The sequence below is a fragment of the Lissotriton vulgaris genome, unplaced genomic scaffold (assembly GCF_964263255.1).
Source record: "Lissotriton vulgaris unplaced genomic scaffold, aLisVul1.2 SCAFFOLD_271, whole genome shotgun sequence".
Lineage (NCBI taxonomy): Eukaryota > Metazoa > Chordata > Amphibia > Caudata > Salamandridae > Lissotriton > Lissotriton vulgaris.
Genome location: NW_028242776.1, coordinates 1 through 144,179, shown reverse-complemented (window position 1 = coordinate 144,179; position 144,179 = coordinate 1). Strand labels below are relative to the sequence as shown.

The window sequence follows — 144,179 nt, the reverse complement described above, 5'->3', positions numbered from 1 at the left end:
GCAGTTGTACCCTTTACCACTGGTATAGTGCACCCAGCTAGAGGGGTGACTGACCTATGACAGGGCAGTGGGTTGTAGGCATGGCACACAGAGATGTTTGCCATGTCAAACTCTTCCCTTTGTTCCTCACCAAAACACGCAGCATGCAAGGCAGTGTGTGAGTGTAATAGTACAGGACCTCTAAAAGTGGCACAAGTGCTGCAGCCCTTAGAGGCATTCTCTGGTTATGCAGCCCTGGGTACCTGTGGTACCATTCACCTGGGGCTGACCAGTGGCCAGAGATGCCAATTGGGTTTAGGATTCAATACAGTTTTAGGGTAAGAACATATGCCCTGGGAACCTGATTAGCAGGAGCCCAGGGCACATGCAGTCAAAGCACATCATCAATGCAGCAAAAAGCGGGAGCAATCATGCAGAAAGAGGGCACTTTCTCACATGTGTTTTACTCCCTTGCATTTGACTTGTGAATGCTTCATTCTTATTTGCAAGTGTTTTAATATTATTACCTGCTGGTGTATTATCTCATGCATTTGACAGTTAGATTAATTGTGAGTGTTTTATTATTATTTGCTTATGCACATATATATCTATATATATATGCATGTTATTTTACCTGTTACATTTGACATCTGGAAAAGTCCTGCTGTTGGAGAGAGTTGTATAAATAAAACCCTACACTTCATTTTGTAACTGTCTTTTGATTGTTAATTTGCCTCATTGTGTAAGTGCTAAGTTTCTTTTCCAAGTGTTTCTTCTTGCTTTGGCTGGTGCCTCATCTTGGAAGTGCTGAAATACGTTTATTTGGGAGTGTGAAGCAAGACATGGGGGTGACCAAAAGAAAGGGGTTACAAAACCTCTCCAGGGGAAAGGGGATGATCCCCCATAGATAAATGCCAAGAGTCTTTTAAAGGCCTCCAAAAACCTGTTCAGTAGGGTGCATCCCGAAAGTCTTTCCAGCCCACTGGTGGGTATAAGGGTAAACATTTTGATCCACTAAAGGAATGGTGTCGCACTGTAGAAAAGTTGGACACCCAACTAGAGATCCTGCCTGTCCCAACAAAAATGCCCCTTGTCCCCCTCCAGTTAGCCATGGTATGGCAAATCTCCAGATGGGATTAACAGTATGCCCAGAGCAAATCGGGGTTCATACTGAAGCTGCTCTAGTTTCTGAGGGGTTGGGAAGTTGACCGCTTTAGCTGGCTGACCCCCTAACTTAAAGAAATACTTGCAATGCCCCTTAGTGAATTGGACAAGAATAGAAGCCCTGAGGGATACCGCTGGCAGTGTCACTATGGTGAAAGATACATTGGTTTCCGCAGAACAATAACTGACTGGGAAACGTATCCAGTTACCCCTGTTGACAGTGTCACCACAGTCCACTCCATGGCTATTGTGACCTTAGACTGGGGGGGGGTTATTGACCTGAAGCAGTTACTGGTCTCTCCAAAACTTCTAGCCGCCTGTCTACTTTAAAATGACCTGAAGGTCTCAGCATAGGTTGAGGTAGAGAGAAAGACACTTGCAGCTATACTGCAAATCCCTGAGATAGTGTTTGTGAAGACAATAGCGCAAACTTAAGCACAGGGTGAACAAGGAGTGTTGGAGTTGGAGTGTTGGAATCTGAAAGGATGGCCCAACCTCCCAAAAGGAAGGGTATGAAGACTGGGGGACCAGCTTCTACACAACAACAAGCTAAGGACCCCTCACTCCCATGTCTCCTGTGACAATTGACAGAGAAACGCATTGTCTCTCTCGTAGACCCTGAATTTGGCTGGAAATAATAATGCATACTTGATCCCAAGATGTCTAAGCCTTTGTTTTGCCGAGTTATGAGATGCTCTATGCTTCTGCACATCCACTGTGAAGTTGGAGAAAATCGTGACTGTGTAATCTTCCACCTGCCAGGGGCCTTTGGTATGGACAATTTGCAGAATGCCATTCCTGTCTTGGAAGTGGAACCAATGCGCCACCACTGGGCAGGGAGGCACTCCAGGCGGGGGACCCCGGCTGGCACTCTATGCGCATACACAGAAAAGAATGTGGACGTGTTGCCTCCCGGTACTGTTTGCACCAGCAAGTGATCCATGTACAGGTCCATGCTCGGGCCTTCAATCCTCTCAGGTAGTCCACCCACCCTAACGTTATTGTGGCCCAAGTGGCCTTCCGAATAGTCCACCATGCATCGCAACAGGTCCACCTCCCCCTGCAGGGCCACGATATGTGCCTGTGTCGTTGGCAAAGTGATTTGCAGCTCAGCTATGGTGGTCTCATGTGTGGCTACCTTTGCCTTCAGTTTATTGTGCTTCTCTTGCATGATGCCATTGTCGATGATCAGTGTGCCCAATTTCGGCTCCAGAGACGTTTTTAACTATTGTTCAATGGGAAGGAGTTCCATAAATTCAGCATTAGTGTCCTGCAACATATGCTCCAAAATTGAGAGGCGCCCCAGCTTGGGCAGATCTCAGGTCGATCAAGGAGGGCACCGGTTGGCTCTCTCCCGCTTTGGACCCCTTCTGCTTTACCATTGTGGCACCGCAAGGATTGTCCAGGGTGTGTCCAGACCATGTCACCTGATCACCCCTTACCCCTTCGACGGGCCCACCCCATGCAGCGACTTCCTCACTTGCTCCGCAATCCAGGTGTGCCTCTAGGTCTTCAGCTTACCCACCTTGGGAATGGGGTGGCTTTCCCTACACGAGGCGATCCTCAATCACCCCTGGAAGTCAGTCTTGCCAGGTTTCACAAAGGGCCACGCTAATATATAAGAAATCACAAGATCAAAGCTGTACCAATACCTCTTAGTCGAGCAGCAAGCCCAACGTGAGGCCCTGGATTACTCCTCTGTAGTAAGCAAGAATAGGCAGAGGCGTCCATGTAGCAGTATACCAATCAAAAGGTAAATCTGCCCAAAAGTCTTGCCAGGCTATAAGGACTGCCTGTGCCACAAGGCCCTGCTGCATTGCCCATTAAGTTCTGGGGCCTTTCTAGCCGCCTGTCGGGCCTCGCATAGTCCGAGGCCTCAAGAAAATTGAGAGGGAGAGGCCCACATGCTCTCTCCGATGCCAGAGTGGTCCCCACCACTGCCTGGAGCTCCCGCCTGGGTTGTCAGTGCCTCAAAAATGTCCACAGACCGGCAGGCGTATCCGCTGCCTTGTCTCGTGCTTCAGATGGGGCTCAGACTCACCCGCCCCAGTTGCTTCCAATGGCCTCTGCTCGTAGGCCTCTATATGCTGCAGTAGCTCCCAAGGCAACGAGGAGCTCACATGACCTGCCGGTGCTCTGGACAACAGGTGGGCTTTGCAGTCGGTTTTCACATGCAGGGTGGGGAGATGATGAAGATTTCCCCCGGAACGCTCGCAGCACCAGGACGGAGCTCGCAATTATGCAACTCCTGCCACCATCTTGGCCACACCCCAATTGGGATTCACCACTTGAAGTTTTGCCAATTGTTTGGCAGGCTAAATTGTTTGGCAAGTGTGCAAATGTTCTGAAGCAAAGTAACAACAAATCTGACACTGTCAACAAGTTGACTAATTATCCTAATGGAAGGAATTATTCTAGACAGAGCCAAAACAGGGCCAACCCAGTTTTGAAGGAAGGTAATAGGTGTTGCCGTTGTGACAGTAAGGAAAACTTGGCATACAGCAAGAATTGTTTGTAAGAAGAACAAAAACTGTGTTAAGAGTGTGTATGAAGAAGCCAAAGGTTCGGAAGGAAGTGACTCAGAAAATGAAATGAAGAAATCTAGCAATGTTATGAATTTCCATGACAAACTGGTATTGAACATAAGCGGCACCATTAAGAAAAATAAACCTGAGTGTAATATGATGAATGGAGGTAAACAGGTCAAGATTTACGCTAATTATGGTTCACCTTACACTATTGTAAATGAGGAGGTGTGGAGAGATAAGTTTGTTGACAAAACTGGTACACACCTTTTGGAATCTGACATACAGCCTAAAGGATGCAATGGAGAGAAAATAGATATGCTGGGATTTCGATGGTTGCGCTTAAGTTTTAAAAGAGAAGCATTTGTGATGTACACTAGATCTTGACCCGGGAGAGCGCTTTCTTTTACTTTTTCTTTAATTTATTTGTCATGTGGGGGGGGGGGAGTTGGGATTTCCTATTTACAATTTATTTTCTATTTATGTTAAATGCCATGTAATGTCTTATTGCTATTTGTGATCCTTTACCATTAGCACTGTTTGATTTATAATAACAATCAAAACAATTTAAACATATTAAGAGAAGAATAAGGGGGTAACACTATGTAGCAAAGAAAAGACCTTCTGTTTTAGGTTGATTTGATTGAGGGAATTTACATATTGTGCTTGACCCCAAAAGCAAAGAAAAAGTGTTAATTGTGGATGAGGTTGTTACCATTGGAGCAGCTATGCTGGAACAATTTCCAAGTGTTTTCAGTAAGACCCTTGGAAATCTGTGAAGGTTTGAACATAGAATTACCCTTAAGGACCCTTAAGGACGATGCATCCCCTAAAGTTCAAAAGGTGAGGAGTATTGCAATTTTGATAGGGGAGGAGGTATCTAAAGAGTTGGAAAACTAGTTTCAGGTGATGTAATCGAACCTGTTGAATCCTCGGAGTGGATTTCTCCTTTAGTTTTGACAAGGCGCAGCAATGGAAAGATGAGTAGAAAAATATTCCATTATTGAAAAGGAGACTTTGGATAGTGCATGAGCTTCAGATCATTTTAGAGCGTTTATATAAGGCAAGCCTATGACTATTCAATGTGATCACAAACCGTTGGTGAAATTGCTAACATCTGAAGTCTGCTAGAATTGCATGACTATCAATGTGCATGCAGGATTATATTTACAATATTATGTATGTACATGGAAGGGATAATGTGTTAGGTGATTGGTTGTCTTATATGCCTGCTCAATCAGAGGAATGTGAGGATGATGTCTGGTACAGTTTCCAGGTCGTGTAAGTGCTTGTCTCTGGTACACCAGCTATTAAGGAACAAGAGTGGATTTCGGAGTATGGGAAAGATGGTGTTCTTCAAGAAGTGTCCAGATGTATTTATGGCACATGGCCAAAAAAGGAGTACCTCCGTTCTGCGTTGCGGCTATTCTGGAAAGTTAAGTCTGAGCTCCCGGTGGAAAATGATTTTATTTTGAGAGGTGACAGGATTGTTCTCCACCTTGGGTTGCGTGGAATAATAATAGTTTTTTGTCATGAAGGTCTTTTTGGTCCTCACTCTCCTCGACCAGGGCCACACAGCGGCCCTCATCTTACTGGATCACTCTGCAGCCCTTAACACCGTCTCAAACTGCACTCTCACTGCCAGACTCCACAACACCGGCATACAGGGAACTGCCCTCGATTGGATCTGCTTCTTCTCACCAGCCGAACCCAAAGAATCAGACTCCCCCCCTTCCTCTCCGAACCCACAGAGATCAACAGCGGAGTACCATAAGGATTGTCACTCAGCCCCACGCTCTTCGACACCTACATGGCCCCCCTCGCCGCCATCATCCGGCCGCATGGAATCAGCATAGTATCCTATGCCTGTGACACCCAGCTCATCCTCTCCCTCAGGAGGCAACTCAACACCACCAAATTCAGCTTCCAAGAAGGAATGAGAGACGTCACATCCTGAATGAGAAGCAGCTGTCTGAAGCTAAACTCGGAGAAGACAGACGTCTTCGGACCCACCATCTCAGCATGGGACAACACCTGGTGGCCCTCCGCAGCCCCCCTACTCCCACGGACCACACCAGGAACCCTGGTATCATACTCGACTCCTCCCTCACCTGACAGATCAACACTGTCTCCTCCTTGTGCTTCAACACCCTCTGCATCCTTCGCAAGACTTTCAAGTGGATCTCCCCGAATCCAGAAAGACCATTACCCACACACTCATACCCAGTAGACTGGACTACGGAAACACCCTCTACGCCGGAATCAACAAATCCCTGCTCCAGAAACTTCAGACCATGCAGAACACTGCTACCAAGCTCGTCCTACGACACGAACACATCACCCAGTACCTACAAGACCTCCACTGGCTCCCCTTCAAAAAGAGAGTCACCTTCAAACTACTCACTCATGCCTACAAATCCTTTCACAACACTGGACCCCAATACCTCAACGAAAGAGTCTCCTTCCACACACCCAAGAGAACCTGCCCATCCGCCGACCTCGCCGAAACCCCACTCATCCACAGAGCCAGAATGGGTAGAAGAGCCTATTCCTACATCGGAGCAAAGATGTGGAACGAACTCCCGCTCAACATCAGATGTTCCCCCACTCTGCACACCTTCAGGTATAGCCTCAAGACCTGGCTCTTCAGCTGATTTGGAGTTGCACAACCTTCCCACCCCCCAGCAACTTGAGACCCTCACAGCTGAGTAGCGTGCTTCACAAATCCTGGATTGATTGATTTTTGGGTGGTGAGAACTAAATCTGCAGTGAAGAGGTTGTTTGGATGGTCAGGTGTTGAGTTTTGTTACGAAATGATCTAGCTGTTATTTTGCTGACAAATATCATTGCACTTTGAAAACACTCATGGGTGATTGCTATATTCCTGAACGACCTCAGGATTCTGTAGCAACTGATTTTCTTGGATCAGTTGGTGAAGCACAAAGGTATGTCATTGTACTTATGGCTCTCTTTACAAGATGGCCTGTGGCGGACATTGTGGACAAAGCAGATACTGAAAAGCTTATAAGGTTCATGGACAGGGTTTTTTTCTGAAGGCATCTCAGCTACCATTTTAAGTAACAGAGAAGTACCATTTTTTGTCTGAGGCATCTAAGGAGTACTTTGAGAGGATTGGAGTTAAACACAAAACCACCTCACTATACAACCCAGGTGGTAATGGTATGGTTGAGAGATTAAACTGTGAGGTCAGGGGTGATTCAATCAACTGTTGCCAGTAACAATGTATGGGAGATACATATAAAGAAATCAGTGTGGCCATATAGAGTGACGAATAATGACGTCAGAGTTTTTTTTGCTATTTTTGCTCATATGAGGGAGGAATCCTAGGACTAAGTACAACCCTGGATGGTGAGTAGTAAAGGTAGGACCAATTAGTGGAAAAGTATAAGAGAAAAAAATGCTCATTTATGACAGTAAGCATGAAGTGAAACACATTGATATTAAAGTTGGTGATTGGGTTCATGTCAGGAAGACTTTTAGGGTCCTTGAAGGTGAGAGGAATTGTTTTATCCTGATGGGGTGATAGAGTGTTGGATAATGCATTCAGAGTGAGAAGTGGCAAAATCTAGAATCTGAAAAGAGTAGCTTTAGGTTTGCAAACATTGTGGAAGGATTTTTAGAAGTGTCCTGGAAGATGGTTTTCAATGGCTGGTGGACAAGCTGAACACTTCATTCAAGTGGTGATGAAGGTGAGTGGGTGTATGATTCGAATATTGTTGTTGAGGAACCATCAAGGGTGGAAGGATAGCATCTAGAATGTACAAGTGGTGTTGAAGGTGAGTAGGTGTATGACTCAAACGTTGTTGAGGGGAGACCATCAGGAATGGCAGGAGAACAATTGATTCCTAATTAGGATGCAGCAGAATGTATCGGGGAAGATGGCAAACTTGTTGTGAGTATGGAAGTTACTTGTGGTAAGAGGGAGTGAAGGCCACCTGGATAGTTGAAGGATTACATTGTCGAAAGAATGGATGATTAGGTTCATTTATTGAATTAATGGATGATTGATGTATAGCTATGTTTTGAGATTTTTGTTTTATTTTTCCTTTCTTTTAGGTAATGCAGTTTTTAAAAATTATTGTAAAACCTTTATGATTATATTGGCAGGATGTGTAGCTTTTGTTTAATAAGGAAGGAGATTTTCTATGTGCTTGAAATGTGTATTGGATTCGAATCTGTATTTAACTGCTGATGATGCATGGAGAGTTCTGTGAAGGCACAGATGACTGTAGACTGTGGAGCTGGTAAGACCTACCTTCTGTTCGTATGATGCTTAATATATACTGTGTAGGGCAGTATTTTACACAACAAAGTTCCTTGTTTATGTGCGTTCCAATCCTCAAATGTAATATTTATGCGAAGTGATATTATTGTGAATGATATTTCAAGGAAAGCAAATTACAATAAAAGCAATATATGAGAAGCTTGCTTGTTATATGATGCACACTTATGTAAATGGGCACCCTGCACCAATCCAGATAACCATTATGGTGATTTTAGTGGTCTTAGACAACCTTTGAAAACTCTCTAAGTGGTAGCTGTGGAGAGCAGCCTTTAGGCTTAGTCCAAAAGGAGTGCAAAGCAGCTTGTTTTACCAGAACATATTATTATTGACATAGATTAAGTGAAAAAGAACCACACAGTGTATTTATAAAAACTTCTTGTTGAACTTCTGAAAACACAGCGTCCGCAGGCATCTGTTCCGAAGGTCAGTGCAGAAGTTGTCGGGCCCTCTAAGTCACACGCATTGCAGGTTAATCTCCTCTCTGATGGAGTCAGGAGCCCTGGCATCTGCAGGCGTCGAGTGCTGCGGTGCGAAGTGCAGCGGTGCGGCGTGTGGTGCCCTCAGGTCACGGTGCGAGCAGCAGCTCGTTGGCGGCATCAGATGGTGTCGTTGGAAAGACCAGGGTCGTGGTGCGAGATGAATGCGGTGCTCGTCACGGTGCTGGCAGGTCTCGGTGCAAGCAGCTGTGTTATTGTTGCTGCAGCGCTGTCATTGGCTGGCGACTGGAGTCGATGGCGCCATCATCAGTAGGCCAAGGCTGCGGAGCGGGATGAGGGTGGTGGGTCGTATATCTTTATGAGCGGTGCCCTCGAACCACGGTGCAGGCTGCGGCGTCGATTTCGGTGTGGAGCAGCGTCGTCGAGGATACCAAGGTGTCGTCGAGAAAGCAATTGTGTGTATAAATTCCTAGGCAACAATATAACAGTGAAAAAGGACAGGTTGCAACAAATGACATGTATAAAACAAACTATCAGAAAGAGTTAATATTTATTACATAATAAAATTAACAGATCGTATATTACATAATCATCATCAATGAATACAGTGTTGAATTAGAAACATACAATAAATATTAACCAATCAATAGATAAACATATGAATTAAAAAAGAAGACAATTAATATACTCGACGCGCGTTTCGGCGTTAAAAGAACGCCTTCTTCAGGAGCCACAAAGTATTCTGAAATACACAATAAAAGGAAAAGAAAAATAATCAATATATACCATTGGGTTAAAATCTATATATTCAATATAAAAATATACAGGTCATCTAATTCATATATACAATCCGACATATCAAAACATCTATTTACAAAGCAAACCTTATCCTAATTTCATAAATAAAGAACATAAATAGCATATTATGAACAGTTTATAATAAAATATCTGAGTAGTCACATAATCCTGATGTTTCACATGTAGAATGGCCCAATAAGGGGACAGCAAGGTCACTTCGATGAAAACAACAATTATAGTTATAGGGTATCAAAGTTACAAATTTATGTTTCTAAATACAGCGGTATAGAGCTGATAAAAAGAAACAACCCTTCTGCTCACCTTTCTAGAGCTCTGTCGTAATATTACAATGCTGGTTTTCACTACGATAAAATTGAGAACTAACAATAAGGACTGTTTTTGATAAAATATTTCTTGAGGTTCCGCAAGTATAAGAGAAGAGAGTATCACTTAATGCTAACATCCTTATTGTGATGCACTTACGTAGAAGGTTATTTTAAAACTAAGATCTGCTTACCGTATTTATAAAATAGTACGTCTAATGGGGGTGTCCAGAAGATTCCCTGGGAACACCTTCGGTCAACAGATGCTCGATAGTATAGAGTTCAAGATGGCATAGATGTAAGGTCTATAATGAATAAGCGTGTCCAAAAGAATTAGGATAAGGACATTTTTTAATTCATTACTTAGTGCCTGACTGATATTCACGCTTACCAAAAGACGCAACACAAGAAGGGAGCAGATTTCTGTTAACGTGATTAAGTCGCGAATCCCACTTGTATTTATGTAGATAGATGAAATATTAGGAAATCGTCGTGTTCTTTGGATAAAATCCACGAAGTAAAAAGACCCCAAAATATATGAGTCTGAAATCATAAATGAATACAACAGACATTATAATACCCGAGAAACCGCTCAATTAGAATAATCGCCCTCACTAAACTCTTTCACAAGTGATCAGATAGACAGTCAAGGTAGTGTCATGATCCTACTGTCTCTATCTATTGATTCTGTACATCATTTAAGCACATTGCCCTCTAAATTTGTAAAGTATCATGCAAATTCCTAATGCATAGACCTTACTGACTCTGTAAACGGTTATGTACATTCCTAGTACATAACTGCCTTATTCCATCTAGAAAACCCACCCCTCTCCCGTGCACCAGCACCTCTTGAAGAATATGTGTAGTGTATTTTGTTTGAACATTCTTTACAGTAAAATTGCAGTTTTGCACTTCAGGGTAAGGAATTGAAGTTCTTCTTGTGATATTTCATTTTGCTCATGTTGCTCATGTTTGCGATTGTTTATTTAGGCGTTTTGTGGATTTATCAGTGCCATTTCAAGCTTCTTGCGCACAGCAGAGAAAATGTGCATCTGCTTTCATTGCCGTCTTGAAGCTGAAAGCCGAAGGCGGCTAAACGTGCGTGCGCACGTTTCTCCTGGGTGCGGCCGGTATTTAAACCGCACCCAGGCTTCTGGAACTCGCTTTGCCTTCTGACTTGCAAGAGAGCAACAGCGCGAGTTCCAGAGTTCGTATTTCCTGCCCTCCAGGGTCAGCGCTTCACCGGGGAACGTCGCCTGGAGCATTAAATCATCACGGACTGCAAGAGGAAAAAGAAGACATTTAAGTTAAGTGAATTTTTAAAGAAAATTGCAAGGCGCCCAACGCAAGAAAGAAACATTAACAGATTTGACTGTTATCTTCGAGAAGAGATAGGATTTTGATTTGTTTCTCTGTTCGGTGACCTTTGGGAGGTTTAGGACAATAGACGTTTATATCTGTGTAGGAAAGTAAAGATACAATCTAATTCACAAGAAGCTAATTGTGAGTTAGGTTTGCACAGGTTGTTTCTTTTCTTTGTATATTTATTTTTTAGGTTATAAGGTACACAGGAAATCGCAGAACCCACCTGTAAACAATATTTGAAGATCATTTTCATGTAAGTTTAGGTTGCAGGGTAAGGGGGTCAAAAAGGAAAGAGAACATTTTGTGAAAGAACTATTTTAATAGGTATTATTTATTTACAGAACTCCAATCACCTTTAATCCAACTCCATCTAACAAGACAACTCAAGACACCATTCCCGACAAGACAAGAAATACTGGACGAAGGACAGAGCCAGACTGATCGCAGGTAGGATTCAGTTAGATTTCTAGCTCATTTTAGGAAGAAAGAGGGTTGAGCAGTTAAAGTAGGAATTCAGTAGGCTAGGTTTGTTCAGTAAAAACTACACACTTTGTTGTTTCGCAGGTCGACAGCAAAACATCCAACTCTCCAACCAACGTCCAGTACCGGTCCTCCTCCCGAAGTTCTAGGTATTACTTAGCTGTTAAATTTTAGTCAGCAGATTTTAGTTAGATATTTGGGAAGTTGGTCCCTTGCGTCTCTGCGAAATCCTCTACATTGTCAACAAGAATCCATATCCATTCAAGGTAAGAGACAACGTATTTTGGTCTTGACAGGTAGCGCTCGAAAACATTTACCAAATTAAAGCGAAACGTTGCAACAGGAGATAGCTATTCAAGTAGGAAAATCACCCTCACTAAACTCTTTCACAAGTAATCAGATAGACAATCGAGGTAGCGCTTGAAAACACTTACCAAATTACAGCGAGACGTTGCAACAGGAGATAGCTGTTGTAGTCTTACGAACGTCAGGCGGTATAGTTATAAACAACGGCGTACTGCTTGATAATGAGAGTCTAGGATACCAAAAGAAACCAAGTGTTATACTTAGTTCTGAAACACTTAAGGACTTACCGATTAGCTAACTCAGCAACAACAAAGGGAACATGTCGTAATAGACTACGAACTGGATAGCAAACAAAGCACTAACTGCTGCTTACCTAATTACGGCCACATGTGTGTCTACAAGAACGAGGCAGCAAAAGATGGCTGTTCGTGTCTCACAGCGATTCAAAGATGTATCACTGGAGTCGGGTGTAGTGTGATTTTAAATATACCACATGGGCAGGTCGATGGTCATGTGATTGACTGAAAAAGGAATATTAAAGGTATAGGCACCATTTAAGCAGACTTATAGCTCCATCGCAAATGCAATAACATACGAATCTAGAACAACCAGAACCTGGATGGAAATAAAATAATATTCTATACTGATCCTCTAACTAAGAGACTGTTAGTGCGGGTAATAGGTATAAACCTATTAAATGTATAAGCACCAGATAAGCAGACTTATAGCTCGATCGCAAGTGCAATAACATACAAATCTAAAACCAACCGAAACCTTGATGGAGCTAAAATAGTATTCTATACTGATCCTCCAACTAAGAGACTGTTAGTGCGGGTAATTGGTTTAAACCCATATTACACTGCCAATTTGTAAACTTGTAATTAATTAAAGACTGCAGATTACAGAATACGTAAATAGGGAAAATTGCAATATGGTTAAAATATCGCATTTTCCCAAGGGATTTCACTATTTAATCCCAGTTTAAATGTGTCCAGAACAAAAATCCAATATACTTCTTTTTTCTTGCGGATAGCGCAACCACCCTTGTTATCAGGTGTTCTGATTTTTTTCCAGTATGCGCCATTGGAAATCTTCCGGTTTATGGGTTTTTTCTGCAAAATGTTTCACCAGGGGAGCTGTCAATTTGCCTGTACTGATTGCAGACCTATGTTCAGTGAGGCGAACCTGAATGGATCTGGAGGTCTCGCCCACATAACCTAAGCCATACGGGCAAAGGATAAAGTAAACAGTGTTCATGGTTTTACAGTTCCAAATGTCACAAGCTTTAGTGGAAAATCCATTGTGAGAAAAATCCTCACCACTTAAGATATTCGAACAGGATTTACATGATGAGCACTTGACAGTCCCCCGTACTGGTAGATTGTTCAGTAGTGATCTCTGACTCAGTCCTGAGCCAGACATTTTCTTTTCATGTCTTGAATGAACAATCCGATCCTTAATGTTTCTATTTCTTTTATGTGCGAATAAAGGTATCACCAGGTTGTCATTAGAAGTGGGGTTGCAGTTAAGAATATGCCAATTGGCATTGATGATCTGTTTGATTCGGTCATCCAGAGTTGAATGTCTAGTAACGCAGATAAGTTGGTCAGTGGCAGCTGATATCTTCGGTTTCAATAAAGCATCCCGATCATAAAACCTAGCTCTTTTGTAGGAGTTTCTAACCAGTCTGTGTGGATAACATCTGTCCAAGAATTTCTTCCTCATAACTGAGGCCTGTTTGTCATAGACACCAAGGTTGGTACAGTTCCTACGAACTCTTAGAAATTGTGAAAAGGGTATACTTTGGCGTTGACTCCTAGGGTGGAAACTTCTGTAGTGGAGCAACGTATTACGTGCTGTGGGCTTAACGTAAAGGTCAACCTCAAGTTTATTGTTCTGATTCATTATTAAAATATGAAGGAATTCAACCTGTTCTGTGCTATACTGTGCAGTAAACTTTAAATTGACATCAGTCAGGTTGATCCAAGAAAGGAATTCAAGTAATGAGTCCTCCCCATTGGTCCAGATAAAAAAGATATCATCTATATATCTGGACCAATGGGAGATAGACTCAAAAAAGGAGGCAATTTCATTATCAATGAACATACTCTCAAAATGAGACATATAGATGTTTACTATGGATGGTGAAACTGATGCACCCATACTTACTCCCTTAAACTGGCGGTACAGTAAATCTCCAAATTCAAAAATATTCTCAGTTAAAACAATGAATAAACAATCAATGAGGAATCTCTTAGGGCAGACATTATTATGTTTATCAATAAACCAGTCAGTAGCTCGAATCGCTTCATTGAGGGGGATATTACTATATAGGGACTCAATGTCCATGGTGACTAAATTATCCCTACCTGACACAAAATCAAGATTTTCGACAACATTAATCATATGACCCGTATCTTTTAGGTAGGATTTAATTTGAGGAATATGAGGTCTAAGCTGGTGATCTATGAATTTAGATAGAGGTTCAGTTATGGTTCCTATGGTAGACACAATGGGTCAATATGGAGGATTTTTGTTATCCTTGTGCATTTTGGGTAAGCCATAAATACACGCTGTCTTGCCCTTATTAGAAATCAAAAAATCATGTTCTTTCAGACTGATATCACCATTAAGTAGGGCCTCAGTAAGATGTTGAATCTTTTTAAAGATAGCATTGGATGGATTGAAATTAATTTTAAGGTAAGTGGAGTTATCATTCAACATGCTAATCATATTTCGTTCATATGTATCTTTATCAATGACAACAATCCCTCCACCTTTGTCACAACCTTTGATTACAAGGTCTTTGTTGTCTGCTAATGCTTTCAATGCTAAAGATTCATCTTTACTCTTATTGTAAAGAGGTTTCGGAATAAATCGGAGTGTCCTTTCGAGTTTTTGGAGGACTACTAATTCAAAAGCCGCTACCTCTGGGCCTAATTGGTCCAAAGAGGGGCTGAATGTGAAAGGTAACGATAACTCTCTATGCCTATTCGATACCAGATCACTATCTACATTAATTTGGAAAAACATTTTTAACCTGATTTTGCGAAAAAATTAAATTATATCTTGGTGCAATTCAAATATATACACATTAGTATGAGGCACGTAAGACAGACCTTTTGAAAGAACGGTCTCACTATGGTTATTAAGATAGGTAGAGGATAGATTAAATATAGGGATTAATTCCCCTGACCCCAATATTGTCGACTGCGGGTCTCTCTGATCAACTGGGGCTCCTGATGTTGATGTGCCTGCTGGTTCATATGGAAGTTCCCCCTGTGTTGGCCTTGAAATCTCACTTTGGGGCGTCCACGGCGAGGCCCCCGATTGGATAAAAAAGGTTGTTGTGGTCTAGAACCAGAAAAGGAGTTATGAACTCCTTCTGAATCATAATAGTTACTAGGACCTTCACCTTCGGAGTCTGATGTCTCAGAAAAATTATTAACTCTCTGAGGGGCAGTTCTATTTTCATCAACATAACGATTTTGTTTGTAAAAACCATTCCTTAAGTATGGATAAACTGTATCATCAGAGTAGTATCTCTCATCTTTAGCCAACTTATCAGTCTTTCTTTTATTTAAGTAGTTGCTAAAGGATTCAAGTTCTTTATTGGATTCTTCTATTTTTTTAATAGCTTCATCTACTCCATTCATCTGTTTAAGTTTTTCTTCCAGTTCATAAACTCCAATCTTAATGGCGGCTGCTAATTCTTTCGCCGTTGCTACAATTAAAATCATTAGGTCACGGGAACACCTATTCGCTATCTGACTCCATTTCTCAAGAAAGGGTCTGTGATGAACAAACAGTCCCGGTATAATACGTACCCGTAACCCAATGGGGATAATCCCTGATTTTAAGTAGGCTAGCATGAACTCGCCATGCGCTTCCATCCTAATAAGTTTTTTCTTTAGGTCATAAAGTTTCTTACTTTCATCATTGCCTTTACTGCTGGAACCAGTGCTGCTAAAGGAAGGTGAAGGACCAACTAGCAAGGCAAATTCATCATTCAAAATATGATGGCTATGATGAAATGGTACTTTGTAAGAATTTCCCTAAAAGCTGTATACTGTAAATGTTTATGTTTTTTATTATATAGGAATTGTATCTTTTACGGTATTTTTTATGCCAAATAAAGATTTTCAATAACAATAACTACTGTACAATAAATTCTTATTGTAAAAACGTTCGACAGTTTCTTCTCTGTATCTCTCTGAGAACAAAAACAAGCAATTACGAGTGACTGGGTGAAAAGTAATATATTGTTTCCCCAAGCATAAGGTTATTGTGTTCTAAAGTTGCACAAACTAATTTCTCTGATAACAGGAGATTCTAGTGGCACTTCAAGCTAGCTAATGCGAACCATATGCTAATATATGCAGCGGGGGTGTACACAGAGTCAGTCTGCCACCAGACCCACAGTATATGTTATCTGTAATCATCGTAGGTCCAGCAATGCAGGGTACTTTTTGGGACTACACTACATGGTCTAATGGCACACAACGTGTCAAACATGGTTTGCCAACGTGGTAAACACATGGCGCACATACTCAACAGTAGAATCTGAGTAGCTCAGTTGTGCTTATTCTCAGAGACCCTACTTACAAAACCCAGAGACGTCTGGAGTAGGTGGGAAAAAACTCAATCTTAAACACAATGGCAGGTGAGGAGAGAAACTTACACCAGTAGACGATCTAGCCCAGGGACTTAATAGGACTGGTGAGGTAGACATGGATGCAATACATATTGCACTCAAAGTAAGACAAACACTTACCTTCAAAATACTCAAACATGGGTTACAACTCAGAGGAGGTGTAGTAATATTCCTGATAGAGGCACACTAAGACTTCAAAACAGAGGTATTTTACTCATGGGATACATTCCCAGAAGCAGATGCTGTAACAAAACGTTTTCATTACTACACACATGAAGAAGCTCCAGAGGTCTACACTCCGTTTGAGGAGATTGAGATTCCGCTTACTTTCCAGGAACTTATTTTCTGGTTTAATGGCGCCCTACCCCACATAAAAACAGGGCAAGGCCGGGCCCTTTAGGAAGATCAGGAGCAACATGGCCGATATTAGCGACCTATGCACCACATCCAGACATTGACACAATGCCACAGGATGAACTACTTGTTCAACTCAAAGAGTTGATAAAACTCTACAGAAACATGACACATTTTGTCTTAAGGACACTTGCAGTCCAACCTACAGTAATCACAACTACTGCAGCACCTACACAGAGCTCAGGTACTAAAGTTACTCCACAAACATTACACACGGTAATGGGCAAAGTGACCACAAAACATGAACAAATTCCATATATACCAGAACACATGGTATTCCTTCATTAGCAGTAGTACCAGATGTATTTAGACAAATACAAAACGACGATGGAGCAGAACCTGCCCTAAACTTAGGGATGAAGTTATTAAATAACTACGACCAGGTGTCAGCCACAATACTAGCTAATATTAAAGGAGAAGCTGCATTGGTGGCTATCCGCCAACGCCTAAGGGAGATCGGCCTTTTAATTCAGGAGGCTTCACTACCCAAAATAATTGAAACTGCATACGCAGAACTAGGCAGAGATAGTTTGGGGGGGGGGAAGCATTAAACCCTCAACTACAGGGCAGTCCTTAGGAGGACACTGTTAAACAAACACCTACTTCATCTGAAAAGAAGTGGGATGAATAAGAAACCTCTAAAGATAAGAGATCTCAGTCCTGAGGTAGGTCTCCTCAACAGGAGTCCTCTGAAAAGAGGTATAACCTCAGCAATAGGGATAATATTAGGAAATCTGACAGGTATCTGGATACTGATACACATTCCTCTAGTTCTTTTCAGGGCTCAAAAAAAGGCTCAGAAAGAGGACGGTCAGAACGCAGAGAGGTGCGCACACAGGCCAGAGACAAACAGCGCGCTCAAGACTTTACTTCTAAAAAAGATAAGCAAAGTCCAAAACCTTAATTTAAGAAAAAGAAAGTTGCTGGTCGAAAATCAGACATGCCCAGAATTCTGAGGACACAACTTCTGAACGAGGAATGGGCTCTGACGATGCTAGACAGTGAGGCAGAAGTAACAATAGCTCAACTGAACCTGAAGGAATTTCTGGTGACAGCGGAGTTGAATGATTACATCACGGTGGAAACACCAGATACCAGGGTGAGCTTTCCACATTGGTTATATGAAGTAACACTCTGGCTGGAGGGGGACAAGCCCAGGAAAGTGAAAGCTCTTTTTTGGAAGAACTTATCACCTGGTTATGACATCCTGTTAGCAGAACAAGATTGGCCGCCTGCATTCGTTATGAAGTGCCCCAGAGGAGAAAGTATAGTTTTTCCTGCATTTTCTAACTATGTTCCCGTTCACTTAAAACAGGCTTATGCGCAGAAGTGGGCAGTAGCCCAACCTCCAGCACTGTACAAAAATCATGCAGGGTGGAATGATAACTCAACCTACCACGTGATCTCGTTAAAGGTTTCACCTAATGCTCAGAGGCAATATCCTATAAAGCAAGAAGCTAAAAAACAGGTCCGGGTGATCTTAGATGATCAACTTGAATACCAGGGGGTCATTGAAAAATGTACCTCTCCAATGAACAATCCTTTGTTTCCTGTCACTAAACCCGACAATACATTTCGTTTAGTTTTAGATTACAAACATCTAAACTCATGCACAAAGACATTTGCTGTCCAAAATGCACATAGTGCTGCATTAATGAATAACATTGTGCGCAAAAAATACAAAACCACTCTTGAGTTCTCAAATGGATTTTTCTGCCAAAATATAGCACCAGAAAGCAGGTATTTGACTGCCTTTAGTGCATTGGGGTCCGAGCGACAATTTTGTCGACTAGCACACGTGTACAAAAACATCCCAGGTGTATTCCTTTTACTGTGTACTGTCATACAAGAGTACTTACAACATTGGGAGCAGAACGGGTTAAAAGATGCAAAAGGTGGCACAATAAAGCACAAAATGCTATGGGGACAGGTAGCGGAACTGAAATCCCAGGTACCGAGGACTCACGTGATCCACACACTGAGTCAACAACGTGATGGCATGCACGTTGAAGGGAATTCATTGGCAGAGGGGTAGTTTGCACGGCTTCCGTGTCTGCACTGACTCGTTCAAAAACGAGAATAGACGGAGATATAATTATAGCTGTTATCGCATCACGCAAAGGCAGCACAGCACTACCTAAAAAATTTCCACTCAAATACTCCCATAACATTCCATATGCTCAGATTTCTGGAGTAGGGAATAGAGCAATACCAAATATGGATCGAAGGCAAGGGTTAATACTAGCTGCACACAAGGGTTTGGGCTCTGCGCACACAGGCATTACAGCGACTATTACTTTACTGAAACAGCGCTATTGGTGGCCACGGTTAACTAAGCAAACTAAAGACTATGGGCCTGATGTAGGTAAAACCGAAATAGCGAGTTCTTAAAAGTGAATTTTACCGATTCGTTATTAAGAACTCGCTATTTGTGATGTAGATTAAAAATCACTAAAAGTTAGCGATCCGTTAAAATTCGCTATTAAAAATACTGAATCCTCATTACCGATTCAGTATTACCGATTCCATATTAACGAATCGGTAATTAGCGAATCTGCAAAAAAAACACAAACCTGTGATCAGCCAATCCTGTGCTTCCTGATGACCTCACAACCAGGAAGTGTCCACACCCATGCAGCTACACTGATCCTGAAGCTGTTGGAGAGACAGGGAGCAGGAGCAAAAGCAAAGGACCTGCACAGCCACTACCTAGCTGATACACCAAAACAGAACCATGGACTCACAGGAGAAAGGGAAGGATGTTGGAGAAAGAAAGCGTAAGCACAAGTTCAGTGAGAGGGAGTTGGAGGTCCTAATAGAGGAGGTGGTGAAGGATCACGACTAGCTCTTCAGAAAAAAATCACTGCACATCACTGAGTCACAAAAACTGAAGATTTGGCTAGTGATCCAGCAGTAAATCAGTGCCATCGACGTCACCCATCGCTCAATAGAAGACCTCAAGAAGCGCTGGTACGATCTCCAGAAACGCGCCAAGGAGAGGGTGGCCGAACGGCTCAAACAAGTCAGAAAGACAGGTGGGGGGGACATCAACAGCGCCTGCACCAACAGCATTGGAACAAATGATGGAGTCCACCCTCCAGCCACAGAGCGTCAGTGGCATTAGAGATGTGGACAGTTCATCCACAGGGTCCAACAGACAAGGTAAGATGCATGCACAGCATGCTGTGCACCCCTCCCTACCCCCAAACCCCCTGCAAGACTGCAAGAATCCAACTCCAGACCATGTTTTGCCTAAAATCAGCAATGCATCAAGGGAGATGTAGTCCCTATCATTGAACAGCATATCAGTCAGTCCACAAAAAACATATTCATGTCACACACATCAATAGATAAGCAAGCGGGGGACAGAAAGCTAGATTGGCAGTCATGAAATGTATTTGTAGGCAAATGCTGCCAGACAAGTGAGTAATAGTACATTCTGTATCCACAGGCAAAACATTGTGCCAGGCTGCAAAAGGGGAGACAGAAGAGGCTTTTAAGGAGCAAAACACACTGGAGGAGGATGACCTATCACCTGCTGACGCCACACCACCATCATCACCAGCACGAGCCAGGAGGTATACAGTGGGTAGCCTCCAGGAAATAGAGGGCACAGAGGATGAGACCTAGGGAGTACACCACAGGATGATGATGTACACGCATCTGTAACACAGTCCCCCGTGGAGGTTGGCAACACAGGTGCACGAAGACGCTGAGCAAGGGCACACAGTCCTGAGGCAGAGGTAGCAAACAATAAAAACACTAAAGGGCATGAAGGAGGCCATATACTGCCTCATTAACACCCTGGCTGAAGGCATGAGGCAGATGTCTGATGCTGTTAGGCTGCTATGCTCAAAAAAAGGAGTTAGGTCCTTAGTGGGACAGAAGGGAAAGCTGGACCGTTTATGAATTCAAACACACATAAGAATGCTTCCCTTCATATACTATTTCAAATTATGATTTTGTAAAGACCAAATAAACACTTTAATTAAATCTGGTCAGGTATATTTATTTTTACCTTTCACTTGTTATTTATGTAAAATACTCTCATCTGAAACCAAATTTCATAGACAGAGAGAGAAAACACAGCAATCACAAAGCACTTATAGTTCCGTTACTTCATCACAGGGCATTACAATACATTTATACTCACATGAAACATTACCTACAATTATTAAACAAAAAATTCTCAAAAATCACATTCAACGAACATTTACAAAAAAGAATAATTCAACCGATTTGCGATACACTAGATAATTTTTGAAAATCAGTCTTAGAATACCCAAATATAATTTGCAAAGAGCCTTGACATTTATATCATATACTTAAAAAACACCAGATGTATTATTTTAGCTCTTCTCTAAATTTGCCTATGCAGCAAGATTGATAGCGACCATGGTGCAAGGCTCAGGGACAGACAGAGACTGGAAGGGTACACTAAGGGAGTTAACAGGCAGTGCAATGCCACCCATGTCCTCAGCAGGCGCTCGGTGGCTATACAATTGGAGATGGTCAAGTGCAGCAGTGATGTCACTCGTGGTTGGTAACAGTCACCAGTGCCTTGGAGGTGCTTCAGACCAACCAAATGCAGCAGCATCACCCCCTAATTACAGGAGACCAGGAGGCGCAGTGGTAGGCAAGGATCAGCCGCAGGACACAGCACTGGGGAGGACAGTGTGCCTGCTGATCGCAGCAGTGCTGCGCGTGGGCGCAGAAGATGAGCACTGCCATCACATTCCATTGTGTGAAGGGTGACGTAATCCATTTGACACAATGATGGGACTAGGGATGTTGTATGGTGGAGTGACTGTGCCATGTTTGGCTTGACCAGGCACTGTGAGGCCATCCTAGGGTTGCGGTGTGCTGTCCAATTTCCTGACTGAAGGTCAATTAAACACCATCACACAATTGCAGTTACGAGCCTTGATTTTTGGCTTATGTATTTGAATTGTTATGATTTTGTTGGAAGCTTTTGTACTCATCACATGATTTCTTGATTGTGCTTACCCTTTTTGACTTTACACTCCCTCGAGCACTACCCCCTTCCCTTTCCCTTCCTTTTAATTACAGTAAATTACAGTACCTTTAATTTCTTTGTATTCTTGTTTTGTTAGTTCTAAAATATAGTTTATGTGTGCTGTGGCTGGGGACATTCCTCATGCTCATCCTCTGATTCACTGATTTCCACGGGTGTCCCCCTCTTTGTGGCAAGGTTATGAAGCATGGCACATGTAGCTATTATTTTGCAGCAGATCAGGGGCCGGTATTGCTGTGCACCTCCACTTTTGTGGAGGCAGCGGAAGCTGCTTTTCAGGAGACCAACTGTACGCTCCACCACATTGAGCGTAGATTTAAGTGCCCCATTATATCTCCTTTCGCTTGAGGTAGATGGGTTGAGGTATGGAGTCAGTATGAAAGCATGCACCGCATATGCGCTATCACCGAAGTGTAAAAGAAAGGAAAATTATTCACAGTGAGCAATCGTTGCATTCGATGTATACATCAGGGTATGTCACATGGATTTACCTAGCAGATATCCCTCTCCAAATTCACCCCCAGCAAGACCAGTATAGATCCCACTGTTCCTGAAGATGTAGGAATCATGCCTGCTCCCTTGGAATTTTGCACCTATGTCGGCGATGATGTGATAAGCATCACATATGACCTGTACTTTGATTGAATGAGTGGATTTGCGGTTGGGGTGGATGTACTCAGTCGCTCAGTGGGGTAGATTGGTATATGTGTCCCGTCAATGCACCCTATGACATGTGGGAACTGGGCCTTCTGATAAAAGTCCATCTTTGTCTTATGCAGTTCTGCCTGGGTGCTGGGGAATTGGATATAGTGTGGCATCCTTTGCAACATGGCACCCAGGAATGTATTGAAGAAACGTGACAGGTAACTCTGTGAGACTCCACCTGCTGCAGCTATTACTCCTGGTAACTGCTGGAAGCTAGTAGGTGCAGGCAACAGAGTACCTGTACATGTGGAGGTATTGCGTGCGCCCTTGGTGTCTGGTGCTCCAGGATTGGGTGTAGGTCCTATGTCAGGTCCAGGATGGTGTTTGGGTGAAGCCTGTACCTCTCATGGATTTCAGCCTCTGTGTTGCGTGTTTATCTAGGTTCCTGATCGATACTGTGACCTTATGCCCCTATTCGGCTATAAATCCATTTATTCCCTATATTGGCATAACCGTTCAAGTGCGATTTTCTGAAAAGTCATCTCTGGCCTCACACGAACAGAGCCACATTCCAGCATGACTCTCTGCTACTTCCTTTGCGACCAATTAGTGCAATGACAGTGCAGCAGTCCCTATCTGATATTCCTAGATAACACTCCGAGTTCTTCAACAAGATAAAAACTTAGCAAACCTGGAAATCCCCGCTTGCTATGTTTTGATTAGTAATGGAACTCTAATGAGCAACTGATAACTAACACTTCCTAGTGACATCTTTAATTGACGTCTTATGTCCAGCAAACTTGCGTCAAACCCGGCACCTGTCAGGTATAAATATTACCAACGTTGCCTTAAGCAATGTTCGTTGCCTGTTGCTGATGCCAGCTGCCTGCATGACCCTGTGTTGGTAAATCTAGCACTCTGTCGCTGCAGCCTGCTATCCTGTGGTGGTGAAGCTGCTGATTACCATTATCGCCGCTACAGCGTGAACTATGGTGCAGTACGCTTAAGGAGCTGAACAGCCGTCCCTCTGCGAAGATATCCAGCAGATTCCAGCTGCCCGCGGACGCTGTCCCCCCTCCTTCCTCGACGCGCTGAAGAGAGCCGCTGCCTTTCTCGTGCAGAGAAATCCAGTCCCGGCGCTTCCGGTTTACCCTCGCGGGTGACTGGGATATCGAGAGAGACCCCTGAAGGAGATACCAATCCTCCATCATTCTATTCAGAGGTATGGTGTTGACTAAACCCTTAGACGAGAATTCTTGAAACAAACCTTGGCAAAACCAACTTAACTTAAAGCTACTTACTTACTCCCCTTTCACGTGTTAGGCTTAGGTCAGGCACACTGGGGTAGGCTTAGTTAGAAGCACCAGTTGAGTATGTTAGCCTAATGTATATATGACTGTATATATGTTTTATTACTTTTAAACCATTGTATGGCTAAGAAACCATATCAATGCTTTTACAGTTCTATTTCGCAATCCTTATCTTACTGTACGTACTTTTATAATAACAATTATTGCAATTGTGGCAATACATTTCTCTTGTACGAGAAGAAAGACTGTTCAATAAATGTTAACCCTTTATTGATACACGCCCGTCTCTCTATTCTCTGCATCTCGTGAAAGTAAACTGCACTAGACTGACTGAGTGAAATACATGTCTATTGTTTCACACGACCCTAGAGATTGACTCTTGATCTGAGGAGCAAAGTTGTCATGTTGCACGGTTGTTGGAAAACTGAATCCCTTCTTGTCTGTGCCAAGGAAGCTGATCACTTCCTATGCAGAGAAGAAAGTTTCCAGTGACCTCTGAGCTAGTTGGTAACACAACCCAATTAAGTTTAGCATAGTCAGTGGAGGCCTGGAATATAAGCAGTTCCACGTCGATACTACTGTTTATGTTATTCCAATGCGCAGGGCCTAGTGGGAAACTAGGAACTACACTACATGGCGCCCTAACGTTTGGTAAGGCGATAAACTAACGCAAGACTTTTAGAGTAACTCAGTCGTGCATATTTCACACCCCTGTCTCCCGTAAATACTCCAATAGACGTCTGGAGTGGGTGAAAGGTTAAAATCCGCCCGACCTTAGTAGGAAGAGATTCCTATGTAAAGCTCTGGTTTATTCAACGTTGAAGGATACAGTGTTCCAAAATATTGTGCACCTAATCTTTGTCTCCTTGGAGACCTACTCTGCAAAAACTGCATTTATACAATGTCAGTAGAAAATAACGGAACCAATGGGGCCGCAGCAGATGCGACTCAGCAAGGTCCCGAATACACAGACCCGGATGCAATAATCATTCCGGCACAGTTAAGAAAATCCATAACTTTAAAACTTATAGAAAACGGACTGACACCTCAAGGTGGTACAGTAATTTTCGTGATAGAGGCTCACGAGTATCGGCAGACAGAGGTATTCTATTCATGGATAAACTTTCCAGCGGTAAACGCTATAACAAAAGAGTTTCACTATTACAAAATAGAGGAACCTCTGGGAGAGTACGCTCCTTTCGAGGAGATTGAAATCCCACTTAAATTTCAAGAGCACCTGCTCTGGTTTAATGGCGCCCTAAAACACGCTGATCAAATAAATAGGCTCGGTCCACTAGGTAGACCGGGAGCCACGTGGCCGGTTCTAGCCAGCTACACACCACATCCTGACATTGCAAAAATGTCTAAGGAAGAGCTGTTAGCACAGCTAAAAACCTTAATAAAAATACATAGGCAATTAGTCCAATATGTAATGCGGACTGCAACAGTCCAGCCAGCTGTTAATACACCACAGCTGACCCCTCATCAGGGGAACACAAATAAAATTACACCACAGAACATACAGTCATGTCTTGGTAAAACACCCGTAAAACGGGAACAAATTCCTTTCTGGTTAGCCCAGAAAATCACTCAAATAGAGGCAGTATTTCCTGATACTACCCCTATAGAGAAACACAGAATCTTGACCATCTGCCTTCCTATGGGAATCGCACCACACGTGGAGGACTGCGACACTTGGGGTACAGTCTTTGCTTCCATTTACACAAAAACACACGGTGTTCCGTCTATGGCGGTAATACCAGAAGTGCTAAAACAGATTCAAAATGAATTCGGTCCAGAGCCCGCTTTAAATCTAGGTATGAAATTACTGAAAGACTTCAAGCAGGTCACGGCTATATTATTAGCCAACATAAAGGGAGAAGCAGCATCTGTGGCGATCCCCCAGAAGTTGAGGGAAACAGATATAAAAGATCCTGTTGAGCTTGCAAAAATCATAGAAAAATGCTATGAAGAATTAGGTAGAGACAGCTTGGGTGGGAAACCGGTAAAACCCCAACTGCTCGAAAATCCTGAAAAATTATTTATTAAAAATAATTTAAACACTCCTAAAAAGAGCTGGGATGGAAATAAACAATCCACTCCCAAGGAAAAAGTTTTCCAGTCCAGAGGAAGGTCTCCTCGACGGAGGGAAAGAACTCCGACTCGAGAACGCCAGTCTCCCCAGAGGGAGCCCTCTGAGAAAAGATATAACCTTAGAAATAGGGATAATCTGAAAAAACCTGATAGATATCAAAGTATTGATACACGTCCCTCTCGATCTCTTCCACAGAATTCGGAAAGAAGAGGACGGTCAGACCCAGGAGAGCACACCAAGTCCAAAGACAAGGAACCTGCTCAGAGTAAAAAATCTCAATTTCAGAAAAAGAAGGTAGCCAGTATTAGAGTAATCAACCATGCCGAGAATACTGAGGACACAGTTGAAAAACGGGGAGTGGGCATTGACAATGTTGGACAGTGCAGCAGAAATCAGTATAGCGCGCAAGATCTTGATGAGTCATCTGGAGACAGTGGACACGAATGAATACATTCAAGTTGAAACTGCCGACGCCAGACTTAGCGAGCCCCATAAAATATACGAAATAACATTGCGTATAGAGGGTGATAAGACTAGGAAAATTAAGGGTCTATTTTGGGATAAGCTCTCAAAAGGCTATGATATTCTGTTAGCTGAAAAAGATTGGCCCCCGGAGTTTGTCAGGGAGTGCCCTCGTGGCGAAGAAGTGATTATGCCTGCCTTCTCGAATCACATTCCGATTCACAAAAAATATACATATGCAAGGAAATGGGCAGTGGCCCAGGCACCTGCATTATATAAAAATCATGTAGGATGGGATGAGGATTCACCACCTCACAAAATCCAATTAAAAAGTGAACCAACTGCCCAACGGCAGTATCCCATAAAGCAAGAAGCTAAAAAACAAGTCAGGGAGATCTTAGATCAACTTGAGTACCAGGGGGTGATTGAAACATGCACCTCTCAAATGAACAATCCTTTGTTTCCTGTCTCCAAGCCAGACAATTCATATCGTCTAGTTTTGGACTACAGACATCTTAATACATGTTGCAAAACTTTTGCAGTACAAAACTCGCATAGTGCAGCCCTAATGAATAACATAGTTAGGAAAAAATATAAAACGACATTAGACATTTCTAATGGCTTCTTTTGTCAAAACATTGCACCGGAAAGCAGATATTTGACCGCTTTCTCTGCATTTGGGTCACAGAAAAAATTCTGTCGACTCCCACAGGGGTTCAAGAACAGCCCAGGACTATTCTCAGCTAGGGTAACAGAGTTACTACAAATCTATGATGATGAAGCATTATCTTACGTAGATGATATTTATCTCACAGACGACGACTTGGATACTCACTTGAAAAGAGTGAACACCATCATACTTGGGTTCGCAGCAGAGGGTTACAAATTCAACTTTAAAAAGTCCCGAATTGCCCATCTGACAGTACTATTTTTAGGGTACGAATTATCAAGTGAAGGAAAAAGCCTAGCGGACAACTTCTTAGAGAAGTGCGCTGTACTCCAAGCTCCAAAAACGCTGAAGAATTTACAATCGATACTAGGTTTTCTGAATTTCTGAAGAACTTACATACTAAATTACGCAGAGAGGGTTAAACCTCTCTACGAACTAATAAAACCTGATTTTAAACAAATCAATTGGACTCAAAAACACACAGAAATTTTGAGATCACTGCAAACAGACATGTTAACAAAAACAAAATTGGATACACGTGACAACACACGTGATCTTGTAATCCGAGTCATCCCAGGAAGATGCAGATTCACATACCTAACCTCTAATGAGGGAGAAAAGGTACCAATAGCTTACAAATCACATTTGTACACAAAGGCTGAAATAAAATTCAGTTCAACGGAGAAAATTCTAACTGCGGTTCAGACTGCTGTAGCGAAAGAAAGGCCCCTAGCACAAGGTAAACGAATAATAATCGTAACACCCATACCGGCTTTAGAAGCGGTAACTAAAGCAAGCATTCCTAATGCTAAAGCTTTGCATCCGAGATGGATTCAGTGGGTTAATTCTCTTGCTGCAACAGACGTAGTTTACGAATTTGATCCTAACTTAAAAACACAGGAATTTTTACAATATGAATACGAACGTCCTCTGCCAATTGAAATCCTGCCTCTCGAAGAATACGGAAGTATTATATATACTGACGGATCAGCACAACCCGCAGTTGGGGGTAAGCAAGCTTACAGTGCTGCGTGCGCGATTGTTAAAGGTCGCTGGCACAAAGGAAAATTTAGACCATTGGTCACTAAAACACAATCTCTAGGAGATTGCTCGGCTCAACGAGCTGAATTAGTAGCATTTAAGATGGCGCTAGAAAATACCGATCGCGAATTCCCCACACTAATAGTGTGCGATTCTTTTTATTGCGTACAATCTTATAATGAATACTTGCAGAATTGGGTGGAAAACGGTTTCAAAGATGCAAAAGGTGGCACAATAAAGCATAAAATGCTTTGGGAACAGGTAGTGCTTTTACAGAAAGAACTACAAAAGACTCACGTGATACATACACTGAGTCATCAACGTGATGGCGTTCACGTTGCAGGGAATTCATTGGCTGATGAAGCTGCGAAGGCAGCTGTACAAACGGCTTCCGTAGCTGCGATAACTCGGTCACAAACAAAAATCGACAGCGATATTCTACAAGCTGTCAGTACGTCAGTAAAAAATGATAAGAAAACACTCCCAAAAGGCTTTCCTAAAAAGTACTTGTACTTAACGGATACAAATAATGTTCCTTTTGCTCGAATCCCTGGAGTGGGGGATAGAGTAATTCCAAACAGGGAACACAGACTAGGACTAATCAAAGCGGCACACGAAGGGCTTGCTTCTGCACACGCTGGCGTTTCCGCAACAGTATCACTATTAAAACAGAGATATTGGTGGCCTCGCTTGAGAATACAAACTAAAAAGTATGTATTAGAATGCGACATATGCCAAAGGATAAAAGTATCAACAGTGAAACGACCAGCGCAGACACCCCTTCTCATCTCGGATAAACCATTTGCATGCGTTTACCTGGACCACTGTGGTCCCCTACAAAGGGACGGTAACTATAGATATATCATGGTAGCAGTGGATTCCTGTACGAGGTTCATATGGATGTGGCCCCAGCGCTCGGCTGACGCTAGAACGGTTATAAAAGATTTGCGAGTCTTTATCGGCACATACGCAATTACCACGTTCCATTCTGACCAGGGTCCTGCTTTCAGCTCTCGAGCCTATAAGGAGGCCATGGCCAGCATGGGAATTGGGTTGCGGTATTCTTGTCCGTCGCACCCCGAAGGGAATAGTGTGGTAGAAAGAAAAAACCGTGACATAAAGCAATCTATAACAGCGAAGGTATTAGGTTCAGGCGCTGGGTGGGTGAAACATTTAATAAGTGTCCAGACTAGTCTTAACAACATGCCAAGAAATTCTCTAAAAGGTTTCAGCCCATACGAACTATTGTTCGGAATTAGAATGCGCGTTCAGGACCTCGATAGTCAGATGTCAGTGGTACAAGAAAAAACAACAGACTTTGACATCAAAGATCGTTTGGCTGTTTTACAGGAACTGAATGAAACAAGAAAATCATTAAGCAACATAAAGTTAAAGCCACAGCCAAGTACCACTGACGAGGCACCACCCGCAACAGCCCCAGCAAGGCCTGTCTGGATTCCAAAGATTGGGGATCTAGTCAGAGAAAAGATCGCGGTTAAGAAGGAATTTGGGCCTTCTTACAGAAAAGCAGTACCTGTCTTAGCAGTCACCGGAACAAGATCAGTTGTGCTACCGCCCCTTGCTGGTAAAAAGGAGAACAGAGTTGTGTCTATCGATCTGGTAAAACCACAAGCATGTGGCCTATAATCAACAGTAGGCCCAGTGGACTCCCAAGAAACAACAGAATACCCAAACTTGCAACAATCCAAGAGGTTCAAACTGAAAGACTAATCACATTCGATCAGCCTGCAGTGCACAATGATGGACTATGCAATAATGCCATGGAACTCGTGCCTCTTGAAACACAGATTGAAACAGTTCGTCAAGAAACAACACCAGTCTACAATGATGTGGCATCAGAAAGTGCTACCGAGAGACAGATTGAAAGAACAATCCCATCAATTGACAGAACTGCCTCTGGTTATTTCATCAACTTCGACAACTTCTCTGAAGATTTAAACGAGCCCGAAGTGATGCCAGAAACAAAAAAGTATTCTAAAGAAAATACAACAGGACTCCTTCAACAAATCAAAGAACTATATCTGGATTCACCGTTGATTGAGCATTGGATTATCTCAGGGGTATTCATACTCCTACTCTGCCTAATTTTAGTTTTAATTTTAGGGAAGTTAATTACAATTGAATGGACACAGCAAGTCAGAACATCAACCTAGTCCTGAAACCACACAGATCATCCCACGTGAAGAAAAGAGAACTGTCAACAGTAAATGTCACAGCAATTCCAATACCTGGTGGGGTAGTATGGGAGAAAACAGACTATGAGATATATGGTCCGGTCGAAATCCTGAAGTATCCTCATCAACTAAAGGTTTCCTTAAGTGACTTTGTGACTCCTAGTACATTCTCTGATGATTGGGACTTTAACAGTATTAATGACATGATGTCTGATTTAGTAATGTCAGCTAGATTCACAGATCATGATTATTTACAAGGTTCATCTAGTTATGAGCAGTTATTCTGTTACACCCACTATGGGGATCATTACTTGCATAAATCTGCACAGCCTAGAAATGTTTTTATGTATAATCAATGGGAACATTGTTCTACACCACCTAAAAGCAGTTCTAAAGCATTTTTTGAGAAATTCAAATACTTCTCAGGGTTTAACACCAGTGATGCAGAAACGTTCTATTATAAACTGTTAGATAAAACAGGAATGAAAACAATGCTGACAAATTCTAAATTGATATATTCAGAAGCGTTTTATGACAAAATGATGACATTTGGTTTTGATTATTGGAAAAATAATATTGAAACGAAAACAATTTGGGGTACAAAAGATTGGCAGGTGCAAGGCATTGAAGCACTATTTAGAACCTGCATGATACCAGAACAAATGTTATTTTTAAATGACACAATACACCAAACATCTTGTCTTGGCCTAGCTAAGATCAAAGACCTTAAAACACCGTCTATACCAAAGCCAATAGCTGAGAATACAACCACAGATATTGGGTTAGACGTGTCACACATTTTAAATTTCAACAGAACACATCCTGATTGGAAAAAGTGGTTAATCTGGCCTACAGACACAAATAGCTGTCAAGATAGATTCCTGAATAAAACACAGGGGTTAAAAATGACCAGATTAGACCCTAGATACTCCCAGAGACAACATCCAGGGATTATAACAACATACAGTGTAGGGAAGCTCTGCCTTGAATGGCTAACAACATCCACACTGGCTGAAATTAAGCAACACTTGTCTTTATTAAAAGATGGTGCTGATTTGCGCGATTTCATTCTTGGACCACGCAAACAGCGTCAAAAGCGTTTCATAGCGACCAGCATCTATGCTGCTTACAACGAGGCTTGGAAAGTAAAGCAAATTGAAACTGCTGAAAAAATACGAGAAATTGATCGTATTAATTTGGAGAAATCACTTTCTGCGGTAGACAATGGGTTAATGACTCTGTCTTCCAGAATATATTCGTTGGACAATATTGTATCCTCTGCCTTTGATGTGATAGACAGAGATTTGCTAATGTTACAACATGGCCAGTCTCAATTACGCTCTATTATAGAATTAGGCTGGACGCTGCAAAATCTTCGTTCAGGCTATGTGCCTTGGCGTTTAATCAACACGACGTCATTATTTTCCAGTTTTTACCTTACTGATAAACAGATCAGTTTGGCACAGAAAGGAGCAGACTATACAATCCTGAGCATCGAAAAACTCGAGAGATTACCATTGACAATGTCAGAGAGTCCTGTCATTGAATGGATAATACACGGAATTATCACAATTCCGATAACAACTTTCCGATTTAAAAAGTGCCTTGAGTACATACCTGCTGGCCAGTATGAACAATTGGGTAAAGGATTTGTAAAATCTATATGGAAATTACCATACACTCATTCTTGCTATAGTGACAGTGACAAAAATGTATTTCCTAGTGGTGACAACTGTAAACACTCACTAAGCGGTATACTTTTGTGTCAGGGTATTAATTTACACGGAGCATGTGATGGAAATTCAAACAACCTTTCATGCCACCAGCTAGTCACACCTGCAACTCAGATAGAGCCCTTCTTTATGCAACTCGCAAACGGGAGTTACATTCTTAGAACGGATCACAGATGTTGTGGCCTGACGCCAGGGAAAAGTTATCTAGTACAAGTTACGTCCATGGTCAAATGTTGTATGCAAGCATTGTCCCGAGCGGGCCTCCAGACATAGTGACTCCCCTCTGGCCTCGTCTGAATCTATATTCTATACGAATTGATACATTAAGCAAAATGAAATCTGTACTTTTACAGACAACAGTGCCTATAACGTCATCTAAAGAGACGTATGATCTTCTAGTCGCAAGGACGGCTACTGAGGTTCATGACCTTTTATCAACAAATTGCCCCGTGCATTTCGTAGAAATGTTCAGCCAACTCCTTAACATGTCTAGTGCTACAAGCATCCCAGGCATATTTAAGACAGTCTTTACGGGACTGCTAACACCCTTCCAGGCAATTTTGGGAATCTTTCCTAATTTTGTGCACTCCATTTTTGGCGGCATGCCGTTATTTTTGGGACTCGTCGCAGGGATTCTATTTTTGACCCTCCTGCTACGTTATGGCAAGCCTCGGCTCAGACATAGCTCCCATGGGAATGGAAGAGACAATCCTAGCAATGCGCTACAGGGACAGGATAACTAACGTCCTCGGATTGGCCAGGCTGAGAGATCTAAACATGACCTGGTTCCTTTCATTCAGACCGATATGGCAAAATTGCATTTTACCTGTGCTACGGTGTATGCTTTGCGGCGATGAATGCGTGTTGGACATCTGTCTTTCACTTCCATCAGCAGTACCAATGGACGTCGATACTTTGCTCAGTCCAATAACGGCTCACGCATTGTGTTGTCCCCAGCGGCTACCAATCCTGATGACGGCATTCGTGGAGACTCCTGTACTACAACCAAGTGGTAACAGTGGAGCGAGTGACAAAAGCAACATCATCCAGGTACAACGTTCTGTGAGCATTGCTGGTCCTGCCTTCGATGACAGCAATCATTCTCACACCTGCCAAGTTACAGCGCTATCTAATTTGGTTGAACTATCACCTGAATTTGTAGACCAATTCTTTGAGAGCCTGTCTGATACGATGTTCTCACCCGTAGAGAAACAATAACTTTTAGAAGCTTTCCGACACACAGCGTTCCCATGAACTCTGAATTCGGCCTTCAGTTTTGATCAACAAAAACTGCCAAGAGCTTTGGAAATCTATTTTTCCCCGTTCAAGCAATAACTTTTTGATTTGGACAATTTTTCTAATATTGACCTTTTTGGCACGAACAATTCTTTGCTTAACGTAAAAACTATTCTTAGAGAACAGAAGCTTCAAACTTCTATTTCTAAACACATCTAGAGACATAACAACATTACACCAGCCTCTAGCACATATGTTATTACAATGCATTTTTATGTGATGATTTATCTCGCTTTTCTTCTGTCAGAGATACTTCATGTGTAATTCCTTTTGCATAATCGTTCATTGATTTCATATGCAATAATTTTTTGAATGATTACTATGCTTTAAAAAACGTACAGTACCTAAAATTCATGTATTACAAGTACGCCTATTTCGAATGCATTTATGTATTTTGGGGTGGGCAATGTTACACATGCATCTAATTGCTTAGTTTTAGTAATTTTGATGGACATTAACCCGTGGAGTGGGTGTTGCGTGTTTATCTAGGTTCCTGATCGATACTGTGACCTTATGCCCCTATTCGGCTATAAATCCATTTATTCCCTATATTGGCATAACCGTTCAAGTGCGATTTTCTGAAAAGTCATCTCTGGCCTCACACGAACAGAGCCACATTCCAGCATGACTCTCTGCTACTTCCTTTGCGACCAATTAGTGCAATGACAGTGCAGCAGTCCCTATCTGATATTCCTAGATAACACTCCGAGTTCTTCAACAAGATAAAAACTTAGCAAACCTGGAAATCCCCGCTTGCTATGTTTTGATTAGTAATGGAACTCTAATGAGCAACTGATAACTAACACTTCCTAGTGACATCTTTAATTGACGTCTTATGTCCAGCAAACTTGCGTCAAACCCGGCACCTGTCAGGTATAAATATTACCAACGTTGCCTTAAGCAATGTTCGTTGCCTGTTGCTGATGCCAGCTGCCTGCATGACCCTGTGTTGGTAAATCTAGCACTCTGTCGCTGCAGCCTGCTATCCTGTGGTGGTGAAGCTGCTGATTACCATTATCGCCGCTACAGCGCGAACTATGGTGCAGTACGCTTAAGGAGCTGAACAGCCGTCCCTCTGCGAAGACATCCAGCAGATTCCAGCTGCCCGCGGACGCTGTCCCCCCTCCTTCCTCGACGCGCTGAAGAGAGCCGCTGCCTTTCTCGTGCAGAGAAATCCAGTCCCGGCGCTTCCGGTTTACCCTCGCGGGTGACTGGGATATCGAGAGAGACCCCTGAAGGAGATACCAATCCTCCATCATTCTATTCAGAGGTATGGTGTTGACTAAACCCTTAGACGAGAATTCTTGAAACAAACCTTGGCAAAACCAACTTAACTTAAAGCTACTTACTTACTCCCCTTTCACGTGTTAGGCTTAGGTCAGGCACACTCGGGTAGGCTTAGTTAGAAGCACCAGTTGAGTATGTTAGCCTAATGTATATATGACTGTATATATGTTTTATTACTTTTAAACCATTGTATGGCTAAGAAACCATATCAATGCTTTTACAGTTCTATTTCGCAATCCTTATCTTACTGTACGTACTTTTATAATAACAATTATTGCAATTGTGGCAATACATTTCTCTTGTACGAGAAGAAAGACTGTTCAATAAATGTTAACCCTTTATTGATACACGCCCGTCTCTCTATTCTCTGCATCTCGTGAAAGTAAACTGCACTAGACTGACTGAGTGAAATACATGTCTATTGTTTCACACGACCCTAGAGATTGACTCTTGATCTGAGGAGCAAAGTTGTCATGTTGCACGGTTGTTGGAAAACTGAATCCCTTCTTGTCTGTGCCAAGGAAGCTGATCACTTCCTATGCAGAGAAGAAAGTTTCCAGTGACCTCTGAGCTAGTTGGTAACACAACCCAATTAAGTTTAGCATAGTCAGTGGAGGCCTGGAATATAAGCAGTTCCACGTCGATACTACTGTTTATGTTATTCCAATGCGCAGGGCCTAGTGGGAAACTAGGAACTACACTACATCGGTGAGTTGGAATAATGTGATGCGCAATCTGTATACGGCTTCCTGTAGTCTCCAGATCCTTTGTGCTGCAGCTTGTATCCATAACCGCCTTGCAAAGACATAGAGGGCCGCCATTGTGTTCAGCCGGATGCATTCTGGGGCAGTTTATATGCTGTGCACCTGGTTACCACCTGCTTTGAGTTTGTGGCAATTTGAGACTCTTAATTTGCGATTTTTTAAGGATTCGGTAATAGCGAGTTTATGTACATTGCTTAGCTATTTTTTTTAGTGATTCCTTATTTTGCGAATTGCTAACCAGTGAGTCGGTGTGGCATTTTCTCTATATAAGGAATCGCTAGTTGTTTTCCGTTGTTTTTAGCGATTCCTTATTTAGCGATTCGGTGTTTCTGCCTCTACATTTTACATGGTTTATTAGCGATCGCAAACGTGGAAATTCTGCGAATTTCTGCGTTTGCGATCACTGATTTGCTACCTACATCTGACCCAAAGTATGTAGCCCTGGCTCATGGCACACGCAAGTATGCAGGCAGTGTATGACTCAACAGCCTGGCACTGCGATTTGGCTGTGTTTCCTTGCCCCTGATTTATGGCCTATCACTCTAGTCTTGCCCAAGGAGCCACTGGCCTGCCATTGCACCTTAAGCTCTGCTCACAGCGACTGCAGCGCCCACAGCTACCATCCTGGCCTCTGAACAGCTAGACGTAAGCCTGAGCAAGCTATCAGTTTGTGGGCTGGCATAGAGCTCAGGAGTGGCTATCACCTTGTTGGTAGCATCAGCCCAGTCTAGTTTGCAAGGACCAAACGTAAATGCAATGCAAAGCACCTACCACAGCCTCCATCCAACTGGTGTTCCCAATCCTGTGGAGTAAAATTGACGTTTATTAGTTTCCTTCCAATACTGTTTTCTGTAAAAAGTACCTGTAGGAAGGAAGAATGGCTCAGCAAATTATTTGATGACATATTCAATAATGAAACCTCGAGGTTACAAGTTTCAAATCTAGCATGGCCAACTCAGTCTTCTATCAATCAGAGGTTAAGCAAAAATATTGATTTTTTATTATGCATAGACAGATACCACTGAGAAACATGACACGTCTTCAGTATTCATTTAACAATGTGTTGTATTCTGGGATTATAGTCTAGTATAATTTATTTTCCATAAGAGTTCAACATTTTGCACAAAAAGGCCGTTTACAATAAATTTCTCCCATGACATGATCATTACAGGGTTGTTCTCTTACTTTAAGTGTCAGGGTGTTAATGCCACATATTGACACACAGAAAACATTAAAATGTCACCCATAAACTGAAAACTTGGCAGGCATAAAGATGTCAATGATTATACCCATGAGTGAAACCTTAAAAGCCGAAACAGCAAGCTCCTCAAAAGTACGGCTTTTTCAAGTTAAATGCGCCCGGCAGTTGACCCTTTGGTATATTTAAATGGTCGTGGACACCGTTGAGCAATTGCATTCTTCTTTAAACAACGTGGAATCTTATGCCCATCTCTGAATGAAAAGAAATAGAAATGCCATCATTATAGCACAATAACACGAGTGTCGTACAGAATTTGCAAATTGCAACATGGCTTTTACCTTACACTACGCAAAGGTGGGGCTCCTCGAGTCGTGCCTTCGCTCTATTGGGTAGGCTTCCTCCGATGAATGTAGCCAATGGCGTTTTGTAAATACGATAACCAATCAACCAGATGGAGCAATCTACACGAATGTACAAAAAACTACGGAGTTTACAATTGCTTTTAAAGAAGTGTAGTATTGACTGAAATAAACCCGTTTGACAAACGAACTTGAAATTAGAACTATAACACATAAAAAAATAATTAAATTTCTTGACTGAAATAGAACTGTATTATATAAAGATAAAAAGGTGCATTCTTTATGACAGTTGTGAATGTAGTTGTGAAATAGGAGGAACAAAATTGAATCAACATGTAGTGTTTCAAGTAATTGAAATACTTTCAAAACGGCGGCATCGTGGCGAAACAGACGTAGGACTGGCATGTAAAGGTCTCTCAGTTCCACTTTTGGTAGGCATGAAACCAGAGGCTGTCTTCTCAGTGTAACACGAGTAATCTTTTTTTAGTATGCTCCTTCTATATAGAAATACACAATGATATTCATGCACAGTGTTTTCAAGACATAATTGTCTCGTTCTTGTGATCGTTACAGATTAAGACTCCAATTACAATCTAATACAATGCTCGTGTGTTTGCTAAATTGTGAAAATTCATATATGTAATACCAATGTGTTATATATTTAATTTGACAACAGTGGTTTCTAATTTCCTATTATGTCCGAATATGTAACACAGATTCAGGACTACTTTAGTTGCAACCCTTGGGACGAGCAGTCTTCCAACATGGCCGCTTTGTTAGTCCACCGGAAAAGGCGAGGCTTTTACGCCTGCGCGGTTGCTAGGCCCGCCTCCTGCTGCAGCCGCCGCATCCCCACCCTCAGTCAGCCTCCCTCTCTGGAACCTCCTCGTCCTGCCGCTTGCCCGGCCGCTGCAGCAGCACCCTGACTCCCTGACCCACGCTAACAGCGCTCGGCGCCCCCCCGACATGGCGAAGATAGAGCAGGTGCTGGTGTTGGAGCCGCAGCACGAGCTGAAATTCCGAGGTAAGACGCGAGGGCCGAGGTAACGCCTGCCCGAGCCAGGCCCGGGGTGGCAGCCATCTTCATAGAGCCCCGGTCCGGCCTTATATTCCGCCCGGTGAACCGCCTGTCACTGCCCTGTAGTGCCACTCGGTAGCGCTCCCATCCAAGGAACCTCTTCCACTGTACCGTTTGCTTTATCAACCCAGTTGTGTCATGGTGTGAGAGCAAACACCGGCATCCTTTAATGTTCTGTTACGCCAGAGGACATTCGATAACTCCTGCACTGCCTGACCTGATCGCTCTGAGTGTGTAGGGTTAATTATGGCTAGAAGTAATTTAAATGCCTTTGTCAGCGTCCCCAAAATAGCTGTACCAGCACTACTGTTAAAGGTTTGTGACAGCCCAGTTGTATCACTATTAAGGTTTGCTGGAGCAGCCCTCATTGTGGTCCCTATGCCACTCTGTTGCTCCATGGCATACTTTCATTGATAAATTGCGAAGCTATGGTCCAACAATACCCTTATGTCTACTTTAAAATCATACGTTTTGTGTTCTGCTCACACCATTGTAAGTAGTTAACCATACCCCTGTAAGTCATGTCTCTTATCCTTCCGTATCAATCATATCTCATTTTAGAGCATCTTATTTCCATAAATCTCTGAAGTTTCCGCAATATAGGTTTGTTTACAACCACATGCACCTTTTTATTTTTCTCCGAGTGTTGTTGTATCCTCAGAACCGTATAGATAAACCCACTGTAGAAGATGTACTGATACTTAGTGTAACCCACTGTCATAACATGTTTGTGTTCAGTTAATGTGCTAAAAAGCGAATGTGAGCTACTATGCAAAATAGATTTTACAGCATTCACACGAACGTTATAAGAATGAAATGCATAGTGTCGTTTGTTTTTGGATAGAAAGCCTGTAACTGAGCAATGGTTGGACAAGATGTAAATGGTGAATTCTTTTGAAGAATGAGAATTTATAATTTTAGGTGACTTGGAGTTGATTTCTTTTGAGAAACGACACTCCCTGTTTCTGGTAGTCTGTGACCTGACCATTTAAAAAAAAAATGCAACACGACGGTCTATGCATGTTGTATGGTTTCTAGTCAATCTATGGTATTCAACATCGACCAGCTTTTTTTCCTGTAGGGTACATTTGATTGAGACCAGCTGAAAGCTCCTCTAGCAAAATGCAGGGCATCTCTGAAAGCGAGAGCATGTGCACAGAGCTCAGCCTACCGTTTTGAAAAGTGCTCGCCAACCAAAGTATCTGTGTTGTTTTTGTCTACCTGTGAGTATTTCTTTTCATGAAGCCCTAGTGTATAACCTCAAACCTAAGTTTACCTTTTGAGAGTTCTATACTTGACATTTCTATCACTGAACATGTTGAGTGTAAAAAAAAAAAAAGCACACCGCTACATGCGCCTTTTGTTTATATGCAGTGGTGGTGGCAGTCAAAACCTACAAAATCTGCAGAATAAATAGCAGGCTTTTTTGTTGTTTCTTAGAGCTATATATAGTCCAAACGGGGCTCTCCATGTTTATTTTCATCATTCTTGAATCAATTGTAATCCAGATAATTGAAATATATAGTTGCTCTGTTACTTATGCTTCTTTTCAGCTACAGTTGGTGAGCTTTGATGGCCTTCATCTCTCACATAACCCTTTCTGTGTTTTGGTATCAGAATATTCACACCCCTAGACACCTTTCTCAGGCCCTCTTTATATAATTCTACACCTGACAATACTGGCATGCTTGTTGCATTCAGCTATATAGGATATTGGTCTAGGTGGCTTCACTGCAAAGACTCACTACACGGATACTCGCAACTCAGCCAAACGGGCATGTGATCTGCTGTCAAAATTGAGTACCCAAGGCAATGGTGATAATCTGTAAATAACCACTACCTCGGGTATGCCTCATTGTTTGCAGTCATACCTCTTACCATTCTGATAGTTCTTCTTGCCCTCTTTATGCCTGGAAGTTTAGGCGGGTATCTAAAATGTGCAGGTTATTTACATTAACATTTTTAGAAGATATGCAAAATGTCTAGATTCTGGGGAATAGCTTAAAAATTACTATTTCAGTAGCCTAATGTGCACCTTAGAGTATTATTTATTGTTCCCAGCTACCAACCGATGCACCTTTTAGGTCGCAGCCTACCAGACAACGCAGCTGTCTGGTTTGCTAAAGACATATTGGGTACTTTAAGAAAGTTGATCTAGGAAGGCATTCCGCCCTTAGGTTACCCTTGGTTTTTTAACTTACATTTTCTGGATTTCTGTCTGCTGGCTGTATTTGCTTTAGGCTGTCCAGCTCGAGTTCGTCCCTTCTGTTGGCCAAACCTTGTTTACTGTATTCTTCCACAAACTCACTTTCTGTAGACAGGCCTCTAAATCTTTTTATTATCTTGTCACATTGCTGTGCATTCAAAGATAAAGATCACATTTTAGGCTGTGTTTTCTAGTGAGCTTGGTGTTTATTTTTCTTTCTCTGACTTCAAAGTGAGAGGATTTATGTGACCATGCTGGCAAGGGGAGGGGGGTGGGGGGCGGCTCTATTGGAGTACGGCTGTACAGAGGATATGCTTATTTTCTAGCACACAACAACATTTAAATGTCTGTAAATGAACTGTGCTGACGTTCAAATTAATACATTGAGGGATGATATTTCCACATATTATCATTTGTGCGCTGTATACGTTTATCAGTAAAACTGTATGAGAGTGGAAATGTACTGGTCGTTTCATTTGAAGATGTGTTGTCTGTATTAGCAGTATGCTACAATACAATTCGTACTTCATGTAGCCCACTTTGCTCTATTCTGCTCCACGCTGCGCTGGTCTGCGCAGCTCTCCTATGCCAATGCACTCTACCCCCACACTATTCTACTATGCATCACTACACTCTTCACCACTTCACTGAACTCTACTTCAATGCATTCTGCACCACTTTACTAAAAATGCACTCTACAGAATCTACTCTGCACAATATCACTCTACGTAACTATACTCTACGCCACTCTATTCTACTCTGCGCCACTACCCTCTCACCACTGCTCCCTGCGCCACAATACTCTTCCCAATGCACTCCACGCCACTCTACTACACACCACTGCACTCTACAGCAGTATTCTGTGCACCACTGCACTCTGCGACACTCTACACCTCTGCACTCTGCCACTAAAATCTACTCTGAAACAATCTACTCTGCCACTGCATTGTGCTCCACTCCATACTACACCAGTGCTCTCTACACCACTTTACTAAAAACCAATACTCTACTTCACTGTATGCCAGTCTACTCTGCACAACTGCACAGTATGCCACTATACTCTACGCCACTGCATTGTACCTCACTCTACGCCGCTACACTCTACAGACACTGCTGTGCAGCACTGCACTCGGACACTGAACTCTATGCCACTGCTCTCTACTCTGCCAGTGCACTCTACCCCAATCTATTATGCACCACTGCACTCTTTGCCATTGCGTTCTTCACCACCCCACTTTGCATCACTTCACTCTACTGTGGTTAGAGGCGGCAGACCAGAGAGCAGAGGACGGCCCGGGACCTGGGTTCGATTCCCGGCGCGGCAGGTTTCTGGACCAGTGTCAGCAGACTCGATAATTCTCTCGCCTCGGTGCCCACTCTGATCAGCGATCACACTCGGCAACTCTGGGCATTAGCTTGCCTCATCTTCACTAACGGCCCCACCAGACCGCCGGGGATGCCTGGTCTCACCCTGGAGATACCCATTAAGGGACCATCTCTCAGGGAAGCCAGGAAGGGTTTCGCAGCGGTCGAAGCGCCTTGGGACCCTCCGGGTAAGTAGTGCGCTATATAAATGCCTATACATTTACATTTACATTTACTGTGAAAACATCTACTCTCCACTGCACTTTAAGACATACTACTCCATTCCATTCTACACCACTTTAATTAGAGCTACGCCACTGCCCTCTACCCCACTACTCTATGCCACAGCACCACTATACTCTACACTGTATTGCATCACTCTACTCTGAAACAGTCTACTGTGTCGCAGCACTTTATGCCACTGCACTCTATTCTGTGCCACTCTTTGCTACGCCTCTCTATTCTAAACCACTGCACTGAATGCTAATTCACTCTACACCACTGAACTCAAAACCAGTGCACTCTACGCCACTGTACCTACGCCAACTACTTTCCACCACTGCACTTTACCCCACTATACTCTACAACATTCTACTCTATGCCAGAGCACTCTACTCCACTTCACTCCGTGTCACTTCATTCTACTCTGTACCACAGCACCGCACCACTCTACTCCACTTCACCACTCTACAACACTGTACTCTGCATCACTTCACTCTTATGCCACTGCATTCTACCCTTCACCACTTAGCTCTACTCTGCACCACTCGGCAACACTGCACCACTCGGCAACACTGCACTCTTCCAATGTACTCAACGCCACTGTACTCTGTGTTGCTCCACTTTAGGCCATTTTTCTCCATGCCAAGCCACTCTACTCTATACCACTGAACTCTACTCTGAAACAGTGTACTCTATGCCACTTTGTTCCCCTCTGCGCCAATCCACTCGACGCCACTCAATTTAATTTTGATTCACTCTATGCTGCTGCACCACTCTACCCAACTCCACTCTTATGCCACAGCATTCTACTCTGCATCATTCCACTTAACTGTACGTCACCCCTAAACTCAGCACCACTCTTTTCTGCGTCGCTCACTCTATGCCACTATACTATATTCCAAGCCACTTTAATCTACTCTGCATAACTGCACTCTACAACACTCTAATCTATACCACTGAAATCTACTGTCACTGCAGTCCACGCCACTTTAGTACACTCTGCGCTAATCCACACTGTGCTAATTCACTCTATGCCACGCCAAACTACGCCACTCAATTTTATGCCTTTGCACTCCATGCCAATGCTCTCTACAATACTTTACTCAAAGCCAATACACTCTACGTCACTGCACTCTATTGCAATATACTCTCCACCACTATACAGTACTCCCCTATACTCTACTCCATTGCACTCTGCACCACTCTACTCTGTATATCTTCACACTCTGCCACTGAACTCCATGTCACTCTACACCACTTCACTCTGCAACTGCACTCTACTCCTCCCACTCTACACCCGTGCACTTCATGCCACTCAAATCTACTCTGCACCACTGCACTCTGACACTGCATTCTACACCCTACCAGTCTAGGAACTCCACTCTGCACCACTCAGCAACACACTACTCTATACATCTCGACTCTGCATCACTTCAGTCTAATCTGAAACAATCTGCTGTATGCCCCATCACTCTATGCCACTCAACTGCAATTAAAGCTGTGCCACTCTACTTTACACCTCTGTAACCTGACACTGCCCTCTACCCTGCACAACTGCACTCTGAAGCAATCTACTCTGTCCTATACTCCATGCCATTGCAGCCTACGCTATTGCACTGTACTCTAAACCACTGCAGTCTGCGCCAGTGCACTCTACACCATTTTAGTTAAAACCAATGCATCCTATATGTCAATTTCGTTGCGCCAGTGCACTTTAATCTACTATATACTACCACGTTCTACTCTACGCCACTGCAGAATACTGCGCGGCTGCGCTCTGCTGCTCTACCCTGCGCGGCTGCGCTCTGCTGCTCTACCCTGCGCGGCTGCTCTACCCTGCACTCTGCTGCTCTACCCTGCACTCTGCTGCTCTACCCTGCACTCTGCTGCTCTACCCTGCGCGGCTGCGCTCTGCTGCTCTACCCTGCGCGGCTGCGCTCTGCTGCTCTACGCTGCACTGCTGCTCTACGCTGCACTGCTGCTCTACGCTGCACTGCTGCTCTACGCTGCACTGCTGCTCTACGCTGCTCTGACTGCCCCTGATGCTGCACGACTGCGCTCTGTACCAGCCCCCTCTGCCCTGCCGTTATATGCCACTGCAATCGAGTTTGCACCGCTCAATTCTGTGCCACTGCACTCTATGCTCCTCTGTCACTGCACTCTACACCACTTTCCTCAAAACCAATGCACTCTACGCCAATTAACTCTGCACCACTGTTTTATGCCACTTCACTCTACTCCACTGTATTCCATTCTACAACACTACTCCTCTGACGCTCAATGCAACTCCCTCTGCCACTCCATGCCACTTTACTAGGCTCTGTGCATCTCCACTCTGACAATCTACTCTTTTGTGCACCACTCTACTCAACACCCTCTAAGCTATTCCACTCTGCTTCACTCCACGACCCTCTACTCGACTGACACCGTGCTACACTTAACGCCACTCAACTCTACACCCTTTCTCTCTACGACAGTGTACTCCCTCCATGCCACTCCGCAACACTGAGGGCTACTTCATGACATTCCACTCCACTCAACTCTACTGTACGCGATTCCATAACACCCACTTTACGACACTCCACGCCACTCTCCTTTACTCTACTAACTTTTAGCCATGCTGAACAGCAGGTACTCTGGTGTACAATATTGCTAAAATATATTGACAAAGCCAAGAGCTTATGCATAGGCGAGAGCTGTTGGCTTTGGCAGTGCTTGTTTAGCTTTGCAGTGTTTGACAATTCATTGAAATGTCAACTAGTAGATGAAATCCCTTAGCTTACTTCTGAAAGAATACTTTCAAGTTTTTCAACTCCAAGGTGTGCTTTGTACATCAGTAATTGCTTTTGGTACTTTGTAAGGTAACCATGAGCAACTGTCTTATTGACTCAACCACCCACTTATCAGTTACAAGCAACAGTTACCAGGTTGTATCGAGTATCAGTCATACAGTTAAGTGTCAAAACATTTTCACCTTTGACACAAATTCTTCAGTTTCAGGTTAAGGCAGTCTTAGAAAGGCCTGATTCCCCTTAATCTTTGTTTCAGGCTGGTCTACTGATAATTGTTTTCTTTATAGTTTTAACAAATTAATTGCGATTGTCTATATGTAACAGTTCAGGCTGGTGATATTGTTAGTTACTGCAGCCCACGTTTTCCTTGTGTATTAATCATTTGGATATTGTGGTACTAGTTGGCACGTCCATTCCTAATTCTGCAATGGATCTAAAGGTGCAGTGGAACATTTGCAGACCGGACTGTTTAGAAGTTTGCCGTTTTCAGTGCAATATGGTATTACGGAAGTGTTGCTTTAAGGAACCATTTTTATGTCTGTAAAAGAAAACGTAGCTAGTATGCCTCCTTGTCGAGTTTGGCGTCCATGGGTGCTCTTAAACTGCCTACAAGACCGAAAGTAAAGCGGCGTGGGACACAGTGTTGGCAGAGCAATCTGAATTTCAGACATGAAACTAAATATTTTTGAAGTAAGTTCACCGTAGCTGCATACTAAAAAGAATGCTCTGAAATGTATTTTATCCTAGTTAACCAAGTAATATGGTACTATTGGACAGCGTGTTTCTAATTTACTAGGAATATGCTTTTGTCGCAGAATCTATTCTTAACACTTCATACATAATAGAGAACTTGCTCTGTGTGATTTCCTGTCCTCACCGACAACATTGGTTGTAGAAAACAATTCGTCTTGAGTGCTCCGTGTAGCAGCTTAGCATTGTGAAATATCGTGTTACAAGATGTGTTCCTTAAGAGTTCACAGTAGTGAGTCGAGCTTTCAAAAAGCTTTTGCGAACGTTAATCCTAGAGTATCTTTTCGAGAAACCTCAAGGAACATGTCTGAGTGCAAACACAGATCCACATTTTATTTGCTAGTTGATTAAAGTGCTGGGCTTTGTCCTCCGTGATATATAAGTTGGTGCTTTGTTTTTGCTTTCAATACTTAATGTTAATGCACCATACTTAAATAAATGATTCCATCCCACCAAAAGAAACACATTGTTTCTATTAACATGCAAAATAAAAGATTTTATTAAAAAAAATCAAGTAGTCCAATGTTAATACCTTTTTGTCATCTTTCATCAAATGCTTGTTTCACACTATTTGCTTTAAATTTTGAAGGAAGCTTTTGTAAATGACTTCAGTGCTTATATTGCTATGGATAACGTTTGCTCTATCGTTTTTCAACCGTGCACTGGTAGCTAAGACCTTAACTACTAATATTGTTGCGTTATAGCTGCAGCTGGGCTGAGTTTGCAGTCTATCTGTTTCATAGACCCGAGCTTACTTGTAAGCATGCAGATGTATCACATCTTAATTCAAGCTAGGCAGTAGTGCAAATCACACGATCGGTGATGAGAAGCACTGCCTGCTACCAATAACCAATCGTCATAAGATTTTGTAATCAATACCAGGTATCTTGGATGTAAGCGTTATCTCGTTTTTTTATTTTCAAATGTTTGTAACTGCCATGGGGATTTTTTAGGTCTCGGGCTAGCGTCCCACTGCGTAAGCAGTGGGCGGAGTCCGAGATTTTTTGTTGTGGCAGTATGGGGGCTTGAACCCGCCCCTCTTCTCCATTGCTGGCTTCCTAAACGAAGGCCAGCCATTGGAGGAGAGGGGCGTCACTCATCTCAAGCCCCACCTTTTTGCGATTCGGGGGCGTGTTTTTTGCAGTTTTTAAGCCGTGACTTCATCTGTCACTCAACTGCTAAATACACGCCCCCGAATCGCGAAAATGGCGGTGCTTTCTCCGAGGCATTTCTTCTTGGCCTCGGAGATAAATGGTTGGCCGACTGGTGCTGCTGCGTTGTGGGGCGCTTGTTCCTTTTTAGGGCTCGCCTGCTGATGCGCATAGCTGGCGAAGCTCTATAGTGGCTTATCCAGGGTTTAACCACTGGCGATTCCTTGCAGTGCATGTGCTTTTTAGGTCATTGCGCAAGCGCAAGTCCTAAAAACGCGTGCACAATGCCACCAGCTGCCTGCCTGCCTGCCTCGCATTACCACATCAAAGGCAGCTTCTCAGCGTGCGCTCATCCCCTAATTATTCACGGCCGTGTGGTAAATAAAATATTTAACCTGTCGGAATTTCTATACTTAAACAAAAAGTCATGCATATAATGAGAGGCAGAGTCCGTGGTGTCCGATTCGAAAGGGCTTTATTTCAGTAACTCGAGTTAAGGGAGAATCGGGTTCCATCACCACAAAGGTTCAGGAAGGGTCTTCTGAACTTTATTCACAGAGTACATTATTTATACATTAAACATACATTGTGTTGCATAGAGAAGGCGGAGCGCTCCAGGCGGAGCAAGAGAAAGAGAGAGATAAGAGCACATGGGCGTGCTAAAGGGCGTGTAAGAAGGCGTACACGTGGGCGTTCCCTTGAGGAGTCATAGGTGTCATAGGTGGGTGGATACATGGAGGGGGTCTACGTGGTCAGCTGGAACCTTTACCCTACTTGTGTGTGCCACTTGGTCATGACGTGCAATTGACGTGTAACTGGGGGAAGCTGGAGGGAGCTGACTTTCGTTCTAGTAGAGAAGCCTTGAGTGTCAGGACGACCTGCACACTTGGTATTATCTGATATCTTAAGTTTGGAGGATGTATTATCTGAAGTAAAGGTCGCTCGAGCAAAGGTTGCTCATCACTAAAGGCCAGTGTGTGCATATATTTCTTCGTGCATTGCGTGGGGCCATGGGCTTTCTATGGATGCGAGCTCTGTAAATCACTTAAACGGAGACAGAATGGCTGGGCTCTATCTCTGTGGACGGGTTCTGTTTACCTTCTTCGTTAGGCAGGAATGTATTTCTGTAGAGCAGATAACTGTAAGCAAAATACTGTCTTGGCAGGCTGGACTGGGCTCCTCTCGGCTGAGCAGAAAGTATGCGAGAGGTCAGGGATACATAGCTAGACTGCAGCTTTCAGAGTGTCTGGGAGGCATGATGCCTGAATTCGGGTCCTGGCTCGGCTGAGCCACAAAACTGGTTCATCTCGACTTTTAAACGTGCACCATGCAAATACATTGGCAACATGGGCCTCATAGGCCTCAGTGCAGAATTAACGTTTCTTTCATGGAAGGCTTGGTAACTGACATTCTAACATGGGACGGAAATGCAGAGGCATTATTATTACAGGCATGAAAATGAAAGTGCATGGGTGACATGAACATACACTAAACGTGGGGTACACGCAGGGGACACATTGGCCACGTAAAATTTCTATTTCCTCGGCCGGACGTACTTTCAGTTTCACGGCCGCGTCTCCTTTTTATGCGCTCTTCCTAGTCATTTTCCTCCTTACCCGCCAACCCTGATCAGTCCCTTCCCTGCCTCTGCCTAGATTACTACTTCCTTAGCATTCTCACCCCTTGTATGTCTAGCCTCTACAAGACCCCTTATTATTTCTCCCTATCCTAGCCCTTTCCTTTACTCCCCACCCCCACACCACCCTCCTCGTGCTATTTGTAAGCCCCCCTCCCCCACACCCTCCTTGTTTATTTCTCCCCTGGACAATGATGGCGTTTTATGAAGTTCTAACCGGTTTTTGTCAGGGAGATCCTTCTCACTGCTATGCAGCTCAGCGTGACGGATTAAACATCGACTAGTTAAATAAAAATTTATATCAACCTAGTTAAATAAAAATTTATATCAACCGCCTCCTAACTTCTAATGTCATGTTGTTTATAACTAATGAACTGATTAGAGGATAAACACATCAGCGAGACATTTCTGCATGCATGCCTGCCTCTGCTGCGGAGAGGCAGGTACCAGCAAAGTCCCTGCTTTCACCTAGGCTGCCAGATAGCTGCTATTCCAGTCTCTCTCTTCTCATTAGAGCTCCTGCGACAAGCATTTTATGTTATCCATTTTTTACTCGATGACGTATTGGATTTATAAAAGCAAATCTGCTGAAAACGTTCTTAATTTTCATATTTGTTTGGCTAATTTCAGTACAACGCTGTACTGTTGGATTGGAGGATTTTATAGCAGTAGAACTACTGAAATATTTAAAACAAATGTTTCATAAGCTCCTTTGCATACTTTACATTCTCTTTTCTCTAACCCTCATATTTTATCAAAGCTGTGCCGCTTTATACTTTTAAAGATCAATTCAAACACACAGAATTCTTTTCTTTTGGGCCTTGCTTTAGATTCAGGGGGAAGCTGGGGAAGGAATTAGACAGCAAGAAATAAAGACATGCGATTATTTTCGGGAACCCGGCCGACACCCACCACACAGCTCCACCGATGCAGCCACCACACAGCTCCACCGACACAGCTCCACCGAGGCACCCACCACACAGCTCCACCGATGCACCCATCACACAGCTCCATCGATGCACCCACCACACAGCTCCACCGAGGCACCCACCACACAGCTCCACCGAGGCACCCACCACACAGCTCCACCGAGGCACCCACCACACAGCTCCACCGACACAGCTCCGCTGATGCAGCCACCACACAGCTCCGCCAATGCACCCACCACTCAGCGCAACGACAGCATCACTGGTTCAAATATATTCTTTCAATGTTTCAAGCTGTTTTCAAGCTTTCATGCTTATTACAAATCACAAAAAGATGTTAATATTTCAGCGAGTAAAAAAAAAAAGTATACCTTAAGGGTCAGACCGTGTTGTTTATGACTCCGCCCCTCGTGTCTCCACCCATTTTTGTGGGTTCTCGGGGTACAGTTTCTCTTTCCAGCACTCCATAGTAGAAAAACATACATGAAATCCCGCATACCCATGTGCACACAGAAAGAGACCCAGTTATACAGCCGGACAAACACACGGGTACTGACTGAGGTGAGCATGCACGAACGGGCGTTGAGTAAAACAAAACTAGCAATGTGCTTTTTTTCAGACCTCCCCCGTCGACTTGATGGGGGTGCCGAGCGAGGATAACGCAGCTCTGTTCCCATCATGGGGTTAATTCCGCTTCCTCTTCCCGGGGGTGTTTACTGGAATTGTGGCGTGCGTGGAATGGATTAGTCATGGAGAGGGGTGCCCTAGGTGTGGAGGTCTGGGTGCATCTTATTATAATACCCCGCTCTCGCTGCAGCCGGACAGCATCTTGTACTTATTTCACCGAGCTGCAGAGGCCAGCGCCCTCCCCAGGAAAAGGTGATGCACCTCTGGGGTATTTCTGGTTTAAATGACGGGTTTGGGTCCAGTGTTTTTGTTTTTCCTTTTACCACACAAGGGAGTGTTTCTCATTAGCAATGAGGAGATGGGGATAAACTTTCCAACTCATCTCTCCAGCCTCCCACCTGCCTCCCTCCAGCATGTAGTAGTGCGGAGGGGTGTTTTCAAGCACAGCATCACGTTAAACATCTAATTGAAGTTCAAACGCTAGAGATCTTGAATGGGCAGGAGGTGCTGAAACAAAGTGGGAGCCGATAGGTTTTTGCATGAATCTCTGGCGGTCACAGAACTTCAGGATCTTGGCACAGGCAGCGTGTATTGTTGGCTGGCTGAGCCTTCAAGAAATGACTGTCCTGGAGAATGGAAAACAAGTGCGCTTGTCTATAATTGTTTCGGTAGTCGTTAAAACTAGTTTTTATTTGCATGTATCTGTAAATGTGTTGCATTCTGGAACAATTATAATAGGACACACAAAGAGCAGGCAACATAAATACATGTTGCCCATAGTTCTAAAGCCACAACTGTTGATTTTGTCAGTGTTTTTATTTTTATTTTTGTAAAATTATCCATTTTCTGTTCAATTCCAATATTCTTAGCTACTCTGTGGTTGAGTAAGAGGTTTTACCAGTTTAACACCATGTTTTTGTCGTTCAGTTCGGATCATAATCTCCAGTCCTCATCCTATCAGTGACTGTCGGTATAAACATTGCAGTCTGTACCCTGTGATTTGTTTTTCAATATACGCCTGTGGACACTTATTCACGGATGTTTGTGGTTGGGACCATCACACTTATTTCGCAGCCTATTGAATAGCCTCTGAAGGGTGAAGTTGGTTACTCTCGGAGAGGTGGCATGAAAATGGGTGCATTGTCAGAAAGAAACCCTAGCGAGTTGTCATCCATTTTCTGTTTTTTTATTTTTTTATTTTTTTACAATCTTTAGATTTGATGCAAATATTGTTCCAGAAAATGTTGTCCGAATGTATTGTCTGAGATCACAAAACGATCTAAAGGTTTCTTTGTGAGTACCTTACACTCCACTCCCTCTTTTTCAATTGTTTGGGATCACCTGCAGTTGCACCCACGTTTAAAAGGTAGCCCATTTATTAACAAACGGAAGTAGTGACTGAGTGGTGCACGTTTAACCCCCCCCCCCCCCCCCCCCCTTGTATCACCAGGCATTCACTACCAGTTCTGTTTGGATTTCTGCGTCATGATCATAGTGGCACTGGCTTTTATTGGCATTACTTTTTAGGTCTCGCCTAGGCAGTGCTTGCGCTATCTCTTCGAGACATGCTGCATTCATGATATGTGAATAAAGCTCCGTCCATCTTTTTAATTGGCTTCTGTCCCTGTCCTTTGTAAATGGTGGCTTTTCATTGGGCAATAGGCTTAGTAGTTCCTCCTTAGTAACCGCCTTGTTTTTTCACCGGTGGTGCGGTACCATTTATTCCAATACTTATTTTTTATGGGCGTGTATTACCTTTTTTATTTTGATTGGCTGTTTAGGCACTAGTTTCCTCTCTGCTGAATGGATTTTGCGGGTCACTTTTTAAAAAAATAAAACAACAAAACATCTTTGCAGGGGCATTGCAGTCAAATTCCATTGGCTATATCCAAAACAAGTCACAGGAAGCGATGAGACAGCCAACAACAGTACAAGTATCTTTCTTGCCGCCTTCGTCATCGTCCACCCCCCATAGTGTGCAGTTCCCAAATCTCTCTGCTAGGTAGGTGTCCAGAGTGACGTCTCCTGCCCCCGCCAGTTTATATGGCTTGTAATATCGCAGTATCTTCCCCTTCCATCTCTAAATGGTGATAGCTCAACCATGGCTGCCAAATTTTCCAAAATTTCTGTGGACTTTTAGTGCTTTGTATACAGTCTTTTTAGCTCCAATGTACATATTCATGCCTGTGCGCCATTTTTTTAGGGTGGGAATTTCTTGTCTCCCCCAATATTTTGCTATGTCTCCTTTCGCTACTTCGGATAGTCACGTGCCTTCCCATAAGGGCTTGGCCATGGTCAATCTCTGTCCCTATTTCATAATGTGCTCAGCTTCCCTCCACGCCTCAATTGTTCTCTGAGTTGCTGACAAACTTCGTACCCCCATGCTCCCATATATGAGGTGAAGGTGTGAGCTTTTAGAAAATTGGATCCTTTCTAGGGCATAGGTTGGATTATCTTGGGGAACATGTCCCCATTCGTTGATAACTACGAGGTGTGTTGCCCTGTAGTATGCTCGGACATCAGGCAATGAGATTCCCTCATTATACTGGCTGCGTTGTAGTGTTTGCAGCGCCACTCAAGGGTGTCCTCCATCCCAAAGCAAGGTTCGCACTTCGGTATTTATCGCTCTAAAGATAGCTTCTGGGATTTTGCAGTACGTGTTCTGGAAAGTATACAATAACTTGGGTAGTGTGATCATCTTAAACATAGCTGCCCTCCCAAAGTAATGTCGGGGAAAGACGCCTCCATCTATTCACATCGTCTCGGAAGACGGCCAGGCCGCGTTAAATGTTGCGGGCTAGACAGGTTGTCACATTTTCGGAGAAGTAAAGTCCTAGGTATTTAAAGCCTTCCTCTGCAATAGGGAGATGCACAGGGATGGACCGCGTGTCTATGCAACCCCCTCGTGGGTATATGGTTGATTTCCCCCAATTAATCTTGCATCCCAACTTCGTACAGTACTCTTCAACCACTCGAAAAATAAGGTGGAATGTCGGGTCATTGTTATGTGTGTTATGTACAGAAGGATATCATGCGCGTAGAGCTAGATGCGCTCATCCAGCTGCCGTCTTGCAAGGTCCCGGAACCCCGTCAAGTCTGGGTGTGCTCTTATCGGGCACGCCAGTTTTTCCAATACGAGAGTGAAAAGTAGGGGGGAGAGCGGGCAGCCCTGCCGAGTCCCACGCAGAATGGGGAGTTCAGCTGATTTTACTCCCTTGACTCTCACTCTAGCTCTGGGATTCATGTATAGATGATTGATCCATGTCCGAAAGTTATGGCCAAAACCAAATTGAATGAGGACTCTCTGGAGGAAAGGCCAGTTTACTGTCAAATGACTTTTTGGCATCAAGTGATAAGAGCATATGGGGACCCCACTCCCTTTGATCGTGTCCAGCCAGTTTGCCAACCTACAGAGGTTGAGCAGTGTGGTGCGTCTAGGCATGAAGCCCGACTGATCCTTATGAACTAGAGGTGTGATGACCACCAGTATCAGTGTGGCCAGAATAGAAGCCAATATTTTGGTTTCTACATTAAGGAGGGGAATTGGGCGATAAGAGCCGCCCTTTTCTGGGGGCTTGCCTGATTTGGGGATGACCACATCCGTGGCCCGGGGAAGATCCGGGGGAAGTCTTCCCTCTTCTCTGGCCACCACAAACCTGTTAAATAGGTGTGGAGCTAGTGTTGTAGCATTTTGCTTAAAGAACTCCCCCCGGAAGTCCGTTCGGCCCCGGGGTTTTCCCAGACTTGCTTGGCAATAGCAGCCTGCGCTAAGTGTAGAGTGATCTCCTCGTCCAAGGTCGCCATCTCTTCTGGTGGGAGGATGGGCATATCTATGGCTTAGAGATAGCAGTCTATTTCCGTCTCTGGTACCGCCAGATGGGCTGCGTATAGGGCAGTTATGGGTGCTGTTGTACATTGTCATCTTCTTCTACTTGGTGTACCCAATTCGCCTCAACCACGCGAGGAGCTTTCCCACCTCATCACCTGATTCATATAGTCAATGGTGGGTGGTGAGTATTTGGGTACGGGCCTCCCCTTCTGCCAAGGCTCTGAGTTCTCTCAGCCTAATCTCCAGTTGCCTAAGTATTTCGGCCTTGTTGTCTGGGGATATACTCTGTTCCAGTTCTAACAACTTACTTTCTAGACCTCTTAGTTGCAACGTCTCTTCCCTATGTTTCCGAGCAATTACGTCCTGTAGCTTCCCCCTAAGGACTGTTTTCTATGCTTCCCAAGGGGTGGCATCTGAGGGCACAGAGCCTTCGTTCTCTTGGAAAAACAATTTAGTCTAGATGTTGACGGTACCTGCTACTATTTCTTCACGTAACTCCCAGCGGTTCAGTCTCCAATCTGATTTAGGCCTGTGCACCCTCTGGACCCCTACCTTCAACTGTAAAGGTGAGTGATCAGAGATACCTCTAGCTAGGTAATCTGCGCCGTCAGTAAATGGAATCCCCCCCCCCCCCCCCCCCCTTCAGGGCAAAAAGGTAGTAGATTTAGGTAAAGGTCTTGCGCGCACCCGAGAAGTAGGAGTAACTACAGTCGAATGGGTGGTGTTGGCCCCAAAAGTCTGTCAGTCCCAGGGAGCGTACAAAGTCTGCCAATCGGGTGGGCGCCAATCGCCGTACGTGATCTATCAAGGCGGGGATCCATCACGTCATTGAAGTCTCCCCCTATTATGTGTATTGCTGAGTTTGAATCTAGTAGTATGTTGGTCACTGCCTGTAGCATCTGGGGTTGTAGTCGCGGCGGGGCATACACACTAGTCAGGGTAAACTCCCTCCTGCCCCACATCCCTTGAACTGCCTCATATGCACCCGCAGGGTCTACCCAGGTCTTAGCTACTTGGAAGGGTAGCGTCTTCCTGAGAAGCATGGCCACCCCTCGAGCACCTGTGGAAAATCCAGGGTATGCCATTGTGGTATACACCCCTCTCTCAATAAAGGCACATCGAGTACCTTGGAGATGGGTTTCTAGTAGGCAAACTAAGTCCGGCTTAAGCCGTTTGATGTACCTATTTACCAGGCACCTCTTGATCTTACTACCCTATCCTTTGGCGTTCCACGTCAACAAGGTATACGACGGGTCTTGCATGGCGTTTGTGGGTCATGTGGGCCTTACGGGGGTGCGGTCACTAGCCGCCTGTCCCTGTCTACCTGCTTCTGGCACTGTGAATAAAAACGACCCGTTGCTACTAAGAAAACCAAAGGAAAGGTCTAGGAGGGGTGGCCTCCTTGCCGGCACTGTATCGCCGGTAGATTCCTCCGGCACTCCCAAGGTTCACTTGTCTTTGCCACTTCGGTGTTGATGTCGTTGATGATCTGTAGCCATTTCCAGGCCCATCGCCGCCGACCTCTCCACCTGATGGATGGCCTCAAAGAGGGGGTGGTCGCCATCAGTATTTTCTGGGGAGTCTTGGTCTGATTGGTCAGCATTGTGTTATCCCAATGAATGACCCGCGCCCCTCTCCTCCCCAGCTCTTCCGGGAGGCCCCCCTCTCCGTTGATTGGGCGTCTCTGGCTGCGCCGTCCCCGAGCGCATCTAGTTCCTTACCTTGAGGCGCCGTCTTTGTTTCATCCTCTAGGCTCCCACCCTGGTTGTAGGATTCCTGGGAGCGATGTGGTACCTCTAGCCTCCAATCCTCTGGCGTTTTTCAATCCATGCACAGGCATCCTCTGGTGTTTGGAAGAACTGAATCGAATGTTGAAAGACCACCTTGAGCTTGACCGGGAAGAGAAGCATTTATTGAATGCGTAAGGCCCGGAGTTTGACTGTCACAGAGTCGAAAAACCTCCGCATCTTCTGCACCTCCCTGGAATAATCTGGAAAGATGACTCTCGCGTTGGCAAGTTTGTTCTCCCAGTTTCCGCGCTTCACATAGGATTGCATCTCGATCTTGGAATTTAGGAACCAGGAAATGAGGGAACGCGGCGTTCAATGAGAAAGCAAGTGGAAAACTTAGCACCGGGAAGGACGTCGCGCAACCACGTTGTCAGGAAGGCACTAGGATCCGCATTCTCCTGCCCTTCAGGTATCCCGATAAAGCGGAGGTTATTTCTTCCCGCTCTGTTCTCCGCATCATCGACCTTCCACATGACCTCTCGTACAGTAGCCTGTAGTTCCATGATGTTGCCTCTGGAGGTGTGCGGCACGTCCTCCACCTCAGATATGGGTGCCTCTGTTTGCACGACGCGATATTGCGTATATCCTGCCGGAGAAGGGTCACCTCAGCTCCCATCTCCGCCACTTTGCCTTCGTTGCCTTCTCTCGAGGCTTGGATCGCCTGTAGAATAGCACTTTAGTGTACTTGTCCATTCTCCCCTGTCGGTGCGTCTTAGGTTCTTTGTCTTTAGCCATTATCCACTTTGGGGGTTAGTGTTTTCCGCTGTCCACAGCGCCAAGGGGTGAAGGCGCCAATCGCAGGCTTGTGCCTTCGCTAGTGTCACAGATGGGGCGCTAGGAAAGGAGGCCCGGCGCGTTTCCCTAATGCAGTTAACACTCTAAGTGTTCACCGACTGACACCCTCTCCCTGTACAACACCACCGAAGGGCCACCCCAGTGGGTGCACAAGCGTTCAGATGGACTCTCTCATGTACTCTATGCGGCAGTGGCCGCAGGGATCGCAATCCTGTGTTCACAAGTGTCGTCTGTAAACGGTTTGCCACCAGACCACCCCTGTGGTGGTGTTCAAGGGGCCTTGATCCTGCACCGGTTCGCTCAGCACCGAAGGCCCAGTCTCTGCCACGGGTTAGCAGCTCGTCCGCTACACCTGTAGAGTGGCTCCACAGCAATTCGCTCGAGGCAGCGAGCGCGCAGCCAGATGGAAGCAGGTATGCCAGGATTGACCACCCCAGGGAGGTCGCCCTCTGTAAACGCGGGGGATAGCGGGACTGGCCAAATAGGGCTCCAACAGGCTGGTGATGGACCGTTTTGCAGTTCCTTAGGGTAAATGTAGGGCGCGTCTCCTGGGTCCACCACTGCCAGCCCTTATTGAGTAGTTGCTCAGGGGTATCTGTGCACCCCTTGAGTGACTGGTGTCTCCGGTGCTGCCGATAAGGCAGGGGACTGCAGCAGCCCCAGTTCGGCACGGGCGGGGCACTCCTGGCACCACAATGCAGCCACCTTCATCCACGTCTCGTCACCCCCAGGTTCGGGTGGCCATTTTACAATCTGGCCCGTCGTGTAGCCAATTGCTGTGTGTTTAATGTGTGTTCCGACGGCCTACACTGAAGGATCGCCACCTCAAGTACCACACCTTTTATTTCTGTGTGTTGCTTAGCAGGGAGTGTGCCTCTCCAACATGGACGCTCCCCCATTTCTATAGGCTGTCGCACCCAGCGTATTTGCTGCAGTCTGCCACTTTCAAGATGCCCGGCCACTGAATATTAGCGTAGCTCCGTCAAAGATTCTGCTCAGTCATTTGAGGTCTTGCTCCCCACCTCCTTCCTGCGGCACCAACATGGAGACCACGTACCTTCAGAGGTTGCACTTGTTCGGCACCTAATTCAGCACTGATTGGCCGCAGCACAAATTAGATTCCCCAGGCAGCTGCCATGTTAAATTCGCAGTCAAGAGCTTACCGTGCTGCTTTTGTGGCACATATGGGAGCAGTCTGTCCAAAAAAAAAAAAAATTGGGGCATGGTTGATGTTTAAAGAGCAGATCTCCTGTCATTCGTCTTAAAATCAGCCGGATGAGGCAGGATTATGGCGGGTTGTATTATCGGACTGCTAGAGCCTCACAGAAGTGCTACCATCTTGCTCGACTAAATTTCACTCATTTCTGACTAACTTAATTCTTTGTTTAAGAGTGCTGAGTCTCGGACATCAATACCCAAATGAAGTGGATCGTAATAGTTGAAGGAATTCTGCCGCTCATTTCTCTGACAACATAGTATCAACAAGCCGCCATTGCTCTCGACTATAAATTAACTACCAAGCCCAAAAGCCATACATCTATTTCAGAATACCACTTCTCCTTTCTATGTCCTACTTTTTATTTCTTAGCCCACTGTATAAAGATTTCATCTGTTCAAAGTGAGCGCCTCCCATAATTTGATGGCCCATTCCTTGGCTGCCTAAAATTTAGTAATTTCGGCACTGTTCTTCCAACCAAGGTTATGCACTTAAGTCCTGTTTGGAATTTGTGCCTGAGTGAAATGTAAACAGAACTGTTTCGTTTGTTAAAGAGAGACACCCCCCCCTCCCCCCCCCCCTCCATCCCCATGGAAAGGAAGCAAAGTACATTACGGATACCACCAGCTTTCCTCATGCAAGTAACTGTAAGCGAATACTTGGGGCTCTGCGAGGACAATTTTTGGTTCTTGGCTTGCATTTGCGCACTGACTGTGAAAACAGATGCAGCACAAGTATTTAACGTGCTGCAAAGGAGTACTTATAACTGTTAATTTACCTGACCTTCTTTGAAAATAACTCTCCTACATGTGCTTGATTTGTGGTCTTTACCTCAAAGCCACTAATTTGATGTTTGAGGTTTATCAGGAGACGAGAAAGGAAGTCTGCTGGTATGTTGTCTGGGTGAGACACACTGCTTATTGTAATCGTTTCTTGTGATTTAGCTCATCTGGCAAGATGAAAGGTTTAGCTTGCAGTCTTTCTGCTTGTCGTGATTATAGGTGGCTTGTATGTTCTGCCACAATACTGAGTACCAAACGCTTTTATTATGAAATTAGTGAAAGCTCCCTTACATGCTGTGTAGCCTCTTTTTGTTGGCTGAGCAGCTCTACCCTGTGACAAGAACGCACCGCAAATGTTAAGGTTCCTTCTGGTTACAAGCATTCTCAAATCTACTCCAGCCATCGCCAGTGTGGTAATATCAGTAGAACGGACCTGTATGTTTAACTAGAATTGTTGCCATCTCTCTGTTGCAATACAAAAATTCAACCGGTCCACTTGATTCAACTGAGTTCAGTTTCTGGCTTACTGTCGCCTGATCTCATCTGATCCAAGTACGTTGGAGTCTTTAGAACCATTTTGCTTTCTCTGTTTTATGGTTTAACACTTTTATTTATAAAATACCTAATATGCTGTAAGCAGTGTTATTTCTTGGTTATTCTCTGTATTTTAAAATATCCGCTGAAACGGAGTACTCCAGCGTTCTTGAGTAATTATTTGGCATTCTCGAATGTTCCGTTGGATATAATTAAAGAAGTGACTTGGTATTGACGCACAGCTAATACTACGTGGTATTAACAGAGATATATAGTTGTGAAACAATTCACATTGGACCTAGTAGTCTGATTTATGCATCAATAGGAGAAGTAATGGGCCAAAGTAACTTGATATAAAACACCAACATTTATAGTCCTTAAAATGTGTGCTTCATTCTGTTTTTGATCTCTAATGGTGGCAACCAGTGTTTTGCATTTATCGGTTCTTGAAGGCTGGCACCATGAAACTTATGTAGTTTTGTCTCTGACTTCTCTAATGATTTCTCTGCAGGATACTACGTTTATTAACCAGATATCAATAAAAAATAACTAACAATACATTAATATACATAGAGGTGTTTCCAGTACCCTAACAAAACGTGTATTTGAAAAGCACACGTTCACCTGTCTGCATCCTGGCACTGAATGGTACGCATATTCTCGGCCTCAGAAGGATGAAAGACTGAGTAGACCCACCGGGATTTGAACCTGTGACCATGAGGTCAAACAGATGCTCCTACAGTGAACATATTAGTCCATTTAGCCACCAGACCCGTCCCCTTTCATCCATGAGTCCATTGCAGTGTCATTCATATATGGCATCCACTCAAAAAGCAAACAGCAGTGGATCAGCCCTTTCAGTCATTGGCTGGCTTCATTGGTAGAGACAACATTTTGACAGTACAGGAGCGTATAAAGTAGTTCTCTAAAGTGCCGTAGACTAATGGCCACTTTGTTCTTTTTTTGTGAATAAATATTATTCCCTTTTTAAATTTTTTTTTTCTCTAGTTGACAAGGGCCCACAAGAGCTCCATGTTCACTGCTGCATTGCAGTCACTGCTGTTTCAAGTTTGCTTTTTCCATCGTGCACACAGCTAGCGGCTGACATTTTGGAAATTACTTAATATGAACGACTCAAGATCTCCTGCTTATGTTTGTGAAAGCGTACATGTGCGCATGTGGCCATATGTGTAAAGTGTATTTCCTTTAACACAAACCAAGTCAAGTCAAAAGGCTTTATTTCGATAAAAACTTATCATAAAAGCTTCACATTAAAAACACACAATTTCATTTTTAGAAAAGAAGAAAATATAGAAATGTGATTACATTTAACCTTAAAATCTTAATTGTCAAATAAAAAAAGCACATCATAAATAGTTATTTAAAAAAAAAAAAATTAAACATTTCCTTTAAGCCTTTTGCTTCTAATGCACCAGGCCCATGATAAAAATTTGGAAAGGGCACAGACGTACAGTGGGCGAGAGTCCGACATTAAAATACGTAGTGCCTCAATGTGATGCCTGGTTCCTAACAAACGGCAGAATTGCTTAAGCCATCTTCTTCTTGGTTGGGCATACTCCTGGCATTCAAACAGAAAGTGTGCCACTGACTCTTGTCTGGATATGCAAATAGGGCAAAATTCTGTGGTCTGTGCTGGGGGTTTCCACCGAGATGTAAAAGCGTGCAGTGGAAGAGTCCCGGTCCTAAATTTAAAATAAAGGGTCCTGTCAAATGGTCTCTCAATAATGTCTAAAGTTCCCGGATCGGCAAATCCTTCAATTTCAAAAAGTCCTCCATGAGTCTACCCAATGTACAGTTAGTGCTCCGTTGGGTCGCAATCCAGTTCCAATACAAACTCTTGAGTGTTGCGTTTGAGGGGAAGACCTACTTGCCCAGGCTTCACTTAGACCCAAGTTACACAGGAGGGCTTTCATATCTCTCAGCCATTTTATCCTGTGCCACCCCGGTAATGACATTACTTCAGAGAGCCCTTTAGCATATTTGGCAAGCTCCGGGACTCGCCACAGCCGGGCCCATAAGAGTAAGGGCTGGAACTTTGCCGAATCACCAATAGGGCGGCAGCCTAAATCGAGCATTAGTGGGATCATAGGAGTACCCTGGGGAAGTGACATGATGGCCCTACAGAACTTCCTCTCAGATCTTGACAATTCGTTAGTGTTACATGAGCCCCATAGCTCTGCCCCATAAAGAGCAGAGCTAACTCCCCTTGCTGCATAGATTTCAATAACAGGGGCTATAGGTCTAATTGCACAGGAGCGCTGCTCCTTCAGAAGAGCCCCTGTTACCCTCTTGTGGGCTAGCAGCATTTTACATAAATGAGGAGCCCACTGCATATTGTGCGACAAACGGATGCCTAGATAATCAAATACTTCCTCCCTCCCCAAAGGTACGGCGTTCAACTTTGGGGGACGCACAGATTTTTTGGGGGGATTCATCACAAGGTATTTTGTTTTATCGGTATTGATTACCAGGCCTCGTTCTGCACAAAAAGACTGGAAGTTATTGAATAGTTTTTGAAGACCCATTGGGGAATTGGATAGCAAGAGCGTGTCTTCCGCTAAGAGAAGGGTGGGGATGCGCTCCCCCGCCAGGGATGGTTCATCTGAAGGATCTTTCAACAGATGCTCAACCACACCGTTGATATACAAGGAGAAGAGGGTGGGAGCTAGAACACATCCCTGGCGAACCCCTCTCTCTACCGGGATTCTGTTGGTTTTCTCTCCCTCTGTACCCCATCTTATCTGGGCAAAGCTGTTCTCATGGAGCCTTACAAGTAACAGTAGAATGTATTGTGGTATCCCCATGTCAGTAAGGACTCTCCAGAGAGTCTCCCTAGGTACAAGGTCAATGGCAGTCTTTAAATCGATAAAAGCGAGATAAAGACTGCCTTTGCCTATGACCACCACCTTCCAGTACACTAGCATCAATCTAAAGGCTTGTTCTATTGCGCCAGTGCCTGCTCTAAATCCTGCCTTGTAGTCAGAAAGGATGTTTTCACTAATCCATTGTAATATTCTAACCAACAACACCTTGCCGACTACCTTTTGGGTTATGTCCAACAGGCTTATAGGTCTATAATTCGACGGGTCGTCCCTGGCCCCTTTTTTTAAAATAGGGACGACCTCCGCCCCTTTCCAGGATGTGGGAATCGGTGCACCCCTGCAGATGGCAATGAGCAGGCAATGAATGAATTTCCCCCATTTCGGGATATCTGAACGAAGCAGGTCCCCGGGAATACCATCTGGACCGGCCGCCTTTTGGGGCATGATGGTACTAATAGCATACTCTACTTTTATTGAGAAGTCTGGGTCTACTGGATCTACCTCCCAGTCCTTCTGAGGCATGATAGTACCAATAGCATACTCTACTCTTTTTGTTGGGAAGTCGGGGTTTACTAGAACCACCTCCCAGCCCTGTTCATCCTTGGGTGTAACTGTGGTGTTATTTCCAGATTGGCGAGTATACAATTTAGAAAAGTGGTTATCCCACACTTGGCTAGTAATGTTACATGTTATGAGGTCGCTATCTGGTCTGTTTCTGGCTCTGATTGTATCCCAGAAACGCCTTAAATCTTTCCCAGAGCTTGCCTCTTTTAAGGTACGCCAGTACTCTTCTTCCCACTCCTTTTTTTGCACTTGCCAAAATTTGCTTATGCTCTTTCCTAGCTTCCTGTATCAGGGCTTGTGATTTGCCTTTAATAGCCTCAATCAAAAGAGATTTTGCGTGCCTGCATGCAGATGTGTACCAATCATGCTTGCCCCTTGGATTCCGGGTTGCCGTGTTCCTACCCACACGCACCTTTTTCAAAAATACATCCCCAATAGACCTAAGTGTACCCTCAAAAATAGATGTGACCCTTCCAGTTGTTAGCAGGGCCGGATTAATAGTATCCAACTCCGTTTGAGAAGCTGTAAGCATTTCAGCGATAGTGTTAAGTTTAATTTCATCAGCTGAAACTTTATTCCACTTCAAGCGTCTCCCACAAGAGGAGACAGAAATTTTATGAGCTTGCTTAGGGGACATTTCGAGTGTTTTGCTAGGCCAAGGGTTTTTAAGAGTCAGAGAAAGCGAATTATCGCTTTCTACAGTAGGTAAAACTACCATATCCTGTACTAATCCCCAAAGTGGAAAATCTAGCAGAATGTAATCGATCCTTGAGGTGTGGTTGGCTCTATTAAATGTAGCAGCACCCATGGGGTCTGAGTTTGTACGACCATTTGTGGCTCTTAGGCCAAACTCCAACGTTGGAGCATTTAACTGGATCGCACTTTGGGACCATCTTTTGATCGGAGGAATAGTTAGGGCTGGAATGCCCCTTCTAGCATCATCCTCACCCAGGTCCAAAATGTTATCTGTTGTGAGAGGCTCATAGGTGCAGTTAAAGTCTCCCGCAACGAGGACTTGGGCACCAACAGTATTTTCTCTGAGCTCTGTTTCAAGAATGGTCACTATCTGGGACGTAGACCTATGTTTGGTACCTCTGACATATATATTAAACAAATCGAGGGTTAACCCCCTACTGGGACCTCTCAAGGAGATTCCTAGAATATCTGGGCTATTAATCTGCTTAAGTATTGTACGGTAGTTAAGGGAGATACTTACCTAGATGAGAAGGCCCCCCGAGGGGCGGCCCTTCCCATTTCTAGGGAGTACTGCAGGCACAGAGTATGTGACATACCCAACTCGATGGAGTGGTTCTAAACTCCAGGTCTCCTGGAACAGACAGATCTTATGCGCCTCCACTAAAGCATTCCACTCTGGTGAGCCCAATTTCCTGTGGATACCTGCTAGGTTCCAACTAAGAATCTTTAATGTACCCCTGGGATCATGACAATTCGCTATTTTGAGGACCCAGGCCTTCAATAGAAGGCATGAGTACAATAGAAGGCATGAATATAATAGAAGGCATGGACTGAACAATACTAGGCCCTGGTACAGAAATCGGGTGGGGACATAAAGCTGGGACCTGTAAGTTTGCTTGGTCGGTTGTCTGCATCACTGGGGTCATATAGCTAGTATCTGTGTTTATATTGGTCGTAGAGCTAACCAGAGGTCGTGAAGGTTTGTGACTAGGGTATTCAATGGCCGCAAGGCCATATCCAGTACGCAATGATGGTCAATCCACCTCTTCTAGGCAGTTGAACCTATTTGCGACTGGTATGCCTCTCCAGCCTACAAAAGGAGCTATGTCTCTACCTCCGTGACCTGACCAATCGACCCACCTCCTTCTTCTATCCCAGTTTCCCACTTGTGACCAGCTCCAATCAGGGGCATCATTATATCGATTAGTGGGGGGATAGAAAAAAGAAAGCCTTCTTGTCTCTATTCCGTCATTCTTTGCCCGCATACCCCAACTGCAAATGTGATCAGCCGTGCGGGGGTCGTCAAAGTTGACTATGACGCAATCCCCCTGGGTCCTTTTCCTCTCGTTTCCTATCCGGGGCACCCTGCACACCATTGAGATCCTGCTACTACAGTGATGTGGCAGCGGTCTTTTAATAGTAAGCCAATGTTGTACCTTGTTTTTTAAAGACCATGTCGGTTCCTCCGCATTTTGACTTGGCTCGGGAACTCCGGTCATGATTACAACATATGGGCTTGCTTCTGGTGGTAGATGTGTTGGGTGCCCACTCCCGCCCCTGTTCCTATCGTTAGTGTACTGTGACCCTGATGGTTTGGCTGGCATAGCTTTCGTGTTGTCAGAAGGGACTGGGGTTTTAGATGGCTCTTTGACCTTCTTCAATACGGCTGAAGTTGGCTGCTTTTTTATATTAGACCCATCTGTGGCTACTTTTGTGGCTTGCAGCTCCACCGTTGTTTTTTTGCTATTTGTTTTTGACCCCCCCTGATTTAACCAACCCGGCACCCGTCTGAATATTAGAAGTTGCATTCATAGAAGCTATCTGCTTTTCAATATTTGAGAGAGATAGTTCGATGGGCTGCATGTAGATTTTGATAAGTTCTCCCAATCTGAGTAATAGTTGGTTGTTTACCTCACAAACTTTCCAGCCCTCACCCAGACTACCAGGGGCATTAAGATTTGTTGGGGTTAAAGAGAGGGTTATCATATCCGTTGCTATATTGATTGGACCGCTCTCTGTAGGTGCATCTTTTCCTGGCGTATGAGTGATGGGAAGTTCTTTATTAAGTTTACAATTTTTCACTTCCTTGGGCTTCTTACGTTTTGGTATAGCACCCTCCCTCTTTCCCCTTGAATGTTCTGTGTTGGGGACCTCCTGCCTCGGGCTCGCAAAAAGTTCGGGTGTCTTCTCAAGCGCCTCACTTAGTTGCGTATCCGGGAGTACCAAAGATGCCGAAAGATCAATCGTATTTGGCACACTATGTGTTTCTACCCGTACTTCAATTAGGGGCCTGTTCTCCCGTGGGTTAGTGGGTGACTTGGCTAGCACTAGAGAGCCCATTGATGATCGCTTGGCTAAGGCCAGATCCTGAGAAACCCTACGCTCCAGGAGTGATATACCTTGGTTTAACGCCTCATTAGCCCTAGTTATATACTGATCGATTATGCCAGTAAATGCGCTGCCCCCTGTGCAGTTTTACTCCTGCTACCCCTAGTCGTCATGACATTAGTATATTTTACCAGAAACGACAAAAATCAGTTAGGAGTTAGCGTGGTATATAAGAAAATATAACTAGAGTCCAAAGTTCAAATATAAGAGGGGGGGCCCAGTCCAGTCTTACCCGGCCTTTAACGGGATTAAACGGGCCCGCCCTTTGCCCGGGCTTCGCCCGGCGTCCCGCGCACCGGAACGGTGGGCCGATTTTAAGAGTGTGCGACGGCCAGGGGGTGGGGCTATCAGGGGGCGCAGACCAGGTGTCAGAGGCCACGCAGGGACTCCTGGGCAAGCGAGTCCCTGCAGCGCTCCACCCCTATAGCAGATGGAATTCCCCTCAAGCACACAGGGTCCTTTAAAGGCGGCTCCCTCACTCTGCACCATGAGGCGGCGAGGTGCTGTGGCAAGTCCCAAAACAAACACTAACAGGAAAGTTTAGCAGAAGCAGTGTCCCACAAACAGGTCAGTCCGGCAAATCCTCTGCTTGAAAGAGTCCCACCACAAACCATTCCAAGATTGCCTTTCATGCATGCGTGCGAATGCTCTGGCAGCCACCTTGGATTTGTTTTTACTGTTAAACTTCTTACAAAGACCATTCATAGTTGTCTGATGTGTATGTACATGTGCTTGCACGGGTGGCCATCATAAAGTTTGTTTTAAAGTTTCAAAAACATTCAAGTGAAACTAGCATTAGAAAGTCATTACCATAATCATTGGGCCTGTGCATCTTGAAATTGCATTAACTCTGTTTACATTACCATTCATGAATTGGGGCATCATGATTTGTTTCATGTTGTAGCCAACTCAGTTGGTTATTTCTTTGAGTTATGCCGCAAATTGATAGTGGATGTGATTCAGTGTGCAACTTCAGAAAATGCACATTCACCAACACTCCTTTTCCCATCACAAACCTGCAACATACTGATCTAGTTGTAGTTTGTCATTGTGCTCTTTAACATAATAGAATGCTGTTGGGCATCATTCACTTGACCACTAAACTGAAATTCTTGTATCCATTTACATGTCTGTGTGTGTGTGTGGCGCGTTGTCCATGAGCATATGTAGATAATAAGCGTTTCATGGATGCGGGCAAGTGCGTTACTCGCTGTATGTGTCCTTTTTAGGTTTCGCCTATTATCATTCGCTTGCGAATGTAATAGGCGAAAATTCAAGTGCTCCATTCGACTTGTCAAACCACTGCGGTTTTTCCACAGTGCATGTGACTCACGTGACCACAAAAGCGGGTCACGTGACCACACAAGGACGCGCATCTCCCTAATCCGCCTGCCACACTTCTCCTCCCCTCGCTCGCATTCCCGCCCCCCCACCAGGCTCTCCCGCCCCATCCCGCTTCCTTCTGGCCATTTGCCAGCATTGCGAGGCCATTTGCCAGGAGCTCTCCCCTGCCCGCAGCTTGTTGTGTTTTGTTTCCTCCCACGGAGCACCGCCCAATTACTGGTATGTTTCTCGTTTTGGGTTACTATTTCTTCCTGATAGTGTTTGACCAGCCCTCCTCAGAGTGCTCTTTCTTTCTCACTCTCTCCAAGCGCGCTATTAAAGAGGCCTATGAATCTTGTTCTTCTCTAATTACTTTGACTTGAAAGTGAGAGGATTTCATGGTGTGGCTTGCCTGTCCCCCTAACCCATCCCCGCTTCGCGGTATGAGCAGTCCCCTCACCGCTTCTTGTTTTAATTATTCTCGCTTGCCACAACCAGCCTCTGACACACACTCGGCTCTTCCACGTTTGCCATAAGGATACACATGCTGACAAGCACTTCGGTTGCAAAAGCGCCAGGCTGCCTCTGTCTGTGAGACGTCATAGTCTGCTCGCCACAGTTTCCCTCTACGAGCGTGTAAATTGCAGGGCTGCGGCCGCTTTCCCTCCAGACAAAATGATCGGGGTAGGCCATTGTATGCTTCTCTTAACCACCACACCCTCAGGCTCTCCATCACTCCTATACCATGTGCTTCTGTGCGCTCGTTGCTGCACAACGTCGTCTTTCCTGTGTGAGTGTCCCTCACCTGTATTGCTGTCTCTGCAGAGACCACATACAAATAACACCACACACTCTCATCACACACACACACACTCCTCAGCAGAAGACTCACAAAACGCATCACTGTGATAGAAGACCAGACACAGACATACAAGCACACGCACTTGAGCGTCACTCTTCCGGGGGCATGCACGCGCTACCACAGCGGGAGGCACAGGACCAGCATAGGTGCTCGCACCAATCACTGCATGAGGCGCACACTCCTCTGCAGGATGCACCAGCGCTGCTTCCAGAGGTGGCTCAGGGGACAGCACCAGTTTTAGGGGGCAGCCCGTAGTATCAGGTTGTGGTGTTGGCTGTAACTAGGTAGCAGCACTGTTATAAGCTCTGTGGTGTTTGTCACCGTAACTGAGTGTGATTGTAAAAAGGTAAGAATTCTGCCACCTACTATGGGGTGCACCACACTGCTCTCTGTGCTGCTGCATGTTGTCTTGCAGTCCATATCATTTGTTTTCGAACAGTACATACCTCGGTCATTCGGATACCGGGACTCCTAGGCCTTAGCTGTGCAGCTGTCTGTTTGTGCCCTACTGCCGCTATTTGTTGTGTTGCTCTCTGTGTGTGCCCTGCAGCTGTCTGTATGTGCCTTGCTGCTGTCTGTATTTGCTGTGTTGCTCTCTGCGTGCGACGTGCTGATAAATGTATTTGTTGTGTTGCTCTCTGTGTGTGACCTGCTGCTATCTGTATTTGTTGTGTTGCTATCTGTATGTGTCCTGCTGGTGTCTGCATGTGCCATGCTGTTGCCTGTATTTGTTATGTTGTTCTTTGTGTGTGCATGACACCTGTCTGAATGTGTCTAGCTGCTATCTGAATCTGTTTTGGTGCTCTCTGTATGTGCCCTAATGTTGTCTGCATTTGCCTTGCTGCTACATATTTTTGCTGTGCTACTCTGTTTGTGCCCTGCAGCTGTCTATATTTTTTGTTTGTTCGATGTTGCTGACTTTATGTGCCCTGCTGAATGTAGTTGTTGTGTTGCTGTCTCTGTGAGTCCTGCTGCTACCTTTCTTTTGTTGTGTTACTGTCTTTATGTCCTCTGCTGCTGTCTGTGTGCACCCTGCTGCTGCCTGTATTTGTCTTGCTACTTTCTGTAGCACTGCCGTTGCCAATAGGTTTCGCGTTTGCAAAGTTGGAGCTATTGGTTTTGTAAATGACATTTTATATTTATATATAGTTATTGGCACTGTCAATAACAATATATAAATATAAAATGTCATTTACAAAACCAATAGCTCCAACATTCCAAATGCGAAACCTATTGGCAACGCCAGTGCTTGTTTAGGTCTTGCATGCCAATGCGCTTGCGCATTGCTGGCGAGAATTATAGTAAGTGGAAAAGAAGTCTACCAAAATGGCTGCGTATCCCATATAGTTCATGTGAGGCAGGTGCGTGCACGCCAGCCACATAACACACCACCATTTGTCTGTGCCTCAGCATCAGACTTCAAAGGCTGCAGCTCCCCGCCCCCCTCCACCCCCGCCACAGCAATGCCGAGAGCTTGTTATCCCATTCCCTCCCGCATGTACTCTCTCCTGTCTATCTTCTCATCAGTATGGTATGCGTCTTTTCCCTATCCACTGTTTCGGGTTCTGATTATTTCTCTTTTTCCTTCCTCTTAATGTCGCTCCTCCTTTTCCCTCTTGTTTTCCATCTATCTCTATAACATTATTGTCTCGTTTACCTTTTTTTCTTCGTCACATTTCTTTTGCTTTTTTTCTCCCTCCTTACTCTAATCCTGGTGCTTGCTCCGTTTCACTCTTGCCTATCTTTCTTGTGTCCTATTCTATGCTTAATCATCTTACATCTTACTCCTTTCCCTTTCCTTCTCTTTTTGTCTCGTGCCCGCTCCATTTTCTCTTCTCTCCCTGGAACTGCTTCTTCATCTTCTCTCCCTTCAGCTCTCTTCCCAGTGTTGTAAACTCATGCATGATCCACGTACCCATCTTTCACTCGCGTTCACAAATGGAGTTTGTCGTACTTGCTCTCCCTTGCTCTCCCTTGCTCTCCCTTGCTCTCCCTTGCTCTCCCTTGCTCTCCCTTGCTCTCCCTTGCTCTCCCTTGCTCTCCCTTGCTCTCCCCCCCTCTCCCCCCCTCTCCCCCCCTCTCCCTTGCTCTCCCTTGCTCTCCCTTGCTCTCCCCCCTCGCTCTCCCCCCTCGCTCTCCCCCCTCGCTCTCCCCCCTCGCTCTCCCCCCTCGCTCTCCCCCCTCGCTCTCCCCCCCTCGCTCTCCCCCCCTCGCTCTCCCCCCCTCGCTCGCCCTCCCCCCCCCTCGCTCTCCCCCCCTCGCTCTCCCCCCCCTCGCTCGCCCTCCCCCCCCCTCGCTCGCCCTCCCCCCCCTCGCTCGCCCTCCCCCCCTCGCTCGCTCGCCCTCCCCCCCTCGCTCGCTCGCCCTCCCCCCCTCGCTCGCTCGCCCTCCCCCCCCTCGCTCGCTCGCCCTCCCCCCCTCGCTCGCTCGCCCTCCCCCCCTCGCTCGCTCGCCCTCCCCCCCTCGCTCGCTCGCCCTCCCCCCCTCGCTCGCTCGCCCTCCCCTCTCGCCCAATAGGACTCGCATTAGGAAAGTATAAGCTATTGGCTTTGTGAATAACAATGCTATTAATTTATATATTTTCAAAGCCAACACATTTTAAAAAATTGTCATTTACAATACCAATAGCTCACTTTCCTAATGCGAGACCTATTGTATTGCAAATGCTTGTTGTGTAATTTTGTGCATGCATTAATCAATGTTGATTTATCTTAAAGCACCAGGCTATATTATATTTAGTGGTAAGCAGCGTGCTTAAAGTCCTATAATAATGTTTTAAGCAAGTAAGACGTTCTGGTTGAAAAGATTACTTGCTGGTTAAAATCTGATTCGAAGGCAACAATGGAAAAGCTATGAATTTCTTATCTTATTGTTCGAAAAGTCATGCTAGCCGTTTAACTCTACCGGAATGTGTTGTTGGAATAACTTAGTAAAAGTAATGGGAAGTGACAAATGCGTTGTAATAAAGAGTTCATAAACTATATTATAGATGCTGATGTTAGTCCTTCGATAGGAGGATTGTATAATATTTTGCTTCAGAAGTACCACATCTTTATTTAGATCTTTACGTTTTTCTGTAAACTCCTATGCTCAATATCAAATTAATTTCGAGATGTGGATTGGAAATTGTTCACCCGTAGAAGTCCGACAGTTATAAATTATATATTTATCTTTAGCTCATCAGGCAGTGGTGCAATTTCATTTTATTTTTCCTACATTTTTTTTCATCTCTCCAAATTAGAATATGAATGTGTTAACATTGCACAAGAGACGACCTTTGTAACCTGTGTTGTAACAATAATGAAGTAGTGTTTTGAGACGGTTATCTCATTTAATTATTTTATGACTGAATTAAAGTAAACCATATTGATTTTTGATCTCCTGTCCAGTGCATTCACCGATCAAATGAGGTTTTAAAAATGTTCTGCTATTATTTAGGCAGTCATGTAAGCAGGTGCGCGGTGTCCACTAAGAGCTGGAAAGCCATCCTTGCAAATGCAGAAAAATGCGATAGTATCTTCAAGTAAACTGATTTTGGCTCTGTAATAGAGTAAATATGTCAATCCCCATTCACTTCCACATAGTCAGTAAAAGGTTACAGGATAATTACAAAATATTACCATACAACAGTTTCGCCCTATATTTATTTGTTGTTGCACATTAGATTTTTAGGAAGGCAACATCCTGTTCCTCAGTTTGGTGTTGCTAATATATAATGACACGGGTGGCTCAAAATTCTAAGCCTTGAACCAGGGTCGCACTCATCACGACAGATGCCAAACCAGTCGAGGGTTATTGTCGAGTTAAATTCTTTACTCTCATTTTACCAAGTGACCTTATTTTCGCTTCATATTTTTTGCCTGTTTCTCAGGTAAGTTGCTACGTTTCTCATCGCATCCTTGCTCTGAATTGTGTCGCTCACCAATATTAATTGTAAAAAAATGAAGGAGAAACCCTTTCAGAGAAAAGGGATAGGGTTATTAGGCACTCTAAGAAAAACGACAGTTCCCTTTTCTTAAATGTTCTAGGGGTATAGGCCCCTCTCAAAACTTTTTACCACCCATATCAAGGATAAACCGTATGTTGTAACCAGAGTTGCATCAAGATTGACAAATTTACAAATCCAACAGTTTTGTGTAAAATTTTTTTTTTTTTAAAAAGGGGTTATTTCCTTATCTATGTCCCCTCAGACCTAAATGATGTAACAGAGTATATTCATAGTTTTTTACGCACCACTACACTAATAGCAATATGCATGTACACAGGAGGGTTTAGTTAAACAATTTTTTTATTTGATCAAGATACTGACCATGTAGATTTAAAAACAAAGTCTATCACATTTATTCAATCATCACAATTACAAATTAAAAGTTAAAAAAACCATGAAAAAGTGTCGACGCGGCGTTTCGGTGATGTGGTTTTTCACCTTCTTCAGGACAAAGATTTTCAAATTTTTCAAATTTAAAATCACTATAGAATTAAAAAATATAAAGTTTACAGTTACTTTCTGTTTATAATGCAAACAGGCATGTATTAAAAACATAATTCAACAACATTTTCCTACAAACATGGTACAGTATTCCCTGTGTCATTCTGTGTCATTCACATATGATCTATCAGTTTCATAAACATGAGCATATTAAAGTCAACTATTTCTCAAACAAAGTTGTTGGTTCTATAAAAACATTAATTCAATGGTCTGGGAGACACATACATTCTAAGGGGCGATCTCCTTACATCATGGACATATTACAATATCTCGAATATTTGAAAATCTTGCAACCTGTTACGGTGTTACCTTGTGTGGTATCCCTCTCATAAACACCCATTATTACATGATTGACACCTAAAGGTTGTCTCTTAGAAACAGGAGAAACCCCCATATTAATTGGGGTTTTATTGGCTGGAAGGAGTGCCGGGTCCACTGTTTCTATCTGTAGACCCTGCATTTTCCTTGAGACTGTAGAGGGTTCTTTTATCCCCTAAAGCTGAATGTTATTATACCTACCTACTTGGTAGTTCAGTGAATCGCTTTTGTCAATGGGCGATATCCGTAGTTCTTTAAAATAAATTCTGATTCTGCAATTAAAACATAAAGTGTCATGTGCTTTTCTTTTTTACCAAAAGAGATAATTAATTGATCGCTATTAATAGCTACCTTACTGCTATATCTTTCAAGCGGGGTAGCGTCTATGTTTATTGTACCCCTTCGAATTCTTTACATCAGCAAGTCATGCTCTCTGTGTAGAGAAAGGATATTTTATAGGCATTATTGTTTTATAAAATCCTATTTGTTTTAATTCGATTGCGGTTCTATAAACACACAGTTTAAGTGAGACTCCCAACATTTTATTAGATTTTGGGTTCCTCATCTAAAAGGGTTCCTTTCACAATCTGTCACCCCCTGGCTTCTCTAGGTTACCCTTACAGATACTAAGTTTTGCTCGTGGCGGGTTTTCTTTACCTGGATCATTCAATTACGATCCTGGAATAGACTATCGTTATAGTTTCCTGCCCAGCCGTGTTGTTGTGAAATACTCTGAAAAATACATTATAATTTTGTAAGGATATATGGCGACTCTGCAGATTTCTTTAAATCTGTGGGAGGAACACCTTTTAGGAATATTTTACTATCTTACCGTATATGTATTTGTATCTCTTGTCTCTATGCTCGCGCTGTTTATTTGAAGGGCGGCTTTTTCTTTAGACTCAGAACGCTCTTGAGCTGTTATTACCAGGAGTTTAAAGAGAAAGAGGAACAAGGTTTTAGTCTCAACTCTAAGTTGCTTAGGGCAACAGAGTTCAAGGAACAAGCCGTCTCCTTTTCTAAGCAATTTATTAGGGGTTCCGTACTTACTTTTACAGCGATTTTACTTGCGTCTCGGGTGGGCACCTGCAACGACCGTCCTTCCGCGCTGGAATAGCTCGGTTCTGATTTTGACTGCTTATATCCCTTTGTTAATTGCTAAATTGAGTACAGGTGAAGTGGTTCACCTGTGTGTTTTCCGCGGTTCCGTTTATGTAGACCACAACCGCGGCGGCCATCTTTGAGTTACTGCATGTTCATTGAAACAGTGATCAGATTTGCCCTAACGGTGTATGTATTGGCTGCCTTTATTTAAAATTAAAGGAATACGTTTATTCAATCGTTTTAATGTCCATATATTGCAATCGTTTTGATGTCCATTTATTACTGGGTTAGATTAATTTACACTCTATCGCCTCACATTTATTTTTGGCCGATCGAACCCCGATCACGTGACATGAACTCATGTCTTAATATTACTGGTTATACTGGCAGACATCTTGTAGAGTGTTTTTACTCTGAATGTTTCTATGTGCGTGCATTGTTCTTGTAGTGTTCTGTTTATTCCTCTGGGATTACATTGATTTTCTGCTCGATTTAAACTACTTTTATCTAATGTGTGCAGCAATGTTCTGGGTATTGATTCCATTTAGGGCGTCATTTATTTTTGGGCTGCAATTTTAAGAATGTAGAACCCGTTTTTGGGGATACAAATCTGTATCATTCTAAATATTGTTTGTTTAACTTCGTTGGTATTTTACTGAACCAGCAATTTTTATCATTATGACTGTTCAATTTTCAAAGAATTTGAAGGTTTAAAAGCTGTGTCAAGAAAGGGAAAATATTTTCCCCAACCTACTCATTATTGCTGAAGTATAAGACGGTTCCACTGTTGGAATGAGCATTTAAATTATTCTGTCCCATTCCTCCCTACTGTTTAGTCCATTTCGGAATGTGTTGAATTTGGACATGTAATACTGCTCTCTTTTTTCTTTTACTGTCCACATCTCCACCCCTGTTGTTCAGTTTAACGACTTCAACAATCCACCATTTTAGGTCTTCGACAGTGTGTTTACATTGTTCCCAATGTTCCACTAGCGGTGCATTGACTCGTTTTGTTCTAATTGAGGATTTGTGCTCATTTAACCTGAGTCTCATTTCCCTCGCGGTCTCTCCTATATACGCCTTTTGGCAGGGGCATTGTATCATGTAGACCACGTTTGGGGTTCTACAATTTACTAGATCTTTTTGGTAATGGGTGATTCCATTATAGTCTATTTTGGGACCTTTGATTATTAAGCTGCAATTTTTGCAAGCACCGCAGGGGAAGTTGCCGGCCGGCACTTTTCCGTCAATGGTCTCAATCCTGTTTCTTTTCATCTCGACAGGATATGTATGTACCAAACAATTTTTAATTGTTCTATTTCGTCGATATGCAAATATCGGTTTTGGAATGGGTGTGGATCCTGTGTTTTGGAGTAGGTTCCAGTTCCTATTTATAAGGTTCTTCACCTTGTTGCTGATGTTTGAGAAATTGGTCACACAGACCAGTTTCTGATCATTTATTACAGGTTGGGATTTGGGTTGAAATAAACTTTCCCTGTTAAAGTATTTTGCTCTTTTGTAAGCATTTTTAATCATCTTTTTTGGATATCCTCTTTCTAGGAACTTGTTCGTTAGGGTTTGAGCATGTTTTTCAAATTCCTCTCTATCGGTACAATTTCTTCTTACCCTTAGGAATTGTCCGAAGGGTATGTTATTTTTTTGGGTTGCAGGGTGGTGGCTTTCAAAGTGCAACATGGTGTTGCGATCGGTAGGTTTGCTAAAGAGTTCCACTCTCAGGGTTCCGTCTACAGGTTTTATTCTAATGTCTAAAAAGTCACAGCTCTGGTTGCTGTAGGTGGATGTAAATTTCAGGTTTTTATCTCCTAAATTGATCCATTGGATGAACTCTTTTAGTTCATTTTCACCTCCGGACCATATACACAGCACGTCGTCAATGAAACGAACCCACATCTTTATGTTCTCAAAAAATGGGGCCATCTCATTGAAGATGTGTGTGTCTTCAAAGGCTGCTACGTAAAGACAAGCAAGGCTTGGCGCACATGTAGCGCCCATACTTGTGCCTTTTGTTTGCTTAAAAAGCTCATCTTTGAAGAGGAAGATGTTGTTAGTTAATACTATCTCAATGCAGTCCACTATAAATTGAGCATGTTCAGATAACTCATCTGTCCCTTTTAGAAGCCTCTCTATCATAAGTTTTGTATCATTTTGAGGTATGTTCGTGTATAGTGCCTCTATGTCTAGAGTCACTAGCCACTCACTATCCACATTAAAGGGTTTGTTCTCAATCTTTGCGATCGTATCTGTAGTGTCCTTAATGTAGGCTTTTTGTTGGGTTACCAATGGTTGAATAAATTTATCTGCATATTGGCTCAATGGTTCTGTTAAAGAGTTTAAACTCGAAACTATAGGTCGCATGGGTGGATCTTTAATATCTTTGTGAACTTTTGGGAGACCGTAAATAGCTGGTATAACTGGTTTGTCATTTTTTAGGAAATTAAATTCTTCCTGATTAATTACTCCATCCTCCAGTGCAAAGTTAAGTCTCTCTCTGATTTTATCTTTTAAATCCGACCACTCTTGTCGGCTGGAGGGGGCATAGTGGAGAGTGTTTCTTAGCATCTTCTGCATTTTACACTCGTAATTATTAGTGTCCATTATGACAATGCTCCCCCCCTTATCACCAGGTTTTATTGTGATTTCTTTGCATCCTTTCAGGGTTTCTAGAGCATCTTTCTCTTTTTTAGTGAGATTATATTTTATCCATGATTTTTGTTTGAGTAGGTCTTCTATTCCCTTCTCAACAACCTTTTCAAAGATATCTATCTCTTTGCTTACCATGGTACCGGTGGGCATCCAATTGGATTTTGGTCTAAGGCCTGATTTGTTATCATTAACAGTTCTTTCTTTTCCCTCAAAAAATTTATTTAGTCTTATTTTCCTGAAAAAACCTTTTATGTCACGTTCTAGATTAAATTTGTCCACAGGTTCTGAGATTGCATATCCAAGTCCCTTCTCTAAAAGTTTTATTTCTTCAATGTCTAGCTTTCTACTGGAAAGATTTATAACAGCAGCTTTGGGATTTAGTCCCAATTCTTTTGGCTGCGTGTTCTCATGTAGGGACGTGCTTGGCCTTGGTTCTGGGGATAAAAGGTCCTTCCTCGTGCCCTCCCTCTCGGATTTTGATTTGCGTTGGATTTCCGCCTGTCTAAAAAAGGCAGGCTATCCTTGTTGGCTTTACTGCTGTTTCCCCCGTCTCTGGGGCCTGAGGTGTCTTGATTTGTTTCAGCCTCAGATTCAGTGCTTGTGTAGGAGCTTTCAGAGAAAGTCACTCTTTTCCTTGAACCATTTCGTCTATTTGGTTGCCAATTCTGTTTATACTGAAACTCCTCTTGCTGTTTTTCATAGTACTCTTTCTGGAGATAGGGGTAGGTTAATTCGGGTCTGTACCTATCAACGTCCTTTCTAAATTTATTACTCTTTTTGTTTGTGAGGAAATCCCTGTAGCCATCTAGGTCACCCTGTATTTCCCCTAACTTGCTCTTCGCGTCTTCCAATGAAGTGTTGTCTTTTAGTTTTTTCTCCATATCATCTATTTCTTCTTTTTCTATGATTAATGTAGCATGGGCTGTTTCAATAATTAATAATAGCCAATCCCTACTACATCTATTTGCAATAAAGGTCCATGTTTCAATGAATTTTTGGTTTTTAGTAAATAGGCTGGGTTCATTCTTTATTTGTAGACCTTTGGGAATAATTCCCTTTTTGCAATACTCGATCAAGAAATCTGCATGCAGCTCTGTTCGTATTAACTTCTTTTTTGAATTCCATAATTCTTTCCATTTTTCTTCTTCGCTATCTGGTATGATAACAGTATTGGTTGTTTTATTTTGGCCATTTACTAGTTTATTAAACTGTTCTTCGGAAAAGCTAAAGACCTTGAATTGATCCATTAGTTAATTTGGATCTTTGCACTGTTATCAGTGCACCTCTCTGTTAAATTTTTAGAGGTTCCAATTGACACTCCTCAGTTAACAAACTGTGCTCGTACAATTGTAAAAAAATGAAGGAGAAACCCTTTCAGAGAAAAGGGATAGGGTTATTAGGCACTCTAAGAAAAACGACAGTTCCCTTTTCTTAAATGTTCTAGGGGTATAGGCCCCTCTCAAAACTTTTTACCACCCATATCAAGGATAAACCGTATGTTGTAACCAGAGTTGCATCAAGATTGACAAATTTACAAATCCAACAGTTTTGTGTAAAAAATTTTTTTAAAAAAAAAAGGGGTTATTTCCTTATCTATGTCCCCTCAGACCTAAATGATGTAACAGAGTATATTCATAGTTTTTTACGCACCACTACACTAATAGCAATATGCATGTACACAGGAGGGTTTAGTTAAAAACAATTTTTTTATTTGATCAAGATACTGACCATGTAGATTTAAAAACAAAGTCTATCACATTTATTCAATCATCACAATTACAAATTAAAAGTTTAAAAAACCATGAAAAAGTGTCGACGCGGCGTTTCGGTGATGTGGTTTTTCACCTTCTTCAGGACAAAGATTTTCAAATTTTTCAAATTTAAAATCACTATAGAATTAAAAAATATAAAGTTTACCAATATTAACCCTTTCCCTGCTGCCGTTGGCCAATGGCAGCACCCGCGCACGAAAACGCCCGCACCGCGGCGGAATTATCACTGCGGTTAACGGGTTAAGTGAATTTCTTGGGCCCTCCTCAAACATGTTTCATTATGTGCTGCACAATGAAATTACACTCAGGTAGTCACTTTTTTTTCTTCTCATCCAGATGTTGAATAGATTTAGGTTTTATTAATTCTTGCTTCCCTTGTCACTTTTTCATCTATACTGTTTTGCCTCTCCCTAAGACACCATACCTTTTCTTTCTTGTTTCTTTTTCTCTTGACTGCACTCTCTCCCTTTGCATCGCTAGGGTTAGGTGAAGGGTATTTAGTTGAAATTCAAAGTGAATTGTAGACTGTGGCCCAAATGTGAGTCCATTACGGTTCACCTGTATTTAATCACTCCTTTCAATTAATCTGTACACTGAGCAGATTTCAAAATAACGGTGTTAGTGTAAGCTGTTGCCTGGGGAAATGTAAGTAGTTTCTGCCATGTCATCCCTGCAAAGACTTTGCAGATCTGGCAGTGAAGAGACCTATCTAACCTCAGGGTTGTCCTCACCCAAGTGGAGCTGACAGTTGCCGATGAAAAGAATTGAATTTCGGGGTTAAAATCTTTGGCTGCTGTTTAATCGTTGTGGGTGGCTGTGAAAGCCTGAAACTCTCCTTGTTATCCCCGTGGCTGGGCTTGGCTCTGCCTCCCCTGCCCCCTGCTGTATCTTTTACCGGGGACTTTCGAGGATACTGACCGGCCGGGCTTGGCTCTGCCGGTCAGGCTGCTCCTGCCTTCAACCCATAGGATTCCGCGGGGCGCGAAGACCATCAGTGCGCGCCAGGAGGCTAATAAAGCCCCGCCTGGTCATCGTCCCGCGGGGGAAGACCGGGCTAAGGGCGGGCCGCCTGTGGCCGTCCGAGGCCGGGCCGGGGCACACCTCTTGAATTAATGATACTGGACATAAAGTAAGAGACTCTGTTCAGTTCATGATTGGGATTTGTCACTGAAGTGCCCACGGTTTACGTTATTGTTTGTTTATTCTGTACATTGCAAGTTGTCCAGTCGTAATCAATAACAATATGACCACACGTTTAAGCAAGGGCGGAACCCATTGGTGGGAGAGACCATTAGAGGGACGCTAGACCACTTATTAACTAAGGCTGCCTCAATTAAACCACGAGATAGCAATTACTGAACACTTCATGTCCTTAGAACTCCACCACAACAAGCGTTCATCCTTGGGTTCTATCCAAACAGTAATCTCTCCACCTACACAACTCTTTGAAGAAAACCTAAATAGCGACCCCAGTATTCCTTTACTTTTACAAGACCGACTGGCAATACTAGAACCTCCTAGGGGGTAGACATCAACATTGTTAACTTGGACCCTTCTTTAGATTCTACCCTGGGGGAGTCTTCACCAATTCCGGCACCCATTTTTCTTACCCTAGGAATAAGAAAAATTACATACAACATAAACTCCCAGGGCAAGGGGTTACATTAAAGAGAAAGCGGGGCGGGGATTGCCATAGGGGTAGACGTGCTAAAACACTTAGAACTCGCACAAGCCCCTTAAAGGGCCAAGGCACTTTAGCACCAAAGATTACGTACGAAGTACCACCCCCTGCACCCGTCTCCACTCAAGGCCTTCTAGAGAGCATAGAACACCTAGTAAAATCCCTACTACTGCCCCTCACTGAGAGAGTAAAGAGGCTGAGCGAACAATTGGGCACCATAGCGGAAGCATCCACTTCCAACAGTAAATTACTAAAGGAATTGGCAGCCCACAATCAGTTCCACATTACTTGTGGACAGAAATCTACCGACTCCAATACCATTGGGGATATTCCATTGTCACCCAAAGAGACCATACTGGTGCCCGCTAACAAAGATAGTGCCCCCCACGTCAACCAGGGAAGTGAGACCAGCAGGACACGTGAATATGCCAGAAATCATTAATGTAAACACTACAAGGGCACATTCTCCGGATAGGTACAGAAAAGGGATTGGGCAGCATATAGACTTGCCATCTGAGGCGGCTCTATACGTCATAGTACTCACCGGGGTCCCAGAGCTGGCAGCAGGGAGGACAGAATATTACATAGACCTCAAAAACAAAGCTATCTATTGGTTAAGAAGTAACAGACCTTTGCCCCCCAATATAAATGACGAAATTGTATTTGTGAGAAGACTAGCTTGGGTGGGGCACAGACCCAAAGATATAGAGGGGGATGTCCTAATCATTAACTTTAGGGACCTGAGGGTAGTAACCACATAGTAGATTGGTATCTAGAGAGAGGAGGTGGAGGAATATCAACTCGTGACCTGAGTTACTTCTACCCCCAATCTCTATTGACCTCTCGTGACACTAGACCTATTTGTGAGACCTTCAAGAGTTCCAGACGTATCCCTCTAGTTCAAACCGCCCAGGCTTCCCAGTCGACAGGTGGCCTTCTATCCACCACAACCATATGCAGATAGGCCCTTTTCTTACCACCATTGCAGAAAACAACACGCAGTTTATACCCCACAATGGTCTATCCCTTTAAGCAACCGATATGAGGCATTAACAGGTCTGGACAATTTAGACTGACAGACGATGAATAATTCAGAGGGGAAATTTCATGCAATTGTCCCTTTATCTTCAACGGATCTAAATAGCTCGCAGAGTAATGTATACCTAGTCAGGGCTGGGAACAAAAACAGTGACAAGGAAAAGAGGGCGGAAGGGGTAATACATCACCCGGGCCAGAATGAAATACACAAATCACCAATGGATCCTAGGTCTCAAGCTGAACATCAAATAAAGACAGTCCCTTCTTCAACCAGGGTCACGATAGCCAGAGATATCATTGACAATACTCCCCCTAAGGGGATAAAATCTAGTCATAATATCCTATCCTGGAATGTCGCTGGACTGTTAAACAAAGTGACTTACCAACCGTGGTTAGACATAGTCACCAAGTATAATATACTCTGCCTTCAAGAAACTTGGACTATAGATGAATTACATTACTCTGGTTTCAGACCCTTCACACACCTGCATTAGTAAGCCCCCAGGGGAGAAACAAAGGGGGCCTGTGTATATACGTTTTTACCACAGGGGGAATCAAAGTACTCAAGTACACGACCACTGAGTTTTACCAGATCTTAACAATTAGCTGGGGCCATGTAAAGAACATGACTTTAATAAATTTTTATAATAATGAGCCAATAAACATCATGGAAAATGTAATTAACAAACTCATGTACAGTGTCACTACTCTTAAGGATCAGTTAGCAAGGGAGATGGTTTTGATTTGGGTGGGTGACTTTAATTGTACCGTCTGCCCCAATGGTTCGACGGGCATTTGCGGCCTAGGCGAGCACAAGGATGACAACCCCACCCACTTCATCCACTCGAAACTTGGTAACATGTTGAATAACATGATTTTCCATTTTAATTTGTCTTATGTTAATGAGTTATGCTCCCCACTCATCCCGTTTCAGCCAACTTTCCACGGGAGGGGCTGTAACTCAACAATTGATTTTACACTTTTATCTGCAACCCATGCAGGGTTAGAATCTTCATGGGAAACACTTGATGTAGTCTTTAGCGACCACTACCCAATTTCTTTCAATGTAAAAATTAAAGGGCGTCAACGAACCTCAGAGGACACATTTTTATACCAACCCCTGATTCACCTAGCAACCAAAAATGGATACTCTATTAAATGGGACAAGGTAACAACGACGAAGATATGCAAATTTGTCTGTCACAAACTGAGGAGCCATCAAAAGTCTTGGGCTCGTTTTTAAAAATTCAAGCAGAGTTGAAAAAGCTATTAACCAGGGAATACCTACCAGACTTGAATAGACCTCATGGCTGGTTTGATAATAGCTGTACAAAAGCACTTACAGCCCTGAAAAGGGCACTGCACGCATCACCAAGATCCCCCGTGGAGATTCGTCAAGCTAGAAACTGTATCAATCGGCTATTAAAACCAGGAAATTATCACTGAAGCAGGAGGCCTGGTCGGCTCTGTATGAAGCCTCAAAAAGTAAGGATAATACCGCTTTTTGGAAGGCGGTTAACGCTCCTTACTTGCAGAATAAAGAGACAGATGTCATAGATATAGCTATTAACTGGGAAACTTGGGTGAATCACTTTAAACATCTTTACAACAAAGTTAATCCCCTTGACCCAGTGAATTCTAGGACTGAGAAGACATGCACTGAATACGACAATAATCCACCTAGTGTATTCCCGCTAGGTATTACTTTTAATTGTGAGGAGGTCATTAAGGCAATCAAAGAAAGCCCCTCAGGCAAAGGCCTGGGCCCGGACGGAGTCCCAATAGACTTCTACAAAACTGAGATCGATCTTTGGGCTCCCATGCTAACAAATGTTTTAAACAACACAAATCACTATCGGTTTATACTGTCCTGGACCGAAGCAATAGTTGTCCCAATTTTAAAAAAGGGGACATACATGACCCAGCCTGCTATCGCCCAATCTCGCTACTTGACGCACTAATGAAGGTAGCGGGCTGCATAATTTTAAACAGGATCCAAACATGGGCAGAGGAGAATGACGCTATCTCAAATTTACAGTATGGATTCAGAACGGGAAAAGGCACAATAGAGCAGGGATTAAACCTGGCCTTAGTCATATCCAAATCTACTCAGGCCAAAAAGGGAAACCTTTTTGTCACCTTTGTGGACCTGAGCTCCGCTTTTGATTGTGTGGACCATGAGATACTATGGTCTACACTAACTGATATGGGTATAGACGGCCAAATCCTCCTATTTATTAAAGAATAATACAAGGGAGCCAGGGTACGTTATTGCAGAACGGGTGAGTGCTCAGGCAAGTTTCCTACAGGATGGGTGTGAGACAGGGGTGCATATTAGCACCCCTTCTCTTCACCCTATATATAAACTCCATCGGCCAACACCTTAGGGAGTCACAGTACGACTATCCAATCATCATGGGAACATCCGCGCCATTATTTTTATACGCTGATGATGCCGCTATTATGTCTCGAACCAGGGTCGGCCTACAGAGGGCTGTTCTGAAATTTACTAACTTTATGAGAGATAGAGGGCTTAAAGTTAATACCACAAAAACATACACCATGGCATGTGGCCCCGGGACAAAGAGGGCACCCTGTCCAAATTCCTTGATGGTAAGAGGATCGAGACCACAGAGCGATTTTTCCTACCTAGGAATACATTTCGACAGAAAGGGTAACTGGCATGCAACATTGAGTGCCAGACATTTAGCGTTTTCCCAGGCAATAGGCGCTCTGAATGACTTTGCGGCTAAATTAGGGGGCAGACCTGTGAAAGACCTGATTCTAATCTAGAAGGCGAAATGTATTTTCCACAGCTGTATATGGCTCAGGTCTCTGGGGTATACTTATTAGGGGCCCCCAAACCGACAGCCACTTACATCACACACATTGAACTGGGCCTACCATATATCTCAGACGTCATAAAAATCGCGCCCATGCTACTGTGGCACAAGGTATGGGTTACACCTGAGACATCACTAAATAGAGACTTAATCACCGATTGCCTTAAATTCGACGGAGCAAGTAATATCAAATGGCTCACTTATGTAAAGAATATGCTGACTGAGATTGGACATCCAGAATACTTTACGAGGCCATTAAGCATGGAAGTGGTGCCTAGAAAGTCACTAAAAAAAGATGGTCCTTGACCATCTAGCCAACAAGAGGTGGGGCTTGGAAAAAGCTAAAATCACAGTTATCGGATACCAGCAAATTACAACCCATGAAGGGATCCAACGGTATCTTCTAACTAAACCGAGCTGCTACTCTCGCATGCTATTGACCTGTTTTAGGCTTGGTACATTTTTCCGCTTGACCACCTTCCCAGATTGTAACAATTGGTCAAGGGAAAACCTAACATGCCCATGTGATGATATTTCTATTCAATCAAATATCCATTGTATATTATTTTGCAAATTTTACCAGGCACCAAGGGGGGCTTTTCTGAAACCAATTTTAAGGGCGTGGGGGATTCGCACTTGCAGACTAGCATTTATTAGGTTGCAACAGCTAGAAAATGAATTTATTATCCTTGCTGTATCTAGCTTTCTAAAACTAGCAATCAAGTTCTGGAATTCAAAGTAATAACCACGAGAATTAACCCTATTTTTAGATTTTCCTGTTTTTATTGGATTATCAGGTTTTAAAAAAAACTATATGAACTTATATATGATAGGTACTGTACAATAAGACTTTTAATCTCGGTGAATGTTACAATTGCACAATGTATAATCAATGTTTATGGCACTTTTTAATGTATGCTTTCATGATTTTATTTCTGAAAATCGAATAAAGCCTTTTGAATTTGGGTTAAAGTCGTTCTGTTTGGGTCTGCTGTTAGCTTGGATCTTTGGATTATTATTATTTTTTTTTTAGTTCTGTTTTTTTAACACAAACTTTGATTTTGTACTTGTACATTGTTGCAGATATCCACTGTAACACAAAGCATACAGTGACATTCTGTGAGTTCATAACCGATAGTGCTACAGTTGGTATTCGCTGATAAATGAACCAACAACCGTATCGGATTACACAGTTGCACATTGTCTTACATATTTAAAGCAGCTAGTTTACGGATATATGCAGTAATAAACAATCTCAAGAGTCCCACCCTCGTGGCTTACACCTACCAGTCTGTCTATGAAGGGGCCATCTCTAGTGGGATTGCACTGTGCAACCACAGTTATTCAGATTTGTGCATTGTTGGATGGTCAAATGCAAGTGCCGTTGTTGGTTATGTGGAGTGTTAGTGTCTCATTTCACGTCATGTGTCTGTGTGTTCTGCAGCTTTAAATATTTCCAACATTCCAGCGATATCTGGATTTTCCGTAGGCCTCTGTACTCCTCCCTACGTATGACTGCACTTCCTGCCCTCCTCCATCTGATTACTTCCTCATGCCAGCTATGTATGGCAGAAGGAAGCACATTCTTCTATCTCATAGTGATGGAGCGCTTTGCAACAAGTAAGGCCAAGTTGGCGAATCTGTGCTGTACTCGCTGTCTTATGTCACCTAACCACTAAACGGCTTTCCATTGCTCCCCCATTTGAGATGCCCGTTACAGTACCTATTGTACTCGTGACAGAGGCCCTGGGATAGAGACTTGGGCAGGAACATGTCGGACATAGGCCCAAAAGGCGGAGAGTTGTGGGCATGTATGATGTGTTGAACACTTGACCTCTATTTTTTACCTAACTTTATAACCTCTGAATTAGTGATGTGGGTTTCTTGGAGTAGGACAATCTGCGCTTTTCTCCTGTTCAGCTTTGCATATATTCTAGGTGTACTGAGCCCATGCCCCTGACATTTCATGTGATATATCTGCCTAATGTAGCCATGGGTGAGTGCATAATGTACGGTGACCTTCAATTACACGAGAGCGAGGGCTTCCCCGGACAATTGTTGAGGGTGAGCCAGATGAACAGATATCCATTCTATAAACCAGTACAGGGTCTACCCTAAAAACTGTGGTAGACCAAACCATTAGCCAAAACTGTAAACATTTCAACTGTAGCCAGTGTGCATTCCCAATCAATCAATCAATCCATCAATACATTTGTAGAGCGCGGTTCTCACCCGAGAGGGTCTCAAGGCGCTGGGGGGAGGGTGGGGGGAGTGCCGCTCCTGCTCGAAGAGCCAGGTCTTGAAGTGTTTCCTGAAAGTGAGGTGGTCCTGGGGCAGTCGTAGGTGGGCGGGGAGGGAGTTCCACGTCTTGGTCGCCAGGTAGGAGAATGATCGTCCTCAGCTGTAGTTCTGCCAATCCGTGGGACGGTGGCGAGGGCGAGGCTGGCGGAGCAGAGTTTGCGTGTGTAGAACGTGAGGCGGTTGTTGAGGTATTCAGGACCTATGTCGTGGAGCGCTTTGGGTGCGTGGGTGAGGAGCCTGAACGTGATCCTTTTGTTGACGAGGAGCAAGTGCAGGTCTCTCAGGTGGGCTGATATGTGGCTGTGGCGGGGAATGTCGAGGATGAGTCGTGCGGATGCATTCTGTATGCGTATGCTGCTCTCCGTGAGACTTGAATCACATAAGTAGAGGGCAGCTGCTTGGACTTCGGCTGTATACTACTAACATATTCTTGCGAGGTGGGGCATACACAAAGGTCATTAGCTCTGATACATCGTGGCAGTATGAGACCAGGAGCAGTCTCTCGGGGGTATTATTCCAAAAAGTAATTTTCTATGATGATAGTGGGGAATAAAGCAAGACTATTTTCAGAGTCCGGGTGCACATTCGTGCTTTCAGAGAAGTCTACTGAGGAAGGGGGCGGTCCTGTTGAGCGTTACCGCAGTGAGTAGCGCTGATTGTTGACTCTTCAATACTTGTTTCGGGGAGGGACTGACTGATGCAGTGTTGCAGTTTATCCGTTGTAGACGCACCATCCTAGTCCGCTGTGCTTGCGAGTCTCGGTGTGTACATTACATTGATCTTCCTGAGATCGTAGTTGGAAATGCCGTTTCTATCCAGTCGGCAACCTCCTCAGGTTTTTCGAATAAGTATGACTTCTGTTCATGCATGCTCTGATGGCGGGCTGGGTATAATAGTGCGTATTTAAGATTGAGGGCCCTGAGTCTTTTTTTTACTGCTTGGTAGAAAGTCCTTTGGCATTGATCCTTAATGGGTATAAGGAGATCTGTTGGTTTTCGTACATTAAAGGGGATTTTTGTCTGGCATAGTCGCAACAGACCATGTTTTCTGATGGCAGTCACACAGTTTTCTCAGGTTGGGCGGGCCGGATACTTTCCAGCCCGGGCTCACTCCTTCACACATGGGCTTAGAGACAGTGTGGTGCAGTGAATGCCCCCCTCCCCGCAGAATATGACCGAATTTGTCAACCTATCCAGGAGCTCAGCTACGGCAGGTACGCCATGTTTGTCAGTTAGCAATGCCCCCCCCCCCCCCCCCCCCCCCCCCCCCCAGCTCAGACCTTTTTGATTTTACTAAAATTGTTTGTAATTTACATATAGGAGCTTTCAAACATCTCACTTATTCAGTTGGTCTGTTGTCATTAACTTTTTCCTTCTGCCCATTAAAAGCACGCAGCAGTGAGTGAGCCCACTTCAAACATTGACTAATTTCACTGTTAATGACTTCCTGCTGCACTTTGGCAGGGGACACAACCGCACACAAAGTAGTAATCTCTAGCCCTAGGGACTACTATGGCAATTTGTTCTTACTGAGACCCAAACATCTTTTTGCTTTTAGCTAGTATTTTTTTTTATACTGTCATGGGTCCAGCAGCTTCCACAAACATGTTTTTAAAAACCCTGACAAAAAAACCAAAAAAATTACAAACCCAAAAGGCTGGCAGCTAACACCAGACCTGTCTCTATTGCTACATTTCTCCTCACAAAGAAACAAGCGTTGGATATGATACTGAAAAGAGAAGATTGTCGCCTCACCAATAATAGCATGATGTGTAGCAAAAGGTGTTTGCCCCATTTGCGTACCCAGGTCTGTATTCATTTTGGATCAAAAGCTTAAAGCAATTCTATAAGTTCTGAAAAATTGATTTAGAAAACAGTTTTTATTTTTGTATGTTTAGTCCTGTATTAATGCTGAAATTAAATACACAATTTCCATATCACTCTCAGTGGAACCATGAATTGCGGCGATTGGAGTGATAATGGGGATTTAGAGGGTATCTGGATTCCAAACTGGCACAGAATCTTGCAGTGTAATAATATACATAGCATTGAGATTTTTCTTTTTCTGAACTCTTTAAGAGGCTGTACTGAGTTTTTGAGAATAGTTAAAACGAAGTTTCATCTGAAACGAACCAAAGCATTTAGCAACGTATATAAGAAAGCACCTACTGGGTTATTGTTTCCTCTGGCTCTGGTGCTCTTAGTCACTGAAGCTTCTTCCTGCTTGTTTCTCTCTCTCTGTCTAACCAAAGAAAAACAAGGATTTGCAATGCAATAGGTCACGCAGTTTCCCAAGTTTAAGCTAATGGCATTATAATCGACAATGCTTTTAAGTTGTTTTTAAAACGAAAAAAATAAAAGGCATTGTTATTTGTAATGTCAATAGCTCAAACTCGCATAAATGCTACATTTACATCCATAGCATAGAGGCGATTGCTTGAATTAAAATTGCCTCTCTGTGAATAGTATATTCAGTCCAGACTGAGAAAGTGGAGATGTTTAACATTTCGACTCGAAACTGGGGGGAGGTGCCAATTGGAACCTTAGAACCGGGGCTTAACCACCCCTCTGGGGTTGCACCTCTGTCTGTCCTAGGTGGACTTGCAAAGTATTTTCTGGTGGCTAATTAGTACCTCCAGGAGTTGGGCATCTGCTCCTTCAGAGTGGACAACCACCTGCCCCACAATCTTGGGAGCGCCTTCTCTCTATGTGAACGTGCTCGCAGAGAGCGTAGGCCTCATTGGGTGCCGCCTAGAGTTTGGATGGTTGTTAGGACCTGCCTGTTTCCAGAATCCGGATCAGGGACGTAGCTTCAGGGGGGCGTTTGGGGATGTTATAAACCCATAATTGATGTATTTTCTGTTGAATAGTTTAGTACAGGTGCTTTCAGTCAAGGAATTTCTTCATACATACAGACAAACGCACACACCCTCTCTGGTTTGAAAGTCTTCGAAAATATTAGCAAATGGTAATTAAAAAAATTGTTTTTTCTCATTTACCACCCCTCCCAATCTGTATTATTCTCCCTTAACACTGCTCCTAAAGCCCCTCTCATAAGCCTTGCTTGTTTATATTATGTATTTTAACATTCCATCCGAAGTGATTGTTGAAAACCTGAAGTTCACGCCCCCCCCCTCCTCCCCTCAATCGTAGTTACCGAGCGGCGCCCCTGATCAGACCCGCCTGGCTCCATGAACGCAAGTCATACTGCCTTGTATATGAAGTCTAAAAAGTGATCCTCAGTGCTGCTTGCGCTCTTCTGCTCTCATAACACGCTTTTTGCATGATGTGAAAATACTATGAAGATAAACCAATTTAACGGGCAAAGTGAAAACAATCTGCTTGGTTCCCAGGAATTTTACACATTTCAATGAGAACCCAGTATGGCGCGTGGAGCGTCAGGGCATCAGTGTATGTAGGGGGGTCGGTGAGAGAAGCATCAGTGTTAAATAGAGTAGGCAGGCATGGTGAGGGTGTCATTCGTTGAGCGGAGTACTGACGGGTGACAGGGTCACAGGTGACAGGGTGGTAGTCTGGGGAGCCTGTCAATGTGGGTGCGTCAGTGATAGGGAGGTGTGAAGGTTGGGTTTGTCGGTGTGCAGTGTGAGGGGGAATGGTGTTTCCTGGGCTGAGAGCGCTGTTTGGGTGAGGGATACTATTGCAATGGTGTAGAAGTGTTGGCAGTCAGTGTATGAGAGTCTGTCGGTGCTATTCGTGATTTCGTGGGAGCAATGGCTTTGTGTACCAGAGTGGGGTGTCTCTGTGTAGGAAGTAGACTTGGGGGGGCTCCAGCGGGCGGGTGTCATCGTGAGAGTTGGCAGGTTGCAGTGCCTGAGTGGAGGGGGAAAGGTGTTTTGGTGTCAGTGTATGTTGAGGTTATCGTTGACAGTTGGGTAGGAGTGTGTGTGAAGGGTGGCATGGTTTTGGAGACAGTGTGGGTGTCAGTGTGCGGATATGATGGCATCTGATTGTAACTGCAGACCGTGACAGCATTGGGGGTGCTTGTGTGTGCAGGGCAAAGGGGGGTGGCGGTCACTCAGCCTGTGATGGTCGGGCCTTGCCCAGTTTTGTCAGGCATGTGGCTCCGCTTCCTGCCTCTTCCACGGTTCAGAGGCCACAGTACATTGAGTGCTACAGCTTCCTTTCCTTGGCACCGTCTCACGGCTCCCCCGATATTCCACGCTGTTGCCTGCCGCCCACCGGCCCTGGGGAAGGCGCTGGCAGAGCAATATCTACCCCGGGGCAGGGCACAGGAGCCCCGCCCAGAGATGGTGACAGGAGCGTCCATGGCCATCTAGAGTCGCAGCACTGAGGAACACAACCCGACACAGGACAGCAGCCAGAGCTCCTGCTGAAAGGCGGCAGGCCCAGAGGCGCTACATACATTCATTCAAGCCACTTAGGGGGCAAAGAAAAGAAAGGCGCGACTCGTAAAAATATATTTTTTCAATATTGTATTTTTTTCTTAAGCAGCGCAGTGTGCCACCTTTTATCTTAATGGCTGGGAAAGAAAGGAGGTCTGCCATTGTTAAATTTGAAGGTTACAAGCTGCGCTGCTTACAAAAACCTTACAATACGCCGCAAGCTGAAAGACAGGCCGTGCTCGTGCACATCGGCTGTATGGGCGCGCACATGTTTTGTCTCCCTTCCGCACCAAAGCTACAACAATAGAAGTGTCGCCAAGGCGAAGCAGCGCATGCCCTGCGTTCGCTAGGCGAGACCTAAAAAAGGGCTTCCAATCAAGTTCACACGCCATTGAATCGCGCTTTCAGGTAATTACTCTGGTAAAGTAGTAGTCTGGCTTCTGATGCATTTTCATGATTTAGTACACTAAATATTGGTCTTTAAGGATGCAAATCTAGGTCTCTTGACCATGCTGGCAGCTGAATGCAACCGCACAAGTGCTGTTGTGGTCGATATTTAACATCCAGAGTTGACAAAGCTAGGCAGGATGGTTGCTATGTTTATGCAACTACCTTAAAGCTGCTGGGAAGAACCTTTTTGACACCAGAGAGGTATGTGCATGATCAGAAGTATGCATTCGCTCTCCTGTCCTTTGAAAACATTACTGACACTGCTGCACTTTGCGTGGGAATTAATTTTGAACATCTTCTTGGCCTACTTTTGTACTGCACATCTTCATTCCTTATCCCCAGTAAAGTCTCCCAATGAGAGGGTCAGGGGGAACAAAGTAAGGCTGTAGGAAATGCCAGTTCCCATGGGCTATTTTTAGGTGTGCAGGGTGATTGAGATGAGAAATGAAAGGTTCAGTGTGTATTCAGGTATGGGATGTGCTGTATGAGCGAATCCCCTCAAATTCATACTTGAACCACATCTTTTCTAAGTCGCCATTATTCTAAATAAGTCACCAGCATTTCAAATAAGAGCCACTTAACTCGGACTAACAAGATAAAGGCTTTACTACCTACTCATCATCAACACTTTGGGAAATCTTTGTGTGTCTTGCCCGTGTTAGTTGAGTAGTCGGTGTGACACCCGTCAGACTAGCTTTAGTCCGCAAAGGGAGTGGTTGTCATTCAAGGGAGTCGCTCATCCATTTTAGCCTCTTCTGCTAATAAGGAGGTTTCCCAAATCTCTCCTCCTGCGGAGAGGGTCTATAGGGACCCCTTACGCCCCTGACATACCGTTGAAGATGTGCAGGGCCCTGCCACATGGGGGCACCTGGCAGAGGTTGGAGGCCTGGGAATAGCAGGGATTATTGAGGATAGGAGACCTGAACGAGGACTGTGCCCTGATATCTTTTGACGACCTACAAGCCTGCTATGATCTGCCGGGGCGGGACTTTCTGCTACACACCGCACTCGCGGCAGCTGTTTGAAAGCACTGGAGGGCGGGCCTCAAAGAACCACCCACTTCCATGGGCTGCCAATATGTTGTGGTGGCCGCGGGCACCATCAAGGCACAAGAATCCCTGCCCCCATTAGCAGCCCTGAAGACGAAGTGGGAAACTGACATAGGGAAGGGCGTCCCAGATATGGCATGGAATGGGATAGTAGAGAGGGCCTGGAAAAGCATGTGAAACGCGCGAATCTGAAAGACACATTGGTGATAGATTACTTACCTTAGAATATCCCCAGGCATCAGACTGGATCCGGAAATTTTTGCGTAGCAGTACCCTTGCGCGTCGGTTAGGCGTCGTCTGCGACTTCGCGTCCGTTGTCGACGCTGTGATGACGTTGTTCTTCTTCTTTTTTTCCGCGCCAGCAAGCGCAGATCTGGAAAAAGCAGTACTTTAGTCACTTTTTGACTAGACTTTTTGATCATTTTTCTTGAGTCTTGCGATTCCGGACGGTGCTGATAGGGATGCCAGGTTTCAAGCCTTGTGAGGATTGCGACCGACTGCCGGGCCCTGACTTCGAAAGCTAGGCGGGAGCGGTCCCGCAAGCGACTCGAACTCCGGCAGTCGGGCCCCACGCCGCGAGAGGTCCCGGTCCCAACGGAGGTCAAGGGACAGGTCGCGGGGTAGGAGCCATCACAGCTCCGAGAGTCGACATCACTCCTCCGGGTCGAAGTCGTCGTCGGGTAAGCACAAGAAGTCGAAGAGACGCGGCCGGGGGTTCGGGTGACACCGTCCACGCGGCTCCGTCAGAGTCGCGGGCGTCGCAGCCTGCTCCATACCCTCCAGTCCCTGGGCAGAACGTGACGCCGGGGGAGATCGAGCGCTTTCTCATGGCCATGAGGTCCCTCTCTTCCCCGACTGGCTCCGCGGCGCCTTCGGGCCCAGCGGACCAGTCTGGAGCCCCTAGCGGGTCGGGAGCTTCGGCCCGAAGCCGTTGGGTGCTTCGACGCTGCCGGTGCCGCAGGGCCCCACTGGATCTGCTTCGGGATCCGGTCGTTGCCGGTTGACCTGACGACCTCACCGGCGCCGATCCCTCGGGTGTCACCTCCGGCGCTGTCCTCGGGCGGCGCCGTCCCCAATGCCTGCCTCGCTCCGGTTTCTACGCCGCTTGGGAAGTTTACCTTCTATGAACCGGCCCCATCGTTTGACAACCCTGATTATCAGGAGATGATTGATGAGTTTTGGGAGGGATCTGAGGACCCTCTGACACAGGAGTGTCAGTCTCAAGAAGACTGGACAGGTGGACTTGGGGATGCCAGTGATCTGGACACCTCACCAGACACTGTTTTTTCTCTCCTCCAACCGTGGCTACGGAGGAGGGGGCAACCTACAGTGTGGTGTTGATGCGGGCGGCCAAGGCCTTGGGCCTTGAACTCCCCGTCGCGGCCGAGAGGACTAACCTCCTCACTGAGGTCCTTAAACCGCAGTCAAGCTCTGCCCAGCCTCTGCTGCCGTTTAATGAGGCCTTGACCGACGTTCTTTTGGGCACTTGGTCCAGGCCCGCTACGGGTTCGCCCTTAGATAGGAATGTGGCCAGACGCCACCGCCCGGCCCGGCGACCCATGTTTCCTGTCCACCCACCCCACCCCGAGAGCCTGGTCATCCAGGCTTTGAATTCCCAGACCGCATTCCCGTCCGTTCCGCCGGACAGGGAATCAAAGAGGTATGAGCAGTACGGAAAAAAGGTATTCTCCTCCCTTAGTCTGGGACTGCGGTCTTCCAACACCGCATGCCTCTAGGGCCGCTACACCCACTCTCTGTGGGATACGGTCGCGGAATTGCTGCCAGAGTGTCCGTTGGAGGTACGGGCCAAACTCGGCCAAGCCCTTGTGGAAGGCCGAGATGCAGCAAAATATTCTATCCGGTGTGGGCTGGATACCACCAACTCACTAAGCAGTGTGATGGCAACAACGGTGAAGATTCATTGCCACGCCTGGTTGAGGTCCGCCAACTTTTCGGCCGATGTCCAGAATACACTCATGGACATGCCGTTTGATGGCCGTCGCCTTTTTGGCGACAATGCAGACCATGCCCTTGAGCGCTTTAAGGAATCCAGGGTTACGGCCAAGTCCTTGGGCCTCTCGCCCCCCTTGCCAGCAAACAGGTTCCTTTCGTGGCCAAGGAAGGGGCGCTCCCACACGTGCTGCCAGCCACGCACCGCAGTCTAACATCCAACGCGGTGGCGGCCGTGGAAATCGCCGTGGAGGCGGTCGGGGACAACGGCGAGGCCAGTCCACACCTTCCCCCGCAGCGTCCGCTTCAAAACCCTCCTAGTCCGTGCTTACAGGCCCATGTGACACCAGTGGGGGGCAGGGTTCGCCATCACCTACTCCACTGGCGGTCCATCACTTCGGACAGGTGGGTGCTGCAAATGATCCGAAGGGGCTACTCCCTCCCCTTCGAGGCGACCCTTCCAGCCATGCCACCGCAATACCACCGCGTGTCGGGGGATCATTTGCGGCTTCTGCAGGAGGAAGTTTCGGCCCTCTTGGCCAAGGGGGCCATCGAGCGCGCTCCTGGGCCAGAAGTAGGTTGTGGTTGCTACTCCCACTACTTTCTGTTACCCAAGAAGGGCAAAGGGGGCCTACGCCCTATCTTGGACCTACGGAACGTCAACGGATTCCTCCGGAAGGAGAAGTTCAAAATGCTGACCCTGGCTCAGGTCTTAGCTGCCCTGGACCCAGGAGACTGGATGGTAGTGTTGGACTTGCAGGACGCTTATTTCCACATCCCCGTCCTGCCGGCCCACCGGAGCTACCTGCGGTAGGCACGAGCACTTTAAGTTTACCGTGCTCCCCTTCGGCCTTACCAGCGCCCCACGGGTGTTCACGAAAGTGATGGCGGTGGTCGCAGCTCATCTGCGCAGGTTTGAGGTTTCAGTCTTCCCCTACCTGGACGACTGGTTGTTGAAGGCGGGCTCGCCCCCGACAGTCGTCAGCCACCTCTAGATGAAGACAGACCTCCTGCACCAGCTGGGGTTCTCCATCAATGTGCTAAAGTTACATCTGTGCCCCTCTCAGAAGCTCCTTTTCATCGGAGGGGTTCTCAACGCAGTTTCAGGTTTACCCACCCGAACAGCGGGTTCGGGATACATAGGCTCTGATTCCGATCTTTCAGCCTTCATCCAGAGTCTCGGTCAGGTTGACACTGCGGCTTCTGGGACTGATAGCTTCCTGCATCCTTCTGGTGCATCACGCCCGTTGGCGGATGCGGGCTCAGCAGTGGGACCTGAAGTTTCAGTGGGCCCAGCATCAGGGCAACCTGTCTGACCATGTCCTGATCTCGGAGGGCACTGCGAGACAGCTGCAGTGGTGGCTCACAGACCGTGATTGGGTCAGCGGCAGATCCCTCTCCCTTCCCCAACCGGAGCACGTAGTTGTGACGGACGCGTCCCTCCAGGGCTGGGGACGCCACATGGTAGAGGCGGAGATCAGAGGACTGGTCTCCGGCGGAGTCCCGGCTCCAGATCAACCTTTTTGGAGCTGCGGGCGATTCGTCTAGCACTGAAGGCATTCCTTCCCTCTGTCCGGGGGAGTGTAGTGCAGGTGTTCACGGACAACACCACCGCCATGTGGTACTGCAACAAACCGGGCGGGGTGGGGTCGTGGACCCTCTGCCAGGAGGCTCTGCACCTTTGGCAGTGGCTTGAACATCAGGGGGTGATCCTGGTGGTTCAACACCTGGCAGGTTCTTTGAACGCCAGGGCGGACTAACTCAGCCGCCGGTGCATGATGGATCACGAATGGCGTCTGAACTCGGACGCAAGGTCTCTTTCTGCAGTGGGGAGAGCCTTGGTTAGATCTATTAGCCACAGAAGAGGACGGGCAATGTCATCAGTTCTGCACGTTGGTATTTCCAAGGCAGCACTCGCTCGGAGACGCTTTTCGTCGCGAGTGGAGTTGCTTTCTGTTGAACGCCTTTCCGCCTATACCACTTCTGCCCAGAGTGCTGAAGAAGATCAAGCACGACCGGGCACAAGTCATCCTTGTGGCTCCAGACTGGGCACAAAGGTACTGGTATCCCGAGCTACTCAGTATGTCAGTCGATCCCCCGGTTTGTCTGCCTCTTCAGGAGGACCTTCTGTCGCAGCAGCAGGGGACGGTCCTCCACCTGGACCTGTCCAGTCTCCACCTCCATGCTTGGAGATTGAGCGGCGACAGTTGAGGCCATTTGACTTGCCTCCTGAAGTCTGTAACATCATTCTGGCAGCCAGGCGTTCCTCCACAAAGTCTGTATACGCCTGCAGGTGGAACAGATTTGTGGCATGGTGCACAACAAAGGCTGTGGATCCTCACTCTGCCCCTCTTTCTGAGGTTCTTCTCTTCCTTCTTTCTCTTGCCCAGCAGGGCTCTGCTCTGGGTACTATCAAGGGCTATCTTTCTGCATTTTCAGCCTTCCTGAGGCTGCCTGATCAACCATCTTTGTTCAAGTCCCCTATTGTAAATCGATTCCTGAAAGGCATCACACACACGTTTCCACCTGTTCCCTTCGTGATGCCTCAATGGGGCTTGAACCTGGTTCTTACTTTTCTGATGTGCGCTCCCTTTGAGCCACTTCACAACTGTCCTATCCGCCTTCTTACTCTGAAGACTGCTTTCCTGGTTGCCATCACCTCTGCCAGGAGAGTGAGTAAGCTCCAGGCTCTATCCTCTAAACCTCCTTTCCTTTCTGTCCATCCGGACACGGTTGTGTTGCGGACAAAACCCTCTTTCCTGCCCAAGGTAGTCACAGCCTTCCACATAGGGCAGTCTATCACCTTGCCCGCCTTCTTTCCGCATCCCTCAAAGGAGGAAGAGCGGCTCCACCGTCTGGACCCAAAACATGCGCTTTTATTCTATTTGGATCGCACACGCCAGTTCCGGGTGGATGACCAACTCTTTGTTGGTTACATGGGTGCTAAGAAAGGACGGGCGGTGCACAAACGGACCATCTCTCGGTGGATCGTGTTGTGCATCCAAGCGTGCTACTCTTTGGCTAAAAAGGAACCTCCTGTTGGGCTGAGGGCTCATTCCACTCGTGCCACGGTGACTATTACTGCCCTGGGCCGAGGAGTCCCTTTGCAGGACATTTGTCAGGCAGCTACGTGGGCCTCGCTGCACACGTTCGCAAGACACTACTGCCTGGACAGCCAAGTCAGGAGGCATGGCTTCTTTGGCCGTTCCGTCCTCCAGGACTTACTGTTGTGATTATTGGTTCGCAGACCCTCCACTGGGGTTTGTTTGTTTGGGGATGACTGAGGTTGGTTTGGGGTCGTGGTGGGGGGCAGCTGTAAATGGTCACTTATACGGCATCCACACACAAAGTGCACTGAAACTGGTGTAACGAACTGAATGCAGACGAGACAATAGACTTTCCTGCTGAAATGTTTCGGTTAACTAGTGAATACCGTGTGGAATGCAGATGAATATGGCTGTTACGACTCTTACCAATGCGGCATAGTAAATTGTTGTCAAACTGATAAAAATTGTTTAAAAAATAAATAAAAATCAATGCCAACAATAGGAGAAATTGCACCCATAGAAATTCAAACTGCACCATCAAGCGCCATACAGGCTGTAAAGATAGCACTTGAGCTCAACCATGTGCGCCAAGAAGTTAAACTAATCAACACTTATATATCCATCTTAAACGGAAATTGAAAGCTGCATAGGAATTGATAAAAGCCACAAAAAAGATAATGGATGAAATGGACACAGATCATATCATCCTGGCAGGTAACTTCAAATTGTATCTTATTGGTTCTGGTGTAGGCGACATCCTCATGAACACCTTGGCTGCTAGGGGGTTTCCCCCTCCTGTGCTGAAAATGCTTGAATACTATACTTTCATAACAAGGTCAACTCGTCAAACGCACAGCGCAGGTAACTGCCATGACGAGCTGACCGTGTCATGAGCATGGAAGGGGTTAAAGAGCTCAATGTAGCATGGGAAGTGCCAAGACTGGGCTCCCCAAAAATAAAAAAGCCTACAAACTGCTCAAAACACCTGTTATGGCAACTTGAATATCTCAATTTAAGAATTTTGAATGGGCGTTTTCTGGAGGATAAACCACCTGTTGCAATGTTCCATTCAACAAAGCAATCCTCCCATCTGGATTACACATTTACATCACTGAATATGCTTTGTAACGTAGAAACCTTCAGGACAGGGGTTAAGGAATAGTGACCACCTGCCCCAAGAAGTGATAAGAGCCAACTCAACTCGCTCCTTAAAATTGAGCGATCTGTAGGAGCTAACATTGAAGTGGCCACTAATCTCAAGCGGCTGCGGTGTAATCCTAGCAATATTGGTGCAGTATCTCTTGCGGCAAAAACACTATATACTCAAGCAGCAGGTCTTATGATAAAAGCGGTAGATACTTGGCAAAACATTACTGCAGCCATCGCTGACAATCGCTGACAAGTTATCGAAAGGGTCCGCAGCATGGTCGAGTCAGCAAGAGGGAGCACTGACCAGGATATTACCTAGCCCAGAATCGAAAATGTTAAAACAAACCATGAATCGAACATTGAGACAGATGCGGAAACATGTACTAAACAAAGACCGGCAAATAGCTCTAAGGAAAGCGGGGGCATTAATAAAAAGAAGGAACTGGGAAAAAAAGAACCAAAGAAAACATGATTTATGGGCCAAGCTTTTCCATGTAGTCAAACAAAAAAATAGTGCATGGTTCTGGTAAATCAATGGAATAAAGAATCCAAATCACCTTGGTATAAACTCCCAACAAAACAGAGGAAGTATGGACTGGATATCTTGTTATTCACTTTAATGGTACTGCTCCTGGCAATAAGGAAAACCTTGAAGACGCAGGGGATATGGAATACAGCAGCAAAACTAATAGGATAAAAACAGGTAACGGCCAAGAATCAGATCTAAGAGCAACTTTGTCAACCTCCAGCACAGGCAAATCAGTGTCCGGTCTAAATCCACCTCCTAAAATCGAGCATCATGAATCCACACCAGCTGACATAAAGAGGCAAATAGCCAGGGGCAGACCAACAGGTGCCCCTGGTCCAAACTGCATTCCACCTATGCTGTATAAACCCGATGCAGAATTTTGGGGTGTAGCATGAACGCCGGTGTTCAAAGACATAAAGGAAACCATGACCGTACCACAGTATTGGCAAGGATCAAGAATACGCTCTGTTTTCATACAGGGCAAAAGGAAACTACCAAAGAACTATCGACTTATTGCCCTTTTAGATGTGGAGGCAAAGTACTTTGCAGGAACAATCTTGGAGGCGTTAACATCATGGGCATTCAAAAATTCCATCATCCCAATCGACCAAACAGGTTTTTGCCGGGGTCAAGGGACCATTACAAACATCATGGCATTGACCCTACTGATGAAAGCAGCAAAAGAGGCCAAATCCCCCCCTATTTCTTTGTTTCATTGATTACAAGGCCACTTTGGACCATGGTGATCGTAATAAGCTCTGGTGGAAATTGGGAAACTGGGGAGTACCAAAACTACTTCTGGATCAGTTAAAATTACTGCATACAAACAGCTGGAACACACGTTTCTAAACAAATCCAGACGACAAAAGGGTTGCGTTCTAGTGCTGCTTCTATTTAACCATTTCCTTGCAGACCTTCCAGGAGAACTTGAGTGTCCCCGTCACCCACCAAAATTGGGAAAAACTCTGCTGTCAAATTTGCTGTATGTGGATGATCGGGTGATAAGCCGGACCCCCATCGACCTCCAGCGCCTTCGGAATGCAACTCCCACCTTCTCAAAGTAACAGCCTGCAAAAAATGTTTTTTAATAGCCTAGAACATGGCAGTGAATTATCAAAAAAAGAGATCAATTGGCATCTGAAAGGTTTGGATCTGGTAACTAATTACAAATACCTAGGAGTAACTATGGACAACACGAACACGTTTAAACCCCAACTGGGCTCCTTGCGGGGGAAGGAAATTGCGACTTACCTGGCAATAAAATCAAGAGGCTAACTTCTCGATTTAATGTTTGACCCCTTGCTTCAGGTATTGCGTGCAAAATTGCACTCTCACGTAAGGGAGCGAATCTCTTCAAGGAAAGGACGCCGTATTACTGGGACAGTGATAGCAAATTCATACAGAGCAATTTTTTACTTGACTAAATATACCTCCCCAGCGCAAATATGGCTGGAATTTGGCCTCTTAAAACAAACACTGGAAAGAAGGGGAGCCTACGTTATTAGTTGGCATAAGATTTGCAGTGCGGAGGCAATGAGTGCAGCAGCTCTGTGAATGCAGGTTTGCCTATTCACTACTAAACGTTAATCTCGCACATGCTGTTCATGCTCCCTGCATGCAAATTAGTTTTTGAATGCAAAAATTACCCTGGTTGCAATCTGGCATGATGTTCTGATACCTACGGTCTGATCACTAACTTCTACTACGGTCATCTTTATTCATTGTATTTTGATTCTAAAAGTGCACTCCACCTGATCACAAAATTTTAAGCTGAATCAGGTGCATGCAGAGCATGTTGGACTTTTTCTACCTGGTTCTCTATTAATTTGAATGTGGACTTTGGCGTCTTGGAGCATTTCGATCTGCTCCTCTAACGTTTTAATTAGCCCTCATAAAGCTACTGTGTAGTTTGCACAAATGTAATTGTTTCAACTAGTGTGCATTTTAATGTCCTCCTTGTCTCCAGGGTGTAGGGCCATGGCCTCGCCCTAAACAGTCTTGGCTTTTTGCCCCACTGTATTTGGCAAATCATTTTGGCCATGTTGAATAGCATGCTTTCGGAAATGTTGTGAAAACAGAAACAAATAGTATGCGCCTTCTGACAGCTTGTACCTAACAAGCCATAACCGCAGGCATGTGTTTAAGTGGAATATAAGGTAGATGGACCATTAAAGTCATTAACTCACGTACTCAGCCGCTACTTCAACTGAAGGAAGTGCTAAAGAAAGAAATGTGTATTTAATAGTATTTGCATTCTGAGGTGATTTAAAATATGTATGGAGTCAGCTAGGGAAGGAAGCAGTAAAAAGATGGAGCAGGCTGCACAAAGGAGGCGCTTCAGGAAGAGGTAGTAGATGGGGCAAAGGGAAGTCAGGGGATGCAAAAGTGCCGGCTGCAATGTACAGCCCGTTAGTGCTATATGAAGGCAGTTTTTTTCCCTTCTGTCTGTTATTGTGAACTTGTGTGAAGTACCTGGTGCTCATGTAATATACTCCAGTACCTATGCGAGTATAAATACATTGGCTTTGCCACTGCTTGTTTGTAAGGCATTGTTTAAAAAGTCAAACATTTCAAATCACTGGTGGAAAAGCAAGCATATATCTTAATCTGGCCGTTGACCCATATACCTAAAACACATTTGCCCCTTGCAAAACCAGGTCATTTCGTGATGGATCTGCGTTTTTAGGTTTCGCCTGGCGATCCGCTGTGCAGCAGCGTTCGCGCAGGCGAAAACTTTCGTTTACAAGTATGGGGCTTTGTTCCGCCTCTCTGTTCCATTGGCGAGCTCCATAAATGGAGGCTAGCCATTGGAACAAAGATGCGTCACTCATTCCCCGAGCAGATTCGTGGGCGTTCCGGCGATTTTTACTCATCCCGCCCCTTTCAGAACGTCATGCGGCGGTGGTTTATTTTATTTTTTTGTTTAGTTTTTTTGGGGTCATTCCTCCAGGCTGACTGCCGCCGGAAGAAGTCCTTGTGAGTGCTCCCCTCCTGCTGTCCGTGTGCCTGTTCCCCCCCATTCCCGCCCCCCCTCCTGCTGTCCGTGTCTCCGGCCCCTGCCCCACTTGTAAATGCTTATTCTTTCAGTGCGCGCTACCTGGTGTCTATCGTGCGTGGGGCATGTTTACCCAGAGAGCAGCCGAGGATTACATGAACACGCTGCAAACAAACGTCTGAAGTTTGAGACTTTCCGACCTCCGCCCTTGCAAAAGCAGTCTTGAGTGAGTGTGCCCTGTCCCACTCGTCAGAGCGGATGCACCTTTGTCTGAGTGTGAGGACGTAGAGCGCACAACCATTTGTCGCCTCTAGGCGCTCGCTGGATGAAGAAAGACCGGCTGTGGAAAGGGCGCATTTTCGCGTGTCGTGTCACAGATTTCAAACTGATCGCCTCCTCACAGTACACAAGACTGCCAACTGCGTAGGAGTGAACTGCGTGAAAAAAAGCCTCAAGTCATTCGACCTTTGGAGCAGAGTGTAGCGAACAGTGTTGGGTCTTCCCAAACGGTGTCCGGTCTGCGGAAAAGAATTTTAACAAGCCGATTCTCACAGAATTGATTGCATTTCTTATGATTAACGACGAGTTTTAGGAGGACGACCTTAACATGCAGCATCTGCAAGTGACGTGATAAGTCCGCTTGTGTGGAATGTGGCGCGCTAAGACTTAACTACACATTTTTGGGGGTTATGTGCAAGAAGTTGAGTTCCTTGAGCTGTGGAGTATTGGGTCGCCTCAGTATATGATCATGCTGTTGGCTCGCGCAGAATCACGTGGTCGTACCTCCTAGCGGGCCTATCTTTCCTGTGTGCAGACAAGTTACGAAGTAAGCACTATGGAACCCGTGCCCTGCTGTCACTTCTGCAAGGTTTTAGGATTTGATTTGTAAAAGGGGGAATGTAGACTCGACTGGAGGCCTCTCAATGGTGCAACAAGATGCACTTTTTTCGGAGTTACAGCTATCAGATCCACCTAGAGCGAGACACGGGGGAGCAGCCCAGAATACAAGGAATACGATGGGTATGTGCATAATTTCACCAGATTATAGAACCTTTTGTTGGGTATTGTTCTTGTCACCCAAATGTACAATGCTTGACAAACAACAAGTTTTTTTGGTCCAAGCCCATCTCTAGACAATTCTAGTCTGATACGAGTCTATCTTGGTTATTGTTGGTGACTAGTGCGGAAGCAGAATACTTTGTAAAGTGAGCTCTTGTACGTAGGTGACCTGATGGGTTTTTCACTGCTGCTCTGTGCAGTTACAGGACTCCATTTCATACCAGTATGTGGAGCTGTATGCGTTAGTTTGACTGTAACCAACTTGTCAATAACATGACCTGATCTGTAAGGAACTAAATCAGGCAGGGGTTATGTGCCAGGCCCAGCTGCCTCGTGCCCAGCCTACGCTCAGATTGCAGAGAAAATTACCTACTCTGGTGTCCGCTCCTCACTGCTACCCTTACATCTGCTGACCTAGTACTTTTTTGTGTGTATGTGGGTATGCACACACAGATGACTATTTCTGAATCCGCTTCACTGAAAATGCAACCCACGGTGGCAAAAGGAGACGGAGGTTAAAAAGGGACAGGCTTGAATAACTACATAAAGTCGCTGTGTGTGGCTCTGTGTGTGTGTGTGGCTCTGGGTGTGTGTGTGTGTGTGTGGCGCTCTGGGTGTGTGGCGCTCTGGGTGTGTGGCGCTCTGGGTGTGTGGCGCTCTGGGTGTGTGGCGCTCTGGGTGTGTGGCGCTCTGGGTGTGTGGCGCTCTGGGTGTGTGGCGCTCTGGGTGTGTGGCGCTCTGGGTGTGTGGCGCTCTGGGTGTGTGGCGCTCTGGGTGTGTGGCGCTCTGGGTGTGTGTGTGTGTGTGGCTCTGGGTGTGGGTGTGTGTGTGGCTCTGGGTGTGTGTGTGTGGCTCTGGGTGTGTGTGTGTGTGTGTGTGGCTCTGGGTCTGGGTGTGTGTGTGTGGCTCTGGGTCTGGGTGTGTGAGTGTGGCTCTGGGTCTGGGTGTGTGTGTGGCTCTGGGTGTGTGAGTGTGGCTCTGGGTGTGTGAGTGTGGCTCTGGGTGTGTGAGTGTGGCTCTGGGTGTGTGAGTGTGGCTCTGGGTGTGTGAGTGTGGCTCTGGGTGTGTGAGTGTGGCTCTGGGTGTGTGAGTGTGGCTCTGGGTGTGTGAGTGTGGCTCTGGGTGTGTGAGTGTGGCTCTGGGTGTGTGAGTGTGGCTCTGGGTGTGTGAGTGTGGCTCTGGGTGTGTGAGTGTGGCTCTGGGTGTGTGTGTGTGGCTCTGGGTGTGTGTGTGTGGCTCTGGGTGTGTGAGTGTGGCTCTGGGTGTGTGAGTGTGGCTCTGGGTGTGTGAGTGTGGCTCTGGGTGTGTGAGTGTGGCTCTGGGTGTGTGAGTGTGGCTCTGGGTGTGTGAGTGTGGCTCTGGGTGTGTGAGTGTGGCTCTGGGTGGGTGTGTGTGTGTGTGTCTCTGGGTGTGTGTGTGTGTGTGTCTCTGGGTGTGTGTGTGTGTGTGTGTCTCTGGGTGTGTGGGTGTGTGTGTGTCTCTGGGTGTGTGGGTGTGTGTGTCTGAGTGTGTGTGTGTGTGTGTCTCTGGGTGTGTGTGTGTGTGTGTGTGTCTCTGGGTGTGTGTGTGTGTGTGTGTGTCTCTGGGTGTGTGTGTGTGTGTGTGTGTCTCTGGGTGTGTGTGTGGCTCTGTGTGTCTCTGGGTGTGTGTGTGGCTCTGTGTGTGTGTGTGGCTGGCTCTGGGGGGGGGTGTGTGGTACAATAGGTCTCACATTTGCGAGAGATTAAGCTAATGGCAATGTAAATGACAATACCATTTATCTGTTTTCAAAACCACCACATAAATACAAATTTTGTCATTTACAATGCCAATAGCTCTAACTTTTCCAAAGGCGAAACCATTGCATTGTAAATGCTTGTTGTTTCTAGGCTCGGCGGCCATCTAGGGAAATTTACCAAACCCAGACATTTCTGGGGAGTCAAGAGGTGTGGCTTGAGTGGATCCCCCAACGTTTTCTTACACAGAATCCCCTACAAACCTCCAATTTAGCTAAAAAATCTACTTTTTTTCACATTTCTGTGTGGGAAAGTTGTGAGATCGCCGGGTTGGGCCAAATTTCCTACCATCCAGCGATTTTCCTCCCCCCCCCAGGTCTCATGAACTAAATGGTACCTCACTTGTGTGGGTGGGCCAAGTACCTGCGGCAGGCAAGTGTCCAAAATGTATCGTGCCGACATCAAAATCACAAAACGACCAGGTTTTGCAAGAGGTTCTTCACCTGCGTTTCTTGTCCCGCGCGTGAAGGCCATCTAGGGAAACCTACCAAACTCACACATTTCTGAAAACTGGACATCAGGGGGAATTCAGGGAGGTATGGCTTGCGTTGATCCTCCAATCGCTTCCTACCCAGAATCTCCTGCAAACCTCAACTTTAGATAACCAAAATCCCATTTTCCTCATAATTGGGGTCATTGCGCCGGCTCAAATGTCTTAGCACCCAACTTTCCCCTTGGTCTCCCAACAAACTTGTTTAATGCAGTCTCAGCTTAAAATCTCATATTAAAGTTAAATATAGCGCTTAGAGCTCGCTGTGCTATCCCCTCAATCCTTATGTTTTTGGCCCTTGGCCCATCCACACAAGTGAGGTATCATTTTACACGGGAGACCGAGGGGAAACGCTGTGTGGTAAGTATTTTGTGCTGGCACAGTAAATGGGAGAAAAATTTGATTTTTTTTTTAAATTCAAATTTTTAGCTAAATTTGAGGTTTCCAGGGATTCTGATTAGGAAAATGTTGGAGGATCCACCCTAGTCACACCTCCCTGGACTCCTCTGGGTGTCTAATTTTCAGAAATGTTTGGGATTGGTAGATTTCCCTAGATATCTGCCGAGCGCGGGATAGAAAAAAAGCAGATTACTCCCTCGCAAAACAAGGTCTTTTTGTAATTGATAATTTTGAAGTCTCCACATTACGTTTGAGGCCTTTTCCTGTTGCAGGCACTAGGCCTACCCACACAAGTGAGGTATCGTTTTTCAGGAGACTTGGTGGAATGCTGGGTGTGTGGAAGTTCATGTTTCCCCGCAGATTTCAAAAGTTTCCATCACAAGAAATGTGAGAAAATGTCGGGTTTTTTTTGGACATTGTTTGAGGTTTACATGGGATTCTGGGTAACCGAACTTAGTGAGAGCCACACAAGTCACCCCATCCTGGATTCCCCTTGGTGCCAGTTTAGTTTAAAAAAAATGTATAGATTTGCCTATCTGCCAGCTGAGCTAGGGTCCAAAATCCAAAACTAGACAGACTGAAAAAAAAGTCCGTTTTTAATTGAAAAATGTGACGTGTCCATGTTGCATTTTGGGCCGTTTCTTGTCACAGGTCCTAGGCATACTCACTCAAGTGAGGTACAGTCTTTATGAGGAGACTTTGGGGACTTCTGGGTGGGTGGAAGTTTGTTGATCCATACAGATTCCAGAACTCTCCATCACAGAAATGTGAGGAAAATCAGTATTTTTAGCTCTAACCAGGGCAGCGCATGTGCTGTGCGACATGCTGTATTAGAGTATGTACTTTAGGCTGCGCCCACTCTCCGCTCATATTTTTCATTGGCTTGTGTCATTGTCCTTTGTTAAATGGTTGCTTCCGATTCGTTAATAGGCTTGTCCTTAGTACCACCTTGTCTTCATTTGTAACCTCCCATAAGGACTGGCCCTTTTACTTCTATTGTTACACAGTATGTATTATTTAGTCAGCAAGCACTATTTTCTTTAATGAGTTTCTCCTACTGCAGGCACAACATGATTTTCTGCAATATTCAGCGCGCCATGTGCGCTTTCAGTTACCAAGCAGCCTGGGACAATGGCGTCCTCTTCTTTGAAGTGAAATAGGTCTCGCATTTACAAGAGTTTGAGCTATTGGCATTGTAAATGACAATGCTTTCTATTTATGTGCTAATTGCATGGGGTTTTTGGGTAACCCATCCTAGTGTGAGCCACACAAGTCACCTCATCCTGGATTCCCCTGGGTGTCTAATTTTCAAAAATCTGTAGGTTTGCTAGGTTTCCCTGGGTGCCGGCTGAGATAGGGTCCTAATTCCACAGCTAGGCACATGTCAAAAAAAAGGGTCAGTTTTCACTGGAATAATGTGGTGTCCACGTGTCATTTTAGGCTGTTTCCTGTTGCAGGTACAAGGCTTACCTACAACATTGAGGTACCATTTTTATCAGGCGACTTAGGAGAAAACTTTCTGTGCATTTCTGCCTTCCAAAAGGGGCATGAGTCTTTGTCCTCCCCCTCCCAGCGGGGGTGGGATTGGGGTGTTTACTCCCGGTCTACCCCCATGTTAGGGGGTGGGGTGCCAGTGAGCCCACTGTATACCGTAGAAATTACTTTGAACCTAAAAGGGGAAATACAGCCTTTCTGATTACGTCATACAATCATAGTGACACTGTCCTATAGAATGTGTGAATTTGAAGTAATTCAAATTGCAATAGGTGGGGACAGTTTCATATTCTCTATAAAATTATTATCCACTTAAATATTTCACATGCCTAACAGTTTTAAGTCACCGCTATACGTTTACTATAGATAAAGACTCTTTCTTCCAGGCCCTATGGGCTATACTCCACTGCTTAAGAAGAAACACTACACACAGCACTGATATGTCCACAGTGGCGTTCAATCTTCGAGCCATGCTTACATCACCAAAGAGAGAGACACTGGTTCTTGGTAGCACATAACTACATTCTATGTTAATCATCAGTCTCCAAAGCCTCAAAATGTTAAGCGCAGTTCACACATGTACACTCAGTGCTGTATATGATTATGATGTTATCTACGATGTCATCAATGATCATGTCGATTGTCATTTAACATTGCATAAGAGATGTAAAATGTGATGTCCCAAGCAGTGCATAGCTGGAATGCAAGTCATGGGGGTATCTGTAACCTAGAACTAGTAAATTTCATTGTTTAAAAAAAAGTTTTAAACAATAGTTATTATACTACAAGGCCTAAATATAACGTCACTTTAACCTTTGTTTTTTTGTCAAAGGTATTTATTAGAAATGTTTAAGCGTACACATCCCAAAAGGCACAATGTATTGTCACAGGGTCCCACGCAGGGGACAAAAAAAGCCTCAAGGATTCGATAGATATGCTAAATACAGTAATCTAAGTAAATCAGCTCCGCTCACATGAAGTAGGCCAAATAAAGGATACAGCTGCTAAAAGACCCGGAGCGTAGCCTTTCAATCCAACATAGAAAAACATTCAAAGATTGAATCATTGCTGAGCAGTTAGACAGGACATTCTGAGACTCAGCAAAATTCTGTGACATCTCCTTCATCAAATGGTGCCTCTGGGGTACTGCAAAGAGGATAGACCTAGCATAGCTAAACTAGTCCCAACGTGGCACATGTGTCTATGGGACAGTAAAAGAAACAAAAAACAACCCTCCCCTTACCTACCCCCCACCCCCTGTGGTGGCGGCAATCTACACATAACCGGGATGTTAGGTGACACTGGCACAACGATCAAAATTGGAATAGATGAAGTGCTCTGATGGTAGAGGGGCGCACTGCAGATGGGAGGCCGCGAGAAAGAAAGGTAGCCAGGGGACCCCATTTAAATTCAAAATTCTTGTAATCATCTCTAAAGATGTCGGCCATACGCTACAGGCTAACCTTTGTTTTTTCAGTGAATTTCTAAGGGCCTATTACTTAAAGTTAGCTATTACCATACATAGCTGTAGCGTCACTTTAATATTTGGTGTTTTTTTTTCATTGAATTACTGGGATTTTATTTAGCACGTATGCCCTTCATGGGCATACGTTTTGACTTTGTGCTGCATGGGGTTGGCATACAAAAAGGCCCTCCACTGAACCCAGTTTGGTCAGGCAGTGCCCTATTGCAGGTCAACCCACCCACAGTCAAACCACCATCGCTTTCCTCACTCATGGATAACCACCATGCATTTAGTTTTTTGTTTTTTTGTTGCTGTCCTGCGATGTTCCTGTGGTACCTCACGAGGCCTTATTGGGTCCTACTGGAGTACTGAGGCCGAACAGCACAATTTAGTTTGGCACCAGGGACGTACAAGGGCCAGGATTTCAGGGCACAGTGCCCAGTGTCCTGTAATGACAGCCACACATTTCTTTGGAGGATGTGGCTAGCCTATACGATTACTTGGTACGAGTCCTGCAGGATTGTGATGGACAAAGGGGAAAATAAATCTTTCAGCCAAGCAAAATGTGGTCTTGTTAATTTTGCTGTTCTACAGGACTCTGGCTTGACCACCTGTCGAGATATCACCAACTTTTGAACCTTAATTTCTCAAAAGCCACTAAACGGATTTACGCCAAATCACAAAAATCACTTTCTGAATGAAGATCAAGCTGTCTTCCACATTTGCTGTAATTCTGATCAGTTTTTTCCTAAAACGCATCCTAATTTACTATGGAAGGTTGCAGGGGGAAAATGTGTTTTGGGATCTCGCCCTTTTGTATCGGTTTTCCCGATTAATAACACATGTCTAACTCTTTAATAGGAGGCCAGTAAATTCTTAGTTCCGTTCGATGCTCAGAGTTCAACTTTCATGAGATGCTATACGAAATACAATCCTCAAAATGTGTAGTTGGGTATTTATTCTCCACCAATCCCTTGTTGCATGGGCTGAACTTAAGTATTGGTTATCACACTTAGGGCCTTTCTTCATATTTCGAGCCTGACCATGTTGGTTGATATAGTCGATGAGAGTTCACAAAGCTCTTGCACATTTGATTGTGATAGTCTGAAAACAGCTAGTAGATGCATACAGTAAAAGAGAATGTGTAAAGAGCCTTTAGGTAGAGTCTTCGTTTGGCCCACTCACCAGATCATGGAGGTTGAAGTTTAGAGTAGCCAAGGCAAAACCATTCCGCACACACTTAAAATTTTGAATGAGTGTTTCACCTCCTCTTCCTTCATTCAACAATTAAGTGTATTGTTAGGATCCTTTGTGGTTGCTTGTAATCCGCTGCAGATGCCCACAGTGCATGCTGGTATGAGAGCTTTGCAGACTGTCATTAACCTCTGCAAATAAGTAAAAAATAACTACAGGCATTGAAGTGTCTGTTCATGGGAAGGTGGTGGGTGTTGCCTTTCTGTGAGGTAACTGAATGAGTACATTTAAGGAGTTGTTAATGTATTACTATTTTCGAGCATATCGGAACTTGTTAAGCTTTAAAACATGGCAATTGTTTTTTTGTTTATTATAGGTCCGTTTACAGATGTTGTCACCACAACCTTGAAGCTCACAAACCCTCTTGACACAAATGTATGTTTTAAAGTGAAGACTACAGCTCCTCGCAGGTACTGTGTTCGGCCGAACAGTGGCATAATCGATGGAGGAGCCTCTGTCAATGTATCAGGTAAGCCTCCAAGCCTTCACACAGTTGGTATATTACAGACAGCAGTGATGTTAACATACATCTGGATCTGGCCCATGTGAATCTGCATGTCCAGAAAAGCTACCATTTGCCTAATCTTTTCATCTCGGATTTGTTAAAGCACCACGAACTAGAGGCTTGCCTTAGTTTTCCTTTTTATCTTTGTTGTCTATCCACGATCTTTCAAGTGAAATACCTGTTTCCACAACATAAGCTCAACAATTGTTTTTTACTGCACAGTATTGTGATTTTGAAAGACCTGAATGCAGACCATTTCATTAGCCTTCTTCCTTTAAGTGACCAAGAGATAAGGGAACATAAGCACAGACTAAAGTCGCACAAAAAGCAGTTTCTTGACTGGAAGAGAGAAAGCAGAGATTGCAGTCATACATTTGACTTCCTGTTATTCCCAATAAAGTCAGTTTTTTCCTGCCCCTCAAAGTTTAAAGTTAAGATCATCATGTTATAAGAGGGCACAGTATGGGGTTAATGGAAAATAGACTTAACACATTTTAACCCCTTCCATGCTGGGCCGTTTCCGCCGCTGTGCGGTAAACAAAAGAACAGGGCGGGGCCGTGACGAACCCCAGCCGTCATCAGCACACGAGCGCCGCAGAGCGTGAAGGCTGGGGTTCGTCACCAGCATGGAAGGGGTTAAGGGTTCTATCCATTTAAAATACATGTTGTTCGAGTCTTACATTGATGAATACTGCAATGAACATGGCTGCCTGCCTTGGAAGCATTTATTGCAACTTTATTGCAGTAACAACTAAAATGAATACGTGAGTTCCTCAGAAGGCCTACAAAGTATGCCACCACTGTTTGGCCCCTCATTATAATGGGCTCAGCTAGTGACTGTCAAGCAAATTGATTTGCTGAAGTGCAGGCATTCAGTTCGATTCTGTTGCTTCGGTAAGACCGCTATGTCTTCTCCAGAGCTTACCTGTTCTATGAGCCCTTAAATGCTGATCTTCTGGATCCCTCAATTGGATTTTGGAGGTTTTGTGTTGAAAGTAATATCTGTTATTTTTGTATTTATTTTCTTTTTTTTTGTAAAGAAGTGCAATTGAAGGTGGTTTTTTTTTTTTTGGTATAATTTTTATTTTATTAAAGAAAAAGAACTTGGATACAAGGCAATAAGACCATACATTCGGAACTGTGTTCAAGAAGGAGTGTAACTGCAGTACAGTATAATATAAACATCATTACTGCAAGGGGGTGGCCAGTGAGGAGACAAAATCAGTAATCATAAAAGCTGCACAAGACTTGGAACGCCGGATCAGGGGGAAAGGGAAACCTCTGGGGTCTCCACGAATGGAGGCGTACATACATTCCCACGGTAGGAGTTCCACTGGCTCCAAATTTTATTCCATTTCCTGGGTCTACCCCGTGCCACATACACCGTCTTCTCCCTAAACATACACCAGTCCATGTTCTCCTTCCATGCCAAAACCGTGGGCGGCCGCTGGGAGCCCCACAACTGCGCGATATCTCTTACCAATCCTATTCCCAAGGGTCGCCCACTGCGTCTGTGCCACATCATAGTCATTTGGTTCCCATACATTCAACAGGCAACGCCTGGCTTCGGGCAATAATGCCACACCCGTGACTCTTTCCATCACAGCATGTACACGATTCCAGAACACCACCACCTCCGGACACTCCCAAATTATATGAAGGAAGGTTCCAACCAGTCCACAACCACGCCTACATAACACATCCACCTAATAACCCATATGAATCAAGCGCGGGCCAGTTACATATATCCGGTGTAGGATTTTAAGTTGAACGAGTCGGAGACTGGAAGCAATCGCGACCTCCTTAGGCGAGGATAGCGCCGACTGCCTCTCCTAGTCATCCAACTCTAAACCATCGCTGGTCCAAACCTCCCTGAGCCGCACCAACCGATCAGTTCGATTATTGATCAATTTCTTATATATCAAAGAAATAGTGCTGTCGGGCACGTATCCGTCAAGCACCCATTCGTCTAGTGGGGAGGATTCGGGGATGTCGGTACCCTCAGGAAAAACCGAACTCAATGCATGGGCAATCTGTGCATAACGGAAGAATTCCCTATCACTCAGCTCATACTCTACCTTCAGTGCCTCGAAGGTCTTGACTTTACCCTTGACCCACAGATCACTCACCCTACTAATACCAATCATATCCCACTTTTCAAATCCTTTCGTCTTACACAGGCAACCCAGTCTTTCAGACGCGGAAAGCGGAGTCGCGTGGGTCAATCGATCCCTCCATCCCGTTGCCGCATTCGCATCATGCCACACTTGTACCTCTATCTTGGTGGGTCCCGAAAGTTCCCTTCCCGCTTCTTTAGAATTAAGGGCCCTGTTATAGTCCCCACCCGGTAACAAGTACTTATCCATCTCGAATGCAGGGTTAGAGGCTGGTCCATACATTCCATGGTTAATCGCTCCCAACTGTGAGGCCCAATAATATCGCCTGATATCTGGAAGTGCTATACCTCCGTCATACCAGGAAAGTGTGAGCTTGGCGAGGGCAATACGCGAGCGTCCATCCCAGATAAATTTTCTCTGCAGACTTTCCACCCCCCGAAAATAACTCGCCGGAACAACATCAAACTTATTCTGGAGCGCGTATAGAAATCGCGGTAAGGACATTATTTTAAAAAGAGCTGCGCGCCCAAGTGGTGAAAGCGGTAGCCTGAGCCAACCCGCCAAGTCCGATTTTAACCTCTGAAGAGGAGGAAGCAGATTATGATCGTAACGAGCCACAGGATCTAAAGTTATGAAAATCTCCAAGTACTTAAATCCCATCTGCGACACCTGGATGGGACATCCGCGCGGTAGTGGGGGGGTATCACCCGAAAGCACATACACACAGGACTTGGTCCAATTGATCACAAGGCCGGAGTTCCTTCCAAACGAGGTGAGAACATCAAACAATACAATCAACGACTTACGAGGGGACGTGAGGTACAACCAAATATCATCTGCATAAAGCGATATACGATCCTCGAACTCCGGGGTCCACTGAATACCCTTCATCGAAGGCTCCCATCGGAGCCAGGCAGCCAGAAGCTCCAGGGCAAGGGCGAAAAGAAATGGGGACAACGGACAGCCCTGCTGCTTACCCCTCCCAAGCACAAAAGGCTTAGACACTCAACCATTCACTACCACCTGCGCCAATGGGTCCTCCTAAAAAAGTTTCACCCAGCCGATGAAACCGGGACCGAAACCAAATTTCGCAAGAGCGGGCCAGAGGTACGGCCACTCCACCGTATCAAAGGCCATTGTAGCGTCCAAGGAAGCCAAAATGGCCGGCTCACGCAGCGACGCCGCCCTCGCGAGAACTCCATGCAAGCGCCTCAGGTTAAGTGCTGTATTGCGGTGTGGGGTTAAACCGGACTGATCGGGTGAATCAAGTCACTAATTACTTTTATCAAGCGATTTGCCAGCAACTTAGCGAGAATCTTTGGTTCGGCGTTTAAGAGCGAAATGGGCCTGTAGGACGCACAGCGATCCCGCGTTTTCCCCTCCTTGTGGATCACAACGATGGTAGCAAGACGCTGATCACAAGGAAGGGAGCCGATGTCTTGCGACTCTAGAAACCTATCACGGAGCTACGGCGCCATTTTGTCAGGGCGCAACTTGTAGAGTTCGATGGAAGACCATTAGGGCCCATGGCTTTGCCCGAGCGCACAGAGTGAATAGCGAGGGCCACCTCATCAGCTGAGATTGCAACTTCCATTAGGTCCCTATTTAAATCAGACAGGCGAGGCAATGCAATGTCACGCAGCAACAGGTGGGAGTCTTCCTCCGGTCTATTGGAGACTGGGGAATACACATTCCGGAAATGTTCCGCGAAACACTCAACAATCTCAGTCGGGTCAGTCACACACACTCCATCAGGTTTCTCAATCGCAGGCACCACACGACTCGCCCTCTCCTTTTTATCCAGCCAAGCAATCCGCTTCCCTGCCTTATCTCCCACATCATACAGTCTGCCCTGCTGCTCTCTACTCATGACTTTAGCGGCATCCGTGACTAGGGCCCTATAATCAAGTGGTTTGAGGCTAAGGGCATGAAGCTTGTCACGAGTCACATGTAGTTCCAAATCCCTTTCTAGTACAGTTATTTCAGTCTCTAAACGGACCACCTCCTCATTTTTACTTTTCTTGGCTCCAGCGATTAACAATAATGCCTGTCCTCGGATGACTGTCTTAAATGCCTCCCACAGTGACACAGAAGAGGACACAGATCCCTCGTTCTCAGCAAAGTACTGATCCAAGGACTTAATCAACTCCGCACGTGTTTTGGGGTTGTGAAGATACCAGGGATTGATCGGGGCAACTCGTCCCTCGGCACCCATACTAGTGCCGATCTGGAGCCACAGTGGGGAGTGATCTGATATACCCCGGGCCAGATGCCTAATTTCCCTGACAGAGGAGGCCTGTGCCGCCGGCATCAAAACATAATCCAGTCTGGAGAGACTGCCATGGGCACCAGAGTGGAAGGTGTATTGTACCTGTCCCGGATGCATCAACCTCCAACAATCTACCAAACCCAGTGTCTCCAAAAACCCACTTAACCAAGACTGTGACCTAGGGAGTACTCTGGGGGGGGGGGGGGGGGGGGGGGGGGGGGCGGGTAGCGATCTACACTACCGGAGACAACCAAATTGAAATCTCTGCCCATAACCACGATACCATCCAGAAGCCCCAGTACCACACGCCCAAGATCAGCAAAAGTCTAGGTCTGTGGACCAGGCGGGACATATACAGAGATCAGCGAGACAGTCCTTCCCTCCCACCTCCCTGTGAGAGCAGCGTAGCGCCCCCCCTGTGATTAAGGATCATGTTGTCTATTTCCAAGGGAAGAGAGAGTTCTTGACTAGGATGCCTGCGCCCCTTGAACCAGTAGTGAATCCAGAGTGTGCAGCGAGACGATATCCTCGCCGATTCATAACGTGACAAGAGTTTCCAATCAAGTGCAACTCCTGCAACAACACAACGTCAGGGGAGAGGCGTCTCAGCAGTTGCAACACTACTCCCCGCTTTATCCTATCCCCCAACCCATTGACATTCCAACACAGTAGTTTCAACTCACTACCCCCATGCCGGAAATGAATGCAGAATCCACCCCATAGCGAACACAGCACCCAGATTCAAAAATAAAACAATACATTGCCTTGAGAGAAAATAAAACATACCCAAACTCCCCCCTCCAACCCCCAACATGGGCTCGTTACAATACCCCCCACCCTGCACCCCTGCGTTAGACTCAAAAGCCACCCCAACTTGCAGTGTGCCTGTCACCTTAACATTAAACTAGTCTACAAAAAGAAACCCAGAGGAGGAAAGAGTCCCACTCCCTCTGCCGCCACCCTCTGGTTTGCCCCCGTAAATCACATAAGTATGAAAGACGTCAAACCAAGCTGTATGTTATGTTAATTGTTCGGAAATCAGTCACCACATTGTTATTCTTGCTCCGGCCCGCCACCCTCCGCTCGAGTGTTCCGTTCGATCGCTCCGCATTGGTAATGTATCCAGCCAGTCATTCACTCCCCTCGGGACGATCAAAGAAAAACGTCCGGTCCTCGTATTCGACACGGAGCCTGGTTGGAAATAGCATGGCGTATTTCAAGCACATGTCACTCAACCGTCGCTTCACTCCCTGAAACCCCATCTTCTGCCTCTGAACGAACTGGGTAAAGTCTGGGTAGAACTCACCGTTGTCTTTTCAAACTTCACTATTGCGTCTGGCCCCATTTTCAAAATCCTCAAGTCGACGAGCCATGAGATCATTGGAGGATTGCAGATTTCCGACCTCTGTAAGTCGGACACATCGGTCGTGAGCCTGGAGGTCTTCAGATCTAAGGATTTGACCTGCTCATTAGACTTTGATAAGTCTGTTCTAATCAAATTGACGTCAATGGCCACGGTGTTGAGCTTAAGGGCGAGAGCCTCATATTGCTGGCCAATGGAAGTCTTAATACCAGCAATGGCGCCCATGACATCCTGTAGAGTCAAATCGATCGACGCAGCCAGGTCTTCCTTTGCCTCTTCCAGGGTCTTATTCGTACCACCGGGGGACCCCTTGGGATGGGTATATCGATCCATGACATTCGTTTGGATGATTCTACCCCGAAGAGGTGTCTTGGTTTTTCACTTCTCGTTGTCGGGCCTGCCCGCCATGTTCGGCAATGTGTCCCTGGGGGGCCTGTGAGACCGGGTGAAAATGGCCCTTCGCGGTCAAACCCGGAGTCTTCAAAAGCAGGCACCAGCAACTCAGCACACAAACACTTGCGACCGTTGGCACACAGTAGATTCACATAGTTCGACTAGACCTCGGGCAACCAGATCGATCTTAAGCTAGGATAAGGCCAAAGACTCAAAAGCCAAACCGAAAGTGAACTCCTAGGCAATGAGCAGAGCCCCGCGGCCGTTGTTGTTCAACTCCTGCCTGGGCGTCTCAACGACTCGAGCCCCAGACGGCGCCATGGGGTGGGCCTCAAAAGTTCAGGATGTCGTAGTGGCGGTTCCCGAAGTCAGATATCAATTTTTGAAAGCAGCTAGTCTATCAGCTGAGTTTCATCTCCTATAACCCGTCTTCGTAATCAGAATTTCGTTCAGGATAGATGCGGAAGGCGGCGAGGGTCCCGGGAGCCCTGTGCTCACGCGGCCATCTCGGATGCGCGTGAAGCTACTCCCCTGAAGGTTGTTTTTAACTCCGTATAAGCTTCCCTGCAATTGCCATATAACCCATCTTAAGCTGCTCAGTATCAGATTTCAACAAAAAAAACTTGCGTCATCGGATCAAAAATTAAAAACATTATCTGGTGCTGTGAAATATCGGAAACAATTTGCTAAAAGTAACTGGAAATAATTCTGTGACTGATTATTGCATTTAATGTTAGACGTACTAATAGTGGTAATACTTGTTTTCACAAATTAGGGAAAATAGTAATATCTGAAAGAGACATGTTAATCCCCAGGCGTCAGGCTGGATCCGGAAAGTTTCGTCAGCAGTACCCCTGTGCGTCGGTAGGTGTCGTCATACGGCTCCGCGTACGTCGTTGGGTTCGTAGTCGGCGAGATGACGTTGCTGGAGCTACTTAGACTCGCCCACACACACCGACGTCAGTCCTTTCTTTTTCCGCGCCAGAAAGCGCAGATTCGGAGGGAGCGGTACCCCCAGTCATTTTTTGATTGAGCTTTTTGGGACTTTTGTCTCTGTTTTTTGAGTACTTATTCTCCAGGTGCATTGGGATACCCGGTTTTAAGTGTTGCGCGGCCTGTCCCCGCACAATGTTTGTGACAGACCCACACCGTGAGTGTCTCTACCGCCCGGGGTGCGGCTACGACTCCGAGTTGTGCCCCCACTGCCGGGCCATGGCTCCGAAAACTTTGCGGGAGCGGTCCCGAAAGTGGCTAGAGGCCCGGGAGTCTGCTCCGCTCTGTTTCAGGTCCTGTGGGAGGTCGAGGGACTGGCCGCGGAGCCATCACCACCATTTGAAGTCTTCGCACTCTGAGTCAGGTAAGGAGAAGCACAAGAAGTCAAAGAAGCGGCATCGCAGAATCGCTGAGGGTGCAGGTGCCGCCCCCTCCCCTTTGCTCCGGCAGAGCAGTGCAGTTGCAGATGGCCTACCCGCCCTTCCCAGATCCATAGGCGACTCCAGCCCAGCTGCAGGACTTCCTTTTAGCCATTCCAAGTGTCTTCGGACCATCTTGCCCTGCCAGTGCGCCTTCGGACCCCGCGGACCCGACTAGGGGTCCTCATTCTTCGACGTCGCTGGCTCCGACCCAGTCGTCGTCGACTTCGGTCTCGACACCCCGACCCCCATGAATCCAGGCATGGATCCCCGTCTATGTCGGTTGGCCAGGTATGACCTCCACCGACATCGAAGGCGCCGGCCGCAGTCCCGGCGCACGCCGTCCCCGGCTTCCTCCCAGACGCGGAGACTGTGCCGGAAGGGTGTCGACCGACACAGATTCCGCCGCCGATGGGGAATTTCTTCCCCTTTCTTCTCCCACCTCCTTATGTTCCACCTGTTAGGCAGGCTGTGGAGGAAGGGGATGACTGGGAGGGGTCTGAGGACCCTCTTGCAGCACAATGCGAGTTAGACCCAGACTGGGATGAGGATCTGGGAGATGCAGGTGACCAGGATTATACTCCGGAACCTGGCGCACTGTCACCTTCTACTGTGGCTACGGAGGGTGGTGGTTCCTATTCTATGGTGTTGCGTAGGGCGGCCGATTCTCCATCTCGAGCTTCCTACTGTGGCAGTCAGGACTAACCTCCTGACGGAGGTGCTTCAGCCGGCGTCTTCTTCGACAGAGCCGCTGCTGCCCTTTAATGATGCGCTCTCGGACGTACTTTTGGGCACCTGGTCCAGGCCAGATACAGGGGCTCCTGTGGATAAGAATGTGGCCCGACTCCATCTTTCGGCCCCAGGCGACCCTGTTTTCCTCTCCCAACACCCTACCCCTGAGTGCTTGGTTGTCCAAGCCTCTGCGTCGCCGAGCGCGTTTCCTTCCGCACCACCGGACAGGGAATCCAAACCTGGAGCAGTTCGGGGTGAAGATTTTTTCTTCCGCCCGTTCAGGACTGCGGTCTGTGAACACCACATGTCTCTTGGGCCGTTATTCCCATTCTGTGTGGGATACGGTTGCGCAAGTGCTGCTTCAGTGTCCGGTGGAGGCTCAGACCGAACTATCTCAAGCTATTGAGGAAGGTAGGGGCGCAGCCAAGTTCAAGATCTGGCTCGCTGGGCTACCGCTGGGCTACCGCGCCTGGCTGAGAACGACTGGCTTTTCTGGTGATGTCCAGAACACATTGATGGACGTGCCCTTTGATGGCACTCGCCTGTTTGGCGATAAGGCGGATTGCGCGATGGAGCGTTTTAAGGACTCACGGGCTACGGCCAAGTCCTTAGGCCTTTTGGCCACACAAACACTCCTTCCACCTCCTGCTTTTCGCTCCTTTCGTAATCAAGAAAGGGGCGCCCCAGCCCGTTTGTTTCAGAGCCACAGGCGTGTGCAGCAACAGTCTCAGCGCAGCCGTGGACGTGGGACCCGCAGACCCTGGTCACGGGGGCCAGCTTGCGTGTCAGTCCACCACCACTCCACCTGCTGCCACTGCCTCAAAACCTTCCTAGTCCGGTGTTTTAGGCCCACCAGACACCAGTGGGTGGCAGGAATCGCCATCACCTCCGGCGCACCATCACATTGGACGGGTGGGTTCTGCGAATTGTCTGAAGAGGTTACTCCCTCCCCTTCGAGACTAGCCCCCAGCCATGCCACCACAGTATCACAGCCTGTCGGGTGATCACTTGGCACTTCTCCAGCAGGAAGTTACGATCCTCTTGGCCAAGAGGGCCATCGAGCGCGTTCCAATGTCAGAAGTTGGTTGTGGTTGTTACTCCCACTACTTCTTGGTTCCAAAGAAGGACAAAGACCTGCGTCCCATCTTAGACCTTCGGAACGTCAATCGCTTTCTCCGGAAGGAGCAGTTCAAGATGCTCACACTTGCTCAGGTCTTGTTGGCCCTCGACCCGCAAGACTGGATGGTATTGTTGGACCTGCAGGACGCTTATTTTCATATCTCTGTCATGCCGGCTCACTGGCGTTACCTACGATTCACAGTAGAGCAGGAGCATTTTCAGTTCACTGTGCTCCCCTTTGTCATTACCAGTACCCCTCGAGTGTTCACGAAAGTGATGGCGGTGGTAGCAGCTCATCTGTGTAGATCAGGGGTTTCAGTCTTCCCCTATCTCGACGACTGGTTGTTGAAGGTGGGCTCACCCCAAACAGTCATCTCCCACCTCCAGATTACGGCCGACCTCCTGCATATGCTGGAGTTCTCCATTAATGTTCCAAAGTTCGACCTGATTCCCTATCAGAACCTTAATCAATATAACGATACCTAGGCAACTTCGAGTTCCTGCTAGGATATCGGGTACAAAAGAGATCCCTGATTTATCCACTTGGTGGTTGTTTTTTTACAAATGTATAATTTTATTTGTGCAAATTGTTTTTAACTGTGACATATATGTAGGAACCTTATGTATTAATGTTTTAATAGATTGATTATGTAATTTGCACTTTGCAGTTTCACAAAAATAAAAAACACTTTGTATGATGTGTTAAATAAATCAGACTTATATGAAATTGTTATATCAGTTTATCTGTCCTGTATACTGCTCCACTGCAAACTAAATTTGTGTTCTTATTATCAATGTGTTTTTGTACCTGATATCCTAGCAGGACCCCGAAGTTGCCTAGGTATTGTTATATTGATTAATATTGTGCCCTGACCTAGGTACTCGTGACTAGTCGCAGGGGGTCCTCTTCTCATTTGCTCTCTATCAGAACCTCCTCTTCATCGGACCCCTCCAGCTTTTCTGGCTAAAGCGAACGTTCACAACAACTTATATCTAAACGCTCCTGCAAAGGGCAGACACTTTGCCTATTTTTGTTATCCCTGCTAGCATATGATGCGCTTCACAACAGTGCTCTTTTGATATTACGCATGTTTAGCAGTTGGATGCCAGCCTCCCTGGTTTACTTATCAGAGGTATTTGAAAAATAAACAAATGAAGAAAAAGTGAGATGGGACAGATGTAAGTGACTTGTCCAGTTTGCGGACATGTAAATGTTTTTTAACTATACTTACAAGGCAGGGCGAGCAGGTGTAAAGCTCTTTTTTTATGTTCATACATTTAAAGCCTGTTTTTGTTGTTGGTCACATAATGAGCTTATTGGGGTCCAATAATGCAGATAGCATTTAAAGTATCTTCCAAGATCCACTAGTGACTTTTGCACAAGAGCGGAGTATCGGCAAGGGTAACTGACTTGTCCGTAAATAAGACTACAGTAAATTGCAATAAGCTGTAAATAAATTATCTACCATAACTTGATGCATTAAAGTATTCTCATTCCACTTGGTTAGTTATTGAAACCAACAAATTAGTCTAAAAACAAAGACATCTGTGACCGCTGTGTTTTAAGTCCAGTTTACGAATTTAGTCAGTTAAACGCAATCCAGATATACACTAGAAAACAAAGTCTTGTTAATGTGGGGGGAGGGGGCTCCCAAGAAATGGGGTGGAGTTTTTTCCACAGTACCCCCTACATTTTGGTCACCAATCGTTTTGTAGGTGTACTTAATCTATGCTGCCTACATACACATGGCGGTACAAAAGGGGGTGGTGATGGATGGAGCATCTGAACAAATCAATCACTCACACACAGTCAACAGATCTGGGTTTAATCCATCACCGTTCTTTAGCCCACTCTGCCACCCCAGTTCAGACATGCCCATTTGCAAATCAGTCTGACCCTGTGCCTCATGGGAACAGTCCAGTCCAGTCCATCACTTTGCCACTGGATTCAAGCAAGCCTGGCTGAAGACGGATGGAATGCCAGAAACCGGTCCTCGGAAGCTTGTTTCCGGTCCATGGAAGGCATGGCTTGGCAGTTCGGGCTTGACTGTTTCCATGAGCACAGGGTCAGACTGATTTGCATATGGCCATGCCTAAACTGGGGTGGCAGAGTGGGCTAAAGAACGGTGATGGATTAAACCCAGATCTGTAGACTGGGTGTGAGTGTTTGATTGGTTCAGATGCTCCGTTCATCACCACCCCCTTTTGTACCGCCTACATACACATGGCATCAGCAGGAGTTTCTGTGATACATTAAGGGTCAAAGAACGAACAGCTTTCCATGTGGGCTCAGCATGTGTTGTATAAATTTAAGTTTATAACAATAATTTGTTTTTTGTTTTCAAAATTGACGTTTAAGGGTTTATCATGTCTTGCCCCTTATTGACGCATACAAATACAGGAGTATGTTTGTAAGGGGTGCGCAGATAAAAATGAAACGTATCCACTAAAAGTTAAAGTCTAAAAGGATCTTACATAGTTTTGAGTCAGGCAAGAAGTTATTGTACATATATTACACTAATCTTATTAAAATCATTCTGTTCCATAAAGGTACAGCACGTCAAGCAGAAATTTGCAGCTGTATTCATCTGCGGAGAGTTGAAAGCATGATTAATCCCCTCCCTTCCATTACATGCCAGTCACTTAAACCTCCACGGTTTTTGAGATGACTCTTTTTTGTCCAGGAAGCCAATGTGGCCAAACCATTGTACATTAATGTCCAACTGCTGTGCTGTCCGCGATCTCCCTTACTGCCTACACGAACCAGCCCGTTGTCGACCAGGAAGTGGGCCTGTTAAGATTCCCTTCTCATTCGAGCTGCTTCACATGGAGACATTTTTTTTGCTGGAAAAAGTGCACATCAGACTGCTGGGCCCTAAATGCCCCCTAGGCCCCCCCAAACTGCTCCCCTCTCTGATTTTAAGTGATTCCTTGGAAGAAATGTTTAAGTTTGCGCTGCTATTGCCTTATATAAAAAGGCCTTTCATACAGGTTAGTTGAATAATTCAGAAGCGTCGGGTACAACACTACAGTTTGATATATTTTCGCAGTCCTCGATTTTTCCAATTCGATTTAGATCAGTAGTTTTGGCTTTTGTACATTGCAGAAAAAAATAAAATCAGTTTAGTTGTCAGTTACAAGAGTCTTACCAGATGTTAGTTTGTATGTGTAAAAATACATTATTGCTGAATACTCTGAAGTAAAACAGTTTTTTTGTTTTTGCTAACTGTTCAAAACATTTATTTCTCAAGTGATGCTACAGCCTTTCGATTATGACCCCAACGAGAAAAGTAAACACAAGTTCATGGTACAGTCCTTGGTTGCACCGCCGGATACTTCAGATATGGAAGCAGTAGTAAGTATAAACTCTGATTTTGAAATATAAAATGAACTGTTTTTAGTTTGTGACTGGTATAGTATGGTATCCAACTATTGCTGTTAGTCAAACTAACATAAATGCAAGTAGTGGTCATGTTCATTTTCTCCATGATTATATGTCTTAAATTGCCCTCAGCTCATAGGTTAATAGAATGATCTGTTAAGTCATTAACATTAGGATTTTCTAATAAAGCATCTCAACATCTTTTACAGAATTGCATGATTGATCCTCGTGGAATACTGCACTTTTTAAGATAGAACACCCCCCCCCCCCCACCCCTTCCCCCTGCAAAAAGCAAGGCTTTAAGTTACACTAGATAAAGAGCGGACCACTTAACCTCTGCCAGCTTAAGTGTTGAAGCAACAATTTCAATTACTTTTGAACAACATCTGAGGAATGTCTGAGGATGAAGTCAACAATATACAAGTTTTCTATGTTCCATTGTACAGGTCTAGCAAGAGGCTGTGTGTAATAGATTAGGAGTAATCACTGGTGTGTTACTGGGAGCTACTTTTCACTGTGTCGTTCTATATACCGTCTTTACAGAAAGGACGATCAGTGAACACCTTCAGGTTGCTACAACAGTATCTTTATATACCACATGGAAGGCTGGGGAAAGCCACTCTTCACAAACTTCTATGCATTTGCTCTAGATGCCAGTCAGGAGAAGTGTGCTGTTTAGGCATTTGGGGATCACCAATTTTTCTTGTAATACAGGGAATCTGGAAATAAGTCTGCTCTAAATCTCAGCAGCCCAGAAGTCTATACTTGGCAAATAACTAGCCTGCTTGAAAAATCCAGACGCAACAGCTTGCCCAGTCAGTTTTCTTTTAAACTGTGGTTCCTGTGCTAGTCAACAAGTGTACTTTCTCTTTGATTATCTGCTCAACAAATGACATTATCTTGCGCACCCCCACCAATATTTCAGTGTCTGCTCTCGTGTGTCTTTCACTGTACCATTGCCTCTATTTGAGCCAACCATGCCTCCGAACACCTGGGTCTCACTTTTGGGTGTGACCTATATTTTCTGGTCTTCCCCAGTTCCTTCTTAAGAAAATGCTCCCTTAGTTCCTGAGTGGGTGTGCTATTTGATTGCCTTAAGCTACATCGATCCCCATTCTTTAGGCTCTTTCATTTACTTTTCTCCCCACAAATGTTTTAAGTCATTCTCTTGCCACCTAGATTTCATAGCTACTTTGTTTTCTCCTGCAGGTTACCTTATTATGTGTTTCACCTATTCTCAATGGCAAAGCAGCACCATTATTCTTTGTGTTCACTCCCAGTATCTTCCCTTTAATGCCAATCAGGAGCTGGCTTCCCCCAACCCTGGCATTCAAGAACAGCCTCTGCACCTATTGACCAGCGAGTAAGAGTCTCCACTGCCCAAGTGACAAAGCCATGCACCGTAACTCATATAAATGCTGACTAAAATTGGTAAGCAGATTTAATGTAGGACGCCAAGAGGACCCAGAATGCATAAGACACACAAAATATCATCTGTTAGGAAGATTGAGATAGCTTGAGTCTGAGTTCCTTAGAATCCCTCTACTCCAGCTTGAACAAACCAGGTCTATTCTTGCACATTAGGAAGTGTATGAGGGGCGTTAGACGCATTTCCATCCGCATTTTTGGCTTCTTTGAAAGGTGTTTTAGGGAAGTTGAAGAGGGGCATAAAGCGCAAAAAAACATGGAACCACTGGGTGGGGGGGGGGGGGGGGTAGCGGGATAGATGGTGAATGCTTAACATTGGAAATTACAGATGTTTTCGCAGTGCTTTGAGGATGCTGGGTTACGAATTTATAAATTGAAGGCCTCTTTGTCAAATGCCTCTGGCAAGTAGTTGAGAATAAGTTCCAACATTTCAATATAAGAGTGATGGGAGTTTCCTTAAGGCACTTTGAAGGTACGTTCATAGCAGTCCCTTTGAATGACCTTGCATGTAATATCCTATTTAAGATAGATAATGAGATTTCACATTAGTCTGAGAACAGTAGACTGCCATTTCAAAAGCAAAAGTGATACAAGATCGTTCTGATTAACACTAAGGGATGAATAATGCAACTATTGCTGATATAATAACGATTCTCTTGTGCCATTTTATCTTCTGATCCATAAAGCATCTTTGATGCCAGAATTGTCAATATGGAGTGGCTCAGCACCAACAGGCTCAGTCTTTAACATCCACCTCAGTAAATGGGACCCGTGAAGCCCCCCTCATCTAATTGCTAGGGTTTGTATGCAAGACGGTTTTGCCTACCACCTTTTGACTGAGGCACATGGAGGAGGGGTGATATGGGAGCTGTGTGTCAGGATGGTGAAGATTCTGATGACTGGCAGCATCAGAGATGGCTCCTCCAGAAAATCCCCTTTCCTCCAGGGAGCCACCTCCCTCTTTCTGAGCAGGAGTGCTATGGCAAAGGAGTCTGGGATCTCAATACAACAAACCCAAGCCTAGAAGTTTTTCCTTTTTGAGGTACTTGCGGCTTAGTGAACCATATCAATACTTTTTTCTAAGCGAGCATTACTTTAGGTCTATTTTGGCAAGGTTGAGTGTAAATCTAGGGCTCAGGATTTGTTTCCGATAATTTCCTGGTGATTTAAATATACACCAGCAGGTGGGGGAGAGTCAGGTGACTAAATATCAAGAAAGAAAAGCCAGAGTTCATAGGGCTTAGGTTTCACTTATGGCCAGTCATCATTTAGTGGAAGTGTGGGATATCAAGAAACCCTCTGATCCAGGGTACATTTTTTTTTGTCCACACAAAAATGTCAGATTAGACTATTTATTGGTTTCTAAAGGAATATTGGATAAAGTAGGAATAAAGAAATTACCATGGCTTTTGAGGGATCATAATCCCCTAGTATTGGACATTGCGTAGTCCAAGGGAGCTTTACTGGTCAGGCCAAATGGACTTTTGATAGGATGCTTTCAAAGCAGTATTGAGGGGGGGGAGGCTATCGGCTTTGTGGCACAGAGCAGGAAGCAGCAAGAGATTGAGATCAGGCGGCTGTTAGAAAGGTTAGCAACGCTGGAGAAAACTCATACAGAGAGAGTAATGGCAGGGGCAGAAATAGGCACAAATACAGCCAGAAAATGTAATGTTAAAATCTGAGATGAACTGTTACTACAGCAAGAGAATCAGAAGTATTTCAAGCATATAAGAATTAAAGTTATGAATAAGGAGAGTTGGCGGGGAGTCTCATAGCACTACGCATAAGACAGAAGGTAGCTAGGAATAATATTGCAATAATTAAAAGGAAAGATGGGTCCCTTGTAACTGATCTCAATGACTTGGAGTATTTGGGGAGAAGAGAATTATACCACAAGGATGTCCAATGACATATTCCTGGGGTGGAGAAGTAGAGGTTCGGGGGGGGGGGGGGGGGGGGGATTTCGGGAGTGATCAATCCAGCTTTTAATCAGAGGTTAGAAGCGGACATCACACTAGAGGAAGTCCTAACTGTACTGCATCTGTTGGCGTCCGGAAAGGCAGCAGGCCCTGACAAAATTCCTCTGGAATTGTACAAGGCACTCCAGCCAGAATTATCTCTGCTTCTGTGAGACCTGTTTCTAGCAGTGCAGCAGAATGGGTTTCCCCCTTAATCTTGGCAAGGCACGGATATTGTCATTTTTCCAAAGAAAGGTAAACCTTGGGGTAATCCAGCTTCATACCAATCTTTTTCCCTCAAACTCTGACACCAATCCTCTAGTCTACTGTAATATCCTGGTGGTCCGCTTGGGGAGAATCATAGCTCATATTGTATTACCATGGCAACAGGGTTTCATACCTGGTCGGGGAACTACTGATCATGTTGGGCGTGCTATATCCCTATTTGATATTGCAGGAGTAACTGGCGGGCTCGGGCTATGATCCTCCTCCATGCAGAAAAAGCATTTGACCAAGTGTCATGAAGGTATTGGGGGATTTTGGGGCAAAAGGGTTTGGTCCATGTTTGATTGCTGCTATCTTGGGCAACGTACTGTAACCCATATGCCAGATTCCAAATGATGGGTAAAGAGTTTGGCTGAATAGATGTGCCTAGAGGGACAAGGCATGGGTGCCCCTGCTCTCCAATTCTGTTAGACATTTATATTGACCCACTTTTGAAGAAATCCTGCAAACGTTGGTAATAAAGCCAGTTCAAATGAATGGCTACGATACTAAGGTATCGACATACGCAGACAACATATAAGACTATCTTCAAGTCTTTTAACTCTTTCTCAGGAACGGGGTGGTTTGGCCTTGCCTAAAATCTTGTCTGTTAGGTCTCGCCTAGCGAAAGCAGCACAAGTGCTGCGCCCTCTATTGCGAGTACCTTTTGTAATACATTCTGGCAAGGGCTTTCGTGCACGCGTCTGCATGGATAAACATGACTGCTGTTGCCATTTATCCATTTCAGACAGCATGTGTGTGTCCGCACGGACTGTGGACAGTCCGACGCCATCTTGCGGAATTTTCGTTGCTATGACGAGAGAGCTTCTTTTGTTGTCATAGCAACAAAAATGCCGCAATGTTCTCTTAACGCTGCTGCAGCCTCGTCCGGGATACTGCAGAGTCACAACCCATTCCAACCTTGTTTTTGATGTGACAGATACCCAGTTCTTTAGAGTGTTGAAATTCCTGTTTATCCATCTGGGCGATGCGTCATAGGAGAGACTGGCGGGTGGCCAATAAGAATGGGGCGTAATCGTTCAAGCGGTTTGTGATAACGCACCGTGCACACTTTCTGTAGTAGGGGATCTCTGTGTATAGTCATAATCTAGTGAATAGTCCCGCCCATGTGCGCGGACCCCGGAGCAATCAAAAATAATCTCTTAAGCTGTCCAAACATGCAGACCTGCATAGACACTTAAGAGAGAATTTAAAGACAGATAATGCAGCCTATATCCACAGGCTACACTGTCCAATACTGCAACTAGAAATTCCACCAAAAACCACAACAGCACAGCCTGTCCAGGGTTTTCCACTGAGAAAAACCTTGCTTTTAACAGCAAAACCCTCTGGAATGATAGAGAGGAAGGAGTGGACAGACAAGCCCCATAGGCTGCCATTATGTGGCTCAAAACAGGATACTGTGCCTTTAAGAGAACTTTCCAGAAGCCTCACAGTATCCCAGAATGCAGTGCAGGTCCCTTTCACCTTCAGTTCTTTTTTCCGGCTCCTGCTAGCAGGACCCTGGAGCATTAGCTCTTCTTTTCTGAGCTTTTTCTATTCTATTTTTGTGATATTTTTGGATTTTTGTAGCTTCACTCGACGTCTTTGGCCTTTATCTGCATTCTGCTGTGTTTTTTGTGGCAGAATTTCTGCAGTCTTCTTGTCTTTAGACTATTTCTAGTCTGACATGTGCTCTGTCTGCAGCTGAACTGAAGGCCAAAGCTGAAGCTCACAGGGTTTGTACTCTGTGCTTGCCTGTGTCTTTGGACACCTGTCTTCTCTGTACCTTCTTTTCTAGGGGGCTTCGGCTTCCAGGTTTCAAACAGAGGAGTTTGAAGGCATCTTCAGCCTCTGGGTGAGGGTAGGTCCTCTACCAAGTCCCATGCTGTAATCTCTGGGGTTATCCCCAGTAAGGGCACGTCTGAGCTATGACGCGGTTCCAGTCTGCGTCGGGCCGTCGTGGAGTGCCTGGACGTCATGGAGTGCCTGGACGTCATGGAGTGCCTGGACGTCGTGGAGTGCCTGGACGTCGTGGAGTGCCTGGACGTCGTGGAGTGCCTGGACGTCGTGGAGTGCCTGGACGTCGTGGAGTGCCTGGACGTCGTGGAGTGCCTGGACGTCGTGGAGTGCCTGGACGTCGTGGAGTGCCTGGACGTCGTGGAGTGCCTGGACGTCGTGGAGTGCCTGGACGTCGTGGAGTGCCTGGACGTCGTGGAGTGCCTGGACGTCGTGGAGTGCCTGGACGTCGTGGAGTGCCTGGACGTCGTGGAGTGCCTGGACGTCGTGGAGTGCCTGGACGTCGTGGAGTGCCTGGACGTCGTGGAGTGCCTGGACGTCGTGGAGTGCCTGGACGTCGTGGAGTGCCTGGACGTCGTGGAGTGCCTGGACGTCGTGGAGTGCCTGGACGTCGTGGAGTGCCTGGACGTCGTGGAGTGCCTGGACGTCGTGGAGTGCCTCGACGTCGTGGAGTGCCTGGACGTCGTGGAGTGCCTGGACGTCGTGGAGTGCCTCGACGTCGTGGAGTGCCTCGACGTCGTGGAGTGCCTCGACGTCGTGGAGTGCCTCGACGTCGTGGAGTGCCTCGACGTCGTGGAGTGCCTCGACGTCGTGGAGTGCCTCGACGTCGTGGAGTGCCTCGACGTCGTGGAGTGCCTCGACGTCGTGGAGTGCCTCGACGTCGTGGAGTGCCTCGACGTCGTGGAGTGCCTCGACGTCGTGGAGTGCCTCGACGCCGTGGAGTGCCTCGACACCGTGGAGTGCCTCGACGCCGTGGAGTGCCTCGACGCCGTGGAGTGCCTCGACGCCGTGGAGTGCCTCGACGCCGTGGAGTGCCTCGACGCCGTGGAGTGCCTCGACGCCGCCGTGGAGTGCCTCGACGCCGCCGTGGAGTGCCTCGACGCCGCCGTGGAGTGCCTCGACGCCGCCGTGGAGTGCCTCGACGCCGCCGTGGAGTGCCTCGACGCCGCCGTGGAGTGCCTCGACGCCGTCGAGGAGTGCCTCGACGCCGTCGAGGAGTGCCTCGACGCCGTCGAGGAGTGCCTCGACGCCGTCGAGGAGTGCCTCGACGCCGTCGAGGAGTGCCTCGACGCCGTCGAGGAGTGCCTCGACGCCGTCGAGGAGTGCCTCGACGCCGTCGAGGAGTGCCTCGACGCCGTCGAGGAGTGCCTCGACGCCGTCGAGGAGTGCCTCGACGCCGTCGAGGAGTGCCTCGACGCCGTCGAGGAGTGCCTCGACGCCGTCGAGGAGTGCCTCGACGCCGTCGAGGAGTGCCTCGACGCCGTCGAGGAGTGCCTCGACGCCGTCGAGGAGTGCCTCGACGCCGTCGAGGAGTGCCTCGACGCCGTCGAGGAGTGCCTCGACGCCGTCGAGGAGTGCCTCGACGCCGTCGAGGAGTGCCTCGACGCCGTCGAGGAGTGCCTCGACGCCGTCGAGGAGTGCCTCGACGCCGTCGAGGAGTGCCTCGACGCCGTCGAGGAGTGCCTCGACGCCGTCGAGGAGTGCCTCGACGCCGTCGAGGAGTGCCTCGACGCCGTCGAGGAGTGCCTCGACGCCGTCGAGGAGTGCCTCGACGCCGTCGAGGAGTGCCTCGACGCCGTCGAGGAGTGCCTCGACGCCGTCGAGGAGTGCCTCGACGCCGTCGAGGAGTGCCTCGACGCCGTCGAGGAGTGCATAATATTTACTTAGGGCTGCCATCTCTTCCAGGGTTTGTTGGTTAAGGGAGAATTCCAGGCTAATTAGAGTGTTTCTTGTGCATTTCGGCAGGTGATACAGTCTCTTGTATGCCCCACAATGGATTTTTTCCAACTCCTTATTCAATTTGCCTGGATACGCCTGTTGTGCGTAGTTAAGGGCCGGCATTAACTTGGCCTTGAGGACTCTTTGGATGGCCGTTGCTGATGGACTGTGTGTAAGGGCTTGTAGTTTACATAGGGCAAAGGTGATGGACTTACCTTTACCCTGTATTTTCTTTAAGTGGGTACCGCACCACCCCGATTCATGGAAGGAGACCCCTAAGTATAAGTATTTCTGGATACTGTCCAAGGTTAAATGGCCGAGGCTCCATTTTGCTCTTTTTTTGGGGGGGGGGGGGGGTAGTGCCCAAAAATGACTATTTTTGATTTAGTCGGGTTTGCTACCAGCCTGTTTTTGTTGTTATATATTGCCAGGGCGGTGAGTGCCTTTTGGAGTCCTGTTTTTGTGTGGTCCAGAATTACGAGATCATCCGCATACTGCATCAAATGTATTTTGGTTGCCCCGATCTTTGGTGTTACTAGGGTGGCCCCCAGCAGGGCTGTCTCCATGTCTGCTGTATATAAATTGAACAGTAGGGGCGCCAACACGCACCCTTGTTTTAAACCGCGATTTGTGTCTATCTTGTCAGTTGCAGAGTCGTTTGAAAGTTTGATTCTTACCCAGGTGTTTTGATACAGAGATTGTATCGCTCTTAGCAGGGACGGATCGATGTTCCAGTGGACCAGCTTTCTCCATAAGATGGTACGGTCTACTCCATCGAACGCAGCAGAATAGTCGATGAAGCAGGCAAATAAGGGGAGGCTTTTGCGCAGCCGTGCTCGATTGATTAGGTAAGAGAGTGCTGTGATGTTATCCACGGTCAAGGACCCTGGTCTGAAACCGGTTTGACAGAATGGCAGGAGGTTTTCTTCGCTTGCCCAGTCTGTGAGGTCTTTCAGGATGGCACTTGCGTAAGCTTTACCCTCGATGTCCAACAGGGCGATCATGCGGTAGTTTGTTGGGTCTGATTTGGTCCCTTTCTTATGAATTGGGTGCAGGAGCGAGCCTCGTCATGAGTCAGGCACAGACCCGACAGCCAACAGTCAAAAAATAAGTAGGTCAGGTTTTCAGACCAGAATTCGATGTTTGATTTAAATAAGTGGCCTGGTAGACCATTGGGGCACGGTGCGCCGTTTGCTCTGATTTTTTTAAATATTTTGGACACTAGAGCTTTTCCGGGAGGGGATGTTGTGTTGGTAGTTAAAGCCGGGTCCAGTTTTTGTGGGGTCATGTTGTGAGGCTTGGTGGTTAGTCCTTCTTCCTTGTAAAGCGCTTTTACATGGCAGACCCAGACAGATGCCTCAAGGGAGTTTTCTCTATGATTTGTGCCTCGACCAAGATGACTAATATAACTCCAGAACTCTTGTGATTATCCAGGGCTCAATAGATCGAAAATTTTCAGCCACTGAGCCTCGCAATGATTACGCTTTGCAGCCCACACTTTTATGGAGTGGCTCTTTGCGACCTCTTGCAGTTGGATTTTGTTTTTGATTGTGCGGTTTTTGCTGTAGGCTTTACGTTTGCACTGGTTTTAATTTCTGCGTTGAATCCGAGTGTGGTCGGAGGGTGCCGGTGGATTGTCCATGGTTTGTCCCCACCTCCCCTAAGTTCTGCTGCTAGGGTCAAGGTGATTCCTTCCCATGTAGCTATTATCTCCTGGTTGTGTTTGCACGGGGGCCAGCCTTCCCACCTGTTTGCCCAGTTGTTAAAGGTTGCTGTGGCTACCTGTCCCCATTTTATTCTTCTGGGCAGTTTTGTTAATTCTTGGCCGTCCGATGCACCCATGCACATGGGCTGATATCGTGATTGCACCAATAAGTTCATGGTTATTGTTAGGGCTGCGTGATCGCTATCATTACGTTGGTGAACCATGAAGTTTATCATTTTGTCTTGCAGGTTATCGATTAAGATGATGTAATCGATCGTCGTTTGGTTGTTGTACGTGTGACCGATCAAGGCTCCCGGGGTGTTCTTTAAGAGCAATGTGTGGGCCGTCTCCAGTTTGTGAGAGTTTAAGAATTCATTCAGTGCTTCGGTCCCCCCGCGGTGTTGTTTTTGCTTGGTTGAAACCCCTATGTTATGAATGTTAAAATCACCGAGGATAATGCAGTCTAATGATGGATGGCCAAGCAGTAAAGTTTCTAATTGATTTGCGAGTATGAGTGAGTTAGATGTATTCTCCTGCGAATTGTGGTAGATGTTAATTAGTAGTATTGGTGGAGTGGGGGAATTTCAGGATACCCGCCTGTAGAGTGTCTGGTAGATTCTGTAATTCCAAGAATTCTATGTTCAAAGCATGTTTTATATACACGCACTTTCCCCCTGATGGTCTTCTGAATATGTTGGTCTTTTTAGCCGCTTTACTATATTCTGCATATCCTCTTAGCGAGAGTGGTTGGGTCAGCCAGGTTTCCTGTGTGCAAATGTCTGCTTCCTCCAAGAATTTCACTGCAGCTGGGCTTAGTAGCAGCTTTTTGAGTCCTGAGACATTCCACGTTAATATTTTTAGACTCTCGGTGAATTTCTCTTTTTTCTTTAGATTTTTTTCTCGCTCGCTAGCAGCATGTTGAGATGTTCGAACTAAGTTTGCGGGGCGAGCTGTATTAGGAACTGGGATTTAGTGCAGATGACAGCCAGGACCAGTCGTTGCATGAGTGACCCCTAGTTGTGCACAATCGTTTTCCTTGAGTAAGGTTTGTTGTGATCTTAATTGGGGTGCCGTCGATTGGGCTGTTAATGCTACCTTTGCACCCCTGGAGTACAGACTCAATTTTTCGCCGATGGGTGGAAGGAGCGTTTGTGAGTGTAGAGTCAACCATGCCCTGAGCCTGATTGTCCGGCTTAGGGTGTAGGTTCGATGCTTTTAAAATTAATGGATATTTTTGGGTCGGCTTTGCCTTTATCTTTATGCCCCAGCTTTCTAGTAATGGTTGTTGGCTCCTCAGTGCCTCCGCCAGGTCTGGTGAAAGTTAATTCCGTTGTTTCATTTTTTTCTTCTGCGTCCGGGGGCAGGAAAGAGATGGTTTCGATGTCTTTGGTTTTTATACCTTCCAATCCCGGCAGGTTTGCGCAGAGTGTTAAGAGGTTACTTCGGTTGAGGATGTCCCATTTTCCTTGCAAGGTGTATTCTGGATATAACAGTGTTCGAGGCATGTGGGCTGCTGAATTCATATCTGTGCATAGTCCGCCACCTAGTGTTGGGTCCGGATGATTGCACATTGTTGTCCTGGAAGAGTCTTCGAAGTATCACGAGATAGGTGGCTCCTCCCCTGGACTACAGTGCGCATGGGCATCGCCTCCATCCCCAGATTGTTTTTTCCCGCCATTGGGTTCGGATGTGTTTCGGTTCCCTCTGTCGGAACCGATAGTTGTTCTTCTACTCGAGACCAAAAGGTCTTTAGGCTGGGCGTCGGTATAGTTGCGTACGGGTTTCTTTCTGACTCTCAGCTCCGATCTCTTGCTGCCCTTCCACGTGCTTTCGGCGCGGACGGGCCTACACTACACCCTTTGCTATGGGCGCGGACTCCATTCAAAAAGTGTCCGCTGTGTCACTCCAAATATTCACACCTCGACGTGCACCCTGTGTGCAATACCTGCTTGTCACCGGATCACCGCGAAGACACCTGCATGGCGTGTTCGAAATTCCGAAGCAAGAAGACTTTAAAGATTCGCCGGGCCAATCGGCTCCAGGCTCAATTATCGGCTTCGGCACCCCCACCAGATGACATTTTCCAGGAATCTGTCGAGGGAGAAGACGACGTGCGAGTATCGGACTCTGGCCCCGCGTCCGAGGAGGAGACCTACGACGCGGGTGAGGAGGACTATGACGAAGTCTCCGACGAGGTAGGGGACGGCGATCAGGCTTGTGCCACGATGGGAGATAGCTCAGAGGAGGAGCATCCCCAACCAGACTCAGGGGCTATTCCCCTTCATACGACCCAGGTCGAGGGATCGCCTTCGGGCCTTACCCAAGATCTAACTATGAGTCCTACGTCCCTGCCTCCGGGCCCGGTCACGGACATTTCTAAGCCATCACTTATGTTGAAGAAAACGAAAGTGAAGCCAACTGGTCACGCACCCTCGGATGCAAAACCGAAACTGAAAGTTGCGTTGGTAAAGAAGGTTCTGGAGGCGTCAACTTCCAAGAAAACCAAAATGGCCGACTTGAAGAGCCACGCCAAAATGGCCGACCCGAAGCCCTCGGGGTCGGCGCCGAAGGCGAAGGCCTCCGACGCGGCTGCGTCTACGCCGAAGGGGGTCGGGGACCCGAAGACGGCTCCGAAGAAGCGTCAGGGCAACGACTCGCATAGGCATGGGGCGTCGGCCCCGAAGAAAGTGCCTACCGGCGATCAGGCTCTCGAAGATGAGGTGTCGCTCGAGCCGGTCCAGCCCTCTGCAACCTTTACGAAGAAGGTGGGGGAACCCTTACAGCGGATCCGGAAGTCCGCTGTGGTTCCCGCTCAGGACACTGTAGCGCCTACGCTCACGCCTAAGCCTACTAAAGAGCAAACGCCTATTCGTTTCACCCTTCCACCCAAGTCGGCGCCGAAAGCCTTCGCGCCGAAACAGGGCGGACACGCAAAGGAGGTATTGACGCTGAAAGCTGCCTTGGTGGTGTCGAAGCTTCGGCTCCAGCCGCATGCGGTGGAGGAACGTCGTGAGGTCATCATCGACGCCAACACCGGGAAACTGTCGCTCCTCAAAAGAAAAATCACGACGGAGCCGGCGTTGGAACCTTTTAAGATCCCGCTCAAAAACAAGAAGTACTCTGCGGACTCTTCGGCTCTGGTGGAACCGGTGTCCCCACAGGCCTTGGAACACTCGCCGACGCATTCTGTCGCAGCCGATGCGGACGAGGAAGATGCCGAGTACAACTATCCTGTGTACTCGGATCCGGACGAGGAGCATGTACCTTGGGCCGCAGGAGGCGACACAGAAGACCCGCAGTCGGGTCAGGACACTCAACTTTTCGCCGCCAAGACGTCCCCGACAGAGGACTCGGCGGCCTTCAATGCTTTGATAGAGAGAGCTGCGGCTAACCACGACGTCGAGCTGCACTCGGACCCCGTGGATGCGGACTTCTTATTCGACACCTTCTCGGTAGCCGAAAAGCAAGTCAAAACGCTACCGATGCTTAAGGGGGTGCTTAAACATGCACCGGAGGTTTTCAAAGAGCCCACCCGAGCGCGTGTGGTCAACCCTCGCATCGACAGGAAATATAAGGCAGCGCCCACGGATCCCACTTATATCAAGGGACACTTGCCATTGGACTCCTTGGTTGTTTCCAACGCTCGGAAGAGGGCGAATTCGCAGACTACTGGTGACGCTCCTCCCCCAGACAAAGAGTCCAAGATCTTTGAGGCCTCAGGCAAACGCATTGCTGCACAGGCAGCTAACATCTGGAGAATATCTAACACCCAAGCCCTGCTTGCACGTTATGATAGGGCCCATTATGACACATTAGAGGCCATTCTGCAACACTTGCCTGACCAATACAAGGAGGCAGGAGAGATGCTCATTCAGGAGGGTAAACTCATTACAAATGCATCCATCAAATGTGCCCTAGATGTGGCAGACACAGCCTCCAGAGCTATCAATACAAGTGTGTTACTTAGACGCCATGCCTGGCTTAGAATTTCGGGGTTCAAACCCGACATCCAAACCACGATATTGAGTCAAACAGTGAACCCTGACCATCTGTTTGGCCCTGAGGTGGATGCCTCCCTGGAAAAGATGAAAAAGGATACTGAAACTGCCAAGTCAATGGGGGCTTTACAAAGTCAGCAGTTTCAGGGTGGTTCCTTTCGCCGCTCAAATTCAAAAGGCACATCACGGGGACAGGCATCCCAGTCTACACAATATTACAAGGGTAACACCCAGCCCTCGTATAACAACAAGGGTAGAGGTGGTTACAGAGGCAATAATATCAAGGGCAGGGGACGTGGAAACAATGGCTCCAGGTCCACCACCACCAACAAGCAGTGACGTCTTGTCACTGCCCCCCGATCACACAACACCGGTCGGGGGGAGACTCCAGCAGTTCCTGCCAGCGTGGAGGTCCATCACCACGGACAGGTGGGTGAGGTCTCTTATCCAGTACGGGTACTGTCTAGAGCTTACGTCCATTCCACCGGACATACCGCCAAGAAGCCGTCCTATGTCCGGCGAGCACTTGACCTTGTTGCAGCAAGAAGTTCTAGTCATGCTGCAAAAAGGGGCGATAGAGCTCGTTCCATTGCAAGAGCGGGGAACAGGGGTTTACTCCCTGTATTTTTTGATCCCCAAAAAGGACGGATCCCTCAGACCGATCCTGGACCTCAGGCCCCTGAACTGGTACATCCTCTCGGAGCACTTCCATATGCTCACGTTGCAGCAGGTGCTTCCCCTGCTTCAACAGGGGGACTTTCTGGCTACGTTGGATCTGAAGGATGCCTATTTTCATATCCCCCTGCATCCTTCCCACAGGAAGTATCTCAGATTCACGATCTTAGACCAGCATTACCAGTTCAGAGTTCTGCCGTTCGGGGTCACCACGGCACCAAGGGTATTTACAAAATGCCTGGCGACTGTGGCGGCGCATCTCCGTCGCCAGCACGTCCACGTCTTTCCATACCTGGACGACTGGCTCATTCAAGCCAAAACAGAACAGCAGTGCGTAGACCACGTGTCACGCACCATTAGTCTCCTGCACGATCTGGGATTCTCTCTGAACTACCCAAAGTCCCATCTCCAGCCCGCCCACGTGCGACAGTATCTGGGCGCGACAATCGACACTCTGGCAGCCACTGCGCAGCCGAATTCAGTGAGAATCGCCAGTATCCAGGCGCTGATCCAACGATTCAGACCCCAGCACTCGCTTCCCGCGAAGGTGTTCATGCAGTTGATAGGCATGATGGCCTCCTGCATCTCCATTGTCCCGCACGCGAGACTACATATGCGTCCGCTTCAGGAGTGCCTAGCACGTCAGTGGACTCAGGCTCATGGGCAACTGACAGACCTAGTGTTGGTGAGCGGTCGGGCATACAACTCTCTGCATTGGTGGAATCCACAAAACCTTTGCAAGGGCCGACCTTTCCAAGAGCCTGTCCCACAGATTATCCTGACGGACGCCTCTCTCCAGGGATGGGGAGCGCATGTACTACATTACACTGTGCTGGGACTATGGACACTACAGCAAAGGAAGATGCACATCAATGTGTTGGAACTGATGGCAATCTTCATGGCCTTAAAGGCGTTCAAAGTACATCTGTGCAACAAGGTCGTGTTGATCCGGACGGACAACATGACGGCCATGTACTACATTCAGAAGCAGGGAGGCACACACTCTCCGCAGCTGTCTCATCTGGCTCAGAGCATGTGGAAGTGGGCCATTCAGAGGAACATCTTCCTCATGGCAGAGCATCTCCCGGGCAAGGACAATCGAATGGCAGATCTGCTCAGCAGGCACAGCCATCAGATGCACGAGTGGGAGATACATCCATCAGTACTCCAACCGTACTTCCAAATGTGGGGTCATCCAGAGATAGACCTGTTCGCCACAAAGGAGAACGCAAAATGCCAAAGCTTCGCCGCCAGGTTCCCACACCCCCAATCACAGGGCAATGCGATGTGGATGAACTGGTCAGGCAGATTTGCGTACGCTTTTCCCCCAGCACCTCTGATACCGCTGGTGGCACGCAAGCTCAGGCAGCACTCGATGACGCTCATCCTGGTTGCTCCAACGTGGGCTCGCCAACCATGGTACACCACGTTTCTGGAACTCTCCGTGGTACCGCATCGAAGGCTTCATCTCACTCCCAGCCTTCTGACGCAGAGCCATGGCGACATTCAGCACCCAGATCCGCAACAGCTCAACCTGGCGATCTGGCTCCTGAAGTCCTAGAGTTTGGCTCCCGATTGCATGCACATCATTCGGGAGGCAAGGAAGCCCACTACTAGAGCTTGTTATGCGGCTAAATGGAAGAGGTTTGTCATCTATTGTGCTAACCACAACATTGACCCGCTAGATGCTTCCATTCAAAACATCATCTGTTACCTTTTTCACCTGTATCGATGTAATCTAGCGTACTCTTCCATCCGCATTCACCTGTCTGCTATGGCAGCATACCTCCAGAATAGGCAGCACCTGTCACTCTTTAAGGTCCCTGCTATCAAAGCCTTTCTGGAAGGACTCAGGAGGGTCATTCCACCAAGGACCCCACCAGCTCCAGAATGGAACCTCAATGTGGTTCTAACCAGGCTGATGGGTCCTCCCTTTGAGCCACTGCACTCTTGTGAGCTCCAATTTTTAACTTGGAAGGTTGCGTTCTTAGTAGCAATTACATCGCTACGGAGGGTTAGCGAACTGCAGGCGCTCACCATCCAAGAACCTTTCTTCCAAGTACATGCTAACAGGGTGGTGCTCCGCACTAACCCTAAATTCTTACCCAAAGTGGTCTCACAATTCCACATAAACCAGACAATTGAATTGCCGGTGTTTTTCCAAAACCCAGAGACGCTGGCGGAGCGCATGCTCCACACCCTTGATGTGAAAAGGGCCTTGATGTACTATGTTGACAGGACGAAAGATTTCCGCAAAACCAAACAACTTTTTGTTGCTTTTGCCACACAACACAAGGGGAACGCTATCTCCAAAGCGGGGATTGCTAGATGGATAGTAAAGTGCATTCAGATCTGTTACGCTAAAGCTAAGCGCACTCTCACTATCCCACCAAGGGCCCACTCCACTAGGAAGTTGGGTGCCTCTATGGCTTTCCTAGGTAACATTCCCTTAGAAGATATCTGTAGAGCAGCCACATGGTCTACCACACATACTTTCACTAAGCACTACTGTGTAGACGTGCATTCCAAACAGCAGGCAGCTGTTGGTCAGGCTGTTCTAAAAACGCTTTTTCAGACTGCTGCAGCTGGCATGGGCGGCCGCCGATAATGGAGGGACTGCTATGTATTCTATGCACAGATATGAATTCAGCAGCCCACATGCCTCGAACTGCAAATGCTACTTACCAGTATGCATCTGTTCTTGGCATGTAGGGCTGCTGACATTCATATCGCCCACCCTCCTCCCCGGCGCCTGTAGCAGCTGCAGTATTTATTCCTATATACACATATGCTCATAGCATGGTCATCACTCACATTCTTCACTCCATCTCTGCCAATGGCTAAAAACAATCTGGGGATGGAGGCGATGCCCATGCGCACTGTAGTCCAGGGGAGGAGCCACCTATCTCGTGATACTTCGAAGACTCTTCCAGGACAACAATGTGCAATCATCCGGACCCAACACTAGGTGGCGGACTATGCACAGATATGAATGTCAGCAGCCCTACATGCCAAGAACAGATGCATACTGGTAAGTAGCATTTGCAATTTTCCGGTCCTCTGCATTTGCTTGGCTTGGACTGGCCTCTTTAAGCCAAATTTTGCCCTGGATTTTGGTTGGAGGTGTTAGTATCAAGCCGGGCTGGTGACAGTTTGTCTGCTGGTTTGGTCCTGTTGTCGGTTGAGGTGCCTCCATGGGCGTTGTGCTGGGGGAGCAGTTCTTATTCCATTGCCTATCGACGGCTTGCTCCGGCTTAAAGGGTGTTGGCCCATAGGGGGTGCTCTGAGAGTCCCCGATGGTGACATTGATAGTTTTTGGGTTATCGGAGGCTATTGCTTCGCTCATTGTGAACTTGGTTTGCGCTGGGTTCTCAAAACTTGTTTGGCGAGGCTCCTGCAGGTGTTGCGTGGCTTCATCATGGGTGTTTGCCTGTGATTCATGCGCATGTTTTTGTGTTATTGGCGCTGTCGCGGATTGAGAAGCCACGGGCGGAGCTAGCAAGCTTGGATCCTGAGCTAAAGTAAAGATTTGTAGGTTTTCGGTCGATGGTCCTGTGATTTCTGCTGTATGCATGGGGGCTGCCAGGGTAGATGTTGTCAGGAGGCTGCTTATTAGGTCGTAACCAATTGTGAATAACGCTGGTGGCCTATGCATTATTTTTCTTCTCCTTGTTGTTTTCTTAATTTTTTCTTGTTTTTCCTTGACAGGTTTTGTGACTCTGGGCTGGACGGCTTGAAGGTTAGTTGGTGGGCCTGACTTTCAGCCTTCGTCAGGGTTAGTCTTGTGCCGCCAGCAGAGGGCGAGGCCAAGGGTACTGGCTTTTCCGAGCTACTTGGGCAGGGAATGGCCGGGCTGTTATCCGTGGAGTGTGCCAGGGAGGGACCCTGTGTGATTGAAGGCATGCTCTTCAGACCGTTTTTTTTTATTTACTTCACCCTTCAGGTCCTCTATTAGAGAGGTCATAATATTTGGAAGTTTTTCTAGACTGTGCAGAATCGGGCTGCAACTGCATGACTCTTGTTTGAATTGTGTGCTGTCCTGCGCTTTGCGTATCAGGGCATTCAAGTTGTCCAGTTTTGAGTCTATCCTCGATATCAGATTTGCCACTATTTGTAGGATGTTGATCTGCACATCAAGCTTGTCCGCGTGCGTTATCGCTGCTCCGGTCATTGAGACAAGGGCTTCACTGATTGATGATAGATGGTTAGTGTTTACAAGGCCGCTATCAGAGGGCGGGGATGGGGCCGTTTTATCATTTTCTTGGAGGCCCGATCTAGGTAGGTTCAGTAGATGTTTTGGGGTCCTGTCGAATAATTGACGGGTTACACCTTCCTCAATGGGCGGGGAGTCATAGAACAAGTCTGTGTGCATTGGTATGGTGGGGGGAGTTGTGCCTCCTCTCTTGTCGGCGTGGGAACTGTCTGAAGTGACATATATACTCGCTGTAGCTGCAGAAGGACTGCTCCGCTGGCAGTCCCCTGAAGGGGGAAGAGTCTGGGCTATGATGTTTGGTTGGGTGGGTCCGAGTGCCACCATGTCCAGTATCGAAGGTTTGGGGCGCATGCCACTCTGGAGGGTAAGTATTGTTGGTGAGAGGGGTATCCTGTTTGCCCGAGGGCTTGCAAGTGTTAAGTTCAACTCTTCTTCCTCTGTTACTTTGGTAGTGAGCAAACTGTCCGAAGTCCTGGGACAAGTGGGGGTGGAGGATGTTTTGGAGTTCAAAAAACTTCTTATGTCTCTGTTCCTAGCGGAACAGTTTGAGCGGTCTTTAACACCTTGGCTGCTAGGCGTTTTCCCCTCCTGTGCTGACTTTTGATTATTTTGGTTGTTTAATGACGAGCTCAGCTCGTCATCAGCACAGCTCAACTGTGCATCATGACGAGCTGAGCTCGTCATGAGCATCGAAAGGGTTAATGCTGAGCCTGGGCTTGTGCATGTTTGGGTTCGGGGTACTAGAAGGCTTCCCCCTGATGTCAGTTGGGGGGTGGGCTGGGAGGGAAGGAGCCGGCAGTTCCACGTTGAAATCGATGTGTTGTCCCGGGAGGGTTGGAGTTGATCCAGTCGCTCCCGCTGCATGTTCCTCATCCTAGGGCCCTAGGCCTTGGTAAGGTCCCCCTAGCTCTAATACTGGAGGGTAAAATAGCTTCGCCTTCCGTCTCTTGGCAGAGCTGTGCGGCCGGGGCTTCTCCTGGGGTTGGATTAGAGTAGAGTTTCTGGTCCTCATTTTAGGGTTGGCTTAGGTGATTTGCCGGGTCCTGGGTTACTGCTACTCGATTGGAGGAAGCCACGTGAAAAATGGAGTCTGTAGGGGTCTGTAGGGTCTCCTAGTCTGTACGAGTCTCCTAGAATCTCGTGCTGGATAAGGAGCTCTGGCCCCCTCTGATGCTGCTACAAAACCGGTGCTTGTACTGGTGGGCGAATGCTAGATGCTAGTTGTAGTTTTGGCGTTGATGTTTGGGGGTCTGACTCTGACTCTGGGCTCAGAGCTGATTGGTGCTGCTGGTGCTGCTGAGTGCACGGTGCTACACTCTCGCCGTGCTCCTGGCTCCTGGGGGGGGGGGGGGGGCGCGAGTAAATTTGGCAATTGGCGTGGTGATTTGTGGCGGTGCGGTACAGTCCGGTGCGGCGCAGTGCAGTAAAGGTGCAGGTCTCCGCTTACCGCTTACTGCATCCCTGCATTCCGCATGCTGCCACCGCCGCGTTTCTCCTCGTTCTCACCGCCTCCGTTCTCCGCTGTGGACTGTAGCGGCGACTTGAGACGATGGCTGAGGTGGCGGCGGGTCCGGAGTCCGGCTCCTGGTTTACAGCTTTTCAAATCTCGGATCCGGGCGGCGGCGTTCCTGCTTGCCGCACACCGCACACTGCACACCACAGCCCTCTTCGTCTTCCTCCTCCTGCCGCTGCTCACCACTGCTCGCCGCTCACTGCTGCTGCTCACTGTTACCCGCTCTCTAGCGCCCTCTGTGCTTCCTCTGGATCAACAGACAGCAACAGTTGAATCAGGCAATCCAAATGCTAAAACTCTTGAGTGTCAGCAGGCAGTCTCCTCTCTTCTAAACAATGTGGTAGGGATGGATCCCCTTCTGAGCTGGAAACGGGCGTATTCCACATATTTTCTGGTTAAACGGAGGTGCAGATAGGGAAAAAAAATCTTGATGTAGGCTGCTTGAACCTTTTCTGGTTCTGGAGAAGTTCACTGGGACCTTACAGAATGTCACCCAATTCTGAGTCATAGAGATTTTTATTTCCCAATTAGAAGAGCTCTCTTCTTCGTGGTAGGGCAGTCCCCAAGGCTCCTACTCTGCACAAAGTTTGCTTAGAACTATCATGAAGTGTTTAGTGGTGGTAGCAGCTCACCTCCACAGGGTAATCCATGTCTAGCTGGTTGGGACAAATGTCTTTTACCCACTGTCAAAGGTGGCTCTACGTACAACGGTTTTGCTTGCGCACTCTTGCCATTATTCATCCAATGGAAGTAGAATTCTCTTCTTCCCTAGTCAATATTCCGCATTCTGCTGATGTGGTTGGACACACATTGATCTTTTTTTATTTTTTTTATTTGAGTTTTGCAATAAATAATGACAGCAGAATATCCGTGCAGTATGCATTTTGGACTCCAAAACAATGTGAACGTGGAGACTGATAATCTCACAATCACAAGCATGCATCAGGAAAGTGGAAGGTATAGAAGTGGAAGGGAGGTAGGGGGGAAGGCAATAAAGATGGTGTAGGATGAGAAGGGAAAGAACAAGCAAACTTGCCGCTCAGTGAGGTCTGTGGCCTATGCAGTCAATAGGGTCTAATGACTCGCCTACCAAGATAGAAGGCCAAGGCATCAGCCCACATTGGCAGGACAGTTGGGCAAGGTGCCACATGAGGAAGGACAGTTGAGTGTGTCCGCAGCTGTGAGGGCACTGAAGGAAACAGACACGCCTCAGCAAGCTTCCCTCTAATTGTGTTCCTCTGTATTCCGTAAAGAAGGGTGTTTGTGCACCACAGTTAAGGCTACGTGCGCCGACATGCAACAAATCCCTATGCAAGCAAATGTTGTGTATAAGCTACCAAGTGCTTAGTGTGTGTTTTGATTTGATTCCAATTACCCTTCCAGTCGTCATAGGGAGGCAAACTCATTTAAATTAATTTGCAGGCTGGTTTGTCACCTCTAGCAGTCTCTGGACTTGAACAAAATCACATATTTAAGATCCACCAGTCTGGAATCCATTGAAGAACTGATGTAACTCCACTACTTGTTCAATTTCAGAAGATCCCAAGCTCTGGCACACCCTCCTGGAACGAATAAGGATAATCAACTATTGTCAAGATCACCAAAAGCACAGAAGCACTAACTGCTCCCTAGCAAACGGTCAATCGGGTGCAGGTGACAGGATGTAACAGGAGGTGTAGGCAGCCCATTGTGCTATTTCTCACTCATATTCACTTTGTTGCATAATACTGCACTACAACAACGTTCCTTACTCAAAGATTCAGAAAGATAATAAAAATTCAACAATACGTGTTACTCTGCAAAGTTTGAATGGTCACCTTTCTGTTTTTTTTTTCTAATGAACTTCATTGAATTTGGGTATAATGTAGGAGTTTCTTTGATACATAACATCACTTTCCACTGCTCAAGCTCTGCAAGCTTGAAAAAACAAACCAGAATTTCAAATTCAACACAGATGAGTCACTTGTTTGCTTTAGGGTCGGCATTCTGAAAATACTCTAGCAAGAAACATGTTTTGCAGGCTGTAATTGCACACAAATAAGTAAGCAGAATCTCTGGGTGATGGCAATAATATTAACAACTTAGCATTATTGGTTTTGTGAGGCAAACTGTTTCCCACATAACCCTAAAACAAGAACCTAAAAGATAAAAAAACAAAATTCAGACTAACCCCGACCCCCGCTCTTCTGTATAGTCCCAAACCTAGGGTACTGTCTTTTACTTCTTCATAAATGTGAATGTTGAACCGCTACTAGTGAGGTGCAACTTATGTCGAAACAGTGTTAACAAATGTAAAAGACAAAATAATGAGGTAATACTATCACTAAATGTGCAGCATTGTGCCGCATAATTTGCCTTTTGGTGCCGCTAAATTTAGTCAACCCTGCTGCATAATTTGGTCCTCTACTTCTGCATAATTCCAGTAGTTCTCATCTGGGTATGAGTAGGTTTCATAAATACTGTGCCATATAATTTTCAGGTGGTGTACTTTCTTTGTG

The 144,179-nt window shown here is 45.8% G+C and overlaps 1 protein-coding gene across 1 annotated transcript; it reads left to right on the top strand.

The window, feature by feature from the left end:
- Window positions 1–37,681: 37,681 nt before the first annotated feature.
- On the top strand, window positions 37,682–139,672 carry LOC147668843 (vesicle-associated membrane protein-associated protein B-like). Its single transcript, XM_086948402.1, has 4 exons — window positions 37,682–37,868; window positions 109,214–109,366; window positions 122,059–122,162; window positions 139,664–139,672. The coding sequence occupies exons 1-4, from the start codon at window positions 37,811–37,813 to the stop codon at window positions 139,670–139,672; spliced, it is 324 nt and encodes a 107-aa protein (XP_086804528.1). The 5' UTR covers window positions 37,682–37,810.
- The last annotated feature ends 4,507 nt before the right edge of the window (window positions 139,673–144,179 follow it).

Coding starts and splice junctions, on each gene's coding strand:
- LOC147668843 (XM_086948402.1), top strand. CDS start 37,811: ATGGCGAAGATAGAGCAGGTGCTGGTGTTGGAGCCGCAGCACGAGCTG. Junction 37,869..109,213: donor GCACGAGCTGAAATTCCGAG/GTAAGACGCGAG, acceptor TGTTTATTATAG/GTCCGTTTACAGATGTTGTC. Junction 109,367..122,058: donor AGCCTCTGTCAATGTATCAG/GTAAGCCTCCAA, acceptor TTATTTCTCAAG/TGATGCTACAGCCTTTCGAT.